Below are 144179 nucleotides of genomic sequence, written 5' to 3' on the forward strand. Positions count from 1 at the left end.
TGCATTTGTATGCCACTGCCGCCCTGCAACTTGGGGTTGGGCAACATGTTTGTGCCACCTAAACTGACTTTTTGCATTTAAATGCTTCTGCCACCCTGCAACATTGGGTTAAGCAACATGTATGTTTCTGAAAGCACTTATGTAACTAAATAAGCCTCCTGTAACAGCACCATGATGCCCAAGGGGTGATCTGCGCTTTATAAATGCAAATAAATAAAATAGTGTGGGTCTGTGGCATCACAGGGAGTTGGTGCAGGGTTCCTATTCTGGAGGGGAGGAGTCACGGGGCATGGAGTCCAATTTGAATGACGGGATGAATAATCAGGACGTGCATGGGAGGGGGAAAGGGACATGTGAGTTTACATGAAGGTTTGCTGTTGCTATCGTCAGGCCCAGTGCAAACCAGAGCTCCACACCCATTGGCATTAGGGTGGTCAGTGGGGTGGAAGGGTGTCCCTGGGGTGGTGGCTCATGGATGATGGGCATGGAATTGTTGGTTGGCAAGACACTGCCATTCAAATGTTGGACTTTGCTGTATTGTATGGATAAGGGAAGTGGATGGTCAGCAGTCCATGTTGTGTGATGTGCAGTCAGGCAGTCATGCGTAGAGGGGATGGGGTGGCCATTAGGGTGGGGTCTGATGGCCAGCAGTGTGTCATCAGCGTCGGTGAATGCGTGATGCCTGGGGGAGCATGGAACATGTGTTGGTCTTCCTGTTTTCATTCTCAGCACTGGGCCAATGCGCATGAGCTGACTTGTGTGTTAATGTGTGTGGTGGGGTATATGTCTGTGCAGACTTGCCCGCCAAGTATGGATGGTGGGACAGGACTGGCAGTGGCCTGTTCATGTGCAGTTGGACATGCCTCTGTGTGGTTTGTGCTACATTGGCATGCACTCTGTTACATTCATGTTCTTGAACGTTTGACTGACCGCCATCTGTTTCAGCTCCAGCTCCGCCGACTGACTCCTTCTATTCCTTCAAGGTGCAGCACAGTGGTACATCTGTCCTCCCAGGGCTTGAGCTTGATGGGTGAGGATGCTCCTGTAGCCATGCATTCCCTCCTGTGCACAGCCAGCAGGTTTATGACTCGGTAGCGGAGGTCATGACACTGCTTGTGGCGGTCACGTGCACTGTGACGGATGGGGCCCACAGTCGAGACCTTGCTTGCCACCTCCTCCCATATGACAGACTTGCGTTACTGGCTGGTATGCTGCAGTCAGCAAAAAACAGCTCCCTGGCCTTTTCCACTATTATGTCACTGAGAATAGTGAGCTCAGCCTCAGTGAATCAGGGTTTCTGCATGCAGACTTGGTGCACCCAGAATTTTCTTCCTCCATGCATGTTGCTGGTGTTTCAGGATCCAGGTGGCAACAGGAAGTTGTGGATTTTATATAGATTGTGGTTTCCAAAATGGCTGCTGCCGTACTTCCAGTTCCTGCAATGATGTTGTTTCCGGTGACAGTGTTTCCATCACTGGTGTTTCTGATGTGGACATGCCGGTAGCGGTACGACTGGCATTGTGATCCCAATGACTACGTCGACAGTGGCTTTCCCCAGTGATTTGGTGGTCCCGGTGTCAACGTTTCTGTCATGCTGGAATGCGCGTGCTCGTGCACTAGGGATAGGCCAATGATTCTGTGATTGCAGATGACGGAAACTGTGCCACTGTCATAACTGAATAACAAGGGGGTTTACTGACAAACTTGTAATTAGGCCCATTGTCTAACTTTGATTTTTAAAGTGTCTGTGTATTGGAAAACATGGGAAATTAAAAAAGGCATCGAAGGAGGCGAGATGTGGACTTTACTTGCTTAGATGCTTCCCTTTCAAAAGCAAGCAGTTACCTTTCTCTACTAATGTGATGGCTAAGAAACCTGAAGAAGCATGCATATTCTTTAATACAGCAGGACCTGTCAGCATATGTCAGTATGTATTTATTGCTCAAAACCTTGTGCATGCACAGTGTGGTGTGTGTCTAGAAACATTCACTGGAGATATTGCAGAAGTTCCATTACTTTCTCCTTATGCCAATCAGCATGGGGAGACACGAAATGCACTCCCCAGAGGCAATCCTCTAAGACCATGGGCCTCATTACGACCCTGGCGGTCCGGAAATAACGGTGGCGGTAAACCCGCCGCCACCGTTGTTTCCGGACCGCCTGATCCCGACCCCTGCAGGCGGGAGGTGATGTTCCCGCCAGGTCTGACCTGGCGGGTTTAACACCTCCCGCATGCAGGCGGACGAGGAAACACCGGCAGCATTACGAGATGCTGCCGGTGTTTCCATGATCCCGATTCCCATTGAGTCCCATAGGACTCAATGGGAATGGGGATTTACACCATTCCGCCTCCGTGATTCCCGGAAAACCAGGGTTGTAATGCCCCGGTAATTCCGGGAATCACGGAGGCGGAATGGTAATACGAGTCCGGCGGTAACCAGGCGGTTTTACCGCCGCGGTTACCGCCGGACTCGTAATGAGGCTCATGGTCTTTTATTGCAGCAAAGCATGCATCGTGTGTCAGTTTGTATTTCAAATGTCGCTGACAAGTACTATATTATCTTGAGCAATGAAAAGTGGACAGTATGTGTTTAACCTTGAACACCAATGAAGCAAATCCAAAATTCAAAACATGCATAGACTATTTGACAATAATGTGCAAATGCCAGGCATGCACTTGGTTATTAAGATGATATATAATGTATCCCTCTGATGAGAACTACTGCTGATACGAGCTCCTTTTCAACGTGAACGATTGGTTCACAATTTATTTTGCAGTGTCTTATGTGAATTGTACTCCTAAAGCAAATGTTGTAAATTAATGGTATCATTGTCCTAGGATATAGTGAATTATGAAAAGACACATGGTTTTCTCTCAAATTGAGGATCTCTTTGAAATGACCCAAGGGGAATTAACATTTCCATAATTTAGTGGGAATGTGAGAATTATTTCTCCGGGGGACTATGCATTCAGACAAAACAACAATAACTGCCTGCAGGAAATTAAGCAATTTTTTGCTACAGAAACAATGAAACAAAAACCTGACAAAAATGCCATCCATGCCTTTGTTTCAAATCTGTTGAGGATTTGTGAAATTATGTTTACATAGGAAAGGGCTGCGAAATGCACAAGGGGGACACGTGAGCAAATTACGTTAAGGTTACTTCAACAGTCCCAAAATGTCTATCAGAGAGCAAATTCAATTTTAACATCACTACTTCGGATGTTTAATTTTCAATATTGATCTAATAGAATTGAAATAACATTACTCAAAACAAGTGTTTTAAGGCAGTAGTGTAGTGTGAGTTAAGGAATACTCTGTAGTGTGATGGACTTTGTTTGACTGCGAGTATTTAGGTACCTTAATGTTGGCACGCCGAACTTTCGGTAGGCTTAATCATTTTTGCTGTTTTCGATTGTTGGTTGTAATGGTACAGTTATCATTATCGTTATCATTTTATAAGACCGGGTGTACAAATGTAGTTAATTTTCATTAATGTTACAGACCAGTCTAGGTGCTTCTCATAGAGTGACAACAGATGCTTTGTGAGAGAAACCAGATATTAGCATTGACACCAACATTTCCGGTTCCAACCTTCCTCACTGGTGTCCAGTTGGCAGACAGCTTATGTGTGTATCGCTTCCTCTAAAAGATTGTTTTCAGTCCTAACTGAAAGTAGGCAGTTAGCTGTAACAATTACATCTAGTGAACGAACTCAACAGTAGAACATACTCCATTCTCCAAATCTTGGGCAGCAGAGCTCTGAAAACACTATTTTTACCCACACAACATAGAAGATGATATGCGTGAATTAAAAGAAAAGAGCAATAGCTTTCTAATCCCTGCAACCTTTAAACATCATTTTATCGTTCTGGAGCCAAAACAAGGGTCAAAGGCGTTAGTTTGGACAACGCTGGCAGTTTGTTGAAGGGGCAAAAACTTGTGAAGGTGGAGTAAAGTTGGGGGAGTGCATGCACTTATTTGGGACTAGGGCAGCAGAAAACCTAACTATGCCACTCCTAATCTGCCCTGCCCATAACAACACCCAGAGAATGTGTGTCTGGGAAAGGCCAACTATGTCTGTGTCCATAGCCATCAAATCAACTGTGCAAACAGCTGACAAAGTCATAGCAAGTTGAAATAACAGAATCCTTGTCGCTCACAGACCACACAAAACAATGAAGGAAACCTGTATTCACTTCCACATGCTCAGATCCAACATTTGTGTACCTAGACACCCAACAGCACACAGGAGAACAAAAGTAGAAAATCACAGCATATAATGAAGCATGAACAAACACGCGCAAGGACTGTTCTGGGCACCCTAGTCATGTCTCACCCCGATATACAGGTGGAGTGGCTACTCCATTCACTACCAACAATACAGCTCATATTATACATCTACATAGAAATGGACATACAGAATGAGAAGGGTGCAAGTTCAGTTCAAGAAAGATGCCCATCTCACCTCACCCCTTTCCCTTTGAGAGTCTGCTCCAGCTGCACCCAGACATTTTGCAGTGCAATTCTCTGTAGATGTTCAAAACAGCTGATGCTGCCAAGGTGTGGTGAGCAGACATTACACAGTCCTGTGTTCCTGCATAGCATCAACCATGTCCCCCAGCAGAATGCCTCAGAAAAAAGGGGAAAAAAATGTCAGAACATGTAATTCATCCCTGCATCCAAAGACACTATACCCTGGGTCCCCTTGAGAGCCATGCAACAACTGCAAACAATGAGTCATCAGCCGCCCATGTCCATGTCTCCCCCACACCCAATGCAGCTGGACCTGCTCACCTCAAGCCAATGCACCGAAAAGCACATCTCACAATGACAGCATCATCACCCACAACACCACCATTGTGTGCAGCCCCAAGTGCCATCCAACAACTGCAAGCAATAACTCCCAGCCTCACATCTCCATGTCTCCCCCCGCACCAAAGGCAGCTGGACCTGCTTGCCTTAGGCCAACTGACTGAAAAACACCACACACAGTGACAACATCACCACCCACAACACCATCAATATGTGCCACTGAGTGTCATGCAACAACTGCAAACAATGGCTCGCCAGCCTCACATCTCCATTGCAACTGGACATGCTCACCTCAGGCCAACGTGCATAAATACACTTTAATTAACTTTACTTTAATTAATTTATGATGCACAGCAATGAATCCATAGGTATGATGGTGCAGACAAGACAAAAATACAATTAAACAAATACAGAGACTATCTGGATGAGGTTGAGAGCTGATGCCAGAGTCTTAATCAAACAGCGGGTTTTGAGCTTTTTTTTTAAGGGCTCAAGTTTGGTTTCCAGCCTAAGATCAAGCGGCAGTCTGTTCCAAGCTGCCGGGGCCGCTATGGCACAGGCTCCTTTTTCAGCCTTTTTGAGTTTGCTTCTCGGAATCATGAGCATTTCAGTCTCATTGAATCTAAGAGAACGAGAAGTACTCTTGGGCATGATGAGTTCGATCAGGTAGCGAGGCATGATGCCCTAAAGGCTCTTAAATGTGATAAGGAGGAGGCGATAGCAAATTCTAGCTCATACATAGTGCAGGGATCTTCTGGCTGGTGTGACATGGTCCCATCTAGCTAGACCTGTGATGACCCTCACTGCTCCATTTTGAATCACCTGTAGTCTGTTTATTTCAGATTTACTGATGTCAGTCAAGAGACTACAGCAGTAGTCCATTTTCCCCCACTATGGCTCTGGCCAACGTTTCTGCGTTGCTTTGAGAGATCATAGGTCAGAGATGTGCAAAGTGTTTGAGGTAGTAGGCCGCTCCAGAAACCACACTCCCCAAATGAGCTTTCATTGAAAGATGCTGATCAAGGATCACCCCTAAGTACTTTACCTTCTTAAGGGTGTCGATCTTGACTTCACCGAGCTGGAAGATGCTATACTTGGGGTCTATCTTGGAAATCCGACTAAGAGACCCCACAATCATAAGCTCGGTTTTGGATCTATTTAGTGCAAGTCCATTCTGCACCATCCAATTTGCAATACAGGTATAAGCCTTGTTAATGCCATCTTCATCTTGTGCATGGACACCAGTCAGAGGAATGATACATTGTGATTCATCCGCAAAATTAGTGAACCATATTTCTTCTTGCTCCAGCATAGTAAAGAAGGGGACAGTTAAGAGGTTATATAAGCAAGGTTATATAAGCAAGGTTATATATTCAATCGAGGCCGAGGCTGCTTCGGCAATATCTGAGCAGACGCAGCTAACCCTGTTCTGGAGGAAGGAAGCTACCCACCGGGAAGCTTCCAATGAGAATGCTGCCACTTGTTCGAGCCTGGTGACCAACATTGTGTGGTGAACCAGGTCGAATGCAGCTGAAAGATCCAGCAGCATAAGCATAGTGGCTTCTCCCTTGTCGATATTGGATAGGATCCTGGACTTAAGTTCCAAGAGGGCTGTTTCTGTGAATGAACACATCCCTGCCAACAAAGCCACCATACCCTATGCTCCACTGAGTGCCATTAACAAACCTGTCCAAAGCACATACCTGGCTCCGATGCACAGCATCTCACCCTAAATAACCTTCCCAGCTTGCATAGACATGCAGTGTTTGAAAGTAAACCAACTGGACAGCCTTGCGGTGTACCGTATGGAATACCATAACTTTACAGCTAAGGTATAAACAATGGCAACAAAGGGTGGCCTATCACCCCTGGCAATCCAGAGCTGTGCCCTCAATGCCTTTTAGATTTGCCCTCCAGAGTGCGCTGTGTCCCCTGTGAGGAACTGCAAAGTTGCTCGCACAATCCATTAGAGGCAGGTGCACAATGGCTGGTTGAGCACCCCTGGATGGCCAGGGCACTGACTGCGAAACCTCTGAGCCATGCCACCTGGAATGGTCAGGGCATGGCCTGTCAATCATCCTTGCCTGCTCGACAAGGCATGGATTACAGAATTCAATATGGACTTTTTCTATTAATCCTGCAGGAAACTGTAACACTTGACAGCCATGGTTTACCGAACAAAACCCTCTGTCTGCCTGGGGTGTGCCCCTGGCCCTGTAAAGCTCCAGTGGATTTAGCAGCTGCCTACACTGCCAAGGTACCAAAAGTCACCCCCTGCACCATGCAACCACTTTGCTGTGCACTCCTGAGGCTATGCAGGGAGGGGTTGTTCTGTGTCAAGAAGCCCGGGGCTGTGCCTGCTCTCCTTGCTCATTGGTACAGCCATCTTGTGATCTTGCCTGAGCTCCATGGTGGATTGTTGTGCCACACCCTCCTCTGAGAACCTGCCTCGAGCATGGGTTGACCATTTGCCTGGCCAGCAGTGGACCTGGGATATCCTTCTGTAGTCCTTATCCCTACCTGGAAGGAAATGCACAAATCCACACTGGCCAGAGTACCAAAGCAGCACCTCCTCACCCCTGACCGTGTGCACCAGGATCTCATACAGGTCTGCTGTGGCACCTGCCCAATGGATCCTGCTTTCAGTTGGCCAGTGGGCCACATGGACCTTCCTGCACAGGACCATTGGAATGCATTGCATTACCAGATGGATGGCCTCCTCTGGATGTCCAGATGGTTGACAATTTAAAACATCCAATTTCAATGTGTATTCACAAGGAGGCAGGATGCTCATGGCCAGAACCCACCCTCACCAGGGGTACACAATCCGGTAACATCGATTAAAGCCCCTACATCCCCAAACTGGGATTGGCCAATTAGCATGCCTGCTCCCTTTCTTGGATGTGGTGGTTGTTTGTCAGGATCACTCACATGAACTGAAACATGATTCACCCTTACCTTTGGGCACCATTGAAGGCACAGGCAGTTGACTTGCCAGACATCAATGTGCATGTTTGTCGTCACAGGGAGGAGAAAACTGAACAAGTGATTCTACAGTCACTGAAGCAACCAAGGTATGCCATATTGTTCAAGGTTTGATCAATGCATGCATCCCAGGAGCTCAGTGCCTGCTGCCATGTATAAGCTGTACATCCAACACAGAAGTTAATGTGACTGAGCCAGTCACCAAAGGGGACATCACTAACTTAATTATTTATTTTCACTGTCACCGTACATGTGTACAAAACCATCTATGGATCACTAATTGAGACAAGCAAATGCCACTGGCTGTATACTCACTGATACACCTACGTGACTGTAGCAATGGGTGTGCCTTTCGCTCGGCTCTGTCTAATCTGTACATATTTAGGGACTCCTGTGGGACAGAAGCAAGAGTGCATGCAAATACCCCAACTCGTGTGGGGTGGACAGGTCAACCACACATGCACCAGCAGGCCAGCCTGCACCGGGGCTAGTGGTGGAATGGAAGAGTCTGGCCTCAAGCACAAATGAAAGTGGACGTGTTCACACCATATTCCAACACCAGTGTGGTGACAGAGTGGGTTTGCACCCCACAGAGCTGCTCTTCTGTCCTGCTGCACATACATGCTTGGTGGCAACGACTGAACAGCATGGCTGAGAGCGTCTGCACTGGGGCAAACAAAACCCAACCCTTTACACTATGAACTGGTAGCAGTGAGCTTCCAGGATCTTTAGCCTCTGTTCTGCCTCTAGGGGGTAAACTCCCATATAAGGAGAGCTGAGGGGACATACCCCTGGCACAGTCCCAAGGTGGGTGGAATCCATTTCCTAAAACTGCAGACAAGAATGTGTGAGACATGCCAGAATGGGGAAGGCTGTGTGGGTGCCCCCAGGCAGAGCCACATGATGTGGAGGTGTAGATTACAGGATCAACAAGCAGTGTTGTTGAAAGAGTGCTGTATTACTGCAAATCATGATTCCGCTTCCACCAGGATCAGTTGTCAGGCAAGTGTCTTAAAATCTGTGTTGCCCGAGGTGAGGTCACGATGGGGAGCAGCCGAGGTCTTGTACATCTTGGAAAGGATGTGGGTGTGATAAGTGTATTTGTAGCAGGACAGGTCATGTGAGCGGATACGGGTGGGGAGGTGACTCAGACACAGGTTGAAGAGTATGGTGGATAGGGAGTCCACCTGCAGTGACCCTGTTGGGGACAGGGCTGGGGGGGGAGAAAGGTGGTAGGATTAAGATTTGTGAGCAGTCACAGAGGTAAGATGTTACCAATCTAAATGCAGTCCATGTCACCTAGAGAATGGAGTCTGTCGATAAGGATGCTGTCTGTGATAGTGTCAAAGGCTGCCGATGTCTCAAAGAGGATAGGTGCGGGCCAGACCTCTGAGTCGACGGTCCTTTGTGGAAAGGTGCAACCAGAAACACATAGAACATGCATGGATGATCAAGGGGACATGCAACCACACAGTCATGTAGCCCAAATCACATCTTCAGTGACAGTCAGCATCACAAAATCATAATATCCCTGCAAATCCTATCTGTGCCACTGCATGCTAATATTGGCAGGCAAATGTCAACATCCATGAACTTGATTGACAGTGCACAATCTTATCTGCTGGCAGAGCTGTTGTGCTGTGATTCCCGCACCACCTCCACCTAACTGTGCCTCGGCATTGGCAACGGATGGTCAGTGATCAGGAGAGGGTATTGGTAGTAGGTTGGAAAAAGGGTGCTGGGTGGATCTCTCAGGAAGTGCAGGTACGGGATGAGGCAAGATACCTTTAATGACATAGGATATTGGATTGGACCAGCAAAGGGAGCCATTCATATAGACTGCACATGTGCACATCAATGTAGAGTGTAATCTGTACCTGTATGTGTAAGGCTGCTGCAGTCAAGTAAACCATGTCAGTTGGCTCCACTTAACTTGGCTGCATGTCCAGTCCTCCACTCAGAAAGGCCTTGATATGGCAATGGCATATCCCCCCAGGTGAAAAATGAAAAAAGAAAAAAGTAAAAGTGGAGTAAAAGTGGAGTGAAAATGAATATGTCCACCTGGGGGAGGGGCAGCGGATGAGCAGTGTGTCCACATAAGTGAACTGAAAACAGTCCACAGCGAAATCATACAAATCAGATCCCCTCCATGTGCTCATGGACATCAGGGCATGAATGGCTGAGGTTGTGTGTTTGGTCTGGGACTAACATCCTGTGGTGGTTCCTTGGGGAGTGGTGGGATGGTGGCAGGGCATCCTGTCGACACAGTGCCAAAGCCTAGTCTTCATTGGCTTGGGCCACTCATGACACAGGTGCATGCAAGACTAACTCAATGGCGGAGAGGTTGGGATGGATTTCCTCCCAAGTGGCTAGAGAGTCTGCATGTGCACTCACTCATGATTCATTGTACTGCTGGGAGAGCATTTGCCTCAAGGCGTCCATCTCCTGGTAAAGGTTGGTCCTTGTAGCTAAAAGCTCATCAGGCATTGAAACCCTCAAGCTCTCCAACTCATGGCAATGGGAGTCCCGACATGCCAATCTCTCCAGCTGCAGGTTTTTCATGCGTGCCACTGCATCTCGATTCAGGGAATGCTGGATTTTGATGTTGGACTCCAAGCCCAGGTTGTGGGAAAGCTTTAAGGACCACATCTCTGCATACAGTGTAATTGACAGGCCGACCATCAACCACTGCTGTGCTTCCCGCCCAGCTGGTGGAGAGATGTTTTCAGCCAGGCTATGCATGTCATGCATTACCTCAGCATGTTGGATCGTTGGACGCATTATCTGCTGCTCCCACTCGACTGTCCATCATGAATATGTCCACCACATGTGTAGGTCTGACGGTGGTCGGATGCCAGTTTTCTCACACCCTTTCATTATGCCACCACCAGTTCAATAATTCTAACCTCTGGTCACATTATAACCTTGCTGCTGCTAATCTATTTGACATTCTCATAGCCCTGCAGTCATCTCCACTCCCAGTCTCCCTTTACAGTTTTAGCCACTAACCCTAAATGTATAGTGCCAGGTGTACTATGCTTCTTTGGCCGATTGAACAATAATTTCCAAGTGAAAAAACCTGAGCCCATGCCCTCATTCTTTTTCAGCTCCAAATAGCCGCTACCATGTAGTTGCAGCTGTTCCTCTGCCAATTGATACTTTCCTCCTTAGACAGCCAGTCTTCTGAACAAGCTAGAAGTCTATTTCACAAACCCAGGCGTCAGTGTATGTGTATTCAAAACTACTGCATCCCGTCATAATGGATTTCCCATAAAGAGCCTTTTTCCACTTTCTATGAAGCTCTGCACGTTAAATCTCATTGTGCTAAAATGCACAATCTGCTCCCATATTATGGTCTCAAAATCTTCATTATGTTGCTACATATACGCAAATCTAAATATGTCATAATTGAGACAAAGTAACACTAAAACTAACCTTTAACAAACCGTAATGAACTATTCTATACACATGCAAAACTGTAACATTGTAACAATATTGCATCTGTTAATATGGTGCATGCAACGTGAATCTTTCCTTTCTATTGAGATAAAATCTATGACTAGTTTGGTTGTAGAGATGCACACGTTATTTCCTTTTCAAAGTCTATGTGTGTTACCAACATTTAATACGTTTTTATGTACGTTTTTAGGTGCTCCTTGTTGGATCTGTGATATCAGATCATAAACACGAACAAAGAAAAGGTACCTCAAACACCTCGGGATACAAACAAGGGCACAACATAGATAACTACAGAGTTGTAAAGTTAATAGTTAGGAATTCCAAACAAGAGTACTCAAAGATACTTTTGAGATAAAAAGTTCACAAAAGAAAATGTAATATGATATATTTTCTCAAATTTAAAACACAATTAAATCATAAATACAGTAATTATACCCCTTGATAATTCAATACAATACAGAGTAGTCAATTACATCAATTTCATCAAGAAAGTTATACAGTCAAATGTTGAATTTATACAGTTTTTGAAGATAAGCTCATCATTCTCTAAAGGGGAGAAAATATCCTGATATCTTGTGAGGAGATGTCTGTCTGTGTAAGGAGTAGACTTGCCCACCTATTTTCTACTGCATGTTTCGGGCGTAAAGCCCTTCTTTAGGTATGGATATCTGGAATACTCTTTCTGAAATTGTAATGAGAGTAAATACTATTTAGTGAAAGAACTACTTTTGATGTTGTTTCACTAGATTATAACCAGATGTTAGGTAGGGGTGACAACACTGACCTGTGGAGGGACTCATATAGATATAAAGTCCTTCTTTCACACTACTTCAAAAGGAATACAAGTTCTGAAAATAAAAAGGCACATGCCTGAGATTACTAAATTTGTCAGAGTCCCCAATCTGTTTCTTATAAGCAAGGGTGCTGGTCTCCAGCAGGACAAGTCGCTTAAAAAGTCCTGTCTCCCACTGAGAGACCAGACTGCGGTAAAAGAAAATCTTAGCTGCCATGTTAAATTGAAAATGACTCACCCACTGTAAGGATGCTGTATCCTATCCAGAGGGAAGTTGGAGAATTTGGATAATTGCAACATTTCTCCCAATCTTCTAGGACCAGCTGGGTGCTTACAATGGTACTGTAATAACATATTAACTACAGTTAATCTTGGTTAAGCCTCTATCTGGTTCAAGTTAGAGTGTTTAGGTGGCATAACTCTTTAGTCAGGATCACCTCCACGTTACTTCATGAAATAAACAAATCAAGAATATTATTCTTTTCAGATTTGCCATACGTTCTTATTAATTATGTATCGTAACGTCTTATGACTAAATTTACTTGCTACCGTGGACTTTGTTGTATCTACAATGTGAGTTACTTGAGAAAACGTGTCACTGATAATTTTGCACGTCTTGTTATATGCCATTAGTTAAAATCTGCTTCTGAAAAGGGGTTAGCGTTATCTTACCCGGAGTATGTTCGATGTGTCAAAGGGTACTCCATTCAACAGTACTGGCAGCAAAATTGCCTTTTTTGGCATTTGTTCCTGTTCCAATCGCAGGCATTCTGCAACAGCGTTTTGCAAGTAACGAGACACGCAGGTTTCAATGTTATTACTGTTGATTCTATACTACAGTTTCAATACAATGTTAATCTATTCCTGTTAACAAGGGTAACAAAGTACTTTATTGAAGATGTTTTTCAAAGTAATAATTCTTTTGCGAGTGTTCTTCCGATCTAACTCAAAGCTGCCTGTTGCTGTTGCTCGTTGCTGAGCGACGGCTCCAAGCTGCTCCTAAAATAGAGACTAGGGACTCACAAGGCGTTTAAGTAACCACCGTCTTGGAGGTATAGTGGACTAGTGCCATTATTCCAGTATCACAAGTAAAATGATAAAGAATATGTTTGTCTCTGGGCGCTACATATGGATGGTAAGAATACAAGGTGAAATTGGAGTTATGTTAAAACATATCAAGATATTTTTTATCTGAATGGAAATTATGAGGAGACCTCTTGCTATCAATCCATAACAATAATATTGTTGTTGAGACATACCTATATAGTTTAACACAAAGGCAAATACAGATGTTAAACCAAGCATGTGTACATATTTAAAGAAATAAAACCAGGATTCAAATTCGAGAATGGTACAACTTTCAGTTTTTCAACTGCATGACGTTATAGCAGTTATAACACAGTAAGGTGTTTAACAAATCTATCAAGACTCCAAATCGTCTTATTCATTCAAAAATAGGTGTTAAGAACAAAGTAAACTCTATTATCTACAACAACTGAAGCTAATATAGACAATGTTGCACTGTTAACCAGTCTAACACTTCAGATGGCATAGGTAACAGTATAGATCCCAATCTAGGTTCATCCCTCTGGGATGCATGGAGTCCAATTTATCTATCCAAAATGTTTCTCTCTGCTGTAATAACTTTTGAAGGTTCACACCACATCTTGACAACTGGACATGCTCCAGAATGACAAACTGTAACTGGGCTACTGAGTGTTTAAGCTCCTTGAAATGTTGAGCAACAGGAGACTTTATTGATCCTTGGCGAATATTAGATTTATGTTCTCCCCATCTTTGTTTGGCTTTTTTTCCCGTGAGGCCAACGTAGTAAAGGACACACAGAAACTTTATGCTATAAATTACACTCTTGGTGTCACATGCGGAGGTGTGTCTTAAGGTAATCTTCTTGCCTTTGTGTGGGTGATTTACATAATTCCCCTTGATTATATTGTGGCAACAATTGCAATTGTTGCAAGGGAAAGTACCCTTAAATGTTATGATTTGAATTTGCTTGTGGCTAAAGTCTGATTTGATCAGGTGGTCAAAAGGGGTGGTGTTGGAAATAGCTTTGCCAATTGTGGATCAAGGGAAAAGGTTTCCCAGTTCTTCTTTACAATTTTCTTTATTTGGCCAAGTCGTTGTCTTTCCTTTTGACACTCGGTTGTAATGCTTCCAATCTCGTTATACTCTTGGCTTTATTGGTATCCGTTTCATTCGTAGTTGGATTATAGCCTCTTTGCAGAATTTCTTGGTGAGTTTGTTAGCTTTTTTGTCAAATTCACTCTCCTCTGATACGATTCTTCTGCATCTCATTAACTGACTCAGGGGTATACTTTTAATGGTGTTTTTCAGATGGAAACTTGATGCTAACAGTAAGGTATTCCTGTCTGTTTTTTTTGTAAAGACTGTTGTTTCAAGTCTGTCTTGCTTAGAGTAGACCAGCACATCTAGAAATGTTCAAACTATGAGTAAATTTGATTCTTGGTGCAAGCAAATTCATAGATAAAAAAAAGTGTGTAGTTATTGAAGTATCTAACCAGAAATCTGAGTTTATTCTTCCAACGTTGGTCACTCATCACTTTAGTCTCTTCGAGAAAAGCCATGCAAATATTGGCATAGCTGGGGGTCATTGCGGCCCCCATTGATGTTCCAGAAATTTGAATAAAGTATCTGTCTTCAAACATGAAGAAATTATTGTTCAGTATGATAGTGAGTAACTTCATGACAAATAATCTGCCACTCTTTACTTTATCTTCTGTGTTCAATAGTGCCCTTTCAATTGCTTCTAGGCCAGCTTGGTGTGTTATATTCATATAGGGACCGCTCACGTCCATCGTGAATAAGATGTCTGATTCTGCATTAAAATTAATCATTTCAAGTTTAGTCAGGAAGTGGTTAGTATCTTTAATGTAAGTTGTAGCTTTCTTTGCAAATGGTTGAATGATGTTGTTGATGTACTGAGCTAGAGGCTCAAATAAGCTATTTGTGGCAGCTATTATGGGTCATCCTTGGGGGTCTTGTAGGTTTTTATGAATCTTTGGTAAGACATAGGTTACTGGCATGATAGGGTGTGGATTAGATTATGTAATTATCTCATCCGATTCTGCCTCATCCAGTGTCTTCTTGATGACTGCCTTGACTGCAGTTGGATCGGCGAATACCTCCAGATAGGTGTCTCTGTCTGATAATTCACTCTCCACTTCCATCTTGTACTTTACTGTATCTAGGATCACTAGGGCACCACCCTTGTCGGCCGGCTTGATAGCAAGTTCTGGGTGCCATAATCTGTCAAGAACTTGTTTTTCTCTCACAGTCAGGTTTGTCCTCTGTTTTCTATGAAAATTGAGTTTCTTAAAGTTCTTGCAGACCGATTTCTGGAATGTTTCAAGTATACAATTCTGAACTGGAGGTGAAAAGGTACTTTTTGGTTTAATTTCCAGGAAATACAATTTGTTTCTGCTTTCAGTTATTTCAATTGAGTCAAAAACGAACTAACTAAAAGAGTTTTTATATAGCGCACACTCACCCAAAGACTCACACAAAAAAGATGTTTAACTTCATTTTACAAACTAACTTAAAGAAATCAAATTTCTCATTAAGTAAGGTGCTAGTGTAATGAGGTGGGAAGGACAGTCCTTTCTGTAATGTCAGTTGTTCAAATTTGGTCAACTTGTATTTTGAGATATTCACCACTAGGTTTTCTTGGGTGGTACCTTCACTTTGAGGATTTTTGCCTCTTCGGATCTTAATCGGTCAAAGGACCGGAGGACCGGAAAGGACCGGAGTGGGTGGAAAGGACCGGAGTGCGTGGAAAGGACCGGAGTGCGTGGAAAGGACTGGAGTGCGTGGAAAGGACCGGAGTGCGTGGAAAGGACCGGAGTGCGTGGAAAGGACTGGAGTGCGTGGAACGGTTTTGGGGTGCATGGAACGGTTTTAGAGTGCGTGGAACGGTTTTGGAGTGCGTGGAACAGTTTTGGAGTGTGTGGAATGGTTTGGAATACATGTAACATTGAAAGACATGTCAAACATCTTACCACATCACCATGCCTACTCTTCTCTTTACACCACCATTCAACTAGAACACAGAGATACTATGACACCATTCGGTATAGCTGTTCTCATACCAACATCCGCCTCATACTCCACATCACTCTAACTAATCACTGCTGGTTTCACTCCCTCCAGCCAGGTGTTCTACTCAGGCCTAACACAGCCAGAACCGGTCTGGATAAAACCTGCTAGAATGAACACATACCCCTGATCTCTCAACCACCACACCTACGGCTATGAAGCAGCTATTACACAAATGCCACACCAGTTGCACACATATCCGGTGCTCACAAGCACCTTTGAATCTCTCTACTCTCTCTACTGACTTGAACTTCGGTTCCCGAGGGCGTTCAACCTACCAGCGCCTTCAGACCATACCAATGGTACATAAGGCGCTATATAAATGCAAAGTAACATAGCATAACATAACATGAAAAAGAATAACTAGTTGGTTGCATGTTTGACGGTGCTTTAGTGGTGCTTGGGATTTTTTAAAACTTTTTAGGATATTTTAATTTAGTCATAAGACATTAAGACACAGAATTAATTAGAACGTATGAGAAATCTGAAGAGAATTATATTCTTGATTTGTTTATTTCATGAAGTAACATGGAGGTGATCCTGACTAATGAGGTATGCCACCTAAACACTCTATTTATCTCGAACCAGATAGAGGCTTAGCCAAGACTAACTGTAGTTAATATGCTATTAGAGTACTGTTGTATGCACCCAGCTAGCCCTAGAAGATCGTGAGAAACGTTGCAATTATCCAAATTCTCCAACTTCCCTCGGGGATAGGATACAGCATCCTTACATCGGGTGAGTCATTTTCAATTTAACATGGCAGCTAAGATTTTATTTTACTGCAGTCTGGTCTCTCAGTGGGACACCACGCTTTTTCAGTGACTTGTTATGCTGGAGACCAGCACCCTTGCTTATAAGAAACAGATTGGTGACTCCGACAGATTTAGTAATCTCAGGCATGTGCCTTTTAATTTTCAGAATTTGTATTCCTTTTGAAGCAGTATGAAAGAAGGACTTTATCTCTATGTGAGTCCCTCCACAGGTCAGTGCAGTGACCCTTACCTAACTTCTGGTTATAATCTAGTGAAACAATATCAAAAGTAGTTCTTTCACTAAATAGTATTTACTCTCATTACAATTTCAGAAAGAGTATTCCATATATCCATACCTGAAGAAGGGCTTTACGCCCCAAAAAGCGTAGTAGAAGATAGGTGGACAAGTCTAGTCCTTACGCAGACAGACATCTCCTGTCAAGATATTGGGATATATTCTCCCCTTTAGAGAATTGTGAGCTTATCTTTGAAAACTGTATAAATTCAACATTTGACTGTATTACTTTCTTGATGAAACTGATGTAATGATTACTCTGTATTGTATTGAATTACCAAGGAGTATAATTACTGTATTTATGATTTAATTGTGTTGTAAATTTGAGAACATATATCATATTACATTTTGTAGCGTGAACTTTTCATCTCAAAAGTATCTTTCAGTACTCTTGTTTGGAAGTTCTAACTAATAACTTTACAACTGTGTAGTTGCCTATGTTGTGCCCTTGTTTGTATCCCACGGTGTTCGAGGTACCTTTTCTTTGTTTATAAAATCCATTTATCCCAGCACAATGGAGATGAACGCAGACTACCCAGTAGTGCTTCCCCAGTTAACAAGCATCTTACAGGAGTGCAAAGGGCACCATCATCCTCTTGTCCTTAGGAACTCACTCAGGCTTCTTGCTTTGAAGGTCTAAGGGGTCTTTGGTCAGTTTGAGGACTTTCAGCAGAGATTAAGTGACTCCTTCAACAATCTAGGGCCTCTAACTCCATTAAAACATACACATTTACATGGGGACATTGGGCAACTTTGTGCAAACACAGGAATTTGGATCTCTTTACTGTATAGTTTCTGTTTCCTATTGTTTGTGTTGTTTGCTACTTTCAAATCTTATCACATTTTAATCATTTTACAGATTGGAAGGGGGGATTTGGTGGGTTGACATCCATTGGTGTCTAGGATTCTGAACGGTCTCAGAATCTCTGTCCCTCTAGTACACAGGTAATCTACACTTTGAGATGAAAATATGACTTTACAAAGGTGCAGGGATTGGCCAGATGATGATGTTTTGATTTTATTATTGCTGTCTGTGAAATTGCTCTAACTCATGTATCTGGTGTCTTTTTGTAGGGTCACTGATGTGCTAGTTTTACATTTATCATCCTGAACCTTTACACCTGTGGGCTGTCCTGCAAGTTTTTGCTCAGAACCAAGACATGGGCCCTCATTAGGACCCTGGCGCTAAGTGTTTAATGGCGCCGTAAAATGCTGCGGCGCCGTTAAATACTTAGCGCCTTACTACGAGGTCCATTTGCGGGACCCGACCTTAACGGCTGGTCTACACCAGCCGTTAAAGTAGGGACCCGCAAAGGGACCTTGGTGCTAAGTACGGTACCGCAATTTGCGGTACCGTACTTAGCGCCTTCCCCATTCCCATAGAGCCCTATGGGGCAAAAATGGGAATGGGGAAGGGCCATGGTTCAATGGGGAATTACCACCCCGCCAACCTTGGAATGGGGTGGTAATTGACCATTGAAACATGGCGGACCCGTTACAACACTGGCACCAACCATGGTGCTAATAGAGCCATGGTTTAGCACCAGTGTTGTAATGAGGGCCATGGTCTTTCAGGATTGATTACATGGCCAACTCTGAAGATTTGGCTTTGTGTGTGGTGTGTAGTTTGAAGTAATATGAAGTCAGAACCTCCATCCTCCGGGGGGCAGCAGTTCAGTTGTCCTATGCCCTCTATAAACCCCAATCTTCTGTTTCTGCTCCCACTTTGGTCAAATGGATTAGTCTGGTCCTGTAACAAGCAAAGTTGGATGTTTCCTTCTCTCTAGGGGAGGCATTCTGCCAGAGGAACTATGGCTTCTAAAGCATATTTCACATGGGCCAGACTTGAGGATATCATTAGGTTGGCAGACTGGCCAAAAGAATCTACATGCCATACATTCTATTATAATTGAATTATTCATGCTGCCACTGTGGTGGCTTCTCAACTTCGACATTAAATAATAGGACATGTCTTTGTCATGAAATAGAATGTCCCTTTTTCCCAGTAAAATAGGACTGAAAGCTGAGATGGATTTGACTGAACACAGAGGTGAGGGTTATCCCTCCCATGTGTTTTTGATCAGCCTCTCTATTTTTGTATTCTTGTAGATATCTGGTATTTCCAGCCACAGCAATTTGAATGAGGACAAATTGGTTTCTACACCAGGTTGGTCCTGCTCATAATGAGTGTTCAGACATTTCACTGGCCTGCTGTTTCTAACCCATGGGCAGAGGATAATGTATTGGAGCAGCAACAAGGAAGAATGACTAGTCATGTGACCATTTAAGGACGAATAACGGATTACAGAAGGGGTCATGTGACGAAAGAAATGGATATGTGGATGGTGATTTAAGATATTGTTTCATATTAGTTCTTGCTTCTGTTATAAAATAAATAAAAATTTGCTGCATAATTCTTGCTACCATACTCATCTAAAGGGGTATTTCGCTCAGAAATGGTATTGTCACAATAGATCAGGCATGTATTTACGATCATACATTGATCCAAGTTAAAAAGAATCCTAGGCATCTTACCCTAGTTTTCCTCACTTGTATACATGCAAAATCAAGTGCCTGGGTGGTGCCATCTTGTGGAAATCTTATCCGTTGATCCATCACCCTAAGTTCAAGTGCCTTCCCAGCACTAAATCATATCACCCGCCCCTCAAGCTGACATCACTAGACACTTATGCCCCTGCTCACAATGCCAATGAACATCTCATGTGAACCTTCTCTCTGCCCCATCTATTGATGTGTCTTGCATTTGCACAATTGTTTTTTCTACCATGGCTGTTTATTTGTTTGTTTTTAGTTGACATTGAATTTTAATGTGAAACCTAATTTCGTTAATGTATACAAACAAAAACATTTCTATTCATCACGCTTTTAATTCTGAACTTCTACAACATTCAGGAATTTTGGCCAATATTCCACCCTTCATCATGTACAACCCTGAATATTCAGAAGAGGAAATCTGTGAAAGAGAAAAAAGTCGAGACCAGGATGAATCAGATTCGAGTTGTGATGATCAATCACTGGAGCCTGAACCCAGTCTCCTGCAAGATGTTTCCACCTGGTGTACCTTCTATCGTTGTTAGGTTATGCCAAGTGTGTTGAAGAACTGCTGCTGCTGAGAAACCTCTGGCTGCTTGGCCTACATTGCCAAAGAAGACACACCACTGCAATTTGTTACTGAGCTGCATGACTTGGCAGCCTGCCTTACAAAATCTGTGTTATGAATGATGATGGTCCTTATGCACAAACTTAAATCTGCAGTTTGCACGCATAATCTAAATAACAAGTACGTTCACTGAATATGTGTTGTGTGTTTGACAACCGAGACAGCAAAAATTTCAATATCTAAACAGTTAGCTTTCTTTCACTAGGAAGTAAACAAACATGTCTTAACCGTCTCGCAAACTGTTTTTGATCGAATGGGCGTTCACATTTTCAATTGATCCCCACTTGATATCCAAAGCATCATTAGTACTTTCCACGTAAATTTACTTCTTAAAGCATCACAATGTCTTACATTTGTATTTCAAACATAATACATGCAAATATTGGTTTCATTTACATAAGTAAACTATTTCTGTATCTCTTTCACAGGTGATACAGTCTTTGGCCTATCGTGAGCTTATGTGGTGGATTCATGGAAGACTGGAATTCTGTGTTCGATGAGTGATACCTGCCTATGTGGTTCGTGCCATTCGTGACACATTCCCAAGTGACTCTGGACAATACAGAGGATATATGCAGACTGTTCCTAGACCCTTGCAATACAATTTGTAGTTTCTCATTGCAACCCACGTAATAAAATATAGTAAAAAATAAATACAACACTGATAGTATATGAAAGGTTGTTGCAAATTATTTCTAACTACACACCACGTACAGAAATATAAGAGGATTGTGAAAGATGGGTGTGCTTCAACAAGTTTTCTGGCCTATTGCGCTCCCCTCATCCACATCTATCCCCACTGTGGGATCAATGGCAGTTCGCACCTTTGGCCATGCGCTCAGAAGGGGGCTGGCTGGTTGGGAACGCACAAGGTGCAGAATTCAATGTACACCTCAAAGGGCTCTTTGTCACGGTGACCATTGACCACATGGCCTCCCCAGACCACGTGTCTCCAGCCTCCCCTTTGAAGGCCGTGTCCATGCAATCTACGTACCTCTGTGTACTTTGAAAATGTTACGGGCCTAATGTGCACACCTTATATACATCCATCCATCACCCCTCTGCCATAAATGGCAAATTGCATTTGTGGCCGCACACTGGCACGGGGGATTTACTGGCGGGATGGAGGAGGTCCAAATATGTCATAGAGGACTGCTGGGTGTGAATGAACACGTCAGTCATTCACATACACACCCACCTCAGGAAGCCTTCATAAACACTGTAGAAGTTACCAAGAAAACAGCTCTGAAATCGACTAGGGATATCACCATCTATCCACTTTTGTTGTTGCTTGCTGTATCGGATCATCTGCTCTTCTAACTAATGGTTAGACAACTTTTGCTATTATTTTCTTTTGTGTCAATGTTATTGCTTTATACGCAATGCATATGTAAAATATCTACACCATTGTAAAGCACCCTATGTAATTGTATCTCTCTAACTAGCTCATGGCCCACTAGATGTATACCTTCTCTTCTAACTTTCAGTGTTATGCGGATGACACTCAGCTCTCTTTCACGCTCACCTCTTCAGCCTCCTCTCCTACCTCTATCATTCCTAAGTGTCTATCTGCTATTCAGGATTGGTGAACATCAAACAACATCTGCCTTATTGCCAGTGAGACTGAGATCCTTCTCATTTGGACCCCATCTCGCTTTCAATCTCTTATTCTGCCCGCCCTCCTTTGGCCCTAAACCTTCACCTTCCTGTAATGCAAAAAACTCAGGTGTCATCTTTGAATCAACTCTCTTCTTCTCTCCTCACATCATGGACTGTGTCAGGAAGGGCCACTTCCAGCTGCACCTACTCAGAGTTCTTCTACCTTTTCTCACTTTACCCCAGAAGCTGACTGTTTTTAGAGCCCTGGTACTCTCCAAGCTGGACGACTGCAACAGCCTCTTTCTCAATCTGGTGACCTCTACTCTTTGCCCTCTCCAACTAATCCAGAACAGGGTTGCTAGACTTATCCTTTGCTTCAAGTCGAGGCACCCTATCTTGCCATCCCTGGATTTTCTCCGCTGGCTCCTGCTGACTTCAATAATCAAGTTGAAGACCCGCTGCATTATCCACAATCCTTGCTGGGGACTTATCTCTCTCACTTCCTTGTTAACTTACCTGTCTGCTGTGCCAACTGGTTGATTGGCTACCCTCAGACTATCACTGGGTACCAGGCTCCTCCATCGCCAGTGTTCCTTTCACTGCCTCCAGGCCTACTCCACACTAATGGACTGTAACTGTAAATCCTACAGCCCCCCGCCTCCTTGCACTAACCCAGAGGCACTCTACCCTGCTTGAACTTCCCAGAGTCATGCAGCCCTAATCCCACTGACCCCTACCCTCTCCCATGCACTTCCCCTCTCCCTTCCACCTGCACTTTGCATTGTCACACTTACATTACACAATCCGAGTGACATAATGGCTAGTAGTATTGTTTTTCTTATCTTCCCCCTATCTTCCCTCCCTTGTATTGTGGCTCCTAGATAAAATTGTGGACAGGCACATTATGTTTTACATATCATATCCTCCTGTCAGAAAACATTAGTGAGTATTGCTTCCAAATTTTCTTTTTTTTAACACATGTATGCCCTATTACTCAGTGTCACATTAGTTTGACATTAAAGTCTCTATATTTTTTTAACAGGTCATAAGGACAATCCAAAAGTGCCTTCATGTATCGTTCAGTTGCCCCAATGTCAGCCATGCCAAAATGTAAAGTACAGTCCTGCATGTCTTTCTGAAGGATATCAATTCAGTAAAATGGCTGTCCAACTTTAGGTTTTCAATGACTGAGATTGAAAGCAGAGCCAACAATGTCTTGGCTGACGGGAGGGGCAATTGATTCCACATCTGCAGGGTGCACTTCTCTGAAGCTATGTACGAACAGTCAAAGTTCACTAAAAAGGGTAACCCCAGAATCCATTGCATATTACTTCCCAGTGAAGTACCAACTGAATTTCAGCACATGCTGAACCAGGTGAGCAGTGTAGTGGGGGCAGATTTCTCTTATGTATTGAACTATTTTATACATTTTATCTGTATAGCTTGTTTTTGAAATGTTAATTCAGTACATTGAACTAGTCTGTGAACATTTAACATAATGAAGGTTTGGTAATTTTTGTGGAATAATTCAATTTACATTTTACGATACAAGTTTACTTTGTGGCACAATGTACTGCGGTTTTACATTTATAACTGTAGATAATTTAGTCTTTTCCTTGTTTATGGACAGATTAAAAGTTTGAAGCAATGTGAGCCTTATCGAAAAACTTACATTGAGGCTTTTACAAATAGGTCAATTGGTTCACTGTGTTGATTAGAATCTGTGTCTTCACGTAGACTGCAGTGATGGAAGTACAGACTATTACCATGGAGGAAACCACAGACACGTCAAACATCCAAATGGTGATGCCGAGTGTCTTCAACATAACCTTACTTTACTGCTTTTCATGCCATCTAATTTATAATACTAATGCACATTTACTATCTAACAATGTTTTGAATATATGTGCATCAATTAAAGGAGATATATTGTACATCTATGACTATTATGGAGTCAACAGCAACTGCAATCACCATTCAAGTAATGTTTTGAGAACTATCCTTCAGATTCAACTATACAAGACGTTTTTATTTATTTTTTATTTTGAATGTGTTATAGTTCATTAAACTTTTTGCATTCAAAATAACAGCAAAAGTAGCAAAAGAAAAGAAGAAAACCTTCCGAAATATACATACAAGTGAAGAGGGGAGAAGAGGCTGTCGGGGGGAAATCCTGCCGGGGTCGGCCGGGCCGTCCGCAGACCTCCGGGCAGGGAGGCCCCAACTCCTCCCGTATATCCCAAAAGAGATAGAGTATGAGACACACGCAAGAAGCAAGGTGGTTCTGCTGTTTATTAGACAAAACGGCAGGGATGGGTCAAGGATCGTACGCGTCCGTCCTGACACACACTCAATCGTGGGGCTCGCAGGCCATTTTTACCTTAGTATGACGCGCTACTTGCGTCACCTTAGAAAGTTTAGCAAAAACCTATCTCCACTCTGGATTGGTTACTCGAGTGGTAGGGTTAGTATAGCATACGCATAGAGAACGGTGTTAGTGGTTGAGGATCAGTCAGGTGATATACTTGGGTTGTCCCTTCAATTTGATACATGAAAATTGTTACATGAAGACCCCTGAGGATTGGTCAATGTAAATGGCATCAGTGATAAGAGCCCCATGTTCTGATTGGTCCGCTCGCGAGCCTCCCAGTCTGGGACCATCGCTGTTCCCAGCTCGCGGTGCACCTGTCATTTGCAACAATGTTTCACTATGGGTAGGTGCAGACAATGTGAGGATTTATTCATGTGTTAGAAGGCCAACTACTCCCACTGTCGCAGATGTCCATTGAGTCTTTTAATTGTATCTGCTTGTGTCTTGTAACGGGGGATTCAGGCGTCTCCTTCCCCCTGGCCTTGGCATCCTGTCAGGTTTGGCTTGGTCACGTGAGGTGGGACCGTGGTTGGGGCAGAATTCTGCACAATTAATATTGTTTTTCCCACTGTGTGCCTGGTTTAATTTGCAGGTGCGACCTTGACGTTGGCTTGCGGCGTGCGAGATTGCAACATTGTGTCTTTGGCTGTCTGTTTTCGCCGGGCTCATTCTGCAGGGTCAGCAACCGAGCTCTTGCTCATTCAATGTTCATGGAAGCTTTTGCTTGCGGCCTACTTGGACCTGGTGCATAGGTGGAATCGTTTGGTGCACTGCGCTTTAGGTCACGGTATCATATTGCTCTATCCCCAGTATCGTGTCTCCGTTATATTCTTCATTATGGTACATGGTTTTTAGAAGAAGCGTGAGCAAGCCTTTTTTAGATGAGTTCATTATGCGTCTTGCGTTTCTGCATTTTGAGAGCCTATGTGGAAAATAATAAAGATGCACGTCCGTGGGTGTGTTCGTCACCTATGTCATAGCACTGAGTATGTTCTTCGTGTGGATTGGTGTGGGAGTGTCCAGTGTGCATGTTTGCACAGGTGTGCTGACCGTTGGCTAGGTCGTCATGGCATCTCTAACGATGTGTTGGTTTAGTCGAGTTGATCCATGCCGCAGGGGTCGGCATGGGCAGGGCGGGCTGCTGGGCAGGTGGGTGGGCACATCCGTATGTTCCTGTACCAGGGTATTTGGTCGTCTGGTAGATAGGCAAACTCCTCTCGTGGCGGGTGCCTAGGCCGTGATCCTCTAGGCCAAGCGCGAGAGAGGATTGGCGGGAGCCTGTTGTTCCATTCTCCCACTTCAAGGCACAATAGAAATGGTAGTTTGGAACACTCCTCATAGTTTGGCCCTTCAAATTAAAAGAATTATTAAAACATCAGTGGATTCCCATGATTCAAAATGCTAAAAATAATAGCAATATCAATCCATAGGCGGGTGAAAAAGATAATGCAGGCATGATTATTCTCATTCATGAACTCCTTCCATAGCAAAGGCTCACGAAGAGTTTCTGTCAACCCTGCGGAACGCAACACACCCACGTTAGGGTTATCAGTGAAGTACACTCACATAACAAATGTCTTAAAGTTTTCTGTGCCCCCTCCCCATAGAGTTGACATTCCTTTCTTGCTCTTGGAACCTGATGCCATGTCCCCTCGATTTTCTTTGTTCTAACGATATTACATTTTAGCTTTAAGTTAGTCCCACAACAGGTTGCCCACAAATTGTTGGATATTTGTTGGAGTGTCATTCCTTGTCGTGATGTAGGCTACATACTCTGTAGCAGAGTTATTTGTTTACAGATTCCCAGGGGCCAGTTTTAGCCATGTGTTAGCGGATTTTGACCAAGTTGCAAGTGGGAATCAGGGTGGCTCTTGTCTTGTATACATCATGTATCAGAGCCAAGGGGAAGTCAGCTGGTGAAGTGGACATCTTCCACAGTAGTAAGGCACCTCAGATCGATTCTAGACTGAATAGGCATCATATCATACTCCAGTAACACCATCTTGATTGCAGTGCTGTGGGGAAGGCATAGGTGAATCTTCAGTACACGTCTTTCCAGTCTACCCAACTCATCTACAAATGAAAGAGAGCAGGTTTCAGCACCATATAGTGCAAGAGATGCCAGTTTGGCCTGTTACAGCTGGATCAATATGCCAGAGGAGAATCCCTTGCCCTTCTAGGTAGAGACTGAATGCCTCCAAGGATCGCATTAATCCTCAGTCCAATGTAGTCCATATGAGTAGCACCATTCAGCCTGCTATCAAGGAATAGACTCAAATACTTATACGAGGTTACCACCTCTAAAGTATGCCCGTTAAGCTCCCATATCTGTTTTTTTCTTTTCCTCCTCTGAGTATGATATGATATGATAAGTTATTTGTAACGCACTTAATATCCAGAGGTTTCTAAGCGCAGACCCGTGGATCAAACCTATGTTGCTCTGTGCCTTCTTGGTTCCAAGGTGAGCCCATTGCCCCTGAGCTATCCTCCCGAGGTATCAAAGTTCATGATTTTGGTTTTGGAGACGTTTATGACAAGGGATTTGTCATAAGCATAGGTTTTGAGTCTGTTCATGGACACTTGTAATCCATCAGGAGTGAGGTTGAGGATGGTCAGATTGTCCGTGTGACCTAACCACTGAGTTGGTGTTGTCCCTAATATGGGGGGACTTGCAGCAATGGAACCCATGGCATCACCCAGATCAGAAAGGTAGAGGTTGAACAGAATATGCACCAATGTACAGCCTTGTTTAAGGCCTTTATCCATTGATATACAAAAGGTGGTCCCGCCTTGTTGGTCCAATCAAGCCTTTACCTTAGTTTTGAAATGTAATAAGATAATCATAATGGAGAAAATGGTTAAAATTATTGATGGAGATGTCTGGCATTGATGACAAACTACTTGTCAGCAATCCTGAAAGAGCGAAAAAGAAACATTGGCTATATGATTGGACAAAAACTAGAGATGCATGAAATTGAGAGTGTTTAAACAACAAGCCTTTGCAATAAAAAAACTTCATGTAATTGAAAATTACTTAACTAAGTTTCCTGATCCCAAATCCAGGTTTTCATATATGCGAATAGCTGAACATTTGCCTAACGAATCAAGTACAATTCATGAGAAATAACACGGCAAATGCCAACTGTATATTCTGTTGTGTTCCTTCAGTTATAGAGACACTAAAACACTTAGGGGGTAATTCATATAATTTAGCGCACAAGTGGCACACGCGGCTGGTGCACAGTATGCGAATCATTTCCGCACACAGCGTATTCATGGATTTCAGCTACCAAAACCAGCCGTGGCGCACAGTGGCGCAGCAACCCTGAAGCAGCGCCAGTTACGCCCCCAAGAACACCCCTCGCACAGGGAAAAGCCATCAAAATCCCCAATCCAGCGCAAAGGGCTGCGCTAACCCTGTACCAGCACGGCAAGCGGGGAACGTGTATTACTGGGGTTCGCGGGAAGTTTCACACGCGATTGGACCTGTGCGAGCGGGGTACGTGTATTACTGGGGTGCGCAGGAAGTTTCACATGCGATTTCAGCAGGGTACGAGTATTTCAGGGATGTGCAGGAAGTTTCACACGTGATTTTAGCATTGTTCATGTATTACTGGGGATCGCGGGAAGTTTCACACGCGATTGCCCCTGTGCGAGCGGGGTACGTGTATTACTGGGGTGCGCGGGAAGTTAAACACGCGATTGCAGCAGGGTACGTGCATTTCATGGGTGCGCGGGAAGTTTCACACGCGATTCTAGCAGGGTACGTGTATTACTGGGGATCGCGGGAAGTTTCACACGCGATTGGCCCTGTGCGAGCGGGGTACGTGTATTACTGGGGTGCGCAGGAAGTTTCACACGTGATTCCAGCAGGGTACGTGTATGTCAGGGTGTGCGGGAAGTTTCACACACAATTTCAGCAGGGTACGTGTATTACTGGGGATCGCGGGAAGTTTCAAACACGATTGGCCCTGTGTGAGCGGGGTACGTGTATTACTGGGGTGCGCGGGAAGTTTCACACGCGATTTCAGCAGGGTAGGTGTATTACTGGGGATCGCGGGAAGTTTCACACGCGATTGGCCCTGTGCAAGCGGGGTACGTGTATTACTGGGGTGTGCAGGAAGTTTCACACGCAATTTCAGCAGGGTACGTGTATTACTGGGGATTGCAGGAAGTTTCACACGTGATTGGCCCTGTGCGAGCGGGGTACGTGTATTACTGAGGTGCGTGGGAAGTTTCACATGCGATTTCAGCAGGGTACGTGTATTACTGGCGTGCGCAGGAAGTTTCACACGCGATTTCAGAAAGGTACGTGTATTACTGGGGTTCGCGGGAAGTTTCACACGCGATTGGCCCTGTGCGAGCGGGGTACGTGTATTACTGGGGTGCGCGGGAAGTTTCACTTGCGATTTCAGCAGGGTACGTGTATTACTGGCGTGCGCGGGAAGTTTCACACGCGATTTCAGCAAGGTACGTGTATTACTGGGGTTCACGGGAAGTTTCACACGCGATTGGCCCTGTGCGAGCAGGGTACGTGTATTTCTGGGGTGTGCGGGATGTTTCACACGTGATTTCAGCAGGGAACGTGTATTTCGGGGGTGCCGGGGAGTCCTACACGTGATTTGGCAGTGTGGGTCCTCCCAGGTGTTCCCTGTACACCCTCAACGGCCCCTGCAGGCAGCCCACACCACAGGGGACTACCCTGCACCCCTGGTCATGTCCCGCAGGCAGCCCACCCAACATGGGCATGCCCCCCAGCAAAGGCACATGTCTCCTTGCACTACTGATCACCAACTCATGTCCCCTTGCACCCCACCCCCCAGCAGTGCGGGACACCTGCCAGCAGGCCCCCACTCATGTCCAACTCATGTCCCCCTGCGCCCCCACCCCCCAGCAGTGCGGGGCACCTGCCTGCAGGCCCCCACTCATGTCCCCCTCATGTCCCCCTGCACCCCCACCCCCCAACAGTGTGGGGCACCTGCCTGCAGGCCCCCACTCATGTCCCACTCATGTCCCCCTGCACCCCCACCCCCAGCAGTGCAGGGCACCTGCCCGTAGGCCCTGACACATGTCCCCCAGCCAACACGTCATCACAATCTAGATCACTGGCCCTTATGGGCAGCCTCCACATGCCAAACACCCACCCAAGTATTGCATCCACCCACTTAGAAATGCCAATTACATGATACAACCCCAATGGCAAGTATGTCAATGAACACATGTCCCTCACATACACACAATGGGTGTAAGTGAATGTCAAAACCCATATCATGACATGCATGAAACCAATGAGATGATACTACACATTGAAGTTTGATGAAAAAAAATGTATTAAAAGCAACATAAATGGAATTTAAAATAAACAAACGACAATGGGAATTAAAAACGAAAAGCAGCATGTCCGTAAAATAATGAAAAACAACAAATCATAATCCAAAGGAAAGGTGTCCAAAGTTACAGTTCAAAAAAGTAAATCCAAGGGAAAAACAAAACGGAAAACCATTGCTCCATGGGTAAATCCAAAAAAAAAGTATAATCCAACAGTCAACTATATACAGAAAAACAATCCAGAGTCCATGATCCCAACTGAAGAAATGAAACCTATCTAAAAATACTACCTAATAAAAAAACTATGTACAAAAATGTGGTCCATTGTCCAAAAGGTCCAAAATAAATAAAAAAGCAAAGGAAACCTAACACTAACTACATAACTATTTACAAGGGCAGCGGGGTAGTCTGACTGCTCACTGGTTGATGTCATGGGCCAGCATATCGAACTCCTGTTCAATGGCTTGGAGGCGGGCATGTTCCCTGGCCCCAAGGTCTCGCAGGGATAATGCAGTGTCCAGCTCCAACTCCCTTTGAATACCCTCGAGGCACTCAGCCCGCCTCAGCGCCCTCCACATGGAGTTCTCCGCCCTGACCGTTGTGAGCCGTTCCTCCTCTGCCCGCCGCCGCTCCGCACCTATCTGCTGGCCCAACTGCTCCCACACGGAAGACACTCCCATTCCAGGGTTCTCCTGCCCTCCGGCCGATGCCTGCCCCCCTGATGTTGATGGCCCTGAGCCATGATGCCTCCCACGTCGAGCCTGCTGCTGCCTCTGATGCAACTGCCTGTGCCAGCACGACGGCATCCAGGCTGATGGAATCTACCGACGCCGTCGTGCACGTGCCCTGCCCGATGATGCCGTCACATCCTCCATCTGCTGGGGTCCAGTTGCTGGTGTGTCCACCCCTGCTGGACCTCCAACTCCCGACTGTGGCAGGGATGGGATACCCACCGAGTTGGCTGCGTTGGTCGGGGCAGGTCCACAGGGGGCCCTGGTGGCATCTTGGCCGGAAGACGGCATGGAGAATGACTGGCGCATAGCCTCCACAGAGGAGGAGAGGGTCGCCAGAGTGGCCGACACATGTACGAAACACCCGGCCACGTTGGCACGGTGCTCTTCATGATGACGTGCGTGCTCCCCCCGGGAAGCACGCACGTCATCACAAATGACACCCGTGCGCAACGCGACACCAATCAGGACCTTCTCCATACGGCCAGGGGTCCCCTCGTCCGCAGGTGGAGGGGAGTCAGATGACATGGACATCCCCCCTACCTGCGGACGGGCCTGGGATGGGGCATCCCTGCTGGTGCATGGTGGTGCAGCCACAGTGTCAGGGACAGTGACATGCACAGGCCCCTCCACAGCAACCTGTGCTGCCTCCTGCCCCTGCCCCTGGACTGCACCACTTGCACCCGCAGGGATGCCCCCACCAGGCCCCATGTGCGGCTCAGTAGCAGCCTCTCCTCCTCTGTGGAAGACACCAACCTGGATGGCTCCACCCCATCTTCTGCCATTACAAGCCCCTGAGGGGGCTCACCCACCCCTTCCGCTGCAGCCGTGGGGGCATCCCTGCCGCTTTGCCCCCCAGCGCCATCTCTGCCCTCTTCTTCACTTGGCGCTGTGTAGAGGGAGACATAGAACACAAGCATCAGGGTACTGTACACTGGTCCCCAGACAGGAAGCAATAGCAGATTAGTGGCACTGTCAAAGATCACTTCCATCATGTCCCTCCAAAACACATGGGTCAGTGCAGGCAAAACACATGCAGTAACAGGCATGGTGCATGCTATGGACATTAGCATATATGTCCAAGGGACTCTTGAAACATACAATGTTGTTTTGGAACTCACATGCATCATGGGTCATGCCTATCACATGCACACACTTCACCGTACTTTCATCCATCTGGACTCGTACACCCCAGAGACAGTGTATGCAAGGATAGCTAGGCTGCATCAGTGAATCTGAACATTGTCACAGACATGTGTCATGCATCCATGGCATTCACAAGTCACAGACACGCAGGTCAGACACACAGACATGGACACCATACATGTACATGGCATCAGCACCCATCCCTCACCCCCACCCATGTCCAGGAACAGAGACTGGCATGCTCTCATGTGTCCATTCCGCATAGGGCTCCCCATGTTGCATTTAAAGACATACACCAACTGTGTGCTTCACACATTACTGGTCTCACATGCATGACCATGATGTCCCTGCACACACACACATGCGTACATGGCCTATGTCACACATACAGGCAAGTATCAGACAACCAGCACACTCCAACATGCCCTGTCTCACACAGCAATGCTTGGCCACTTACTGCTCGACTCCAGACGGGTCTGCCTCTCAAGGATCTGGGCATGGAGCGCTGGGCGTACGCGTTCCAGGACCCTCATCTGGATGGTACTCATGCTGCCCCGGCCCTCCTCCACAAGGCGCCGGACCTTTATGAGGGTCCTGGACCTCAAGTCCTCCCAGTGCTTCTTGACTTGCTTGATGTTGCGGGTTGCCACCCCCTCCGCGTTGTCAGCAACCACAAAATCGTCCCAGATCATGTCCCGTACTTCCTTGTTGGCGCGTGATGATCCGAAGAGGGCATCATAATGCCCCAGGACAAGCTCCACCAGGACAACTTCCTTCTGTCTGAAGCTGGTGGCCCTCTGCCCCTCTGGCTGGGGGTCGCCAGTGGTCTCAGATGGTGTTTGCCCCAACATGGCGACCCCCGAGGCAGGCGTGGGTGGGCAACTGGTCCTGGGGCTGGGCTGTTGAGCGATGGTATCCCAGTCGGGAGTCTTCTGTTCCAGCACGGGTGGGCACCGCAACTGGACCCCTGCAGATGGCTGATATGCAGGCACCAAATGGCAGGGCACGAGGGCAGCAGGCAGTCAGGCAGCAGCAGATGGCAGATGGGAGCGTGCTCAGGGCTCTGGGGGGCAGTGATTCAGCCTTTTGGGCAGGAGCGTTGTCTTCCGTGTGTTTTCGCGTGGCCATTTTGATACAGAGTGATTTGGCACGTGAAAAAATTGCACGTCAGCGTGTAATTCGAGGAAAGGCCCTTAGCGCGTAAGCGCGTGTGCACGCATACGTGATTTCATTGGACCAAAGGCCCTTCAAAGGCGTTTCCCTCAGCACGGGTTAAAGGTGAGCGGGGGCAGCAGTTCGCTGTACGTGCCTTTCGTGGAGACCGACGTGTGTTGCTGCTTCCTGTTGTTTCGCGCGCCATCACAACTTCACAGCTATCAAGGACATATCTCTTCTTTTGGCGGGGGTATTGGCTACGCGTGTTTTTCTGCATTGCGCTAGTCAGACGATGAGTCGCACACACTATTTTTCCCACTGCGGGTCCCCCTGTTTATCGCACCCATTTTCGAGGTCATAGTAGCCTGCGTATCCCACGCATACGCGTTATTCGTGTTACTGGGTGCCACCGCGTACTGCGGGAGGTTGATTCCACGCACATAGACTGCAGTGTTGCGTGCATGGTTTTTCATGTCCCTCCAAAACACATGGGTCAGTGCAGGCAAAACACATGCAGTAACAGGCATGGTGCATGCTATGGACATTAGCATATATGTCCAAGGGACTCTTGAAACATACAATGTTGTTTTGGAACTCACATGCATCATGGGTCATGCCTATCACATGCACACACTTCACCGTACTTTCATCCATCTGGACTCGTACACCCCAGAGACAGTGTATGCAAGGATAGCTAGGCTGCATCAGTGAATCTGAACATTGTCACAGACATGTGTCATGCATCCATGGCATTCACAAGTCACAGACACGCAGGTCAGACACACAGACATGGACACCATACATGTACATGGCATCAGCACCCATCCCTCACCCCCACCCATGTCCAGGAACAGAGACTGGCATGCTCTCATGTGTCCATTCCGCATAGGGCTCCCCATGTTGCATTTAAAGACATACACCAACTGTGTGCTTCACACATTACTGGTCTCACATGCATGACCATGATGTCCCTGCACACACACACATGCGTACATGGCCTATGTCACACATACAGGCAAGTATCAGACAACCAGCACACTCCAACATGCCCTGTCTCACACAGCAATGCTTGGCCACTTACTGCTCGACTCCAGACGGGTCTGCCTCTCAAGGATCTGGGCATGGAGCGCTGGGCGTACGCGTTCCAGGACCCTCATCTGGATGGTACTCATGCTGCCCCGGCCCTCCTCCACAAGGCGCCGGACCTTTATGAGGGTCCTGGACCTCAAGTCCTCCCAGTGCTTCTTGACTTGCTTGATGTTGCGGGTTGCCACCCCCTCCGCGTTGTCAGCAACCACAAAATCGTCCCAGATCATGTCCCGTACTTCCTTGTTGGCGCGTGATGATCCGAAGAGGGCATCATAATGCCCCAGGACAAGCTCCACCAGGACAACTTCCTTCTGTCTGAAGCTGGTGGCCCTCTGCCCCTCTGGCTGGGGGTCGCCAGTGGTCTCAGATGGTGTTTGCCCCAACATGGCGACCCCCGAGGCAGGCGTGGGTGGGCAACTGGTCCTGGGGCTGGGCTGTTGAGCGATGGTATCCCAGTCGGGAGTCTTCTGTTCCAGCACGGGTGGGCACCGCAACTGGACCCCTGCAGATGGCTGATATGCAGGCACCAAATGGCAGGGCACGAGGGCAGCAGGCAGTCAGGCAGCAGCAGATGGCAGATGGGAGCGTGCTCAGGGCTCTGGGGGGCAGTGATTCAGCCTTTTGGGCAGGAGCGTTGTCTTCCGTGTGTTTTCGCGTGGCCATTTTGATACAGAGTGATTTGGCACGTGAAAAAATTGCACGTCAGCGTGTAATTCGAGGAAAGGCCCTTAGCGCGTAAGCGCGTGTGCACGCATACGTGATTTCATTGGACCAAAGGCCCTTCAAAGGCGTTTCCCTCAGCACGGGTTAAAGGTGAGCGGGGGCAGCAGTTCGCTGTACGTGCCTTTCGTGGAGACCGACGTGTGTTGCTGCTTCCTGTTGTTTCGCGCGCCATCACAACTTCACAGCTATCAAGGACATATCTCTTCTTTTGGCGGGGGTATTGGCTACGCGTGTTTTTCTGCATTGCGCTAGTCAGACGATGAGTCGCACACACTATTTTTCCCACTGCGGGTCCCCCTGTTTATCGCACCCATTTTCGAGGTCATAGTAGCCTGCGTATCCCACGCATACGCGTTATTCGTGTTACTGGGTGCCACCGCGTACTGCGGGAGGTTGATTCCACGCACATAGACTGCAGTGTTGCGTGCATGGTTTTACTGCAGTTTTGGGGTGCCTGAGCGTTGCGTGACCCGTCACTACATCACCGGGGTCACATACAGCCTTGCAGGTGCAGGGGGGCTGTTAACATCTTGCTTCCCACCCCCTTCACCCCAATTGCCCAGGTCAATTGTAGTGTACACCTCGCATTGGTACTACTCCATCTGTGCCGGCACTACTACATCTGTGCCATGGTTGGGAGGCCACCAAAGGTGAGGGGCGCCTCAGCTGGGCGTACTCCTCATAGCGGGTGTGGTCGGGGACGTGGCCATGGTGACCAGGGAGTAGGGGGACTCCAGGGTGTCCAGGGCGGCCACAGAGGGTGAACAGGCAGGGGTGTGCCACTTGAGCACAATGTTGTGCCATGTGTTGGTGCAGTCATGCCACCACCCCCTGTGGTTCCGGGGGATGCAGCTTCTGCATCTGGCACTGGTGCCCGTGTGACCCGGCAGTCCGTTCCATCGACTGCCACGGGCCCAAGGGTAGTGGTAGCTGCAGGTGCAGCTGTGGACACCGCCACCCAGGCTCAGGGTCTGCCAGCGCAGGCTGCGTTGGCACTTGAGGAGCCCTTGGTAGATTTCCAACAGGCCAGGAGGGAAACCATAGGGGCATGCAGGGCTGCTCTGACCAAGACACGTGTCCCTGGGGCAGTTATATCATCTGCTGCCCCGAACAGCCGGGTGTTGGCAAGTGCAGGGGCAGATGCACCCAACAACACCCCGGTTGTGAGTCTGCCAACCAGGACCGTTGCGGTCAATGACCCTGCCACAGTGGATGTTGCTGCGCAGGGTCCACTAGAGGGCACCCAGATGCCACTGACACAAGTCAGGCCTTTGGTCGTCCCTCCACCTGCCACTCCCTTGGCTCAATCCACCGAACCCACTGGCTATACTGGTCAGGGCGGCATTAGCCAGCCAGGGTCTGCATCACAGTCCAAGAGGAGGAAGGTTGCACCTGCAGCACAGGCTGGGACCCCACACACAGCCACGACCTCCTGCACGTCGAGGAAGAAGCCTTTCTGCAAGCAGGAACTGGAATTCCTCGTGGACTACGTGCGGGCCACAGCCGTGACATGGTAGTGGGTGCCAATAGTCAGACTATGGCTGCCCACCGTGACACCCACTGGAAGCATGTTGCGGAACATGTCAGTTCATTCGGCCATGAGGTGCGCATGGCGCAAGAGTGCAAAAAGCTTTGGAATGACCTCAAACGCAGCGCTAAGGCTAATTACAACTTGACTCTGGTGACTGGCGGTGGGCCTGCACCAGAGGAGTAAGAGCTGACTCCGCATGAGTCACTCGTTGTGGAGTTCATACCATCTGAATTGGTCGAAGGAGTGGGTGAGATGCTGGACTTTGATGCCCAGTCCAGTGAGTGTTGATGCGTGTTTGTTGAGGACGTGTGCGTTTTACTTGTTGGATGTGTTGTGCATGATTGCCACTACATGTGACATATACATGGTTCTGATGTGTAAGTAATGCAATGCTTCCGTGTTACATGTCTGCTCTGCTGGATGGTGGACATGTGGAGCAGACGGGGACTGTCCGCATCACCACTATTGCACCCTACTCACATTCTGGTTACCAGTATACCCCTCTGGTCCATGTTCCAGCTCACTGGCCCTTCTGCATGTGGCGTGGGGTGACCTTCCTCTCAGCCCAGGCACAATGTCATAGCATGACTGACGTGCATGTGTCCTCTGCCTGCATGCGGGTACTCCATGTAGGCATGCTCCCTTGCCTCTCCTCCGCCAGTCTGCCCCCCAGTTCCACCTTTGCACTGGTCTGCTTCAATCTTGCCATTGTGTACTTTCCTGTTCATGCATCCTGTGTACATGCTAACTTCCAGCGTACAATCTGCCAGACATATGCTGTGTGGTACAGCCTTAGTACTTGATGCAGGGTATCTCACTTGTACTGTGCATAGGTCAGATGCCCCGCAGGGACATGAGTGCCCATTCATGCTCCATGTACATTGCACACATGCCCCTATGTGTCCTTGACTGGATGATCACTGTAATACAAGTCCTGGGTGACATACATTGCATGGCATCTCATCAGCCTTCCCATGTCAACTGTGGCTCAGTACTGCATTGCACACATGTTTAGGGTCTGACATTCTGTGTGGGTCACAGGCCTCAGCCTGTTTAATGGCCAATGACTCTGTCCGACTGTTGTAGTGTCTTCTTCACAGCGTGGGCGGCCTACAGAGTTTTCATCATGTGTCCTGCTTACTGTCCCATCATCATTTGCAGTGTTGTCACTTGAATCACATTAAGCTGTTGATGCCAGTCAACACTGCCTGTCAATACACAGGTCTATGGTCAGCCTTTGATACCATGCTAGTCATCCCTGCTTTTGTACTTGGGTGGAGGGGTGCTTTGCTTGTAGATATGCTACCCATTGAATGTACAGTGCACATGATGCCTTAATTTGACCTTGCACTGCCTTCACATTTCCTGACACACACCATGGAGTCCTTGTACATGTAGGTAGTGAGTGACATACACATTTGCTGCACTGCATAGACCCACTTCTATGCAAACTGCCACCTTTCAACAGGTCTGATCACAGAAGCAATTCAAAGTTGACCCAGCATGTATGCCAGGTTCTATTTTGTGTGTCACATGTCTGCCTGATGTGTTTGTTGTCGGTGTGTGTGTGTGTGTTGTGTGCTTCTGACATGTGTAGTGACCATTTTTCTCTATATTTTTCAGGTGATGACGCAATGGAGGTGGAGGATGGTGTTGTCATGCCAGACATAGGGTTGTTACCACTACATCAACCCGGCACAAGTGGGGGTCGTGGGGTGGTAGGCCACGAAAACCCCCAAGTGCTACAGTCCATCTTGTCTCTGGCTGCCTATGAGTCCACCCCTGATGACGACTCTGACGTCCATGTCGAGTTGGATGAGCATCAAGTCCATGTGTCAGGGGTGAGTGATTCTGATGTGGACACTCCTCTGTCCGTGACACCTGCACTGAGGGATCAGACAGTCTTGGTTCCTCCGCCCGTGGTGGATCGGGACGCAGGGTCACCCTCCACACCAGTCACTGATGTGCCTGAGACATCACGTCGACGGGGGCATGTAGTCGTGCAGCCGCGGGCGGTGCCAACACAGCGAGGACACCCAATCCTTGGGTCCCGCAGGGGTCAAGCCCAGCAACGCGGTCGCCGCGTGCAAACGCAGTATACTGAGTGGGAGCAAGACATGACTGCCAATTCAGAACGGCAGGGGGTAGCAATGGCGAACTTCGCTGAGAGCATGGAGCGTGTGGCCCAATCTGTGCTCCCCCCTGCTAGGCAGGTGCTTCTCCAGCAGCAGGTGGCACGGTCCATGACCCGCTCGCTCAGGCTGGGCATGGCGGACTCAGACAGGGCACGCCAGGCTGAAATGTCGTTAATGCATAAAGCAATTTCTGCTCACGCAGAGGCGCACATGGATGCCCTGAGGGAGGAGTATGCTTCCCTCAAATCCACCCTGGGTGTCCTTATGATTTCCCAGAGGCAGCGGGCAGAGGAGAGGTTTGCACAGCTTGAGTGTACCATCTCGGCTGAGCTACAGGCTTGCCGGGAGGTGCAGCAGTTGTCCAGTCAGGCCTTGCAGGAGGAATTCTGTGTTACACGTGCTACCTTGCAAGAGGAAGCACGTGTATCACGTGAGGTTCTGCATGCAGACCTACGTCACATCGCCACACAGAACCAGGCTCACCTGTCCGGCAGACTTGCTGCCGTCGAGGGGCAAGCTGTGGCTAGGTGTGGCCAGGCTACTGTGCCACATCCTCCTTTCCAGGATGAGCCAGACTCGGACGACCATCTATCTCCCACATAGGTCGGGCTGTGCAGGCGTTGAGCCCATGGAGGGTTCTTTTTTTGGCTCTGCATCATCGCATGTGGGTGTTGAGCAGCACCCTGTACCTCCCCCCTCCTGGGTGCCCTTCATCCCCCCCGGGTAGTATGTGGCCATTTTTGATTTTTCTTTTAGTTTAGTTAGTTAAGTTTCTGTTTGATAGTTAGTTTAATTAGGCAATGTAGGTTTTTCATAGTTAGTGTAATTAGTTAATATAGTTTAAAATTGCTTGTCTATTGTGCTTTCATGTGACGTGTGGTGCTTTGTGGCTTTTGAAAGCATCCACTGTCTGTTCCAGCTGGGCCCTTCAGGCTTGTCTTGTGTATGTGTTTGCTGCTTGGGGTCCTTGACTCACATATGCCACTCCTTCCTCCCTCATCCAGGGGCTCGCAAGATTGGTTCGGTGTAACAGCCTATTACACAAGGGCTTTGGTCTGTCATATCTGTGGCATGTCTGGTGCTGTGTAACTTGTGTTAACACCCCTAGTGGGGATGATTGTGGCGTTATTGACCACTGTTCTGCTTTTGCTAGATGGGGTGTTTCATGATTAATGTGTACATTCATTGCTATGCATTGTGTAGTGTGTTTCTTATCTTTACTGTACACGTGCTTGTTGCAATTCATGCCGTAGATAGTGTGTTCCACACTTTGGATGTGAAAGACGGACTGATGGTGTGATTTCTGATGTAAGTTGCTGACATGGTCCAGTAATGAGATGCCTGAAGAGACACACACAGATGACTTTAAAGCATTAATCATGTTTTTCATGCCCTTTCTGCAGGGGGATGAGCCTCCAGACCACCTTTGCCAGCAGACATGGCCCATTGGACGTCTGAATTCTGGACACGTTTATTGGTGCCCACATGCACATGTGTTTGCGCAAGCAGAGGCACAGGGATTGCAGACATACATCCTAGAATTGCTGACGTGTTCCAAGGAACTCCAGGCAAGGTGAGCCTCACAGAGGGGCCACAACACAGCAGAGCTTCCACCAGGCCAGTTGCACATGCAGGCTTAGTAGCAGCACTGAGGGTGAGCTTGCACAAAATACAGCTGAGATGTGTTGGTGGACTGATGGCTGTTGATTGTAAGGTTGTCTGGGGCACCTGCAGGGGCAGTGGCACATACCCTCCGGTCAACCATGGGCGATTGAGGCACTTGTATCACCCATGTAGCCTTCCGAGACATGGAAAGGAGCAGCTCACAGGGACATACAGCAAGGGACAGACTCGGGTGTAGTGCATTTCGTTTCCATGTACATTTTGAAACATGCACTGCCTACTTTGTTTCGGTCATAGTGGAACACGACTTGTTCTGAAGTCATACCTTGCTATATGCGTCTGTTTGCTTACCCAGGGAACATTGCATGTTGTGTGAATTATGACACATTGGTGTTCCATTTGCCACGCACCCACCGGCGGCTAACTTACTGCATTGACTGTGTATGACCCATCACAGGGGTAATGTTACATATGGGTACGAAGCATCCACACCAGATTGTCCGTTTGTAGAGTAGTTTGTTGCTATGGGACATATTTGGTGGTGTGTTTTTGTGTTATGGGCACGCACAGATTATTAACTGTGGCTCTCTTTGCAGCACTGAAGTGCTCCTGTAACCGGACCTGAGAATGCGCAGGCAGGAGGCCAGCACTCAAAACCAGAGCTAAGTGTCTTGTTGTTTTTCTTTCAAACTGCTCTGCATAGGCTTGCTGGGGGGGTGCACTAATGAATGGATGAATGTCTAATTCAATTTGGTATGTTTTTTTTCCCTAATCACCCCGAGTCCTATCCAATTCTAAACCCTGTACCCTCTAACCGGTGTTCCTGCTTCCCGTACCTATCCAACCAACGTTCCCTAACCCTCTTTCCCCGCTGGGGTTGCGGATGCCTGTGTAAGCCCCAAGCTTGCAGGCGCCGAAACCCCAGAGGGGGTGGTTGGTTTGTGCCACTCCTAAGCCTGGACTCCGGAAGGCCCTGACAATGATGTACATGTTTGTTAGGATTGTGTATGTGTTCATGCAGGTAGTACATTTTTGTGCATTCCCTATTTTCACGTGTCATTCCTCCTCCCCTCTCCTGCCACTCATTCCAGTTATCCAGTGTGCCAACGCCTGTCCCGACTTCATATCCCTGACCCTCCTTCCCCACCAGGGTCTCAGAGGCCTGTGTGAGTTTGACCTTGCAGGCACCCGGGCCATGGTGGGGGTGGTTGGTTCGTGCCACTCCTGCGCCTGTACACGAGGGCTGTGACAGTACACATCCGTTCGTGGTGCATCATTCTATGTTATGTACCACACATGGTTCACATCCTGTTGTGACATTGTTTTACTGTGCTAACCTGGTTGTTACATAATTGTGGTAGTATTTGGCCTTTGTGAGGTACTGCTACTTCAAGTCATCTACTGGAGGCTGTTCTGGTTCGTTTTTCTGCCTTGGATTTTGTGTTTTTGCAAATCAAGGTGGACTCTGAGGGTGCAGGCAACTTTTTACACACAAGTTGGGAGATGGTGACGAAGAGGAAGGGTGATCCTGTGGCCAGGTGAAATTAAGGGTTGAAGGCTCCATGACCTAGGTGCAGTTGTTCAGTGGGTCATGGTGATTTGTGAGGGAGGGGGGGTGTTTTGTTGTTGATAGTTGCCTTGCCCTGCAGTGTGATGGGAACCCTGACATTGTACTTGTGGTATCCTATGTACATGATGTGTTCTGCTGATCAATGCCTGTTCATGTCTTGTGTTTACCTTTCAGGTGTGAGGGGATAGTTGTGGTTGACATGCTGGGGTGTACACATGGTGAATGTTCACACGTGATGTGTAGAGGACACTGATGGTCACTTGATTGCACATGCTTATGTTGAGTGCATGTCCTTACTGACCCACACACTCGCACTATGATGCACTACATGTACAACCACCCTCGGATATCCACCTGTACACTCTGTTTGCCTTCTGGTGCCCACTGTGTCCCTGCAGCACATGTTCTGTGACCAATTATCGATCCTGTACATGCCTATTTTGCTTTTTGATGCGGTTTGTCGCTTAGATGTGATGCTCAGGGTGTGCATCACACACAATAGATGTTCACTGTGCTGTGCGCTGAGCAGTGTGTTGCAGGAGTTGGACACAGCACACAGAAGCTGCAGTGTTGATTTTGCAATGCACAATGTGCATGTAGACAGGCATTCATTGTTATGTTACTGCTACAACTTTTGTAATGCATTTGGGATTGACTTATTTTGGGTGGGAGGTTGTTGGTCAGTCATTTCATCTGATTCCATGACAGGCATCATTGTCTGAAGCCAATGTACATTTTTAACATTGCAATGTGTACCTTATTGGTACTGTGTTGGTGTATGGCTATTGCTTGCCATGTCATGTTGTGGTTTGGGAGGGTTTGAGTGACATAACAGTGATGGTCATGGCATGTTTCGCAGGTGTGTGTGATTCACACCTTGCATGTCATCGTCAGTCGCTTCTCGAAGCAACGAGCTGGGGGTAGATCTCTCTCCGTGGCACGGGCCTCCCTCTGGAACAGCCTTCCTGCCTCCCTGGAACTTGAGGAGAACCATCTCTGGTTGTGTTGTGAAAGCACCTCAAAACCTTCCTCTTTGCTTCTGCTTTCTCTCCCTCTCTCTTGCTAAATGCTTCACTGAAACTGCACTGAATCTGCAACTGGGCCACTCTCACCAACCTCGGTCCCTGGCCCAGCCACTCTCGACTTTCACTGCCTCCATGGCAACTCCTGCACTGCGGGACTGCCTCTCTATCCCTACAGCCCCCCCTTCCCAGCACTTGTCTGCACTTACCTTTGCAGTTGCCACCAGCTGGCCTATTTATTTGTTTTTTATTCTACTTACCCTGTACTGCTGTCCCCCCTACCCTCCCCCTTGCACTTGTCCCTTCCCCCTACCCCTGCACTTGCGCAATCTAAATGACACCTGGCCTAGAAGGATCGTTGTCTGTCTTCCCTTGTTCCCTCCTCCCTGCCTCTTTGCACCTTGAAACACTTGTGTATAGGCACGTTACAAATGCCATATCATATCATATCACATGTCATATATGTGCCTTTTGGTCACACAGGATAGCTTGTGTTTAAGTAGCTAGGGATGCAGACGATGTGGCACTTCCATGGCAACAGTCTCAGGGTGGTATGGTTGTGACAGTTGACTGTCTCTTTGTCATCATCGATTGTCACCTGGTATATGCCAGGCCTGTGTGCACTCCGCAGGGGTGGGAGTTTAGGTGAAAAATGTGGCCACAAGCTGGGTCCGGGCTTCCTCGCCACGTGCCCTGTCCCCTCCCATGGGCAGCGCCTGTGCCTGTGGTTGGGGAAGTGGGGGCACCACCATGTCCACCGGTACGCCCTGCCATGTTGCAACATTGTGCAGGACACATGTTGCCACAATGATCCTGCACACTACTGTGGGTGCATAGAGTAGCTGCCCGCCAGAGCGGTCAAGGGAGCGGAAACGTGACTTGAGCACTCTGAATGTGCGCTCCACTATGGCCCTGGTTGCAATATGGGCGGTGTTGTATCTTACCTGGGGTGGTGTGGTGGGGTTCCGGATTGGCGTCATCATGTGGTTGCTCAGAGGGTAGGCACTGTCCCCTGGGGAGGTGTAAATGGTTGTGATTAATGGGGTTTGTGTATTTGTGTGTGTGACATGCATGCATATGCAAGGGCATTGTACTCACCTAGGAGCCATGTGTCGCCATGCTGCCCAGCTTCCAGGGCCCGGCTCAGGGTGGACATTCTGTATATGAAACTCTCATGGGTGGAGCCAGGGTAGTTTGCATAGACAGAGGTGATGATTCCCTTTGCATCGCATACCACCTGTACATTGATGGAATGCCAGTGCTTGCTGTTTCGGTAGATGTGCTCAGTGGCCCTAGGTGGACGTAGGGCCACATGGGTGCAATCTATGGCACCGAGCACTTTGGGGAAGTGTGTCACCCTGTAAAAATCCAAGACAACGGCCTGCCTTTCTGCAGGTGTTCTGGGCATGTATATGTGCCTGCGGACTGAGGGGCGTGCTGTCATGATTGCCAAGACCTGGTGTAGGCAGCGTGACTGCGTGGCCTGTGAGACCCCCCCACAATGGCAGTAGTACGCTGAAATGACCCAGTGGCCAAGAAATACAGGACATTGAGCACCTTCTCCAAGGGGCTCAATGCTTGGGGGCAAAGGGTGGGGATGTAAGGTCATCTTCCCACTCCCTGACCAGGTCTAGGATGATATGGGGTGGAAACCTATACCTGCCGTAGACCTGGACATCAGGCATCCCAAAAAGGCTTGTCCGTGGTGCGAAAATGCGTGCCCTGGCTATTCTCCTCCTCATGCGGTGTCCCACGATCAGTGCTGCGACAAATGGGGCATTCATCGTAGCTGTATATACGTGTTTGTTGTTTGTGTGCACTTTTATACTGTGCACGGGGACGCTTCTGCCTGCCTTCGAGTGGCGAACGCGTTGACGCCTGTGCGCGTCTTTTGCCGTGGGCGGGTTTCCCGTATTCGAATCCATGAATACGGGTTGGTCGCGTGCGTGTGAGCGTTCCGTGTAGTTCCCTGCAGTACTTCCCCAGTTACACCTTCTTTTTCACGCGTTATTCCCCATTCCGTGTGTTACGCCCACTGTTCCGCCCACTTTGGTTGTGTGCGCCGCGCTATGTGCGCTTTTGCTATGCACGTAGTGCACGCCGTTTGGTGGAGTGTGCGCCTGCGTACGCAATGCAAGGATTTGGCGCACGGACAGCGGGAAACACGCGCAGCGTCTTCCTTGAATCGCACGCATGCGCGTGCGCTGGGTTTCTCACGCTGCGCCACCTTGCGCCTGCTTGCGCTGGGATTTTCGGCGCATGTTTGATCCATGAATCGACCGCTTAATCTGTGAATGTCCAGCTTTGCTACGGCGAAGATGTCAAATGTTTAAACATCTATTTGAGGGCTATTCATTGTTGAGTGAGGAAAGCTTTTGGAATATCTTGTAAAAAAGTCAATCTGTAAAAATGAACATTGCGAGTCTTTTGTTTGTTGAATCATTAAGCCTGTCAAAAACAAACTGATATCATCAATCTCAAAGTGATAAAACTCAGCAAATAACTGTTCCTAAAAAGATGAGTGTTCTCATGTAATGAAATGTATTTGTTAATGATTATCTTGTCAAAATGTATGCTTTTAATGTAAATATTCTTTTTTTTTTCTTTTTACTGTGTATTGTCACTTTTGAAATGCTGTATTTTACAGCTATATCAAAAATAAAAAAAAATAAAAAATAAGATAATCATCTTTAGAAGCCCTCAGTGATGTTATTTTCAGACAACTTTCCCCACAGACTGTTGCGATCTGCAGTGTCAAAAGCGTCACTGAAGTCAATGTATGCCGTGTAGACTGGGAGCTTCCTAATTATTCCTGCTTGTTGGATTAGCGTTTAGAGCGCAAGAATATTGACACTGCTGCTGGAATTCTTCCTCAAATTTCTCTGATTGTACGGAATTATGTAACATTTTACCACCCAGTCTTCAAACTCTTTGTGAAGGACCAGCGCAAAAATCTTTGCAGACCCGTCCGGCATGGCAAGCAGACAGTAGTTTCTTGGGTCATCATGCTTGCCCTTTTTCAGTATCAGCACAATTATACTAGCATGCCAGCAGCTGGGAATGTTCTCTAAGGTCTCAATGCTGCAGAAAAGAAGATGCAGGGCCAACGATCAGACTTCAGGGTCAAACTTTTTAACCATGCTACATATCCCATCAGGGCTGTGTGCCATAGATGATTTACTGGAATATACAAGACATTTATTTGCATACCAACCCAGAAATCTGTCTAAGTGGCATGTTTGTTTGTAGGTAAATACTGTCCATCTTTTCCATGCAATATTTCTTTTACTCATTTTACTTTTACACCTTTAATATTGAAATTACTTTGACATAGGGAAGGCTGGACCTTCAACAAAGTACTATTCCTGTTCAGAAACCATTCTGGAGGATGAGGTATGACAAGTGATAAATTATTGAATTATATTATTTATTTTTTATTTGCAATACTATCTGCAAATTGCAAAGCATTAACTCAACAACCACAATGTATTTCTCACAGAAACAAATGCCTCAATGAAAGTTCTTATAATGTAGATTACTTAGTCTCTACTGAGTTCAGGGATACAGTGATAGTTTGGTGAAATCTGAGCCTCCTTGAAAAAGCTATATTGTGTCTTTTACAAATAGGTCAGTTTGTTCAATGTGTTCATTAGCATGTCTGTCTTCACTTAGGTGACACCTGTAGAAGTGCAGATGATTACCATGGAGGAAACTACAGACACTTCTAACATACAGATGGTAAGGCTGAGTGACTTGCACGTACACTTACATTATCAGTTTTGATGTGGTCTAATTTATAATACAAATGTACATTGACTATTTAACAATGATGTTAATATATGTATCAATTAAAGGAGATAGACTGTACATCTAACACTATTCCAGAGTAAACAGCAACCACACTCACCATTCAAGTATTTTATTGATAACTATCCTTCAGATGTGACTACACAAAATATGTATTTGTTTCATTGCATAGCAACCCCGAAATCTGTCTAAGTGGCATGTAGACTTCTATGCAAATATTGTTCAACATTATTTTAAGTGTAATTTATTTTTGATTTTCCATTTACATCTTTAATATTTCTATTAATTTGATATAGGGGAGGCTGGAATTTCAGCAACATACTATTCTTGTAGTGCAACCGTTCTAACAGATGAGGTATGACAAGTGATGAATTTGTGAATGCTATTGAACTTTTTTGGTTGGAATTATCAATACAATCTGCATATTTCTAAGCATTATCTGAACAACCCCTACGTATTCCTCACAAACTAATGCCACAATGGAAGAAAAACATAATAAAAACCTAATTTGTTACTGAATTATATCCACTTTCACTAATTATATGAAAGGAGTATGTTTTTGGTCATAAACATTATCTGCTTGTTTAAAGATGTAATTGCTATTCAAAAAAATGTCAACAAAGCATTTAATGAATATGTTTCGCAGGATGATCACACACCAACTCCCGGCGACATCATTGAAGTTTATCAGGTACACTTTCTAATATGTATTTTTAAAATGTTACATATACACAGTGTTAGAATATATGTCCAAAATAATGCAAAAATTGGAAACAGCCGATTAACCAATTCTATATTTTCATACGTTTTTAAGTGATAGTGTAAGGTGGACAATCATTAGATGAACTGTCTCAAGATCTATTTTGTGAGATCAATGATTTGAAAATTATATTGTTTAACAATCTAACAATTTTCTTTTGAATTTGTTATATTTAAGGAATGTACTTCTGAAGTGATCTAAATTGAAGATATTTATACATTTCAAGTTATCATCATTTAACAATAATATAATGTATTTTTTATTTTATTTATCTGTGTGTTTGTATAGTGCTGCAGCCTGCAGGCATCCGAGCGCATTCCATGTAGACAAGGACATAGTGATGGGACAACATATAATCATGATGTGGGTGGTTTAGAGGTTGAGTTTAGCAGAGATTTATTTGAAGAGCAGGGTCTTCAGTTTTTCTTTTTTTTTTAAACATGGGAAGTTTATTTCAGCTCTTAATGTCACTGGTAGCTTATTCCATTTGGCTGTTGCTTTGGCCGGAAATCCCCTACCTAAGCCCTTTGTCCTTTTATTTGGCATGGCTTGTAATAGATCTTTGTTTGTAGATCTGAGATTTCCACTTGGTTCATATCTCTTGAATATCTCTTGTTTCTTTAGGTATGTTGGAGAATTTCCATATAGACAGCAGTGAACCAGGGTCAAAGATTTGAATGTAATGCGTTCATCCATGGCTAGCCAATGTAGGTCTCTCCTCTTTCCTGTGATATGTTCTCTCTTTGTTTTGCTGTTATAGTTCTTATGGTGTTGTTTTGAATCACCTGGCATTTTTTAAGGCATTTTTTACTGGCACCCAGCAGCAGAGTGTTTCCATAATCTAGCCTTGAGAGGTTGGTAGCCCTGGCAATTGTTGTGTTGTTTTTTTTGTTTAGTAGAGGTCAGTAGTTTCTGGCGGTAATGGCAGATTATTTTGAGATAACCTACTTGGTCTTCAGCTCCCAGGGATGCCTGCAAATAGATACCCAGCATTTTAACTTGTTCTGATAATATGATAGGTGTTTCTTTGATGTTAAATGTGGAGTAGGCTGGGCTGCGTTTATTTCTGGTGTGGGATGAGCCGAAGATCATAAGCTCTGTTTTGGAGCCATTAAGTCACATTCAATTTGCCTTCACCCAGGATTCAAAGGTGTTATATATAGATGTTATTGTTTTGCTGTCTTGGTTGTAGTCTCCACTGAGTTCGAATGCCAGCTGAGTATCATCAGCAAAGTTAGAAAAAAATATGCCGAGATGGGTCAACAAAGTGCATAAGCACCGCAAGTGTAAGTTAAACAACAGTGGGGAAAAACTAGAACCCTGTGAGACGCAACAATCCACTGGTGTAGATGATGATGCGTGATTCCCCCAGATTATTTTGGAGTGTCTATCTTGAAAGAAGGAGGACACCCAATCAATGGCTCCTTGGGAGCAATTTCTAGCTAGGTTTAGGGTCTCTTGGAGTTTCCGATGATCTAGCAAATCTAAAGCTGCTGAGAGGTCCAAGAGGAGCAGCAGGCCTGCTTTGCCTTGGTCCAGTAGTCCCGGCATCTCAGTCTGTAGATCGATCAATGATGACTCCATGCAATGGGCTGTTCTAAATCCTAACTGTTGTGGGTGGAGTAGATTGTTGCTGTCCACCTACTCTTGTAGTTTTCTGTGGCAATCCTGTCTGGGATTTTCAGTAGAAAATTACAGTTGGTGATGGGTCTGAGATTAGAGGGGTCTTGTTGGCTTAATTCTGGCTTTTTGGGCAGGGGTGTAACCATGACTGTTTTTTATGGTTGCAGGTACAGTATGGTCTCTAAAGGAAGCATTTACCATTCTTCTAAGGAATGTAATACATGTTTCTGGGTTGTCTAGGATCAGTTTTGGTGGCAGTACGTTTTCTGTAGAAGATTTGCAATTTGTGTTAGAAAGTGTTTTCCTCATAGTGTCCATTGTAATTGGTGTGAACTGGAATTTAGGGCTGTGATTTGTTGGGGTTTCTGCTTTGGTGAAGGTAAATTGGGGGAGGCTAGTTGTCTTGCATTTTGTTAATTGTTTTCCCAGAATTTTGATTTGAAAGGCTGTTTGTACCCTTTCGCAGTCTATATTTGTGGGTTGGAATGGTGGGGAGAGGGTTTTTGGTTTCTCTATGGCTTTTAGTATTTGGAAGAGTTTCCCTGTAGAATTTGTAGCAGCGGCAATTTGTAAGTTCGGTAAGCTTGGTAAACCTGGTCTTGTATTTGATGTCTGCATTCTTCCATTTTGTTTTATTAGCCTCGGTAGGATATTTTATCCATTTTCTTTCAAGTTTCCTTTTTTCATGTTTAAGCACTATGTATACGTCATTGAACCATTTTTGGTTATTTATATTTGGCCTAACTTGTTTGTCTTTTACAGGAGCATGAATAAAGCAGCTCCTAAAAATGGCTATTGTATGTTTCTATGATTTTATCCCATGTATCACTATCTGTTGTAGTGTTCATTATGTGATTTATTCCTTGAGAAAGTATGAATTGTGTAATGTTCTTTAAGTTCCTCCCTTTGACTTTGTTTGGGATATTATTTGGTTTGTCAATTTTTTGTTTGGCTGTTAGTGTGGCTTCAATTTTATGATGGTCTGACCAAATACATGGGGAAGTTGTTGGGGTTGTCATATCAACATTGTTGCTAATTATCCAGTCAAGTTGCTTTCCTGAAATGGAGGTAGGCTCATTGTTTATTATTGAGTAGGAGGAGTTTAATAAATCCTCTTCAAGATGGATGGCTCCTGGGTCTTTAATGTTTCCTCACCATCTGTTAATGTCACCAAGGAGTATTGTTCCTGTGTTAGGTGCTTTGAGATCGTTCAAGATTTGCGTAATTTCATCATTAATTTTGAGACCAACGATGGCAGTTTATAAATGACTATAATGTTTAGTCAGCTGTTGTGGGTGGGAGTCAGCTTGAGAAGCAGTGTTTCACAACAATACACTGTATTGGTGAAGGGAAGAGATTAATATTTTGTTTGGCGATTATCGCCACACCACATCCTTTTACTGTTTCTCTATTTTTAAAAAAGATGGTATAGTCCGGTGCTACTGGGGTATCAATGGTGGGTCCAATTGGTAATTGAAGCCATGTCTCGGTAAGGCAAAGGATGTCAAGTTTATCGTCTACTATGTAATCATGTATTTCCTGCACATGTTCGTTTAATGATCTTGTATTAAGTAGTCCTATTTTTAGTTGTGGCAAGTCAGTGGCACTGGTCACTGGATTGTTTCTTTTAGTATTTACATTTTCTGTTTGTACTTGCTTTAGGTCAGTATTGTTTAGATAAGCAGTTGATGGGTGTTGAAGTGTGTCCTAGGGTAATAATGCTGATAGCATCATTTCTAGTGTTTAACTAGGCTTCAAATATTTGTTGATTTTGTAGAATTGTTGTTTGTGCCAGCAATTGACACATTTTAGGGAAACCCACACCTGAGAATGTGTTTCAGGGCTGTGGAGAGCGGGGCAGCAATTCTCGCCAATAAGCCGATGGCTGCCGTTGACTGGCATAGACAGGCTTCGTTGTGGAAGCACTGGCGCTGAAGCGCCTGATGTTTCCCTAAGAGCGATGTGCAGAACTCTGGGAACTGTAGTTCACAATTGTAAATGTGCACGTCCAAGCCCAGGATGGCTAAAGATTTCAGCATAGCACGCAGGTAAGTAATCAGTAGAGCAAAGAATGAACACTGTGTGCTGGAGTTTAAATCTCATCCAGCATACAACAATGAATCCAAGGATCTATGCAAAAACGAATCTAATCAGCAATTGTGACAAGAATGCTTATGAATTTTCACAGTATTTCAGAATCCAGTCACACAGTCTCACAGTATTCACAGTAATGGTAGCACTGTATTTTACAAATAAGTTGACAAGCTAGAAGTTCAGTTGCGTTTCAATCAGCCTTCTAGTACTATGAATGATAGTACAATTAGTACCTTTAAGTATGGCGCACAGCGAGTCAATGTTTCCCTACTGCTGACAGACAGCAGACTAACCTTCGAGACTAATGTTTAGCGGAGTGAAAGTGGTTATTTGTAGTTTTGTGTATATCAATGCAGGGTTATATGTGATATTACTGATGGAAAATTCAGAGTGGTACATTTTATCATGACCAAAATTCCAAAAAATACCACATTTTTTGTTTTCTTTATAATTTGGGGGGGTCCAACAAGCTCTCTGATTTTCTATACTTATAATGCCACCCCATCCCACCCGACCCATTTTACTCCCTTAACTCACTACCCTATATATATGTATTTCATATTTTTGGTATTTTTTGCTATTATAGTTTTTGGTTAAATGTACCACTCTGAATTATTGTTGGTAAATTGACTGGGTAGCAAATGTAGCAGTTGAACAGCAAATTGCATGGTTGATACATTTTCAAAATGGTGTTTTTCAGCTTAGTCCCGTGGTCGGCACATCAGAATTAAATCTTCCAAGGAAAATAAAGCAAAAAAGGGTAAACAAAGATTTTATTTAAATCTAAATCACTTGTTGAGAAGTATTGTGTTGATTTGACATTTTGAGTGTGTAATTCCTACATAATCTATGTGTATAAAACATTAAGCATGTTTCTTTTTATCCATCAGAGACCAAGGAAGAAGAGGCACATGAAGATGCGTACAACAACACAAACTAATGAAGTGACTTGCCAAACAGATATCAACTGGGAGCAGCTACTTTTTGAAGCTCAGCGTGGGTCAATTAAAATTGTGAGCCGTGATGCAGATGTGCAGGGTCCCGAGTTTCAATGTTATGTCACCAGTGACCCAAGTAAAGTAACCAGAGATCATTGCTACAGTAAAAAAAGTTCTACAAAGATACAGAAATAACAGACGATTTATCGGAATGACTTACAGAACCGCTCACACAATCCACACCTTCTAAAAAAATACAATCTAAGAAAGACAAAATGTTCACTCTGTCCCCAATACATTTGGAAAATCTGGAAATGTCACAAACTGAAATAAGTCAAGCAACTTTGCAAACGATCGACGAATGTGCTCTTGATATGGACTTCACTCCTCTGAGTTTTGATGACTTATCTACCACCATGGAATTACGAACCACAGTACTGCAGGATGATTGGCTGTTATCAGAGCCAAAATACATTGCATTTAATTGCTGTCTGATTGAGATTATGAAAATAATAAGGTGTGATTAAAAATTACATCAGATAGATTGTGGGGAGCCATTGGTGAAATGTACTCGAGTAGTTAAAGGCACAAACCTAAAGATCAAGGGTAGCTGTGTTCACAACCATATCATATTTGCATGGTATGCGCAACATATACTTGAAAAGGTGCCTGCTGGAAATCTACTTTGTTCAGCTGCTTTGCTGTTTGTCCATTTGTGGTACTTGAGTTCCTAAAAAATAAAAATGCTACAGCTATCAGAAGAATTTCATGTACCTGCCCATTTATCAGGCATGGACACAGGAAGAAAGGCCTTTGGACATGTCTTTGGACATGCCTTTACATGGAAAAAGGCTCAGGCTTGCATGTGATGGACAGTGTGACAGTCCTGGTTTTTCAGCTTAATACTGCATGTACCACTCCCAAGAAATAGAAACCCAAAACATTGTGAGTTCAGTCATCGGGCAAGTGTGTGCATCTTCGGTTGCAATGGAAAAATATGGTTTCATTAAATCCACTGAACTTCTGCAGTCCAGAGGAAGGCAAATAAGCCTGATAGCCTCTGACAGGCACAAGGCAATAGCCAAGGTAATTTCACCACATACAGCAACAGTATGATGTATCGTACGTTGCAAAATCAATTTCTAAAAATGTTACAGCAGCTGGAAAAAAAGGTTACAGAAAACATTTTAAGTTGGTCACATTCTATTAGGAACCATCCTTGGTGGAGCTCAAAAACCTGAGATGGATCTGTAGATGTGCTGCTCCAAAAATGGCATTCATTGATGTACCATTGTTGAAACAAACACTCTTGGCTAGAAAAAATACATTTATATGAATGTGCACATGGACCATTGAGCAAGGAGCATGAGCGTAAGAAAAGGTGGTTGATGCAAGACTCCCCTCCTCACCCAGCACTTGAGAAGATTGTGCATAACCAAACACTTTTATGAGACATGAGATGACTCACCAAATGCTTCCACACTGGAGATTTGGAGGTGTTCCATAATATGTGTGTGTAAAGTAGACAGTATGGAGGCCAGAACAAGACTGGCTCTACTTGCACATAATGAGAACATTGGCAGGCAACAACCAAAAACTGCCAGAACATTTGGTAATCTCCATTACAACAAGGAGTTTACCAAAAGAAAAAAAAAACAGTGGATGGCAAAGCCAATCTTCCAGCTGATGAATTTCAAATTTGTAAAAGATCTGACATTGAATGTGCTGGCCATTCAAACACATGGAATAGCTCCTGATTTTGTTCCCAGAATACAGTCTATGCCATAGAACATTGCCAAAGAGGTTTGCCCTCCCAAACTTGAACTTGTTGAACGGTTGACTTCAAGATTCAAATGATGTTTGTTTCTTTTTGATTTTGTATATGAAGCCTGTTTTAACCATTTTAACAGTGTTTATCATTTGTTTTAATTGTACAAAGTTTCAGAGAGTCTGGTGCAGGTCTCTCTCCCTGGCCTGTGTCTCCCTTTGGAATAGCCTCCCTGCCACCCTCAGACTTGAGCAGGACATCAGGAAATTCTAAACACTGGTCAAAAATCTGCTCTTCACCACCACTTTCCCCTCTTTCACTTCCTTGATAATCACTGCACTGCCACTGTGACTGACGGCATCTCCCTAGGGAATGTTACATGATCACAGTCCCATTTTCCCAGTCAATTGAAGCACCCCAGACCCTCCACTGGACTGCCCTGTGGGCCCTTGCTTGGTGGCTCCACATACCACCCTTGTGAGTCACCTCTACTTGCACTTATCCTGACTTTCTCCTTCTTGGCTCCTGTTAGCAATTCCTTACCAGGCCCTCCTCTAGCACTGGTCCACTAATATGCTCCTCCTTCCATCCCAATCCCCTGTACAACTCCTAAGAGCACTTGCATGTCCAAATACAGCAAGATTCAGTAATGGTGCACCTCTAATGATCTCTGTATTAATGCTAGCAATACCGAGATTATTCCTATCGGGACTCCGGTTCCCTGAATCCCCCTGCACTCAGGCCACTCATAACAGCTAATTCTCACTATCATTCCTCTGAAGCCAGAAAACTTTGGGTGTTGTTCAACTATTCTCTTTCATTCACTCCTCATAACTTGGACCTTGCCAAGAAGGCCCACTTTCACCTTCAACTCCTTAGAGGGATTCTCCCTTTCCTCACCTTCCCCCAGAAACTCCATGTCTCCAGAGCTCTGGTCCGCTCTAGGCTGGACTACTGCAACACTATCTTCCACAATCTGCCTAAATCCTCCCTTTGTCGCCTTCAACTAATCCGGAATAGGGCTGCGTGACTTATCCTTGGCCTCAAGTACAGGGATCGTATCTCTGCAGCCCTAACATCTCTCCATTGACTTATGGTTGCTGCAAGGATCAACTCACTCTTAATAAATACTCTTCTTCTAGAACCCTTTGATCCTCTGGCTTCAACTCTCTTCTGGTCAAACGCTTATCCAAGAAGAGAGCTGGTGTCAGATCTCTTTCCTTGGCTGTCTCCCTCCTTTGAAACATCCTCCTTCTCCATCTTCAAACGGATCCCTCAAGATTCTCAAGACTATCCTCTTCTCCTCTTCCTTCCCTCTCTCCCTTACATGCTAACTCTCCTCAGTCCCTGAGATTGATGGCCAGGTACCGTAGAGGTCCTACTGGGTCATGGGTTCTGCCTGATCACCTCCAGCATCCAACACCCCTGCACTTGCCTTTGGGCCACCTCCTGCCTGTGCAGCTGTATCAGGTCCAGTTTCTACTTACTACTCTGGCTGAAGGTATCCCCTCCATGGGCTGTCATAGCTATTGCACTTACCTGCTGTTTCCTACACAAGCTCCCTCACACTTTCCACCTGGGGGTCCCCTAGCAATTCCCATCCCCCTTTTCATTTCCCTCCTTCTCTGCACTTTAACGTCCCTAATGTCATAAGGACTAGCAGGACCGTTGGTGTCTTTTAAAATGTGTTGTCATTTTCCTGCATTGTCCTGATTGTTCCCTTGCTTCCTTGCCTTCTTGACATGTGGCTCTTCTAAACACTATTCAAGCTGTATAAGTGTCTTACAAATGCCCAATACATAAATAAATAAATAAATACATAAATAAATAAATACATAAATAAAAGGACCATGACTGTATAATGTTGGCAAGGGGACATTTTTTCCCTCACTCAAAAGTGATTTAGAATACGGCAGAAGCCTTTATCAGCAATGGAGAATCCAGGGGGGAATGGGGGCGCCCTTATCGGCATTCACATGATTACATTATTGTCTATTTTGTAGGTGTTGCATGCATGCGTGAAATAGCAGCCATCTTACATCATAGCAGCCATATTGTAGCATGCAGCTTAAATGTTGCGTGGCAGACAGCACCCCAGACCTAGGCTGCGAACTTGAGTGCAGGAATAGGTTGTATCCCAAACACTGATGAGAAAGCCCAGAGATAAACAGATCCAAAAAACTTTAAATTGTCCTAAAATGTTGCCACTCTTCATGCCCTGGGAAGAATGTGCCCTGCAAGGCCATGGGAGGAGGGATGGGTGCTTGTGAACAGGGTGATCCCATGAGAAGAAAGGCATAGGCATCCAACATCCAACAGCCCATATGTCCTACATTATATCCCCCAACTGCTTTTGTTCCAAGACCCCTGAATTCCAGTGTATCAAATAACCCCTGACCATAACATCTGCTGATCCTATGATCGATCAAAAGATCAGAAAGCTGGACCCTTCTGTCTTCACTCCTAGGTCACATGTTTTATGCTGACCGGTGTATATGATCTTTCCAACCTGCAGCGCAGGTTTCTCCTTTATGCAATTACGTTAATGATGCGACTGTTAGAATGTACTTCACATGCTGATGTTGCCGAACGTTCTGCTGAAGCAGAGTTCTTTCTTGCCGCTTTTTTCGATTTGTATGGAAATAAAACGTGTTATCTGTGAAGTTGATTACTCTAATAGATGTACACATAAGTCAAGTAAGCCTTTCAAAACCGGACCCACAATAGACATGCGTTAATAATAGTGAAGTAAATTCAGTTTTTTGCCATAAAACGGGTCTACACTTTCACACAGAAAAATGCTCCACAGTATTATTTTTTTTTTTTCAACCATTGTACGATTGCCATACAGGAGCCTTTCTGCACCTGCACCAAGTGCATCTGTGAAAGAATCCGTAAATATTGTTTCACCAGCTGCGTTGGTGCCGTTGGAATGGAAGTACATATTTTTCTATGAGGAATACTTTAAAGTATTCATCATGTTTCACCGCACAGCTTCCCATTAATATTGTTAATTTTTGTGGCCAAACACTCTCAGAAACTAAACTCGCTGTGAACACCGGATAAAGGGTCCCGTCCTTATTTGGCCTTCAATTCACCACACTAACAACTTGAAGGACACAATGTTGCAAATATCACAAAGTACTGATAAGATTCAATATATTTAAAGGAGACACAACAAAGTTAGGTTTCAATTGCTGAAATCTGTCTTTTGAAGCGGTTGGTCGCCTGTGACAGAGAGAATAGACACCCAATGCACAATGCAAGCAACGTTTTAATTCATATTTATTCAAGTGAGTATGGCAAGTGTTCTGTTTGCTATACGATTAATGATGTAATGGACGAATGTTCAAGTAGACGCAAAGAATCGACATTGTACGTGTTAATTATAACTTGGAATTATAGTGAATATATCAATTTAGTGTGCACATTATGTTAAACAGTTTGTACTTAAATATGTTTTTTATACTCGATTTTACAGTTACGTAGTACCAATGTGTTCCTGTCATGGGGTGATTCTTCCTGTGTGGTGTGGAAGGTTGCCCAGAGCAATGCCAGTGGTTCAGATTCATTCGAAACCTTCCACCATCACTTTTGTGGTCACAGTTTGTCTCACCATGTGAGAGAGGGTATGCCCAGACGTGGGTCCCTTGCTCGCTGCACCATAGGGAACCAAGCTGCACCTCACTGAGGAGGTCCAACAAGGCCGAAACATATCTGAGGTTGCGTGTGTTTCTGTGCAGAGGGGACCTGGCCTAGCAGTTCTGGCTGGGCTGCTACCATTGGTGGCGGCAGCTGACTGATTTGCATATGGCTGGACCCCTTTTGCAATGGCGCAGACGGGCTAAAAAACGGTGGTGTGGAAGGTTGCCCAGAGCAATGCCAGTGGTTCAGATTCATTCGAAACCTTCCACCCATCACATTTGTGGTCATGTGATTCCTCCTGTAGACATCTTCTTCAATAGAAATTGGATAATACTAGTGAACAATGCATCACTAATAAGGATAATCTGGGATGATCGCCAGGCACTAATCTGTCCTTTCATCGTTGCAGTATCAAGGAGCAACATGGCAGCCTATAGATTATGAAAACATGCAGATGTGAAAATGTTGAATTTTGAACTGAAACCACCCTAACGTATCGCAATGTACGCCGATCGAAAAAATCTTTATGCAGACAATACAAAGACTGTGATTAATCAATCGCTGAAGGGAATCAGCATTATAAGATGTTTTTGTGGACATAATCTACTCTTTTCATCAAATTGACAAAAATAAAAGTACTTGTGCCATTGCGATTATCGCTGTTTTCTTCAAAAAATACATTTTTACCCTTTTTGTGAAAATAATGAAAAGTCTTGTGCACTGTGTGGATGTGTGTGTTTATGTTCTGGGTTCTGCATTCAATAACGTTATGACATGGGTGACGCCAGGGTATGCTTGACTATGCTGCCCACCAACTTCATTAAAATAGGTGGAGCATATGTTTATGACAAGTGATGTCAGCTTGAGGGGCGGGTGATTTAGCGTTGTGAGGGCACTGGAATGTAGGGTTATGGATCAACGGATTAGACTTCCAAAAGATGGTGCCACCCAGGCAGGCATTTTCACATGTATAAAAGTGAGGAAAACTAAGGTAAGATGCATAGGACATTTTTTTAATATGGATCGATGTATGATCGAACATACATGCCTGATCGATTGGGACAATAACCTTTATGAGCAAACTTCCTATTTAATCGAATCTCAACTCTATCATATTTTACAAGGAATAATCAAAGTAGGAACTATTAACTATCTTTATTTGTTACAAAATGTAACGATGCTATAGCAGTACATCATCAAAGATCCAACCCCTTTCACTGTATGCTGCACAAACCCCCCACAATGGGATCATTCCTAAATCATCCATGTACATCAAGAAACACACAGAAAATCAGTAATCAAGTATACACATGATTACAAACTTAGCAGTCTAAACTATACACATATTTCACATACAATGTATACAAAATGCCTTAACAAACTGAAGATATTTATGGAGAAAACTTGTATAAAAAAGGTTAAAAACCTTAAGGCTTAAAAAAAGTTTGAATCTGCAAACTTTGGGAATGGTGACTTTAAGGTTTAACATTTTATTAGACACTAAATTCAGCATAAAACAAACCAACATTTTTGCAGCCTCAGTTTCAAGTTAAATGCATGTATGCATATTTTTACAACGTACACTAACAACAAATCAACAAAAACTAGAGACGTACGATACATTGTAAATTCGGGCAACATTACGATGTTGACGAATAGTAATAATATAGATCTTCATTGTAATCACCTCTAATCATAAACCTACCATTACTAAAATTAATCACACAACAAAGTATACTCTTAATTATATTTTCACACAACATATTACACACAGCTATCAGAGACATATTTAAATTAGCTCTCTTCTCACACACCCGCACACACACAAACACTGCAATCTATAAATTAAACATGAACAATGCCATAAAAACACATGTACGACAACACAAATCCTGAGAGTAACAGATTCTGCACTGATGATTATTTTATCTTTAGAGTTAAATAATACATAAAACCTTAACGTTTGCACTTCCACAGTTTGTAAATGTTAACTTTTAAAACTACTAAACTTAAATTGTTCATGTTTTACCCAGTGTAACACACATATATATGTATCTTAATCCACTAAGTACTGTTTCTCCAAACTCTAAAGTAACAACCGACGAATAGCAAATGAAATAAGTAACAATTGTGACACTAAAAAAAATGAAAAGAGTTTGAAACAATCACTTACTAACAACTGACATTCCTTGATGGAAATGCATCAACGTTTAATGTGAGAAAAAGCAACTGGCTCGCAAAGTGTGCTACCGTCGTCATTAAATATATGGGTGGTCACTTAGGGGCCGATTCATGGAACAAACGTGCGCCGAAAAAAGCAGGCGCAAGCGGAAAAAAACAGGCGCACGCGTGCGATTCATGGAAGCCCCTGCGCGTGTACACCTCGGGATGTGCGCCAAACCCGTGCATGGCGCACAAGTCACTGCAACATCCCGAAAGGCGTGCGTGACGCGCACAGTGAAAGCGCACAACCTCGGCGCATACACCAGAAAGTGGGTGGGACACGGGGCGTAATGCGCGGAATGGGGAACAACGCGCGAAAATAAGGGCGTAACTGGGGATGTACTGCAGGGAAGCAGACGGAACGCTCACACGCACTCGCACCACACGTATTCATGGAATCGAATAGGGCAAAGCCACACACAGCCAAAGACACGCACAAGCTGAAACACGTCCGCCACACGAAGTCAGGCGGTAGAGTCCCAGCGCATCACAAAAGTGGCAACATACAGCAATTGGGCCTGTGCGAGCGGGGTACGTGTATTTCGGGGGCGCACGGGAAGATACACACGCGATTGAGCGGGGTACGTGTATTTCGGGGGCGCACGGGAAGTCACACACGCGATTGAGCGGGGTACGTGTATTTCGGGGGCGCGCGGGAAGTTACACACGCGATTGAGCAGGGTAGGTGTATTTCGGGGGCGCGCGGGAAGTTACACACACGAATGAGCGGGGTACGTGTATTTCGGGGGCGCGCGGGAAGTTACACACGCGATTGAGCGGGGTACGTGTATTTCGGGGGTTCGCGGGAAGTCACACACGCGATTGAGCGGGGTACGTGTATAACAGGGGTGCGCGGGAAGTCACACACGCGATTGAGCGGGGTACGTGTATTTTTGGGGCGCGCGGGAAGTTACACACGCGATTGAGCGGGGTACATGTATAACAGGGGTGCACGGGAAGTCACACACGCGATTGAGCGGGGTACGTGTATTTTGGGGGCGCGCGGGAAGTTACACACGCGATTTCCGCAGGGTATGTGTATTCCAGGGGTGCGCGGGAAGTTTCACACGCGATTCCATCAGGGTACGTGTATTTCGGGGTGCGGGGGAAGTTTCACATGCAAAATCACCAGGGTACGTATATTCCAGGGGTGCGCGGGAAGTTCCACACGCGATTCCATCAGGGTACGTGTATTCCAGGGGTGCGCGGGAATTTCCACACGCGATTGGGCCCGTGCGAGCAGAGTACGCGTATCTCAGGGGTGCGCGGGAAGTTCCACATGCGATTCCATCAGGGTACGTGTATTTTGGGGTGCGGGGGAAGTTTCACACGCGAAATCAGCAAGGTATGTGTATTCCAGGGGTGCGCGGGAAGTTCCACACGCAATTCCATCAGGGTACGTGTATTTCAGGTGTGCGCGGGAATTTCCACACGCGATTGGGCCCATGCGAGCAGGGTACGTGTATCTCAGGGGTGCGCGGGAAGTTCCACACGCGATTCCATCAGGGTACGTGTATTTCAGGGTGCGGGGAAGTCTCACACGCGAAATCAGCAGGGAACGTGTATTCCAGGGGTGCGCGTGAAGTTCCACACGCGATATCAGCAGGGTACGTGTATTTCAGGGTGCAGGGGAAGTTACACACGCAATTTCCGCATGGTACGTGTATTTTAGGGGTGCGCGTGAAGTTCCACACGCGATTTCAGCAGGGTACGTGTATTTCAGGGTGCGGGGGAAGACTCACACGCGAAATCAGCAGGGTACGTGTATTCCAGGGGTGCGCGGGAAGTTCCACACGCGATTCCATCAGGGTACGTGTATTTCGGGGTGCGCATGAAGTTCCACACGCGATATCAGAAGGGTACGTGTATTTCAGGGTGCAGGGGAAGTTACACACGCGATTTCCGCAGGGTACGTGTATTTCAGGGGTGCGCGTGAAGTTCCACACGCGATTTCAGCAGGGTACGTGTATTTCAGGGTGCAGGGGAAGTTACACACGCAATTTCCGCAGGGTACGTGTATTTCAGGGGTGCGCGTGAAGTTCCACACGCGATTTCAGCAGGGTACGTGTATTTCAGGGGTGCGCGGGGAGCACCACACGTGAATTGCACGTGTGGGTCTCCCAGGTGTTCCCTCTACACCCTCCACGGCCCCTGCAGGTGGCTCACACCACAGGGGCCTACCCTGCACATGTCCTGCAGGCACCCCATCCACCATGGCCATGCCCCCCAGCCAACCCACAGGTCAACTTGCACTACTGCCCACCAACGCATGTCCCCTGCACCCCCAGCCACCAGGGGCAGCCTCCACCAGGCCCCCACCCATGTCTCCCACTACCCCCACCCCCCAGCACTGTGGGGCACCTGCCAGCAGGCCCGCACCCATGTCCAACTCATGTTCCCCACCCCCCACCCCCCAGCACTGTGGGGCACCTGCCACCAGGCCCCCACCCATGTCTCCCACCACCCCCACCCCCCCAGTCACCAGGGGCAGCCTCCACCAGGCCCCCACCCATGTCTCCCACCACCCCCACCCCCCAGTCACCAGGGGCAGCCTCCACCAGGCCCGCACCCATGTCTCACAGCACCCCCACCTCCACAGTCACCAGGGGCAGCCTCCACCAGGCCCCCACCCATGTCTCCCACCACCCCCACCCCCCAGTCACCAGGGGCAGCCTCCACCAGGCCCCCACCCATGTCTCCCAGCACCCCCACCCCCTAGCACTGTGGGGCACCTGCCAGCAGGCCCCCACCCATGTCCAACTCATGTTCCCCACTGCCCCCACCCCCCAGCACTGTGGGGCACCTGCCACCAGGCCCCCACCCATGTCTCCCAGCACTCCCATCCCCCAGTCACCAGGGGCAGCCTCCACCAGGCCCTCACCCATGTCTCCCAGCAACCCCACCCCCCAGCCACCAGGGGCAGCCTCCACCAGGCCCCCACCCATGTCTCCCAGCACCCCCACCCCCCCAGTCACCAGGGGCAGCCTCCACCAGGCCCCCACCCATGTCTCCCAGCACCCCCACCCCCCAGTCACCAGGGGCAGCCTCCACCAGGCCCCCACCCATGTGCAACTCATGTTCCCCACCACCCCCACCCCCCAGCACTGTGGGGCACCTGCCACCAGGCCCATACCCATGTCTCCCAGCACCCCCAACCCCCAGTCACCAGGGGCAGCCTCCACCAGGCCCTCACCCATGTCTCCCAGCAACCCCACCCCCCAGCCACCAGGGGCAGCCTCCACCAGGCCCCCACCCATGTCTCCCAGCACCCCCACCCCCCCAGTCACCAGGGGCAGCCTCCACCAGGCCCCCACCCATGTCTCCCAGCATCCCCACCCCCCCAGTCACCAGGGGCAGCCTCCACCAGGCCCCCACCCATGTCTCCCACCACCCCCACCCCCCAGCAGTGCAGGGGCACCCACCACCAGGCCCCCACCCATGTCTCCTACCACCCCCACCCCCCAGCCACCAAGGGCAGCCTCCACCAGACCCCCACCCATGTCTCCCAGCACCCCCAACACCACAATCACCAGGGGCAGCCTCCACCAGGCCTCCACCCATGTCTCCCACCACCCCCACCCCCACAGTCACCAGGGGCAGCCTCCACCAGGCCCCCACCCATGTCTCCCACCACCCCCACCCCCCCAGTCACCAGGGGCAGCCTCCACCAGGCCCCCACCCATGTCTCCCACCACCCCCACCCCCCCAGTCACCAGGGGCAGCCTCCACCAGGCCCTCACCCATGTCTCCCAGCACCCCCACCCCCCAGCCACCAGGGGCAGCCTCCACCAGGCCCCCGCCCATGTCTCCCAGCACCCCCACCCCCCCAGTCACCAGGGGCAGCCTCCACCAGGCCCCCACCCATGTCTCCCAGCACCCCCACCCCCACAGTCACCAGGGGCAGCCTCCACCAGGCCCCCACCCATGTCTCCCAGCACCCCCACCCCCACAGTCACCAGGGGCAGCCTCCACCAGGCCCCCACCCATGTCTCCCACCACCCCCACCCCCCAGCAGTGCAGGGGCACCTGCCAGCAGGCCCCCACCCATGTCCAACTCATGTTCCCCACCACCCCACCCCCCAGCACTGTGGGGCACCTGCCACCAGGCCCCCACCCATGTCTCCCACCACCCCCACCCCCCCAGTCACCAGGGGCAGCCTCCACCAGGCCCCCACCCAAGTCTCCCACCACCCCCACCCCCACAGTCACCAGGGGCAGCCTCCACCAGGCCCCCACCCATGTCTCCCACCACCCCCACCCCCTAGTCACCAGGGGCAGCCTCCACCAGGCCCCCACCCATGTCTCCCAGCACCCCCACCCCCCAGCACTGTGGGGCACCTGCCAGCAGGCCCCCACCCATGTCCAACTCATGTTCCCCACCCCCCCCACCCCCCAGCACTGTGGGGCACCTGCCAGCAGGCCCCACCCATGTCCAAAACATGTTCCCCACCACCCCCACCTCCCAGCACTGTGGGGCACCTGCCAGCAGGCCCCCACCTATGTCCAACTCATGTTCCCCACCACCCCCACCCCCCAGCACTGTGGGGCACCTGTCACCAGGCCCCCACCCATGTCCAACTCATGTTCCCCACTACCCCCACCCCCCAGCACTGTGGGGCACCTGTCAGCAGGCCCCCACCCATGTGCAACTCATGTTCCCCACCACCCCCACCCCAAAGCACTGTGGGGCACCTGCCACCAGGCCCCCACCCATGTCTCCCAGCACCCCCAACCCCCAGTCACCAGGGGCAGCCTCCACCAGGCCCTCACCCATGTCTCCCAGCACCCCCACCCCCCAGCCACCAGGGGCAGCCTCCACCAGGCCCCCACCCATGTCTCCCAGCACCCCCACCCCCAGGTCACCAGGGGCAGCCTCCACCAGGCCCCCACCCATGTCTCCCAGCACCCCCACCCCCCAGTCACCAGGGGAAGCCTCCACCAGGCCCCCACCCATGTCTCCCACCACCCCCACTCCTCAGCAGTGCAGGGGCACCCACCACCAGGCCCCCACCCATGTCTCCAACCACCCCCACCCCCCAGCCACCAGGGGCAGCCTCCACCAGGCCTCCACCCATGTCTCCCACCACCCTCACCCCCCCAGTCACCTGGGGCAGCCTCCACCAGGCCCCCACCCATGTCTCCCACCACCCCCACTCCCCCAGTCACCAGGGGCAGCCTCCACCAGGCCCCCACCCATGTCTCCCACCACCCCCACCCCCCCAGTCACCAGGGGCAGCCTCCACCAGGCCCTCACCCATGTCTCCCAGCACCCCCACCCCCAGCCACCAGGGGCAGCCTCCACCAGGCACCCACCCATGTCGCCCAACACCCCCACCCCCCCAGTCACCAGGGGCAGCCTCCACCAGGCCCCCACCCATGTCTCCCAGCACCCCCACCCCCACAGTCACCAGGGGCAGCTCCACCAGGCCCCCACCCATGTCTCCCAGCACCCCCACCCCCACAGTCACCAGGGGCAGCCTCCACCAGGCCCCCACCCATGTCTCCCACCACCCCCACCCCCCAGCAGTGCAGGGGCACGTGCCAGCAGGCCCCCACCCATGTCCAACTCATGTTCCCCACCACCCCACCCCCCAGCACTGTGGGGCACCTGCCACCAGGCCCCCACCCATGTCTCCCACCACCCCCACCCCCCAGTCACCAGGGGCAGCCTCCACCAGGTCCCCACCCATGTCTCCCACCACCCCCACCCCCCCAGTCACCAGGGGCAGCCACCACCAGGCCCCCACCCATGTCTCACAGCACCCCCACCCCCACAGTCACCAGGGGCAGCCTCCACCAGGCCCCCACCCATGTCTCCCACCACCCCCACCCCCCAGTCACCAGGGGGAGCCTCCATCAGGCCCCCACCCATGTCTCCCAGCACCCCCACGCCCCAGCACTGTGGGGCACCTGCCAGAAGGCCCCCACCCATGTCCAACTCATGTTCCCCACCACCCCCACCCCCAGCACTGTGGGGCACCTGCCAGCAGGCCCCACCCATGTCCAACGCATGTTCCCCACCACCCCCACCCCCCACCATTGTGGGGCACCTGCCAGCAGGCCCCCACCCATATCCAACTCATGTTCCATACCACCCCACCCCCCAGCACTGTGGGGCACCTGCCACCAGGCCCCCACCCATGTCCAACTCATGTTCCCCACCACCCCCACCCCCCAGCACTGTGGGGCACCTGCCAGCAGGCCCCCACCCATGTGCAACTCATGTTCCCCACCACCCCCACCCCCCAGCACTGTGGGGCACCTGCCACAAGGCCCCCACCCATGTCTCCCAGCACCTCCACACCCCAGGCACCAGGGGCAGCCTCCACCAGGCCCTCACCCATGTCTCCCAGCACCCCCACCCCCCAGCCACCAGGGGCAGCCTCCACCAGACCCCCACCCATGTCTCCCAGCACCCCCACCCCCCAGTCACCAGGGGCAGCCTCCACCAGGCCCCCACCCATGTCTCCCAGCACCCCCACCCCCCAGCAGTGCAGGGGCACCCACCACCAGGCCCCCACCCATGTCTCCCACCACCCCCACCCACCAGCCACCAGGGGCAGCCTCCACCAGGCCCCCACCCATGTCTCCCAGCACCCCCACCCCCACAGTAACCAGGGGCAGCCTCCACCAGGCCTCCACCCATGTCTCCCACCACCCCCACCCCCCCAGTCACCAGGGGCAGCCTCCACCAGGCCCCCACCCATGTCTCCCACCACCCCCACCCCCCCAGTCACCAGGGGCAGCCTCCACCAGGCCCCCACCCATGTCTCCCACCACCCCCACCCCCCCAGTCACCAGAGGCAGCCTCCACCAGGCCCTCACCCATGTCTCCCAGCACCCCCACCCCCCAGCCACCAGGGGCAGCCTCCACCAGGCCCCCACCCATGTCTCCCAACACCCCCACCCCCCCAGTCACCAGGGGCAGCCTCCACCAGGCCCCCACCCATGTCTCCCAGCACCCCCACAGTCACCAGGGGCAGCCTCCACCAGGCCCCCACCCATGTCTCCCAGCACCCCCACCCCACAGTCACCAGGGGCAGCCTCCACTAGGCCCCCACCCATGTCTCCCACCACCCCCACCCCCCAGCAGTGCAGGGGCACCTGCCAGCAGGCCCCCACCCATGTCCAACTCATGTTCCCCACCACCCCACCCCCCAGCACTGTGGGGCACCTGCCACCAGGCCCCCACCCATGTCTCCCACCACCCCCACCCCCCCAGTCACCAGGGACAGCCTCCACCAGGGCCCCACCCATGTCTCCCACCACCCCCAACCCCCCAGTCACCAGGGGCAGCCTCAACCAGGCCCCCACCCATGTCTCCCAGCACCCCCACCCTCCAGCACTGTGGGGCACCTACCCATGTCCAACTCATGTTCCCCACCACCCCCACCCCCCAGCACTGTGGGGCACCTGCCAGCAGGCCCCACCCATGTCCAACTCATGTTCCCCACCACCCCCACCCCCCCAGTCACCAGGGGCAGCCTCCACCAGGCCCCCACCCATGTCTCCCACCACCCCCACCCCCCAGTAGTGTAGGGGCACATGCCAGCAGGCCCCACCCATGTCCAACACATGTTCCCCACCACCCCCACCCCCCAGCACTGTGGGGCACCTGCCATCAGGCCCCCACCCATGTCCAACTCATGTTCCCCACCACCCCCACCCCCCAGCACTGTGGGGCACCTGCCACCAGGCCCCCACCCATGTCTCCCAGCACCCCCACCCCCCAGCCACCAGGGGCAGCCTCACCAGGCCCCCACCAATGTCTCCCACCACCCCCACCCCCCAGTCACCAGGGGCAGCCTCCATCAGGCCCCCACCCATGTCTCCCACCACCCCCACTCCCCAGCACTGTGGGGCACCTGCCAGCAGGCCCCCACCCATGTGCAACTCATGTTCCCCAGCCAACATGTCATCACAATCTAGATCCCTGGTCCCTATGGTCAGCCTCCAAATGCAAAACACCCACCCGCGTATTGCATCCACCCACTCATAATTTGCAATTACATCACAGAACACCAATTGCAAGTTCCGAAACAAACACATTTCCCTCAAATACACCCAATGGGTGTCAGTGAATCTCAAAACACATATCATGAAATGCATGAAACCAATGAGATACCACACATTGAAGTTCACCAAAAAAATATGTATTAAAGGAAACATAAATAGAATAAAAAATGAAGAAACAGAAACGTGAATGTACCAAAATGAAAAGAAGCATGTCCGTTAAAAAAAGCAAAACCAAAAATAAAATTCCAAAGTAATGTTGTCCAAAGTCAATGTCCACAAAACAACATCCAATGGGAAATAAAAAAGAAAGCCATTGCTCCATGGTTAAAAAGTGAAAAAAAAATACAATCCAACTGCGAACTATGTACATGGGAACAAGCCAGGGTCCATTATCCCAACAAAATGAAGGAAACCTATCTAACTACACTAACTAATAAAATAAACTATGTACAAAAATGTGGCCAATGTCCGAAAGGTCCAAATAAAATAAAAACAAAAATTAAACCTAACACTACCTACATAACTATGTACAAGGGCAGCGGGCTAGTTTCACGGCTCACTTGTGGATGTCCCGGGCCAGGGCATCATCAAACTCCTCCTAAATGTCCCGGAGGCGGTCCTCCTCCATGGCCCCGAGGGTCCGCAGGGCCGTCGACGTCTCCACCTCCAAACCCCTGCGGATTGCCTCGAGGCACTCGGCCCGCCTCAGGGCCCTCCGCATGGAGTTCTCCGCCCTGACCATTGTGAGCCGTGCCTCTTCCGCCCGCTGCCGCTCCGCATCTATGGCGTGGCCCAACCACTGCCACACTGAAGACATTCTCTCTCTGTCCTGGGTCCTCCTGCCCTCCGGCCGATGCCTGCCCCTCCAATGTTGAAGGCCCCGAGCCTTCATGGCTCCCACCACGTTGCTGCTGCTGCTGTGTCTCTGCCCGTGCACTGCCTCCTGCTGCCTGCACATCCTCCGCCGGCTGGGGTGCAGTCGTAGATGTGGCCACCCCTGCTGGACGTCAGACTCCCGACTGTGGCAGGGATGCCTCCTCCACCAGCCTGGCCGCACCATCAGAGGCAGCTCCACAGGGCACCCAGGTGACTGATGGGTGGGAAGATGGCACAGAGGACGACTGGCGCGTAGGGGGTCCAGTTGAGGAGGGGGTCGGAGCAAGCCCCATCAGACGGAGGAATCCGGCCTGGGTGACCTGTCCCAGCAGGCTGACGTGGTCAACGAGCCATTCGAGATGACGTGCAGTCTCTTCATGAAAAGACTGCAGGTCACCTCGCATGGCCCGTTGACGCAACGCCACACCAGCCAGGACAGGCTCAACCCGGACCTGGATAGCCACGTCCGCAGGCAGAGGAAGGCCAGTTGATGTGAGCTCATCCCCTGCCTGAAAACGGGTCTGGACGTAGGCATCCCTGCTGGTGCAAGATGATGCAGGGACAGGATCAGGGACAGGATTGCACACAGGCACCTCCGCGGCGGCCTGTGCTGCCTCCTGTCCCTGGTCCTGCACTGCACCACAAGCACCAGTGGGATCCCCACCTCCAGACCTCGTCTCTGGTGCTTGCACGGCCTCCTCCTCCACCAAACCCCCCACCAACCTGGATGACTTCGTGCCATCTTCCCCTGTTGGGCCCTGTGGGGTCCCAGCTGCCCCTTCTGCTGCCGAGGATTCCAACTCAAACCTCCGCCTCTTGGACCTCCCACCGGCAGCTGCGGCCTGGGACGCGGCACCAGACTCCTCACTCCCCGACGAGATGACAACATGGGAGGGGAGCCGGGCCTTGCGTCTCCGGCTGGCGGTGGGATCCCCGCCGCTGTACTCCACAGCACCTTCTCCGCCCTCTTCATCAGTTGACGCTGCAGACAGGGAGAAACAAAACACAGGCATCAGGGCACTGTACAATGGACACATACACACATGACAGTTGTACATGAGTGGCATTGGCAAACCTCAGACATGTCATCTCAATCCCCAACACACATGTCATTACAACTCGCACACATGAGCCATACCACAGCCATATCGCAACTGCCGCCACCATTCATACACATACAACAGCATGAGCAGCCAAAGGTGAGCCAGACATCACATGCAACACAGGAAGTGCACCACACATGTACACACACCACCACACTTGCATGCATGTGTACACCTCTGCCAAGTGTTGCACTGTTCAGACGGGCATCCATGTCACATCTGCCAATCAGGCTTCCACATACCGCTGTCACATGCATCCATGTTGCATCACTGTTGCACTCTTGTCAAATACACACACATGCACATGTACACAGTGCTGATACATGCAGCCGAAAACAACATACATGCGTGACATCACGGACATGTCTACTTACATACACATTCATCCAAACATGTGTGCCCACACAACTGCATTTGGCATGCAAGCCTACACACACAAGCACCATCCATGTCTCACACAATACAGCCCTCGCATGTGTCAGCCCCACGGCCCTGTACACCCCCACCCATACTCGACCCCATACAAACAGATGTGCAACCTGCACACTACTGAATAATCACCACACGCACTGCTCACAATCAGGATGCATGTACACTCACCGCTCGACTCCAGACGGGTCTGCTTCTCAAGGACCTGGACGTGGAGCGCTGGGGATATGCGTTCCAGGACCCTCATCTGTTCTTCCGACAAGAGGCCCCGGCGCCCCTTGGCATCCGCTGCCTTCAAGAGGCGCCGGGCCTTGTTCAGGGTCCTGGACCTGAAGTCCTCCCAGCGCTTCTTGACATGTTGTAAGTAGCGGACTGCCACCCCCTCCGCGTTGATGGCAGTCACGATGTCAGTCCAGATCCGAGTCCGTCCTTCCTTGTCGGCGCGGGAACTTCCGAAGAGGGCATCATACTGCCCCAGGACTTGCTCCACCAGGACACCAACTTAGGTGGCACTGAAGCTGGTGCCCCTCTGCCTCTCTGGCCGGGGGTTGTCAGTGGTCACAGATGTTGTTTGCCCCGACATGACAACCCCAGAGGCAGGAGTGGGTGGGCAACTGGGTCCTGGGGCTGGGCTGTGGAGCGATGGAATCCCAACGGGAGTCTTCGGTTCCAGCAGGGGTGGTCACAGCAACAGCACCCCTGGCTGATGTGCAGGCAGCAAATGGCAGGGCACGTGGGCAGCAGGCAGTCAGGCAGCAGCAGATGGCAGGTGGGAGCGTGCTCGGGGCTCTGGGGGGCAGTAGTTTGGCCTTCTGGGCAGGAGCGTGGTCTTCCTTGTGCTTACGCGTGGCCAGCTTGATACGGAGTGATTTGGCACGTGAAAAATCTGCACGTCAGCGTGTAATTCGAGGAAAGGCCCTTAGCGCGTAAGCGCGTCTGCACGCATACAATGTCCTTCATTGCACGTGATGACAGAACACACGTGGATTTCCACCAATCGCGTGTGAAAGTTCCCGGCACCCCGGAACACACGTACCCAGGCTAATCGCGTGTGGAACTTCCCGCGCACCCCGAAACACACGTACCCAGGCCAGTTGCGTGTACGCTCACTCCCCTTCGATCACACGCGATGACTTTCGGACCGTATCTGAATACGGGAAACCCGCGCACGGCAAAAGACGTGCACAGGCGTCAAGGCGTCCGCCCACACGAAGGCAGGCGGAGCCGTCCCCACGCACAGCATAAAAGTGCGCGCAAACAACAAACGCGTATATACAGCTACGATGAATGCCCCATTTGTCGCTGCACTGATCGTGGGACACTGCAGGAGGAGGAGAATAGCCAGGGCATGCATTTTCGCACCACGGACAAGCCTTTTTGGGATGCCTGACGACCAGGTCTATGGCAGGTATAGGTTTCCACCCCATATCATCCTAGACCTGGTCAGGAAGTGGGAAGATGACCTCACATCCCCTACCCTTTGCTCCCAAGCATTGAGCCCCTTGGAGAAGCTGCTCAATGTCCTGCATTTTTTGGCCACTGGGTCATTTCAGCGGACCACTGCCATAGTGGGGGGGGTCTCACAGGCCACGCAGTCACGCTGCCTACACCAGGTACTGGCAATCATGACAGCGCACCCCTCAGTCCGCAGGCACATATACATGCCCAGAGCACCCGCAGAAAGGCATGCCGTTGTCCTGGATTTTTTCAGGGTGGCACACTTCCCCAAAGTGCTCGGTGCCATAGATTGCACCCATGTGGCCCTACGTCCACCTAGGGCCATTGAGCACATCTACCGAAACCGCAAGCACTGGCATTCCATCAATGTACAGGTGGTATGTGATGCAAAGGGAATCATCACCTCTGTCTATGCAAACTACCCTGGCTCCACCCATGACAGTTTCATATACAGAATGTCCACCCTGAGCCGGGCCCTGGAAGCTGGGCAGCATGGCGACACATGGCTCCTAGGTCAGTACAAATGCCCTTGCACATGCATGCAAGTCGCACACAGACAAATATCCAAACCCTAATAATCTCAACTATTATCACCTCCCCAGGGGACAGTGCCTACCCTCTGAGCAACCACATGATGACGCCAACCTGGAACCCTACCACACCACCCCAGGTAAGATACAACGCCGCCCATATTGCAACCAGGGGCATAGTGGAGCGCACATTCGGAGTGCTCAAGTCACGTTTCCGCTCCCTTGACCGCTCTGGTGGGCAACTACTCTATGCACCACCAGTAGTGTGCAGGATCATTGTGGCAGCATGTGTCCTGCACAATGTTGCAACACGGCAGGGTGTCCCGGTGGACATGGTGGTGCCCCCACATCCCCAACCACAGGCACAGGCGGGGCCCATGGGAGGGGACAGGGCACGTGGCGAGGAAGCCCGGACCCAGCTTGTGGCCACATTTTTCACCTAAACTCCCACCCCTGCGGAGTGCACACAGGCCTGGCACATACCAGGTGACAATCGATGATGACAAAGAGACAGTCAACTGTCACAACCTTACCACCCTGAGATAGTTGCCATGGAAGTGCCACATCGTCTGCATCCCTAGCTACTTAAACACAAGCTATCCTGTGTGACCAAAAGGCACACATATGACATATGACATGATATGGGCCATACACAAGTATTCCAAGGCGCAATGAGGCAGGGAGGGGGGAACAAGGGAACACAGAGAACGGTACTACTAGGCCAGGTGTCATTGAGATCGTGCAAGTGCAGGGGTAGGGGGGATGGGAAAAGTGCAAGGGGAAGGGTGGGGGGGAGTCCAGTACAGGGGAAGTAGCCCAAAAAAATAATACATAGGTCGCCTGGTGGCAACTACAAAGGTAATTGCAGACAAGTGCTGGGAAGGGAGGGCTGTAGGGATGGAGAGACAGTACTGCAGTGCAGGGGTTGCCAGGGAGGCAGTGCAAGTGGAGAGTGGCTGGGCCAGGGACCGAGGTCGGTGAGAGTGGCCCAGTTGCAGCTCCTGTGCAGTTCCAGTGGAGAATTCTGCAAGGGAGAGGCAGACAGTAAGCAGAAGCAAAGAGGAAGGTCTTGAGGTGCTTCCAGAACTGGAGATGGTTCCCCTCAAGTACAAGTCAGGCCGGAAGTCTGTTCCAGGGGGAGGGCTCTGCTGCGGAGAGAAATCTACCCCCAGCTAGTTGCTCTGAGAAGCGGATGACCCAGACATGCAAGGTGTGCATCACACACACCTGCAAAACAGGCCATGGCCATCACTGTCATGTCACTCAAACCCTCCCAAACATCAACATGACATGGCAAGCAATACCCATACACCAATGCAGTAACTATAAGGTACACATTGCCATGTCCTAAATGTACAGTGGCATCGGACACTGCTGCCTGACCCGGAATCAGATGAAATGACAGATCTACAAAATCTCCCATCCAAAATAAGTCATTTCCAAATGCATTACAACAGTCGTAGACGTAACATCACAATGAATGCCTGTCTACATGCACATTATGCATTGCAAAATCAACACTGCAGCTCATGTGTGCAGTGTCCTACTCCTGCATCACACTGCTCAGCGCACAGCACAGTGAACAGCCATTGTGTGTGATGCACACCCTGAGCATCACATCTAAGTGACAGACCACGTCAAACATCAAATTAGGCATGTACTGGATCCATGATCGGTCACAGAACATGTGCTGCCGGGACACAGTGGGCACCAGAAGGCAAACAGTGTACACGTGGATATGCAAGGGTGGGAGTACATGTAGTGCATCAGAATGCAAGTGTGTGGTTCTGCAAGGACATGCACTCCACATATGAATGTGCACTCAAGTGACCATAAGTGTTCTTTACACATCACATGTGAACATCCACCATGTGTACACCCCAGCATGTCAAACCACAACTATCCCCTCACACCTGAAAGGAAAACACAACACATGAACAGGCATTGATCAGCAGAACACAACATGTACATAGGATACCACCATTACTATGTCAGAGTTCCCATCAAACTGCAGGGCAAGGCAACTATCAACAACAACCCCCCCCCTCCCTCACAAATGACCATGACCCACTGAACAACTGCACCTGGGTCATGGAGCCTACAAACCTCAATTCCACCTGGCCACAGGATCACCTTTACCCTTCGTCACCATCTCCCACCTTGTGTGTAAAAAGATGCCTGAACCCTCAGAATCCAAACTCATTTCCAAAATCACAAAATCCAAGGCATAAAAACGAACCCGAACACCCTCCAGTAGATTACTTGACGTAGCAGTACCTCACAAAGGGCAAGTACTACCACAATGATGCAACAACCAAGGTAGCACAGCAAAACAATGTCACAACAGGATGTGAGACATGTGTGGTACATGACATAGGATGATGCACCATGAATGGATGTGTACTGTCACAGGTCCCCTGTACAGGCGCGGGAGTGTCACGAAACAACCACCCCCACCATGTCCCGGGTGCCTGCAAGGTCAAACTCACACAGGCCCCTGAGACCCTGGTGGGGAATGAGGTTCAGGGATATGCAGTCGGGACAGGTGTTGACACACTGGATGACTGGAATGAGTGGCAGGAGAGGGGAGGAGGAATGACACATGAAACTAGGGAATGCACGAAAATGTACAACCTGCATGTACACATACACAATCTAAACAAACTTGGACATCATTGTCATGGCCTTCTGTAGTCCAGGCTCAGGAGTGGTACGAACCAACCACCCCCTCTAGGGTTTTGGCGCCTGCAAGTTCGGGGATTACACAGGCATCCGCAACCCCAGTGGGGAAAGAGGGTCAGGGAACGTTGCTTGGATAGGCACGGGAAGCAGGAACACCGGGTAGAGGGTACAGGTTTCAAAATTGCATAGGCTCACGGGTGATTAGGGAGAAGAAAACATACCAAATTGAACCACACAGACATCCATGCATCAGTACACTCCCCAGCAAGCCTATGCAGAGCAGTTTGTAAGAAAAACAACAAGACACTTAGCTCTGGTTTTGAGTGCTGGCCTCCTGCCTGCGCACTCTCAGGTCCGGTTACAGGAGCACTGCAATGCTGCAAAGAGAGCCACAGTCAACAACCTGTACGTGCCAATTACACAAAAACACAACACCAAACATGCCCCATAGCAACAAACTACTCTACAAACAGACAATCTGTGGTTGATGCTTCGTACCCATATATAACATCACCCCTGTGACGGGACATACACAGTCAATGCAGTAAGGCAGCCGCTGGTGGGTGCGTGGCAAATAGAACACCAATGTGTCACAATTCACACAACATGCAATGTTCCCTGGGTAAGCAGACAGACCCATATAGCAAGCCATGACTACAGAGCAAGTTGCGTACCACCATGGCCGAAACAAAGTTGGCAGTGCATTTATCATGAAGTATCTGTAAAAGACATGCCTGCACCCGAGTATGTCCCTTGCTGTATGTCCCTGTGAGCTGCCCCTTTCCATGTCTCGGAAGGCTACATGGTTGATACAAGTGCCTCAATGGACCTTGGTGTACCGGAGGGTATGTGCCACTGCCCCTGCATGTGTCCCAGACAACCCTACTATCAACAGCCATCAGTCCACAAACACATCTGAGCTGCATTGTGTGCTTCAACACCAATATTCGTCTAAGCTCACCCTCAGTGCTGTGACTAAGCCTGCATGTGCAACTCGCCTGGTGCAAGCTTTGCTGTGTCGTGGCCCCCCTGTGATGCTCACCTTGCCTGGAGTTCCTTGGAACATGTCAGCAGTTCTAGGATGTGGGTCTGCAATCACTGTGCCTCTGCTTGTGCACACATGTGCATGTGGGCGCCAACAAACGGGTCCAGAATTCCTTCGTCCAATGGGCCATGTCTGCTGGCAAAGGTGCTCTGGAGGCTCATCCCCCTGCAGAAAGGGCATGAAACACATGATTAATGCTTCAAAGTCATCTGTGTGTGTCTCATCAGGCATCTCATTACTTGACCATGTCAGAGAGTCACATCACAAATCACACCATCAGTCCGTTTTTCACCTCCAAAGTGTGGAACACTATCTACAGCATGAATTGCAACAAGCACATGTACAGGAAAGATATGAAACATACTACACAATGCATAGCAATCAATGTCCACATTAATCATGACACACCCCATCTAGCAAAAGCTGAACAGTGGACAATGACACCTAAATCATCCCCACTAGGGGTGTCAACACAAGTCACACAGCACCAGACATGCCACAGATATGACAGTCCAATGCCCTTGTGTAAAATGCTGTAACACCGAACCATCCTTGCGAGACCATGGATAAGGGAGGCAGGAGTGGCATATGTGAGTCAAGGACCCCAAGCAGCAAACACATACACAAGACAACCATGAAGGGCCCAGCTGGAACAGACAGTGGATGCCTTCAAAAGCCACAAAGCACCGCACCGTCACATGAAAGCACAATAGACTAGCAATTTTAAACTAAATCAACTATTAACTAATTACACTAACTATGGAAAACCTACATTACCTATTTAAACTAACTATCAAACAGAAACTTAACTAACTAAACTAAAAGAAAAATCAAAAATGGCCACATACGACCCGGGAGGAGGGGAGGCACCCAGGAGGGGGGAGGTACAGGGTGCTGCTCAACATCCACATGCGATGATGCTGAGCCAAAAAAAAATCCTCCATGGGCTCAACGCCTGCACAGCACGACCTATGTGGGAGATAGATGGTCGTCTGAGTCTGGCTCATCCTGGAAAGGAGGACGTGGCACAGTAGCCTGGCCATGCCAAGCCGCAGCTTGCCCCTCGTAGGCAGCAAATCTGCCGGACGGGTGAGCCTGGTTCTGTGTGGCGATGTGACGTAGGTCTGCATGCAGAACCTCATGTGATACACCTGCTTCCTCTTGCAAGGTAGCACATGTAACACAGAGTTCCTCCTGCAAGGCCTGGCTGGACAACTGCTGCACCTCCCGGCAAGCCTGTAGCTCAGCCGAGATGGTACGCTCAAGCTGTGCAAACCTCTCCTCTGCCTGCTGCCTCTGGGACATCATAAGGACACCCAGAGTGGATCTGAGGGAAGCATACTCCTCCCTCAGGGCATCCATGTGCGCCTCTGCGTGAGCAGCAATTGCTTGACGCAGAGACGACATTTCAGCCTGGCGTGCCCTGTCTGAGGCCGCCATGCCCAGCCTGAGCGAGCGGGCCGTGGACCGTGCCGTCTGCTGCTGGAGAAGCACCTGCCTAGCAGTGGGGAGCACAGATCGGGCCACACGCTCCATGCTCTCAGCGATGTTCTCCATTGCTGCCCCCTACCGTTCAGAATTGGCAGTCATGTCTTGCTCCCACTCAGTATACAGCGGTTGCGCGCGGCGACCGCGTTGCCGGGCTTGACCCCTGCGGGACCCAAGGACCGGGGGTCCTCGCTGTGTTGGCACCGCCTGCGGCTGCACAACTACATGCCCCCGTCGACGTGATGTCCCAGGCACATCAGTGACTGGTGTGGAGGGTGACCCTGCGTCCCGATCCACCACGGGCGGAGGAACCAAGACTGTCTGATCCCTCAGTGCAGGTGTCGCAGACAGAGGAGTGTCCACATCAGAATCACTCACCCCTGACACATGGACTTGATGCTCATCCAACTCAACATGGACGTCAGAGTCGTCATCAAGGCTGGACTCATAGGCAGCCAGAGACAAGATGGACTGCAGCACTTGGGGGTTTTCGTGGCCTACCACCCCACGACCCCCACTAGTGCTAGGTTGATGTGGTGTTACCAACCCTGTGTCTGGCATGACAACACCATCCTCCGCCTCCATTGCGTCATCACCTGAAAAATAGAGAGAAAAAGGTCAATACACATGTCAGAAGCACACGACACACACACACACCGACAGCAAAGGCATCCAGCAGACATGTGACACACAACATATGACCTGGCATTCATCCTGGGTCTACTTTGAATAGCTTCTGTGATCAGACCTGTTGAAGGGTGGCAGTTTCCATGGAAGTGGGTCTATGCAGTGCAGAAAATGTGTACGCCACTCACTACCTACATGTACAAGCACTACATGGTGTGTGCCAGGAAATGTGAAGGCAGTGCAATGTCAAATTCAGACATCAAGTGCATTGTGCATTCAATGTGTACCATGTCCAAGCACCCCTCCAATCCAGTACCAAAACAGGGATGCCTAGCATGCCTAGCATGGTATCAAAAGGCTGACCATACACCTGTGTATTGACAGGCAGTGTTGACTGGCATCAACAGCTTAATGTGATTCAAATTACAACACTGCAAATGATGCTGGGACAGTGGGCAGGACACATGATGGAAACTCCGGAGGCCGCCCACGTGTGAAGAAGACACAACAAGAGTTGAAAAGAGTCATTGGCCATTGAACAGGCTGAGGCCTGTGAGCCACACAGATTGTCAGAGCCTAAACATGTGTGCAACGCAGGACTGAGCCACAGTTGACATGGGAAGGCTGATGAGATGGCAGGCAATGTATGTAACCAAGGACTTATATTACAGTGAAAATCCAGTCAAGGACACATAGGGGCATGCGTGCAATGCACATGGAGCATGAATGGGCACTCATGTCCCTGCGGGACATCTGACCCATGCACAGTACAAGTGAGATACCCTGCATCGAGTACTAAGGCTGTACCACACGGCATATGTCTGGCAGATTCTACTCTGGAAGTTAGCATCTACACAGGACACATGAACAAGAAAGTACACACTGGCAAGATTGAAGCAGACCAGTGCAAAGGTGGAAATGGGGTGCAGAGTGGCGGAGGAGGGGCAAGGGAGCATGTCTACATGGAGTCCCGCATGCAGGCAGAGGAGACATGCATGACGGTAGCATTGCATTACTTACACATCAGAACCATGTACATGTCACATGTAGCAGCAATCATGCACAACACATCCCACAAGTGAAACACACACGTCCTCAACAAACATGCATCAACACTCACTGGACTGGGCATCAAAGTCCAGCTTCTCTCCCACTCCTTCGAGCAATTCAGGTGGTATGAACTCCGCAACGAGAGCCTCATGCGGAGTGAGTTCTTCCTCCTCTGGTGCAGGCCCACCGCCAGTCACCAGAGTCAAGTTGTAATTGGAGGCACGCTTGGCCTTAGTGCTGCGCTTGATGTCATTCCAATGCTTTTTGCACTCCTGCGCCGTGCGCACCTCATGGCCGAATGAACTGACATGTTCCGCAACATGCTTCCAGTGGGTGTCACGTTGGGCAGCCGTAGTCTGACTATTGGCACCCACTAGCATGTCACGGCTGTGGCCCCGCATGTAGTCCACGATGAAGTCCAGTTCCTGCTTACAGAAAGGCTTCTTCCTCGACGTGCAGGAGGTCGTGGCTGTGTGTGGGGTACAAGCCTGTGCTGCAGGTGCAACCTTCCTCCTCTTGGACTGTGGCGCAGACCCTGGCTGGCTAATGCCGCCCTGACCAGTATGGCCAGTGGGTTCGGTGGATTGAGCCAAGGGAGTGGCAGGTGGAGGGATGACCAAAGGCCAGACTTGTGTCAGTGGCAGCTGGGTGCCCACTAATGGACCCTGCGCAGCAACATCAGCTGTGGCAGGGTTATTGACTGCAACGGTCCTGGTTGGCAGACTCACAACCGGGGTGCTGTTGGGTGCATCTGCCCCTGCACTTGCCAACACCCGGCTGTTCGGGGCAGCAGATGACATGACTGCCCCAGGGACACGTGTCTTGGTCTGAGCAGCCTGGCCTTCCCCTATGGTTTCCCCCCTGGCCTGTTGGAGATCTACCAAGGGCTCTTCAAGTGCCAACGCAGCTTGCACTGGCAGACCCTGAGCCTGGGTGGCGGTGTCCACAGCTGCACCTGCAGCTACCACTACCCTGGGCCCGTGGCAGTCGATGGAACGGACTGCCGGGTCATATGGGTGCCAGTGCCAGATGCAGGAGCTGCATCCCCCGGAACCACAGGGGGTGGTGGCATGGCTGCACCGACACATGGCACAACATTGTGCTTAAGTGGCACACCCATGCCTCTTCCCCCTCTGTGGCTGCCCTGGACACCCTGGAGTCCCCCTACTCCCTGGTCACCACGGCCACGTCCCCGACCACGCCCGCCACGAGGAGTACGCCCAGCTGAGGCGCCCCTCACCTTTGGTGGCCTCCCAACCATGGCACAGATGTAGTAGTGCTGGCACAGATGGAGTGGTGCCAATGGGAGGTGTACACCACAATTGACCTGGGCAATTGGGGTGAAGGGGGAGGGAAGCAAGATGTTAACAGCCCCCCTGCACCTGCAAGGCTGTATGTGACCCTGGTGATGTGGTGAAGGGTCACGCAATGCTCAGGCACCCCAAAACTGCAGTAAAACTGTGCACGAACCCTGCAGCCTACGTGCGTGGATTCAACCTTCCGCAGTACGCGGTGGCACCCAGGAACACGAATAACGCATACGAGTGGGACACGAAGCTACTATGACATCGAAAATGGGTGCGATACACAGGGGCACCCGCAGTGGGAAAAAGAGCGTGTGGGACTCACCGTCTGACTAGCGCGATGCAGAAAAACACGCGTAGCCAATACCCCCGCCAAAAGAAGAGATACGTACTAGATAGCTGTGAAGTTGTGATGGCGCGTGAAACAACAGGAAGCAGCAACACACGTCGGTCTCCACGAAAGGCACGTACAGCAAACTGCTGGGCCCGCTCACCTTTAACCCGTGCTGAGGGAAACGCACGCGCGCGTCACGTCACTTACGCGCATGGGCCCTTTCCTCGTATTACATGCGGACGTGCAGTTTTTCACGCGCGCTCACGCGCTAAGGGCCTTTGGTCCAATGAAATTGCATATGCGTGCTGCCGTGCATACGCGCTAAGGGCCTTTCCTCGTATTACACGCGGACGTGCAGTTTTCCACGCGCGCTTACGCGCATGGGCCCTTTCCTCGTATTGCACGCGGACGTGCAGTTTTTAATGCGCGCTGAAATGCCCATGCACGTCTGTACGCGTCACGTCACAGGGGCGCTTGCGCATGAGGGGCCTTCTGTCCAATGAAAATGCGTATGCGTGCAGATGCGCTTACGCGCTAAGGGCCTTTCCTCGAATTACACGCTGATGTGCAGAATTTTCACGTGCCAAATCACTCCGTATCAAGCTGGCCACGTGTAAGCACACGGAAGACCACGCTCCTGCCCAGAAGGCCGAACTACTGCCCCCCAGAACCCCGAGCACGTTCCGACCTGCCATCTGCTGCTGCCTGACTGCCTGCTGCCCACATGCCCTGCCATTTGCTGCCTGCACATCAGCCAGGGGTGCTGTTGCTGTGACCACCCCTGCTGGAAACGAAGACTCGCGAATGGGATTCCATCGCTCCACAGCCCAGCCCCAGGACCCAGTTGCCCACCCACTCCTGCCTCTGGGGTTGTCATGTCGGGGCAAACAACATCTGTTACCACTGACAACCCCCGGCCAGAGAGGCAGAGGGGCACCAGCTTCAGTGCCACCAAAGTTGGTGTCCTGGTGGAGCAAGTCCTGGGGCAGTATGATGCCCTCTTCGGAAGTTCCCGCGCCGACAAGGAAGGACGGACTCGGATCTGGACTGACATCGTGACTGCCATCAACGCGGAGGGGGTGGCAGTCCGCGACTTACAACATGTCAAGAAGCGCTGGGAGGACTTCAGGTCAACAAGGCCCGGCGCCTCTTGAAGGCAGCGGATGCCAAGGGGCGCCGGGGCCACTTATCGGAAGAACAGATGAGGGTCCTGGAACGCATATCCCCAGCGCTCCACGTCCAGGTCCTTGAGAAGCAGACCCGTCTGGAGTCGAGCGGTGAGTGTACATGCATCCTGATTGTGAGCAGTCCGTGTGGTGATTATTCAGTAGTGTGCAGGTTGCACATCTGTTTGTATGGGGTCGAGTATGGGTGGGGGTGTACGGGGCCGTGGGGCTGACACATGCGAGGGCTGTATTGTATGAGACATGGCTGGTGCTTGTGTGTGTAGGCTTGCATGCCAAATGCAGTTGTGTGGGCACACATGTTTGGATGAATGTGTATGTAAGTAGACATGTCCGTGATGTCACGCATGTATGTTGTTTTCGGCTGCATGTATCAGCACTGTGTACATGTGCATGTGTGTGTATTTGACAAGAGTGCAACAGTGATGCAACATGGATGCATGTGACAGCGGTATGTGGAAGCCTGATTGGCAGATGTGACATGGATGCCCGTCTGAACAGTGCGACACTTGGCAGAGGTGTACACATGCATGTAAGTGTGGTGGTGTGTGTACATGTGTGGTGCACTTCCTGTGTTGCATGTGAAGTCTGGCTCACCTTTGGCTGCTCATGCTGTTGTATGTGTAGGGATGGTGGTGGCAGTTGCGATATGGCTGTGGTATGGCTCATGTGTGCGAGTTGTAATGACATGTGTGTTGGGGATTGAGATGACATGTCTGAGGTTTGCCAATGCCACTCATGTACAACTGTCATGTGTGTATGTGTCCATTGTACAGTGCCCTGATGCCTGTGTTTTGTTTCTCCCTGTCTGCAGCGTCAACTGATGAAGAGGGCGGAGAAGGTGCTGTGGAGCACAGCGGCGGGGATCCCACCGCCAGCCGGAGACGCAAGGCCCGGCTCCCCTCCCATATTGTCATCTCGTCGGGGAGTGAGGAGTCCGGTGCCGCGTCCCAGGCCGCAGCTGCCGGGGGGAGGTCCAAGAGGGGGAGGTTTGAGTTGGACTCCTCGGCAGCAGAAGGGGCAGCTGGGACCCCACAGGGCCCAACAGGGGAAGATGGCACAGAGTCATCCAGGTTGGTGGGGGGTTTGGTGCAGTGCAGGACCAGGGACAGGAGGCAGCACAGGCCGCCGCGGAGGTGCCTGTGTGCAATCCTGTCCCTGATCCTGTCCCTGCATCATCTTGCACCAGCAGGGATGCCTACGTCCAGACCCGTTTTCAGGCAGGGGATGAGCTCACGTCAACTGGCCTTCCTCTGCCTGCGGACGTGGCTATCCAGGTCCGGGTTGAGCCTGTCCTGGCTGGTGTGGTGTTGCGTCAACGGGCCATGCGAGGTGACCTGCAGTCTTTTCATGAAGAGACTGCACGTCATCTCGAATGGCTCGTTGACCACGTCAGCCTGCTGGGACAGGTCACCCAGGCCGGATTCCTCCATCTGATGGGGCTTGCTCCGACCCCCTCCTCAACTGGACCCCCTACGCGCCAGTCGTCCTCTGTGCCATCTTCCCACCCATCAGTCACCTGGGTGCCCTGTGGAGCTGCCTCTGATGGTGCGGCCAGGCTGGTGGAGGAGGCATCCCTGCCACAGTCGGGAGTCTGACGTCCAGCAGGGGTGGCCACATCTACGACTGCACCCCAGCCGGCGGAGGATGTGCAGGCAGCAGGAGGCAGTGCACGGGCAGAGACACAGCAGCAGCAGCAACGTGGTGGGAGCCATGAAGGCTCGGGGCCTTCAACATCAGAGGGGCAGGCCACGGCCGGAGGGCAGGAGGACCTAGGACAGAGAGTGTCTTCCGTGTGGCAGCGGTTGGGCCACGCCATAGATGCGGAGCTGCAGCGGGCGGAAGAGGCACGGCTCACAATGGTCAGGGCAGAGAACTCCATGCGGAGGGCCCTGAGGCGGGCCGAGTGCCTCGAGGCAATCCGCAGGGGTTTGGAGGTGGAGACGTCGACGGCCCTGCGGACCCTCGGGGCCATGGAGGAAGACCGCCTCCGGGACATTGAGGAGGAGTTCGATGATGCCCTGGCCCGGGACATCCACAAGTGAGCCGTGAAACTAGCCTGCTGCCCGTGTACATAGCTATGTAGGTAGTGTTAGGTTTAATTTTTGTTTTTATTTTATTTGGACCTTTCGGACATTGGCCACATTTTTGTATATAGTTTATTTTATTAGTTAGTGTAGTTAGATAGGTTTCCTTTATTTTGTTGGGATAATGGACCCTGGCTTGTTCCCATGTACATAGTTCGCAGTTGGATTGTATTTTTTTTCACTTTTTAACCATGGAGCAATGGCTTTCTTTTTTATTTCCCACTGGATTTTGTTTTGTGGACATTGACTTTGGATAACATTACTTTGGAATTTTATTTTTGGTTTTGCTTTTTTTAACGGACATGCTTCTTTTCATTTTTGTACATTCACGTTTCTGTTTCTTCATTTTTTATTCTATTTATGTTTCCTTTAATACATATTTTTTTTGGTGAACTTCAATGTGTGGTATCTCATTGGTTTCATGCATTTCATTATATGTGTTTTGAGATTCACTGACACCCATTGGGTGTATGTGAGGGAAATGTGTTTGTTTCGGAACTTGCAATCAGTGTTCTGTGATGTAATTGCAAATTATGAGTGGGTGGATGCAATACTCGGGTGGGTGTTTTGCATTTGGAGGCTGACCATAGGGACCAGGGATCTAGATTGTGATGACATGTTGGCTGGGGAACATGAGTTGCACATGGGTGGGGGCCTGCTGGCAGGTGCCCCACAGTGCTGGGGGGTGGGGGTGGTGGGGAACATGAGTTGGACATGGGTGGGGGCCTGCTGGCAGGTGCCCCACAGTGCTGGGGGGTGGGGGTGGTGTGAGACATGGGTGGGGGCCTGGTGGAGGCTGGCCCTGCACTGCTGGGGGGGTGGGGGTGGTGGGAGACATGGGTGGGGGCCTGGTGGTGGGTGCCCCTGGTGGCTGGGTGGTGGGGGTGGTGGGAGACATGGGTGGGGGCCTGGTAGAGGCTGCTCCTGCACTGCTGGGGGGTGGGGGTGGTGGGAGACATGGGTGGGGGCCTGGTGGAGGCTGCCCCTGGTGGCTGGGGGGTGGGGGTGGTGGGGAACATGAGTTGGACATGAGTGGGGGCCTGCTGGCAGGTGCCCCACAGTGCTGGGGGGTGGGGGTGATGGGAGACATGGGTGGGGGCCTGGTGGAGGCTGCCCCTGGTGACTGGGGGGTGGGGGTGGTGTGAGACATGGGTGGGGGCCTGGTGGAGGCTGCCCCTGCACTGCTGGGGGGTGGGGGTGGTGGGAGACATGGGTGGGGGCTTGGTGGTGGGTGCCCCTGGTGGCTGGGGGGTGGGGGTGGTGGGAGACATGGGTGGGGGCCTGATGGTGGGTGCCCCTGGTGGCTGGGGGGTGGGGGTGGTGGGAGACATGGGTGGGGGCCTGGTGGTGGGTGCCCCTGGTGGCTGGGGGTGGTGGGAGACATGGGTGGGGGCCTGGTGGAGGCTGCCCCTGGTGACTGGGGGGTGGGGGTGGTGGGAGACATGGGTGGGGGCCTGGTGGAGGCTGCCCCTGGTGGCTGGGGGGTGGGGGTGGTGGGGAACATGAGTTGGACATGGGTGGGGGCCTGCTGGCAGGTGCCCCACAGTGTTGGGGGGTGGGGGTGGTGGGAGACATGGGTGGGGGCGTGATGGAGGCTGCCCCTGGTGGCTGGGGGATGGGGGTGCTGGGAGACATGGGTGGGGGCCTGCTGGCAGGTGCCCCACAGTGCTGGGGGGTGGGGGTGGTGGGGAACATGAGTTGGACATGGGTGGGGGCCTGGTGGAGGCTGCCCCTGCACTGCTGGGGGGTGGGGGTGGTGGGAGACATGGGTGGGGGCCTGGTGGAGGCTGCCCCTGGTGGCTGGGGGGTGGGGGTGGTGGGAGACATGGGTGGAGGCCTGGTGGAGGCTGCCCCTGGTGGCTGGGGGGTGGGGGTGGTGGGAGACATGGGTGGGGGCCTGGTGGAGGCTGCCCCTGCACTGCTGGGGGGTGGGGGTGGTGGGAGACATGGGTGGGGGCCTGGTGGTGGGTGCCCCTGGTGGCTGGGGGGTGGGGGTGGTGGGAGACATGGGTGGGGGCCTGGTAGAGGCTGCTCCTGCACTGCTGGGGGGTGGGGGTGGTGGGCGACATGGGTGGGGGCCTGTTGGAAGCTGGCCCTGCACTGCTGGGGGGTGGGGGTGGTGGGAGACATGGGTGGGGGCCTGGTGGTGGGTGCCCCTGGTGGCTGCGGGGTGGGGGTGGTGGGAGACATGGGTGGGGGCCTGTTAGAGGCTGCTCCTGCACTGTTGGGGGTGGGGGTGGTGGGAGACATGGGTGGGGGCCTGGTGGAGGCTGCCCCTGGTGGCTGGGGGGTGGGGGTGGTGGGAGACATGGGTGGGGGCCTGGTAGAGGCTGCTCCTGCACTGCTGGGGGGTGGGGGTGGTGGGAGACATGGGTGGGGGCATGGTGGTGGGTGCCCCTGGTGGCTGGGGGGTGGGGGTGGTGTGAGACATGGGTGGGGGCCTGGTGGAGGCTGCCCCTGGTGGCTGGGGGGTGGGGGTGGTGGGGAACATGAGTTGGACATGGGTGGGGCCTGCTGGCAGGTGCCCCACAGTGCTGGGGGGTGGGGTTGGTGGGAGACATGGGTGGGGGCCTGGTGGAGGCTGCCCCTGGTGGCTGGGGGGTGGGGGTGGTGGGAGACATGGTTGGGGGCCTGCTGGCAGGTGCCCCATAGTGCTGGGGGGGTGGGGGCGGTGGGGAACATGAGTTGGACATGGGTGGGGCCTGCTGGCAGGTGCCCCACAGTGCTGGGGTGTGGGGGTGGTGGGGAACATGAGTTGGACATAGGTGGTGGCCTGCTGGCAGGTGCCCCACAGTGCTGGGGGTGGGGGTGGTGGGAGACATGGGTGGGGGCCTGGTGGAGGCTGCCCCTGGTGACTGGGGGCGTGGGGGTGGTGGGAGACATGGGTGGGGGCCTGGTGGAGGCTGACCCTGGTGGCTGTGGGGTGGGGGTGGTGGGAGACATGGGTGGGGGCCTGCTGGCAGGTGCCCCACAGTGCTGGGGGGTGGGGGTGGTGGGGAACATGAGTTGGACATGGGTGGGGGCCTGGTGGCAGGTGCCCCACAGTGCTGGGGGGTGGGGGTGGTGGGGAACATGAGTTGGACATGGGTGGGGGCCTGCTGGCAGGTGCACCACAGTGCTGGGGGTGGGGGTGGTGGGAGACATGAGTTGGAAATGGGTGGGGGCCTTGTGGAGGCTGCCCCCGCACTGCTGGGGGGTGGGGGTGGTGGGAGACATGGGTGGGGGCCTGGTGGTGGGTGCCCCTGGTGGCTGGGGGTGGTGGGAGACATGGGTGGGGGCCTGGTGGTGGGTGCCCCTGCACTGCTGGGGGGTGGGGGTGGTGGGGAACATGAGTTGGACATGGGTGGGGGCCTGCTGGCGGGTGCCCCACAGTGCTGGGGGGTGGGGGTGGTGGGGAACATGAGTTGGGCATGGGTGGGGGCCTGCTGGCAGGTGCCCCACAGTGCTGGGGGGTGGGGGTGGTGGGAGACATGGGTGGGGGCCTGGTGGAGGCTGCACCTGGTGACTGGGGGGGGTGGGGGTGGTGGGAGACATGGGTGGGGGCCTGGTGGAGGATGCCCCTGGTGACTGGGGGGGGTGGGGGTGGTGGGAGACATGGGTGGGGGCCTGGTGGCAGGTGCCCCACAGTGCTGGGGGGTGGGGGTGGTGGGGAACATGAGTTGGACATGGGTGGGGGCCTGCTGGCAGGTGCCCCTGCACTGCTGGGGGGTGGGGGTGGTGGGAGACATGGGTGGGGCCTGGTGGAGGCTGCCCATGGTGACTGGGGGGGTGGGGGTGGTGGGAGACATGGGTGGGGGCCTGGTGGAGGCTGCCCCTGGTGACTGTGGGGGTGGGGGTGCTGGGAGACATGGGTCCGGGCCTGGTGGAGTCTGCCCCTGGTGACTGGGGGAGGTGGGGGGGTGGGAGACATGGGTGCGGGCCTGGTGGAGGCTGCCCCTGGTGACTGGGGGGTGGGGGTGGTGGGAGACATGGGTGGGGGCCTGGTGGCAGGTGCCCCACAGTGCTGGGGGGTGGGGGTGGTGGGGAACATGAGTTGGACATGGGTGTGGGCCTGCTGGCAGGTGCCCCACAGTGCTGGGGGGTGGGGGGGTGGGGAACATGAGTTGGACATGGGTGGGGGCCTGCTGGCAGGTACCCCACAGTGCTGGGGGGGGGTGGGTGGGGTGGGGAACATGAGTTGGACATGGGTGGGGGCCTGCTGGCAGGTGCCCCACAGTGCTGGGGGGTTGGGGTGGTGGGGAACATGAGTTGGACATGGGTGGGGGCCTGCTGGCAGGTGCCCCACAGTGCTGGGGGGTGGGGTGCTGGGAGACATGGGTGGGGGCCTGGTGGAGGCTGCCCCTGGTGGCTGGGGGTGGAGGTGCTGGGAGACATGGGTGGGGGCCTGGTGGAGGCTGCCCCTGGTGGCTGGTGGTGGGGGTGGTGGGAGACATGGGTGGGGGCCTGGTGGTGGGTGCCCCTGGTGGCTGGGGGGTGGGGGTGGTGGGAGACATGGGTGGGGGCCTGGTGGAGGCTGCCCCTGGTGGCTGGGGGGTGGGGGTGGTGGGAGACATGGGTGGGGGCCTGGTGGAGGCTGCCCCTGGTGGCTGGGGGGTGGGGGTGGTGGGAGACATGGGTGGGGGCCTGGTGGTGGGTGCCCCTGCACTGCTGAGGGGTGGGGGTGCTGGGAGACATGGATGGGGGCCTGTGGAGGGTGCCCCTGGTGGCTGGGGGTGCAGGGGGACATGCGTTGGTGGGCAGTAGTGCAAGTAGACATGTGGGTTGGCTGGGGGGCATGGCCATGGTGGATGGGGTGCCTGCAGGACATGTGCAGGGTAGGCCCCTGTGGTGTGAGCCACCTGCAGGGGCCGTGGAGGGTGTAGAGGGAACACCTGGGAGGACCCACACGTGCAATTCACGTGTTTTGCTCCCCGCGCACCCCTGAAATACACGTACCCTGCTGAAATTGCGTGTGGAACTTCACGCGCACCCCTGAAATACACGTACCCTGCGGAAATTGCGTGTGTAACTTCCCCTGCACCCTGAAATACACGTACCCTGCTGATATCGCGTGTGGAACTTCACGCGCACCACGAAATACACGTACCCTGATGGAATCGCGTGTGGAACTTCCCACGCACCCCTGGAATACACGTACCCTGCTGTAATCGCGTGTGTAACTTCCCCTGCACCCTGAAATACACGTACCCTGCTGATATCGCGTGTGGAACTTCACGCGCACCCCGAAATACACGTACCCTGATGGAATCGCGTGTGGAACTTCCCGCGAACCCCTGGAATACACGTACCCTGCTGATTTCGCGTGTGAGACTTCCCCCGCACCCCGAAATACACGTACCCTGATGGAATCGCGTGTGGAACTTCCTGCGCACCCCTGGAATACACGTACCCTGCTGTAATCGCGTGTGTAACTTCCCGTGCACCCGGAAATACACGTACCCTGCTGATATCGCGTGTGGAACTTCACGCGCACCCCTGAAATACACGTACCCTGCGGAAATCGCGTGTGTAACTTCCCCTGCACCCTGAAATACACGTACCCTGCTGATATCGCGTGTGGAACTTCACGCGCACCCCGAAATACACGTACCCTGATGGAATCGCGTGTGGAACTTCCCATGCACCCCTGGAATACACGTACCCTGCTGTAATCGCGTATGTAACTTCCCCTGCACCCTGAAATACACGTACCCTGCTGATATCGCGTGTGGAACTTCACGCGCACCCCGAAATACACGTACCCTGATGGAATCGCGTGTGGAACTTCCTGCGCACCCCTGAGATACGCGTACCCTGCTCGCACGGGCCGAATCGCGCATGGAAATTCCTGCGCACCCCTGAAATACACGTACCCTGATGGAATCGCATGTGGAACTTCCCGCGCACCCCTGGAATACATGTACCCTGCTGTAATCGCGTGTGTAACTTCCCCTGCACCCTGAAATACACGTACCCTGCTGATATCGCCTGTGGAACTTCACGCGCACCCTGAAATACACGTACCCTGATGGAATCGCGTGTGGAACTTCCCGCGCACCCCTGGTATACACGTACCCTGCTGATTTCGCGTGTGAGACTTCCCCCGCACCCCGAAATACACGTACCCTGATGGAATCGCGTGTGGAACTTCCCGCGCACCCCTGAGATACGCGTACCCTCATGGAATCGCGTGTGGAACTTCCCGCGCACCCCTGGAATACACGTACCCTGCTGTAATCGCGTGTGTAACTTCCCCTGCACCCTGAAATACACGCACCCTGCTGATATCGCGTGTGGAACTTCACGCGCACCCCTGAAATACACGTACCCTGCGGAAATCGCGTGTGTAACTTCCCATGCACCCTGAAATACACGTACCCTGCTGATATCGTGTGTGGAACTTCCCCTGCACCCTGAAATACACATACCCTGCTGATATCGCGTGTGGAACTTCACGTGCACCCCGAAATACACGTACCCTCATGGAATCGCGTGAGGTACTTCCCGTGCACCACAGTGATACACGTAGCCCGCTTGCTGTGCTGGTACAGGGTTAGCGCAGCCCTTTGCACTGGATTGGATATATTGATGGCTTTTCCCTGCGCGAGAGGCGTTCTTGGGGGCGTAACTGGCGCTGCTGCAGGGTCGCTGCGCCACTGTGCGCCACGGCTGGTTTTGGTGGCTGGCATCCATGAATACGCTGTGCGCGGAATTGGATTTTAGCGCACGCGGCTGGCGCAGGGATTCGCACGCGCACACTGTGCGCCAGCCGCGTGCGCCACTTGTGCGCTGGATTCTATGAATTACCCCCTAAATGCCTTCAAACTCATGCATTAATCGCATTATTTTGTCATAAAATGTGTGATGGAAGACACAGCTTGTGCATTCTTGAAATGTATGTTCGCATTTGTTGCAGCGTATTGCAATCAAGTTACAATGCTCTTAATTACATTGCTTTTAAATCCTACTTGCCTCACACTTGTGATTAAATGCGACGTTCGCTTTAAATGGCACCGCGGTTATGCAGTAATAACCATGCCATCAATTACTTTCTTACCGCACATACTAGACAAATTAACTCTACTTATTAAAAATAGGAACGGTTCTCAAAGTGTCGCGTTTGTCCTGCTTGAAATGACCTCTTTAAGAGGGTAAATTATCACATTTTTAAGTCAATTCAAGATTGAATGTTGCCTTAATGTTATAATTATACCCGGCTAACCGTTGCCCTTTTTAATTATTTGGTCCATAATTAGATGTCACTTAATTGCTCTCACGGTGTTGCTGTCCTCTGAAAGGTCCCCCATTTCACATTGACAACCGAGATTCCGTTTGTGCTCACATGTATGTAAATAGAGCTCCAGGTTATCAGCGAAGTCACTGTAGCGATCACTCGCATTTTAACAACCACTGGATACATTTAATTTAAAGGAGCACGTCAGCAAATACAAGTACTGCACTCATTTACAAGATGGCTAATACGAGTGTCCCGTGCTTTTCTGAGAATGTGTTCTATACAGGGGACATTTTCTGATATTCAGTGTAAAATGCAAATTATTAGTTATGGAATAGATTAATGATTCATATCTATTGGAGTTTGTTTTAGTTTCTATTGAACGCAAAGGGTCTTTCAATTACTGTGTTCTCCTGCACCTGCTGTTTTGAATGAGATAAAGTGAATGTACTCTAGAAAACTATCCTGGATGCCTTCTTCCGTAAGCTAGCTGTATATTGACTGGTCAGCACACAGCGACCCCCACTTGTCAGTGACATGCCCAGACTCTTTTGAATGGGGTGGCCCAAATGTGGCACTGACTTATGCAGCGTTGGCATGAAGTACGAGAGCGAGTGCGTTTCTACACACACACTCACAAACAGAATGGGGGGCACCTGGGCTGGGCAATCAGTTTCCATGGGTAGTTGGTGCCACACCAGGTCACTCCCTGGACAGGCCCATGCCGCTTCCTTCCTCTACCCCAGCTGTATGACCAGCTCCTTCTTTATCTGAAGATTAAGTGGCTCATTATTATTTCTCAATCACCTCCTGGAAACCTCATAGCTGAATCTAGGGGACAGACCAGCACCCAAAAAGAGATGTACCCTCGGGGGTTGGGACTGCGGCTCCCGATTGCCGATCCCCTGTACAGTCTGCCTTACCAGCACTACCGAAGTGGCCACCGCCTGCCCAGCATATTTCCTTCTCAGCTTCCTCTCCACCTTCTTTGAGATAGCATCAAACAAAACAAAGCGTGCTGGCAAACTATTCCCTACAACATGCAACTGTTTTTTTTTATTATTAAGTTTATTGAATTTTATAGAAAACATACAAGCAACAAACTTATCAGCATTGTAATCGTAGAACTCATTGCATAGAATCTACACCCCATAACCACCCCCAATCTTCACAGAATCTAAAAAGCAAAACAGACCAATTTATTATCACATGTCATCCAAAAACCCACCCCACACATCATCAAACAATTTCAACTTGTTGTTCCTGCGAAGGATAACCTTCTCAATTCTAGCCACTTGCCTCAAGTCCTCCACCCATTCTGAACAGGTCGGCCTCTCATCACATTTCCATTTTCTCAAAACAATTTTTTTCGCAGAATTTGCAGCCCTAAAAAACCAGCATTTCTGTGGATAAGTGAGATCTTCCACTTTATCATCCTCACCCAAGATGATAGTCTTATAATCAAAATCCTCTTGCAGTAATAGAACCTCATTAATCTTCTCAGTGACACTCCTCCAAAATGTCCTCAGTTCATAACAGTCCCAGATCAAGTGTTCAAAGGAGCTGACATCATGCTTACACCTCCAACAGGCCTCTGAGTCAATCATCCCTCTCGCATAAAGTCTCTGGGGAGTCCAAAACACTCTATTAAGAATTTTGATTTGGCGGCATTGTTCTCCAAGATTAATGGATGTCAGAGTTACATTTTTACAAAGAAACCTCCACCTCTCCACAGTCATATCAGAGCCAAGGACCTCAGACCACTTAGTTAACAACCCCTCTGCTGGCGTGTACTGTTGACTCAGATTTCTATATACTTTGGACGCCATACCACCTAATGTCTTATATTCAGGTAGCCATAACTGCCAACCACCGCCATCAACAGTTCTCTGGTTCTGCAGCAAACCTCTCAATTTTGTATATTCACCCATTGTACAGTCTCTGAGATCTTTAATTTGTGCAAGTCTTCTATAGCTGATCCATTTGCCGTCTTCCATCAGATCACTCAACCATAGTACACCACTCAGGAGCCAGTTCAACCACAATAGCAGCCTCCCATTCAGCAAAATACCTGGATTCAACCAGATAGGGATGTAATCATTATCACATACCTTGCGTTTACTTTTCTTTCATAGTTCCCTCCAACAAGTTCTCAGGAATCTTGTCGGCGGAAATGAGTGATAACCAGATCCATCCACCGTGGACAGTATGGCCCTAGGCGGCAACGGAGAAGAACTACTTGATTCCGCCAGCGTCGAAACATCCTCCAAATCTTCAATAAATGGAACCAGATGCCTGGCTTCAAAGGCCAAATGATAATTCTCAAAGTCAGGAACCCCCAAACCTCCACAGTCTTGGGGCAGCTGCAATTTCCACAAGCTGAGGCATGGCTGTTTGTTCTCCCAGAGAAAAGACTGGATTAAACTCTCAATTTTCCTCCAATGGCCCTTCTTCACGTCCAGGGGAAGCACACTGAGCACATAGTTGATTCGCGGTGTTGATGTCATTTTGATGGCATTCACTCTCCCCCAGAGACTCAATTTAAGTGCATTCCATCTCTTCAGGTCCAGCTCCAAAGATTGAATCACATGTGTAATATTGACATCCATTATTTTCGAGACATCATTCGTTAGCCAAATCCCAAGGTATTTCATCTTATTCGGACACCACTTAAAGGGAAAGCCCTGCATCTTCAAAACAGTGCAAGTGGTTGATGCCGGCAGCGCTTCCGAGTTGGTCCAATTGATCTTGTATCCAGAAACCTTGTTGAACACATCGATCAACTCCATCAGCACAGGAATGGAGCTCTCCACATTCTGAACCACCACCAGCATGTCATCCGCATACAACCAAACTTTCTGGGAGGCTGCACCAAAGCGTACGCCCTCAATTCTATCCTCTTCTCTTATCCTCAGAGCCAGCAATTCCATGGCGATCACAACATGCAACTCTTGAATGTGGGCTAGAGGAGGATCCGTGGATGGCATAGCATTACTCTATATGTCGAAAAGAAAATGCCCATGTGAACATTTCACTGCTGATAAGCTTTGCTTTTTTTGTTGTGCAAAGAGCCTTAGCAATGCCAGTTCTCTTAGTGTTTGCGAAACGTGCACTGATGCCATACTTCTGCATTTGTAGGGGAAGCTGTCTTGCAGTTTCCAGTCCTGTATCTGTGTTTCTCTGCATTTCATGTTTGCACTGATGTTGTCTGTGCTTTATAGTGTGTGTGTGTGTGTGTTGTGTCTGTGCATATATGTGTGTGATGATACGGTTTACAATGCAGTTGTATGTTGTCCATTGGTGCAGTGTACAAGGGAATGTTTCTCAGCAGGTGCACATCTTGTATACTTATTTATTTATTTATTGATTTAGTATTTATGTATTTATGTATTTATTTATTTAATTAATGTTCGCATGGTGCCTATACAGCAGAATGTGTTTCCAGGCACCACAAGGAAAAGATGGAAGGGGGAACAGTGGAGGATAAATAACAATATACATCCTACTGGGCTTTGTGGCATTCAGATTGTGCACGTGCAGCAAACAGGAAGTGCAGGGAGGGCAGGTCAGGGTGAAGGGGAAGGTAAGGGGAAGGGGAGGGGGGTAAATGCAGGAGGGAGGGGTGCCCCATGGGCTGGCTAAGTGCTAGTGGGAGCCTGGAGGGCACGTGCATGGGGAGACGGGATAAGGGTCAAAATGTGCAATGAGGGGGGTGGACCAGATTCAGTAGTCAAGTCAGGGAAGGTGCCCAAGGGCAAGTGCTGGCAGGGTGTACTGAGGCAGACTGGTTGAGGGAGGGTCTGGTGCCAGTTAAACTCATAAGGGACCAGGCAGCCTGTCACAGCAGCAGGGGGGCTTTAGCAAGGAAGGGAGAGATGGAAGGAGGAGGGGAAAAGGAAGGTCTTGAGAAGTTTTCAGAACTTAAGGAGATCTGGCTCAAGTCTGAGAGGGGCAGTGAGGCCATTCCAAAGGGAGGCTACTTCTGAAGAAAGACATCTACCCTCCGTGCTCTGCTTAGAGAAACATCAGACCTGCAGAGAGCTAGAGCTAGAGGACTGAAGCACTCCAGCACTCCAGCAGAGAGGTATTTAGGGAGAGCAAGTTGGATGTAGCACAGTCTCCAGGCCCCAGAAATCCTTTTAGATGTTGCAGAGAGTCTTGAATTTGATTCTTGCAGCCACTGGGAGCCAGTGGAGAGATTTTAGGGCTGGAGAAATGCGGTCTCTGAGCTTGATCCCAAGGATAAGTCTTGCAGTCCTATTCTGGATAAGTTGGAGAGGGCGGAGGGAGGAAAGAGGCAGATTGAGGAAGGATTGTTGCAGTAGTAAAGCCTAGAGAGAACCAGAGCTCTAGAGACATTGGGCCTCAGTACGAGTTTGGAGGTAGCCATGCCATTTTTAGCGGCATGGGTACCCCCAAACTCGGGTCCGGGTCCCGCAAAAGGGGACTTACTGGGCCATTCTGACCTTGGAGGGCCCGGTAATTCCCTTTTGCGGGACCAGGACCGGGTATGTCCCCATTCCCATTTGAGCCCCTATAAGGTCTATATTGGCCTGTTAATGATGGGCTCGTTCTTAGCATGTTGTTCTGCTAGCGGGTCTCACTCTGCATGTCTAGTCTGGCCAGAAGTACAGAGCGGGACCCGTTGCAGAACTCGTAATGTGTCGGCCCGGTATCAACGGTGCTGGTCCATTACCTGCACCGTTCATTCAGTGGCCACCACAGTTGTAATGAAGCCATTGAATTTCGGGTGAAAGGTGAGGAAAGGGAAAATGCCTCTGAGAAGGTAAAGCTGAAAGTGAGCCTTCTTGGTGAGGTCAGCGATATGAGGTGAGAAGGAGAGAGAGGAGTCAAAGATTACACCCAGGTTTTTTGCCTCACAAGAGGGTGTAGGGGTTGCAGTGAGGGCAGCCAGAGAGTAGGGGGAATGGAAGAGAGGGGAGTTCTAATGAGAAGGATCTCAGTCTTACTTGCCTTAAGACAGAGTACGTTAGCAGCACACCATGCCTGAATAGCAATCAGATAATCGTGAATGAGAGAGAAAGGAGAGGAGGTAGAGATGGTAAGTGTCATGAACCATGGACCCTTACTCCTTTCCCTTTCCATGTTCCTCACCAGAATACCCCTTCCCACTATCCAGTGCCCTTACAAGTACATCTCTAGTGCACCACTCTTTCAAGTTGACATACAACCCTCCAAGATGGCCGCATCACAGAAGCCCAACCAGCTACCCAACATGGCCATCATGTGCTCGCCCTTGCCAGAAGTGCCTCAAGCCCTCTAGTGTTAGCAGAGGTCCAATAGAACTAAAAGTCACACCCAAGGGCCACGCCCTTTATTCACATTGCTTTTCCTAGAGTCAGCAACTAAAGCTTACCTCTCCCGAATCTGGACTTTGCATTACAGCCTGCAAACAAAGGGAAGAATGTTAGTCTCAGACAGCGCACGCTCAACTTACCAAGGCTGCCCAGCAGCAACCCCATCTCCGGTGCCTTCACCCGACTTCTCCACCAGGAACAGCCGCAAAAACCTGTAACAAGTTGTAAGAGAAGCATTAGGGACACAAACAAATAAGGATATAATGACCAGCTAAAGGAACATTTTAGGAAAACACTGCAGGAGGAATGCCAGACTTAGCGCAAGGCATGCATGCATTCCAGGCACCAGTAAACGTCGAAAAGGCCCAAGTCGGCCCTGCAAAAGACTTGAGAAAGCAGAACACACCAAGAGACAGCAGAAGAAAGGCCAAAGCAAGCACCTAAGCAGTCACACCAATAGTGGGCACGCAACAGCCAGTGAAGCAATTGGCAACAGGTGTATCCACCACTAAAGATCGGCACATCAGCAACAGCCCTCAGAGGCTAGTCCTGGCTCCCCCCTTCCTATGATAGTGCGACAAGGGAAAATTAGGGAAGGGGTGTTGGGAGTAACACACTCAGAGTAATTGTGCCTTTGTTTTCAGGTAGAATTGTATCTGCCATAGAAGCCAAACCCTCCACAGGGCCTACATTCACCAAACACATCCAACCCCTCCTGCCCTGAACACGACGTGCATGTTGAAAATCTGTACGGTTTTGGCCAGCGAGTGGTGGGGAACAAGCAACTGTGAGTCCAGATGCTTCCACTGGCTACAGGTAAGTATTACAGTAAGCTTAACGGAGCGATAAGTGTCATCCGCCTAACACTGGAAGTGGGGCGAGAAGATGAAGATCAAGTGGGCAAGAGGGGCAAGATAAATATTGAAAAGCCACATATTGAGGATAGAGCCCTGAGGGAAGCCGGAAGTAGAGAGTGAAGTAGAGGACCGAAAAGGGCCCAGTTGAACCTGGGAGGGCCGATTCAAAAGGAAGAGGTTAGCCAAGCCAGTGCCCGGCCCTTTAGGCGCAGAATTCCATAGAGTTGTTTTAAGAACGTGGCATGATTGACAGTGTCGGAGTCAGAGGATAGATCAAGGAGGATGAGAACCGAAGGAGAGTTGGAGTCAAGGTTTGAGAGCAAGTCATCATTGTTCTGTTATGTTCTGTTATGTTCTGTTATGTTATGTTATGTTAAGGCTTCTTGTAAAGCGATTGGTCGCCCGAAGGCATCATGGCACTGAAGAGATGGCTAAAAACCCTGACAAACAGCCAACAACCAACCAACGATGTGATTAGAAGAGATATGTTTTTATAGTCTTCCTAAAAGTTAGGTGATTATGGATCTTTTTCATTTCGAAAGGCAGCTTGTTCAACAGCTTGGCCGCTGCAACAGAAAAGGCACGACCACCCAGTCCGGAACGGCGAAATGACACAAAGCAGACCAGCTGACTCTTAATCTTAAAGGGTGATTGGGAAGGTAGCGGAAAAATTTATCGTGCAAGTATTCTGCTTCCTGACCATGATCATTGGTGTTCAGGAGTGCAGTTTCCATGACTCTGGCTGCTCTGAAGTCAGACTGGTGGCCGTGGAGCTATACAGTGAAAATAACAAAATGAGAATAACGAATAACATTTTTAACGAATTTAAATGACAAATAAATATTGAATTTCAAGATAAAATATATATGGGGTGGGGTAAGGGATTAAAACTGTTGGGGAGGAGGTTTGGTTGGGATAATAGAGCTAGGGAAATGGGGGGCTTGGAGGGGACCCCCATACTGAAAAACTAAAAAAATAGATGTGTTTGTTATTTTATATTAGTTAAAAAGATTTTAGTTATTTTTTTTCATTCGTTATTAACACATGCAACTGTCATGGAGACAGCCAACGGATTCGGTGTGGTGGATAAGTTGGGAGATTACCAACTTCTCCAAAGGTTTGACCCAGAAGCGGGTAGTGGAGATAACGCAGTAGTTAGGCAGGCAAGAAGGATCCACAGCCAGCTTTTTTAGGAGTGCTTGAGAAGTAATGGGAAGGAGCCATCTTTTATCTCCATGTGCTCTATTTTTAAGAGGGGTGCCATTGCTGCTGTTTCATATGCTGTACGTATTTTGTGTGTGAACTGAATTTTTATTAAAATTGCCCATTTTGTATTTGCCCAGTGAAAATGAGGGAAACGGGGTCTGTAGCATATTGTCCTAACACGTTACATTTTCTCTGAGGGAAGTGTGTGCAGATGTGCCATGCCTTGCAACTTTTCTATATACAAGTCTGTACTGATTGTGAATATGGTATACCCATTCTTTTTAGGGTTGCCGCTTTTGTTTGAAGCAAAACTCGGGCTTGAAGCCTTGGCGGTATTTTAGAAACATCTTCCCTTCGACACACCCTTGAGTAGATTTGAAAACTGTAATACAATAGCAATGGGCAATGAAACAAATCACCCTTGCAGTTTCTATGTACATGTATTCGTTTTTTTCAAGCATATGCAATATTAAAATACAAGTAATTATGTAAGGATGATGTTCAGATTTTAACAAGCTGTTAATTTCTGAAAATGTTACTTGATTTAAAAACAGCTGTAAACAGTTTTGTACACGTTATAGTTTTCGCTTTGAAATCCATTGAATCCCTAGAAGCGCTCTGTGTGTTAAAAACGAGGACCAGAGCTCAAACTGTAGGTTACACATGCATTATTGCAGTGTCAGCTTTCTAAAATAATCTCACGGGAGAAAACGTGGGATTTATTCTTGAATCATTTTGTAAATTGCACACCAGTAAAAGAATAGTCAGTTGCAATTTTTACGAAACATGTCTATTATTGACCAAGTAATGTTATTTTTTAGGAGCAAGAACGTTTAAATGCTAATTTACACACGTCTAGAATTAAGCAAGCTCTTGCTGATCCCTATCAACATTTTGAAGGCATAAACCTGTCATAAAATCTTGCCAGATAAAGTTTTCCACCAGAATCATATTCTTTTTGTCAGATGAGAAGACGCTGAGCCACGTACTCTAACTGACTTTTCAAAGTTCCTCCTAGCGTGTCCTATTGTTGGGCCATTTGTTAAGTATATCACATTGAAACAACATAGATCTCTTGATCCCTTACACAATAATGAAACCAGCAACATATAGAGATTATGTGATTGCTAAAAATACAGCAACATTGGCAGTTATTGCCAAAACACCTGCGAAATCAGCTGTTGTTGCCAAAACACACGAGAAAATTCCTACTTTTTAAAAAACACACAAACTCTGCATTTTTTCAATGTAAGAATAGTCATCATATTAGGGGGCAGGAGGGGGTCCAGTTGGCCAGAGTTGGAGTTATGAGCCCGATTGGAAGCTATCTTCAAGAAAGCTGCGGGGGAGTGGTGGTATAGAGGGGTAGTGATAGGATAGCAGAGAGATAACAGTTGGCTGGTGTGGCAGCGGGCCACAGTGTTAGGAATTGGTGGGGCAGAAAAAGGGGGAAATCTGCAGATAGGGGAAGAGTGCAATGGACTGGTAGAAAGATTGTGAGATGGAGAATTAGTAGGAAAGAATGAGTGTAGACAGCAGGAGGAATTGGAGAGAATAAGGAGTGATTTGAGAGCATGGTTGGGGTGTAGCAGAGACTGGGCAAAGAGGTTTGGTAACTTGGTAGAGTGACATAGCAAGTAAGTATGCACATGACTGAGAGAGAGAGAGAGAGAGAGAGAGAGAGAGAGAGAGAGAGAGAGAGAGAGAGAGAGAGAGAGAGAGAGAGAGAGAGAGAGAGAGAGAGAGAGAGAGAGAGAGAGAGAGAGAGAGAGAGAGAGAGAGAGAGAGAGAGAGAGAGATTTGGGAGTCTAAATTATGATGGAGAATTGGTGAGTGTGAAGTGTTTTGGTGAGTGGGTTATTTGTCGGTGCTTGGGGATTGGAGAACATAGGTGGGGAATATGTGCACGATTATAAACGATACATATCAATAACTGTAATAATATATCATAGGCACATGCATTAACCCAAAAGAGTAGAACAAAGCAAAAACTGTTCTGTTAAGCCATGGACATCGCGGACACTGTTAAATTGTAATAAAAATCGACATACAAAAGGTGCAAATATTAACAACATGGCTCTTTTGCAGGGTCACACACACTGCTTCTTTTTAGCAATCTGTCTCTCTTATACCATGGCTGCTTAGCACCACCCAGTCAATAAAAAGCAAGAACAATCATTCTCCAATAAATACAATTATGTATTGCAAAATTAGCTTTTTCATGCCGCAAAATGATGCGTTTCATGTCTCAATAAATTGGAGGGTAGAATTAATGAAGTTTCATTTTCGTAATGGAAATACAGACCTACAAAAAGGTTTAAGAGACTTGGCGCCTATTAACAGAAAAAGCACTAAGTCTGTGCTAACTAGTTTGCACGTGAGAAAGAACATTGCACAGACAAAAATAATAGCACAGGGAGTTGATTCACAGAATCAAAAGCACAAAGAAACCTGCAGGGCAAAGACTAATGAGTTGCACCCGGAACGCCCACAACATTCCCCGACGGAAAGTAAGAATTAGTGCTGTCAAAACAACCTTTGCACCAGACCCATGTAAACAAGTAATCAAGGATTTATTACAGGTAATCCCCATTACATCCACTTCCGTGACTCACAAGACCTCATCCCAGTACCCCTACGAAACTGAGCTTCATCCCACAACTCAAAGCAGCACCCGCATACACAGCAATAGTGTCAGTTGTCCCCCTACCTCAAAGCAGCACCCGCAAAATTGCCACGCATCCCCCTTAACTCAAAGCACTTGCAAAAAAAGGAAAAACTGTGCCTCGTCCCTCCTAAATGAAATCAGCACCAGCGAACATCGGCAAAACTGTGCCTCATCCACCCCAACAAAAATCAGCACACGCAAACTCCTGCAAAACTGTGCCTCACACCCCTAACTGAAATCAGCACCCGCAACCCTCACAAAACCTTGCCTGATCCCCCCCAAAGCAGCAACCGCAAACCCCAGAGAAACTGCATCTCATCACCCAAACTCGAAGCAGCAGACGAGAACCCTGTGAAACTGTGCCTCATCGGCCATAACTCCAAGAAGCACACGTGAACACTGGCGCAACTGCACCTCGTCCACCCTAACTCAAAGCAACACCCTCAAGTCCACCCAGCACACACCTCTGCTCCATACCCAGCTACCACCCTCAAGTCTACCCACCTAACAGTACCCCACTGACCTCTGCGCCAACCCCAGTTACCACCCTCAACTCCGCCGTCTGCCCAGTAACCAACACTGACCTCTGCCCCAACCCCAGGCACCAACATCAAGTCCGCCCTCCTCTGAGCACGTCCACTGACCTCTGCCCCATCCCTAGGCACCAGTCACAAGTCTTCTCTCCTCCCAGTACACACATTGACCTCTGCCCCAACCCCAGCCACCACCCTCAAGTTTACCCTTGTGCAGTAGCACCTTGGAGCATATTTCATGAGTAGAATGGAATTACCATAATACATTACCTTGGACCGAAATAAACAGACAGACTCAAAGAATATGGCAAAGAACTACTTTATTGTCAGCTCAAATAAAGTAGGGAAATCTGGTGACCATACAAAACGGAGCTCACACACTCTCGGTTACCTTTCTCTTACACAAAGTCTTTATACTTCGTGGTACGCTAGCTATGATGTCATCCAATGTGGTAAACAGTAAAACCTATCGAGGGGAGGGATTGGTTAGGTGAAAATATATAACTATAGTATGTATAAGTGTTAATACCATGAGTTGGTTCCCCTTATCTAGTAGGAATACCTTGAAATACATATAAAACTGATTATATAAATAATAACAATGGATTGGCTTCTGCAACATTATATTGGGATAATGTGATGCTGGAAATGCATTGGAGGGACAGGGCCCCCCTGTCCTTGTTCTGTAGTCCTTTTGCCTGTATGTTCTGTAGTAATTTCTGCCCAGGAGTCCATGTGCTGAAATTGACAGGTGCTCTGAGTATCCTCCATTTTGGGATACCCAGGCCCTGCCATTGGAATCAGTTGATTCCTGATAGCAGACAAGATGGCCCATGTGGCATCTTGCTTTCTATTGCCTGCTACCTTTTTTACCCAAAGTCCTGCGATGCCCTGATTCTGTCCCTTCACCCTGACTGGCTGTTGGGTGGAAGTTCCAAATATGGTATTGTGGCGAAGTCCAGGCCAGACTAGCCGGAGCCTTGCCAGTGACTGTATGTTGTGGGTACACCCTTGGGGTGGGACCGGGGTGAATGGAGTGTGTGACCAATATGCACTTCTTGTTATGGGTGTCTGGTTTCTGTCATATGACACAAAGACTGAGACAGCCCTGCCCGAAACATGGAAGAATGCACTGTGGAGTGCTGAATGGCAGAGTGCTTGTTCCAATATACATTCCTTGTTGTGAGTGTCTGGAGGGAGGGAAATTGATTGAATGCACTGTGAGCCTGATTGGCTACCTGCCTGCATGAATGCCCTTCTGAATGGTTGGTTGCCTGAGTGTGACCTAGCAGAGAGAATGAGAGACCAAACGGTATATCTGGGGACCTCTCACTGACGGAAATTGTTCAGAAGCTAAAGTTGATACTTGATGTTTAACCTTGAAGCCCACTGGAATGTGAAAGCTGCTGTGCCTTCAAGGAACTGATCCAAGAGAGGACCTGGGTAGGAGACCTCTCCCCGAGCTAAGAGGGACCATCGTGCACCAGCTAATCTTCACCGAAGCGTCCTGGAAGTAAGTCCTCGATAGGCTGCCGACCGGAGACAGGGACCGCCGCAGAATCATGAAGCGAATCTCCCTGACATTGAAGTCCATCACCGTCAACGACAATCATCATCAACTGGAGCTGCTATGCTCCATTCATTAAGAACACTTTGAACAAAGGACTCCCTCGCTCATCACCGACGACCGCTTTGTCACGCTAGAGAAAGTCAAGGCCGCTGATGCTCTGAGGAGAATCCCGCAGCTGATGCGCCGAGGAGAATCTGCCGGTGGGTTTCCCACCACTCTAAGACCACAAAGACACCAAGGACCCAATGCCCTTGCTGGGCCAAAGTTCTTCAGTAACTCTTTGCGGCAGTGAACTATCGTTCACAGGACATCCATGACCGATCGTCGATGAGCACCACCAGGACCGAAGCTGCTGCGTCGACACCTTTGTTCACCATTTACCCATGGGATCTCGATGATCCATGGCTCCTGCCTTAAAGGGAGCTGCTCAAGAAGGATCTGTCAACGACCTGACATCGACCTCTGCTATTCCAGGTACATTGAGGTGAGAGAACCTTTATAGAAGTAAATAAGCAATTTATGGACTGTGCTTGTATTATATCTTTATTTACACGTTGCCCAGGTGGGGGGATCCTCACACAGAACTGTGTTTAGGTAACCGGGCCAGTATTCTGTCAATTGTTTAACCAACCTGCTTTCCTCCTAAATCTATGGTTGATACCTTTTGCTAGATTAATTTGTATGCCTCCTTGAAACTTGAGGAGAACCATCTCCGGTTCCGAAGCACCTCAAAACCTTTCTCTTTGCTTCTGCTTTCTCTCCTCCTCTCCCCTGCTGAATTTCCTGGCTGATACTGAAACTGCACTGGTTACCTGGCCACCTTCTGATCTCGGGCCCAAGTCCCCTCCCCCGCCAGTCGCACACTGCCTTCCCCAGCAACCCCCGCACTGGGAACTGTTTTCTGTGTCCCTTCAGTCCCACTACCAGCACTTGACACCTGTTGTCTGCACTTACCCCTTGCACTTGCCACCAGCTGACCATACTTTACGTATTGTTATTTATTCTTTTATCCCATGTTCTTCACTGTCCCCTCCCCTTACCCCCTGCACTTTCACCTTCCCCCTTCCCATGCACTTGCACGATCTGAATGACACCTGGCCTAGAAGGATCGTTGTCTCTGTCCTCCCTCTGTTCCCCCTCCCTTGCCTCGTCGCGCCTTGAAACACTTGTGTATAGGCGCGTTATAAATGCCATATCATATCATATCATATCATATCATATTGTCTATTTGAACTGTCTACAGTTGATGCATTTTAATGGAACCTATGAAGTAATTGCGGTACCACATAGAAACTGTATATAATTACCATTTGAGCACACAGTGTGTTTTTGTGATTGTTTACATAACTTGAGCCTATTTATATAAAGACTGTGTCTTCAATAACATAGTGTGTGGACATTCCTTTGTGGGTGCTTGAGGGCTACACTGTACTTAAGAACCAGTCTGCATCACCTCCTGAGAACTAAGCCTTGATTGCTCATCCATTGCTACCAACAATAGATAATCTTGGCTGGGGTGCTCTGTGCTTCGGCTATGCAATATAGAGAGCAGGAGTACATATAACCCCCCTCCAGTCTTTACAGATAATACCTGGTGCCAAGCACATAGTATTCCTGCTTTGCTTCCAGTATGACAGAGGTGAGGGGGTGGACACTATAGAAGACAGCATCTGCTCCTCTACACCCTCCTCCCATTACCCCACTGACATCTGCCCCAACCCCAGGAACTGCCCTCAAGTATGCCCTCCTTCCAGTACACCCACTGACCTCTGTCCCAACCCAGGCACAACCCTCAAGTCTGCCTTCCTCCCAGTACCCACACTGACATCTGCCCCAACCCCAGGCACCATCCTCAAGTCCATCCTCCTCCCAGTACCCCAACTGGCCTCTGCCCCAAGTCCAGGCAAGATCCTCAAGTCCACCCAGTGCAACCATTGTCCTCTGCCCCAACCCCAGGCACCCCTCATACCTCCCTGCTTCCCAGTAGCCCCACTGGCCTGTGACCCAACTCCAGGCACCACTCTCAAGTCCAGCCTTCTCCCAGCACCCCAACTGACCTCTCCCCCAACCCCATGTACCACACTCAAGCCTGTCCTCCACTCAATACTCCACTAACATCTGCCCCAAACACAGGTACCTCCCTCAAGTCCACCCTCTTCCCAGCACCCCACTGATCTCTGCCCCAACCCAGGTCACCATCCGCAAGTCAATCATCCTACAAGTACCCCCACTGATCTCTGCCCCAACCCCATGAACCACCCACAAGTCTGCCCTCCACCCAGTACCCCCACAGGTCTCTGCCCCAACCCTATGTACCACTGCCAAGTCCACCCTCCTCCCAGTACGCCCACTGGCCTCTGCCCCAACCCCAGACACCACCCTCAAGTTCACCCTCCTCCCAGTAACCACACTGACCTCTGCCCTAACCCCAGGCACCATCCTGAAGTCCTCCCTCTGCCTAGTACCCTCACTGAACTCTGCACCAACCCCTAGGTACCACACTCAAGTCTGCCCTCCTCCCAGTATCCCCACTAACCTCAGTCCCAATCCAAGGCACCACCCTCAAGTCTGCCCTCCTTCACATACCCTCACTAACCTTTGCCCCAACACCAGGCATCACCCTCAACTCCAACCTCCTCCCAGTACCCTCACAGACCTCTGTCCAAACCCCAGGCACCACCCTCAAGTTCACTTTCTGCCCAGTACCCCCACTGACCTCTGGCCTAACCCCAGGTACCACCCTCAAGTTCACCCAGTAGCCTCACTGGCATCTGCCTCAACACCAGGCACCACTCTCAAATCCACTCTTCTCCCTGTACACCCACTGACCTCTGTCCCAACCCAAGGCACCACCCTCAAGGCTGCCTTCCTTCAGGTACTCCCACTAACCTCTGGCCCAAATCCAGGTAGAACCCTCAAGTCTGTCTTCCTCCCAGAACCCTCACATTCGTTCCCCTCCAAGTCCAACCTACCTCACCTACTCTGGCTTTCCTCCTGCATGAAGTAATGAAGTACACCTGCCACATATCCTCCTCCGACATGAACACCTGGAAGCACTGCCATTGAATCCAGGACCATAGTGTCTTCCATGACTCCCTGTTAGAGCACACTCATCTGCACATCAACAGGACAACATGCTGTTGCACCAGCTAAACTTCAACCACTCCAGATACTTGTGACAGTAATACAATGTAATGTAATGTGACATTTGGATAGTGCCTTTGTGCCATTACTATGGCCTCAAAGCACTGTCAGTAATTGCCCTTTCAGGAAACACATGCTGAGGTATCAGAGATTGGTCAGAGTGATTTAGAATGTGGGTGTGCATTTAGGCCTGTACAAACGAAGCTAACTCTGCATAAGTCCCTGCTTGTGACCCAAGTAGAACAGGCTTGTGGTTGGATGATGTGAAGGCTGACAGTGAGTGTGCGAGTCAAGCAGACTGATCATGTGTCCAGCTAGACTGACTAAGTAATCGTGGTACTTGGCTGCATTCTAGTGGGAGACGTGATGTACAATATGTGTTCAGGTAGAGTGTGGATCTGTGCGGGTGGGTGCCTGTACCTTTGGAGTGCTACATCTAACTTCAATTAAGTGCTCAAGTGATGAGTGTCGCCCACTCATCCACAGTGAGGCCACATCCCTCCGCAACACCCACAATGCCAATACCCATACCAGTGTATGAAGTGTGGGCACATTCATATTGACAGTCAAGTGCCAAATGAACACCCCAGATCAGTGGACCAGAAAGGAATTCACTGTACAATGAACTCAACCTCCAGTAGCGACTGGCCAGAGGTGAATGAGCTATCACCATAGCCAACAAACAAATAAACCATGTGGAAAAGGTGGCAAAACACATGAACAAGTGAGTACCCATCCCCAATGAGAGACCCCAAGCACCATCCTGAATCATCTCACCCATCACCAAAGCATTCCCGTATTCAAACCATTACACACCCATCAAAAAACTAACTCGTACAACACAAACCCACCAACACCAAAAACACAATGCCTCTGCACAAGGAATGGCATCAGACAATTATCCCTTGCCACCTACAGTTGTCTGTTTATCCCTGTCCTACACCTGAAACACATGTCCAAGTCAATCAAAAGAATGCCGACATGTTAAGCACAAACAACACACAACATCTCCAAACACCATTAAATCATCAACAATGAAGTACAAAGTCAAGCACAGTATACAAGTCTCACACACCCATCCACACCATGTACACAACTGAACAACATGTGTGTACTGCAAAACACAGAAGTAGGAAAGCAATAGATGTTCATGACAAAGCAATCAAAGATGTGCATTCCAAAGCATGCCACCTCCCCACATCTATAAGAGACCACACATGATATGATATGATATGATAGTTTATTTATATAGCGCCTATACACAATGTGTTTCAAAGCGCTTCAAGGCAAGGGAGGGAACAAGGGAAAATGCAACCACATTCTTACAGGCCATGAACAGTAAGGATGTGAAATTAACTATCATACTCGGCCTGATGACATTTCAGATAGTGCAAGAGCAAAGACATAGATAAGGAAGGGAGGGGGAGAGTGGGAAGGAAATGGAAACAGACAGGCGACTACCGTACTAGGCCTGACGACATTTCTGGTAGAGCCGGAGAAAAACAAAAGGTAAGGGAGAGGGGTGCAGAAAGGGAGGGGAGGAACAAAACAAGCGACTATCATACTATCATAGACGACATTTCCGATAGTGCTGGAGGGATGGTGGGGAGGAAAAAAAACAGTAATGGGAGGGTAGAGGAAACAGACGAGGTTGCTATCATATTAGGTCCAGGGACAATTCTGATAGAGTAAGTGCATAGAAAATGTTCATCGAGCATGGATGCAACATCCACCACACACACAAAGCATGCACAAATGTCCCCTAGCAAACATTACAGTAGCGACATGACACACAGAGTGAGGCCCTAACCCACATGACAGTCATTGGATCTATGCACTTGGAGAACACGGTCAAAGTAAATGTGCACATGAGCAAAGAGACTGCAAACATTAATGTTGGAATATCCTGAAAATGTGTTTTACAATATTAAATACCTACATACAAAAATAAGGGGAAGGGATAAATTGTCCATGGAAAAAATCAAAAAATAACTCTAAAATGAAACTTAAAACTATATAACTATATACAACGGCAGCGGGCTAGTATGTGGGGAAGTTTGACAAGGCTTTGACCAGGGTGGATATCCCCACTACCTCTTCAGCCTGTAGGTGGGCCTCTTTTTTTGCCTGGAGGGCTGTATACAAAAAAGGAAAAGTCATGCCTATATGTTTACTATTCATTTGCACATTATTTAGATGCAATTGTATTGTCATATAAGGCTGGCTGGCAGCATACCATTTACTGTCATGTGTAGCCTAGCTGTGTACCAAAAAATGCAGTTAAGAACTCAATATAGTTAGTTGGTGTAAGTCAGTGTATTACTGATTACTGACCCACTTTTTTTGAAAAAATATTCATGTGTTAAAACATGTACAATGTGAACAATGTAAGTAGAGACACAATTCAAGTAAACAGGGTACACTACAGGTCATCTCATAATTAGAGGCATTAACAGGTTGTGTGAGACCAACAGGGTAAAACAAACAACAAGCATTTACTTCATGCTGGAGGGCTTGCATCCTAATCCAGCTGCCTATCCACCTCAGCTGCCACGCATACCAAACCCATGCTGACACCAGTGTCTGTGTGTTCCCAAGTGTCTCCAGCCTCACGTTTGCCAAGTTTGTGCCACTTTGCCTCCTCCAGGTGGCAATGCCCTGTTGTCGGGGGGAATGACCTCACCTGCACTGCCCTCAAGTGCCTGATATCCCTCCACTGCCTGCTAACGCTTGGGCTCTTGGGAAGTCTCAGCTACCATCTGTCCCAACACCATGCACCACCCTCAAGTCCAATCTCCTCCAGGACCGCCATGACATCTGCCCCAAGCCCAGCAAGCACCCTCAAGTCTACACAGTTCCTCCACTGACCTCTGCCCCAACCCCAATGACCACTCTCAAGCATGCCCACAACCCCTACCAAACTCTGCCCCAACCCCAGGCACCAGGATCAAGTCTGTTCTTCTCCCAGTACCCCCACTGACCTCTGCCCAACCCAGGCACCACCCTCAAGTTTCCCAGTACTGCCACTGACTTCTACCTCAACCATACACCACCTTCAGGTCTGCCCTCATCGCAGTACCCCCAGTGACTTCTACCCAACCCCATTCACCAGCCTGAAGTCTACCCTCCGCCCAGTACACCGACTGACATCTACCCCAACCCCAGGCACCATGCTCAAGTCCCCCCATCTCTCAGTATCCCCACTGACCACTAAACCAACAACAGGTACCACCCTCAAGGGTGCCCTCTAAGTGCCCCACTAACTTCTGTCCCAACCCAAGGCACCACCCTCAAGTCTGTCCTCCTCCCAGTACTCCACTGACCTCTGTCCCAAACCCAGGCACCACCATCAAGTCTGCCCTCTGCCCTGTACCCCCACTGGCCTCTGACCCAACCTGGGCCCCACCCTCAAGTCCACCCAGTTTCCCCACTGATCTTTGCCCCAACCCCAGGCGCCACCCTCATGTCTGCTCTCCTCCCAGTAAACCCACTGACCGCTGTCCCAACCCCAGGCACCACCCTAAAGTCTTCCCTCCTCCCAGTACCTCCACTGACCTATGCCCAACCACAGGGACTGCCCTCGAGTCTGCCCAGTACCCCCACAGAACTCTCCCCCAAGCCCAGGCACTACCCTCAAGTTTTTTCTCCTCCCAGTACCCCCACTGACCACTGCCCCAACCCAAGGAATCACCCTAAAATCCACCCTCCTCCAAGTATCCCCACTGAATACTGCCACAACCCGATGCACCACCCTCAGGTCCTCCCTCTGCCCAGTATGCCCACTGACCTCTGCAGCAACCCCAGGCCACACCCTCGATTCTGGCCTCCTCCCACTATACCCAATGACCTCTTCCCCAACCCCAGGAACCACCCTAAAGTTGCCCCTTCTTCAATTACCCCAGTAAACTCTGTGCCCCAACACCAAGGAACATCCTCAAGTCCACCCTCCTCAGAGTAGACCCACTGACCTCTGCCTAAGCCCCAGTTACCACCCTCAAGTCTGCCTTCTGCTCAATACCCCGACCGACCTCTGCCCCAGCCCCAGGCACCACCCTCAAGTCTGCCTAGTACCCCCACTGACCTCTGCCCGAACTGCAGCCACCACCCTCAAGTTCACTCTCCTCCAAGTACCCCCGCTGCCCTCTGCCCAACTACAGGCACCACCCTCAAATCTGCCCTCCTTCAAGTCCCCCCAATAACCTCTGCCACAAGCCCAGGCACCACCCTCAAGTTTGCCCTTCTCACAGCAGTAACCCCACTGACCTCTTCCCCAACCCCAGGCATCACACTCATGTCCACCCAGTACACCCACTGACTTCTGCCCGAACTGCAGGTACCAGCCTCTAATCTGCTCTCCCCCAGTCCAATTTGGAGCACCAACCTACCTCAACTCCTCTGGCCTGCACATTTCCTCCTCCAACATGAAATCCTGGGAGTGTGACCATTGAATCCGGGACCACAGCTTCTTCCATGGCTCCCTGTTAGACAACACTAAGCTGCACATCAACAGGGTACCATACTGTTGCACCAGCTACACTTTGATCGCTCCATGTATTTGTGACAAAGTAATGCAATGTAATGTAATGTGACGTTTGGATAGTGCCTTTGTGCATTACTATGGCCTCAAAGTGATGTAGATGAATGCCTTTGGAGGACCAAAGTCTGGGGTATTAGAGATTGGTCGAAGTTATTTAGAATGTGTGTGTAGAACAGGCTTGTGGTTGGATGATGTGAATGCTGTCAGAGAGTGTGCGAGTTAAGGAGATTGATAATGTGTTCAGCTAGACTGAATAATTCATCTTTGGACTTAGCTACATTCTAGTGGCAGAGGTGATCTGCGATATGAGATCAGGTAGCGTGTGAGGGCACATCTGTGTGGGTGGGTGGCTGTACCTTGGAGGGATAAAGCTGTCGTTCATTGAGTGCACAAGTGATGGGAGTAAGCCACTCATCCACAGTGATGCTGCATCCCTCCTCAACACCCACAATGCAAAATACCCAAACAAGTGAGTGAAGTGTGGGCACCACCACATTGACAATCAAGTGGCAAAGGAACACCTAAAAATCAGTGGACCAGAAAGGAACTCAATGTACAATGAACTAAACCTCCAGTAGCAAAGGGCAGAGGTGAATGAGCTATCACCAGATACAACAAACAACATCGCCATTTGGAACATGTGGCAAGACACATGAACATGTGAGTACCCATCCCCAATGAGAGACCCCAAACACCATCATAAAACATCTCACCCATCACCAAAAATATCCCTGTATTCACAGCATTAAACAGCCACCAAAAAAGTACCTGAAATAACACTAACTCACTGACACCAAACACACAGTGCCCCTGCATAAGGAATGGCATCAGACAACCAGCCATTGCCATCTCCATCTGTCTAATGATCCCTCTTCTACATGTGAAACATATGTGCAGAGGTCTAAGTCAATCAGTAGAATGCCCCCATTTCAGGCACAAACAACACACAAAATATGAGATCAGGTAGAGTGTGATTGCAGATCTGTGCGTGTGAATGGCTGTACCTTTGGAGGGATACATCTAACTTCCTGTGAGTGAACAAATGATGAGTGTGGTCCACTCATCTACAGTCAAGCCACATCCCTCCTCAACACCCACAATGTAAAATACCCTTACCAGTGTATAAAGTGTGGGCACATCCATATTGACAAGCAAGTGCCTTAAGATCAGTGGACCAGAAAGAAACTCAACGTACAATGAACTCAACCTCCAATAGCGAATGGGCAAAGATGAATTACCTATCACCATTTACAACAAACAACTTAACCATGTGGAACATGTGGCAAAACACATAAACAAGTGAGTACCCATCGCCAATGAGAGACCCCAAACACCATCATGAAACATCTCACCCATCACGAAAAGGATCCCTGTATTCACAGCATTATTCACCCACCAACAATGCCACTCAAACATCACTAACACACCAACTGCAAACACACAGTGACCCTGCACAAGGAATGGCATCAGACAACCAACCCTTGCCACCTCCAGCTTTCTGATGATCCCACTGCTACATATGAAACACATGTTCACATCTCCAAGTCAAACCGAAGAATGCCATCATGTCAAGCACAAACAGCCCACACCATCAACAAACACCCATGAACACATTCACCAATGGAGTACAAAGTCAACCACAACATAGAAGTCACACACACCCACACACAACATGTACACAATTGAACAAAATGCATGTACTGGACAAGCAACATATGTGCATGACAAAGCTGTCAAACGTGAATTTCAAAGCATGTCAGAACCCCATATCTAAAAGAGAATACACATGTTCATCAAGCATGAATGCAACATCCATCACACACACAACAACTTACCTTTCCTGTTCAGAGCATGCAGTGCTGATGTGCCATCAGTCCGTTTTCCATGCTGATGATGTCAAAGTCATCAACATGGAAAACAGTCTGAGGCTTTCAGCAGCACTGCATGGCCTAGTCGGGATCACACAGGAAAACAGGAAAGATATATTTCTTTTTTATTTCTTCTTAAATCCATTAGCACCATTGTAAGGAACTACAAGGGTGGTAATGGCGATATGCCGCTTGGTGGTGGGCTGACCCTGTAGGTAACGGCACTTCCACCCTCATTGCCTCGGGCCTTTTATTTGTGCAGTGTGCCATTACCTATAGGGTCGGCTGGCCACCCTGGGTCATATTGCCTCATTAGAGCATGTTTGAAAATCAATGGACGCCTGAATTCTATGCTTCTCAGTTGTTCTACTGATTGAGCTCTCTAGCCAACTGACAATGATGGAATTGAGGCTTTAACTGCCTATAAACAGCTGCATTCCAAGTGTACTCTAGTGTACACTACTGAAAAATAGGACAGAGACTTTGCCAGAGGAAGCTCCAAGTGAAGCTTTCCTTCTCCCCACCCCACCAGCACAAGCTTTAATAGCATTAGAGCCCATATCTTACGGCTCCATTGTGTGATGGTGGACCTTTCCCTTTGTTAGGGGCTCTCATCTTCGGTGCAGGACAACTAACTTGGGAGGGAGACAACTATCACACAATAGAGGCCCTTAGAATGGATTCTAATGATTTAATTATGCTTTTTTTTCCGTTAACAAACTCCCAAGATATTCTGTCCCGCATATATTACACTGAAGGTTTCACAACGTCTTAAAATGTAATCTACATTTTCCTGACTGAATCGGATAATGAGAGAGCTCATATATGTTGTTAAGATAAGCCATGTTTTTTTCCTAAATAATTTCAAGGTCAAATGGCTAAGCTTTCTTTTTTTTTTCCTTAGCGTTACTTGGTCTTCCTACAATGATCAGTGGATTGATTGACTTCAATAAGTCAACGGCCGTAGAACAAATTCCAAGCTTTGCAACGTGTACAGCAATGAAAATGATGGAAAGATTAATAAAAAAAAAAACATCTGATCCATCACCATGAATGATTCTTAGACACCTTGTCTTTAATGATAATGAACTCTAAAAAAGATGTGATATGAAAAAGTCCATTACCCCTTGACAAGCCATCAATCTAATTTGTTAGTATAGGGCTAGACATTACACGAATACAAATATTGATCTAGTGCAACTTAGCATTGTCTGAAATATACTGAATGCGCATGCAGGCAGCTTCTCTATATTCTTGGCAATAGAAAAATCAGCAAAACTGCCACTTTCACATATATATATAGATAGACATATATACTGACCTGCTCTAAATGTTTATTAAAATGCATTTTGCAAAAGTTATATTTCTTACGTATGCGTTGAATATGCCAAGAGAGGATTAACAATTTACAAACCCGTCATGTCTTTAATGATGGAGGACAGCCATGTTAACAGAAAAGAGTCAGGGTAACAAGTAAGTGAAAACTCTGTCCATAAGCATTATCACCGTATGCATGTTACCCCCTCCAGCCCCCTCCAGCAGAATAAGTGGGGTACATCACACCTGCTACTTTTGTTGGTATTTTCTACTCAGGTCTACAAAATGCACACAGCGTGATAATGAGAGGCCAGCTAGTCGTACGACGTTCATCCCCACCGCCTCTCATCATTTTCTATTAGCATAGGAGTGCACTGACTGACAGGAGAGGACAACTCTCATCTCCTGTCAGCCAGCGAGTTCTTCATGGGGTGGGCATTCCGTTCAGTGTTGCGGAATGTGTCTGTATGCTGAAGGTGAAAATGTGTTTTGTATGTTGTGTTACTTTTTTATGTATGTGTGTATGCAGGTGGTGTTGTCTGAGGGCACGTGTGGAAATGAATCTGCATGTGAAGATTTGTTTTTATGTATGCGTGCATGACTTCTCTATGAATGTTCTGGTGAATTGGACAGTACATGCTGTGTGAATCTATGTAAGCGTGCATGAATGTGAGTATATGCTGTGTGAATATATGAGTATCTGGGTGAATGAGTGAGTGTGTGTTGTGTGACTGAGAGTATGTGTGTGCTTGCCCTGCAAGCAGTATGTGAGGAGAGCAGGCCTCTTATTTGGGGGGGGGGGGTTGGTTGCTACTGGCAAAATTGGCATTAAGACTGGGCATCAAAGTTAAAGCGAACATGAAGAGTGCTATGACATAGCTGGACTGGCATACATTGTTTCAGCTGCTCTAGCTATGCTTTTCTACCGTGGCATGGTATTGTGGTATTTTTATTGGGCATCAAAGGGAAAGCCAACATGAGTGTTATTACATTGTTAGACTGAATTTCATTGGTGCGGCCAGTCTGGATGTACTTTATTACTGTGGCTTGACATGTTTATGGACACAATCCACCATGCTTAAGTTCTTACATGGTAATAATGGCATCTGTTGGTGCAGAATGAATGGATACATATGGGGACAACCAGCTTGAAATGTTGAATACACTTCCATACATGGTTGGCGGAGGCATCCTGAAAAAGTTTTTGAAAAAGCTTGTGTGCCCTGTTCGTGACTTGCATAGGCTGGATATGTGTATTTGTTTCACACAAAAGGTATTGCAAACGTTGTGTCTTTTTACCCAATTGTTCATTAAACTTGTGCTAGAAAATGAATAATTTTAACAAATTTTAACCCATTATTTATCAAAATATTTTAGGGAGTAATACCCTTCCCACACAGCACCCCCAAGTGGGTTTGTGCCTCCTCACTACCCCGAGCCACTTGAGGATATCCGAGGCAAACATTTACCACCTCGAATTAAAATATTCACCAGCTGCCACTAAATCTCACACCGCTACCTCTCTATCTTTATACAGGCCTTCCCTCCTCCTGTCTCCTCTTGTTTTTTCTCATGTCTCAAGGACAAGACAAAGTGAGAAGCACATTATGAGACTGTTGCTGGTGGTACTTTCTATTTTACGATTGCACCATTGAGGTTGAAGGTATGTGGCACTATGTAATGGTTCTTGCAAACATTGTTAGCCGCAACATTTTAGCCTATGAACATTATTGGACCAAAATCTGTGGGCATTGGATGTGCTCCTATGATCCATTTTTTGGATATCTGCTTGAATGGTCCTGCCGTTGCACACTTCTTTCAGCACCAAACCCCAACTGTTAAGGCCCCAGGTTACACTTTTCATACTGCATGCTTTGTTATGGGCAATGAACAGAGTTTGATGGCCACACTGTTGCAGTCCAGCCTACCACTGCATACCCTTGGAATAAACCAGAGAAAGCCCCAGCATACCTTAAGAATCGGATTAGGCATGCTCGTCCCATTCGCTCATTTCGGTCCAACCTCATTATGAAACTTTTTCCACCTAGATATAAGCTAGAGCACTATGGTGGCATTAGCTTTGACTCCATAGCCCCCCACATGTGGAATCTCCTTCCTGTTTCTCTCTGTCTCTGTGAAGAACTATCCTCTTTTTAAAAAAACTCTGAAAACATTCCTCTTTGATTCTGATGACTGGCTTTACTTCCTCACTATGCCTCCCTGGTTCCTGATCTACCATACCTTCACAATTTACTTTCTGACTTGCTGCACACTGAGGGCTTTGGGCGAGTTGCGCCTTACAAAAGTTATATAACAGTAACAATAACAGACAGCAGTAGGTACTCAGAATTTTGGTCACCATTCTCCCACCATGCAGAATGCAAACTCACTGGAATGCACATGGCAATGCGGCTCCATGCATTCATTTCTATGCTAATGGCTGAAGCCGGATATATCCACTTACTTCTGTCCTAGTTCATTAGCAATGCACTAGGCTTTTAACTTATCTATTAAAGCCCACTGATATTAGTTGTCAGGAATCCCCATCTTCCAAGGATGCAGAAGCCCTAACGTTTATAATTTATGAATGGTTTTATCTCAGAATGGGTGATATTTGTTTCATAAGATCCATACCAAAAGCATAGTGGTGTGTGCCCTTCTGCAACAGTTTTCTGATCTAATGCAGGAGGATGCCTGATCTATATTAGCACATAGCAGTTTTCGAGGTCACATTTGCTATTTTGACAGGTGCTCTGACAGTCAAGTCACTTCGGCACAGAGTCTGTATTTAAAGATATAATGACTATTCAGATGTCAGTGCCATCCTTAGACATAAAGCCATACTTTGTTTAAGGCAAGGTTGTCCAACTCCAGTCCTCCATGGCTGGAAACATGTCAGATTTGTAGGATACTCTTAATTAATTTGAATGAGATACATTTGCATACAATGATTCTAAATGTTTGTACATTTTTTCTCATGAATATTAATGAGAGATATCCTGAGAACCCGTCAGGATTCCGACAATCGAGGCCTGGATTTGGACAACTGTGCTTTAAGGTATGTTGGATAGTAATTCACATAACAATAACAAACCACATCTGATTTATATCATAGATGTGTCAGCACTGTGAGCACAGGCTAGCTGTGGAAGGATTGTGTGTATTCTGGTAGCAGGGCAAGACACTGAATGGATGTGCATCTCTTTGATTCTTTGTGCGGTCGCGCAAGACCTCTGTACCGGGGTTGTCTTGCAAAAAACAACATCAAATGGCACACCCTATACAAAAAGACTGGCCTCACACCAGGGTCAGGGTCTTTGATATTACGGGGGTGAGAATTGGGCTGGGATAGTGTGGAGAGGTAGATCAACCTAGTTGGATGAAAGTTCCACCAACTTGTTTCTCTGTACCTCTCTTTCCTTTCGGTCTCCGCCACTTGCTTTAGCACGCAACACATTAGTAGTGATATGAGAAGGCAAGTACCACTTGTCTTAAGGACTGGATTGGACCCCTTTGAGCAGGCATGCTTTTGACTGCTCACCTGTGAACTTTTTCTTATAAAAAATGGCGTTGTCCACTGAGAGCAGTCCTTCCCAAACTCCTCCAGCTGTGTGAAGAACGGTGATCCAAGTCAGAGTTAAGTTCTGCTCCAAGGACACATTGTTGGTGACTTGCTGCTGGAGCAAGACCTGCCTCTCTGCTAGCCACATCAGTACCCAGGACCTCACTGGAGATGAAGGACACCTGAAAGTGTTTTCCAGCCTCCCCGATGTTTCGGTGAATTTGAATAAATACCTATCTTGTCCCTGAACCCTTGGATTTTGGCTCACAGAAACTGAAGTAGCCAAGGAACTGGTCTCCTGCATTTCAACATCTTTCAAATGCATAGATAGACAAAGAGGCCAGTCTTTGAACTGTTCCTGACTCTGCTCCATTTTTATTAGAAGAGGAGATAATTCGGAAACACTTCTGCGCAAAATAGAATCCTTTTGGTTATGTACTATGGACGTGACATACACAGGTCTAAATGTGGATCAGGAGTTACACCACTTCCTTTGATTGGCATGTGTAATCAGGCACAGGGATTCGGGTCATCATATTTGCCAACATTTTGTTGGTTTTTCATGTTTACAAAAAACATATTTTTCTTTCTTTTTCTCCTACCTCTGAGTTTTTGTGATATGTTTCCTTAATTACATCTCCATCTCAGACCAGTAATCCTTTGCTACTACCCTTGGTGAAGTATGTAACTTTTTAAATTTGCCTCCTTTTCATTAATATCAGGTATTGTATTGATTGTATGTGAATATTTACCACGGCACAAAAGCACTATAAAACCTTGTATACGGATCTCTATGGCAAAACATAAGGACGCACATTAGTAAAAATATATATATATATATAGTAAACACAGACCGCGAGGTCGAGTTCCTTTGAAAGCTGCACTCCCTTTAGTTAACAAAATCCATCAATGTCCAGCAACAAGTGCTCGCCGAAAAGCAAACCACTGCACAGCAAACAAATGTGCTTTTAAAAAGTTTCAAGTTGTAATTCAAAGATTATTTGCAGTAGAAAAACGGCTTCCCAGTAGCAAGGGGAGGCTACCTGACGCGTTTCGCCACACTCCTGTGGCTTGTTCACAGTAGCTCCACCCTGTTGTGGGAGCTCTTTTAACCCATGGCATACCAAATGAACACAGAAAAGGTGACTTACAGAGATGTCGTTTTTACATTCGGCCATCTTACAGAGTGCAAAATGCAATTCTAGCACCATATCATGTACACACAGCAAAATTCGACACGTGAGCATCAGATACTACTACGTAACAGGACGTTTTCAATCAACTTTATTGAATCAATTACACTTACTGCAACATTGCTGCTCACAACGCCGGTGGTCATCGTACCACGTTCACGAGTGGGAATTCTAAAACAAAAGAATTCTAACCCAGGTAAGCGATCTGCGCTTTAACAAATAGAACTATCTCAACCAATTTGGTGCATTAGTTTTAGTTTTTGAATACTATTTGATTACGGGGAAAACCGAGTGTTTACACGCTCATTTTCTTCCCTTTCATAACTTACCCAACGGGTATTTACATAACAGCGAACACCATGACATTTTACAGCCAGTAAGAGGATATTCAACACAAGTTTCCAATCATGACCATGCTAAACATGTAAGGTTTTTTTTTCCTTTTTTTTGGTTTTCTTAGAATTTTTGAGCATTCCAAATTTGCTCTGGGGATCTTAATGCATTCTTTTCTACTTAAATTGTGCACTACAACAACAAAGAATATGTATAGCATGAATTAATGCACATAATTCGAAAGCTAGCCACCATACCCCTGAGGAACTGTCATATTGAAGACGGGGAAACACGTGTCAGGAATTGGCTAGAAATGAACACTTCCACATTGGTGGGTTTTGTGTAGTGTTGTTCTATTTAGTTATTTTTCCATGTGGTGTGTTTAGTTAAAGCATGTATATTTTACAGACCCATGATTATCCATTCTTTTATAAGAATAAAAAGCATTGGCTGCACTGGAGCTAAAAGAGTATGTTGTTTTGAGGTAATGCTACATGCATCATATAGCCTGCCACATGTGTGCCTGGTGCGCATTGATACACGATTTTAGTACAGTATGTGAAATGTATGTAAATACTCTCATGTAGTTTAATTTTAATTTGTAAAAAAAAAAACACATTTTCCTGGAAGACCACAGGGATTGGATGAAAGTACCATTGAAAACCCCTGTTCCACTGGCCCATTTCTAGAGTCCTATAGACTGTTGCATCTTTTTCCTAAAGAACATGCCATTTTGAGCGACATTATTGCAATGTTTGCCTTTTTCCTCCATGCTAAATTATCCTTATTTTTTTCTACATGTTCTGTGTTTTGTGCAGGGTATTTTTTTAGAACCTTGACTGGACATTCTTTTATTTTGGAAGTATTGTTTATTGCTTATTGGGTTGCTATTGCCTTACATTCACACACCTTTTTAGAGTATAGCCTTCCTTTGGCCCATGTTGCCACAAAAGTTGGAGGTGGTACATCTCTTGGCTCCGCCTATTTAACCTTTATGATTGGATCATTGTTGGTTTATAGAAATGTGGGAGCTGAGTAGGTGGTTTAGCCCCTACTCACCTGTGTACTCCTGACAAGCAGAAGCCTTTTATCACATACTGAATATGATTTTTATTTGTATTATTTATTTTTATCAGACATTTCCTTCGTGTTATGATATTTTACATTTTGAGAAACTAGAATACCCCAACATGTGTTTCGCTGTTATCACACAGTCTTCAGGGACATCTTTTTTTATGGTTTATAATGAGTGTTCATAGTTGTTTCATATCACTGGGTGGGCACCATGTTACCGCATCAAAGATGCAATTAAGTGCTAAACCACCCAGTGGACATAGGGGAGTCTATGATGTACCAATTCATGGTAATTCCTTTGTGGATCACTTTGGCCCTTGTGTCTTTTCAGAGACCTGGTTCTTCTGGTTAGGCTCCTGCATTCAGAGAGAATCAGAGTCCACTCACACCTTGACAGTTGTCTGGTGCAAGCATCAATGCCACCAGAAGCCCAAATTCATACAAATGGAGTTTGCAGCATCCTTCAAAAAACGATTCCTAATGAAATACAAACAGTCCAACATGGCACAAACCCAGGATCTACAGTCCATTGGAATTTACTTTCAGATGGCATTGAACAAGATCCATCGTCACACCTCCACGGCATCCACACTACGGGGCCATCTCGAGAAATATCCTATTTCAGGAAGATATGGCTGAGTCCGAGAGGGACATGGTTGCATACATTTCCGCTGTGCCCTTAAACGTGTTATATATGCACCCATTGCTATGACATGCGAGTTCTGTAGTGTTCAAAAACAGGGCAATTCAGTCATGGAAGACCGGGATCAGAAGCCATTAATCTACAACTGTAGCAGTAGTTAAAAAAAAAAGCTTTCTCCAGGCTTGGATTTCGATTTTCCAACATTGTTGGTGGTCATGATGATGGCACCCTTATAGAGTTTATAGAAATTGTGTAGGAAAATACATCCCAAGATAATTTTGCCAGAGGGAACAGACCCCCAATTGGAGAGAACTGCACGCAGTCACACAGGCCAAATTAACCTTCAAACCCTAGTTTCTAAACAAGCTTTTTTTTTATGGGGAAGGGCAACCAGGTTGTGAGGGCATACATTAACAGACCAAGATGAACCAGAATAGCCGCTAAACAATATAGCAGCATTAGACATGAAATAAGCTGAAAAATACAGTAGGTAAAGAAAATAGATGAGCAGACAAACTGTGCAGAACTGTCCCCTTATCAGCTTCCTACCGCCTGCATACACAAGCCTGTAGGATAATGACTCATATTTGGGACTAACTGTAGCTGGACCTGTTCAAGATGGAGGATATCTTGATCCCACTGTTGCGCTGTGTCCCCAATCTGGAATTTAAATTTTGGATGTAGGATAGCTGTCAGGTCCCTACACAAAGGTCCTGCTTCATTCCTTTCCCTGTTTTCCTCTTCTGTCCAGGGTTAACAGATGATCCAAAGGAATAGGCCAGAATGTTAATGATGGCAGCTTTCTGGACATAGATGCCTTTTGTCCCCTCGCTACACCACCTTCCGTCAGAAAAGATTATGGCCCCAAAAGACCCCCAAAAGACATTCTAAAACTCATCTTTCTGATCCTTACTCAGTCGCAAAATTTTGAGACTGCGCATGATGACCTTAAAGTGGAATGGCATGGACTGAAATATCTGGGTATGTCTGGCCCCATAGCTGAATTAATGTAGAAGACTGAAAATCATTGACCATTACCGTTGATGCACGTTGCTGCATATCTTTTTTGCCCTGTCACTTGTCTCATGACCTTCAGCCACTGTCATGTAGTCGATGGCAAATTATAGAATTCTAAGAGGATTGATAAACATTGGGCATGAAACCTGCAACCCTTAAATCCCAGTCGGACATGATTTGATCCTTTCACAACCTGCCTTCTCCTTTTTCAGATATAATGCATTGTCAACTGGGTTCTTAGGAGCTTCAGGATAAGGGGATCTCCACTTCATCCTCTGGTGCCGTCATTGGATCTATCACTGTTGCTCTATCTTCAAACCATTAAACAAAGCAGACCAAACATTTCTATCCTACAAGGTGACCCTTTCAAGGTCATCACATCAGCCAGGCGAGTGGGAGAATAGTGCACCCACTTAATCTCAGAACCTTGAAAGTGAGCGTCCCCGAAAAAAAAGGCATTTAAAGCTCCCCAATGAGAGTCAATAATGGACACACCCCAGATGGGAATGAGACCAAGAGCAAGTGTGGTTGAGGTAAAAAGGTAAAGGTTTGTCTAAATATACGGCAAGCAGAGAACTCTGCAAACTCAGAGAGCTCTCTGCTGGACAATAGAAAGACATTGGGCCTCATTACAAGTACTCCGGTCCGGACTTAACGCTGCCGGTATAACCATACCGCCCCCGTTTCCATGATATCCGAATCATGACCTGCAGACCCGGAAACAGCACCACCATAAACCGCCACCGCGGAGTGTAAGCACCCGTAAACTACGCCTGTATGGAAAGCCCTCTGTTACCACCAACACTAAACACTGCAAGCATCACAAGTAGCATGGACATGGAAACACCGCCACAAAAATGGTGCTAAAACCCTGACCACGGTGGTGGTATAGCCGCCACCGCAAACATGACGTTGAACAGTGCCTGGTGACCTGAATCAGGCCACAGGTGCACCAAACGAGCCCAGCTGGACCCAGCAGGCCACTGGGAGCCTACACAAGTGCCACACCCAGGCCAACTCCAAACAGAACCATGCAGGGAGCATCTCTAGTAGCATTGGGACTGGGCCTACTCAACCAACAGGCAGCACTGCACATGATGGCAGTAATGTTGCAGAGGAGTAGGCGGAGGCGTAGGAGGCACAGGCGGCAACAAGCTAACCCTGCACCCATGGCAAACCCCATTGTCCAGCCGACACCACCCCGCAGGCAGCCAGCAATACCACGCATCAGGGCCTCACCCTGGATCCATACCCCAGGACAGATCCACACATTATACCGGCTGGACCGTCCAACAATCCTGTACATCACCACCATAATAGAGGATGACATCAGCAGCCACATCGACATCCCCACCGCCACCCCCCCTCCTGAAGGTTGTGTCAGTACAGCATTGTCTTGGCACCGGAACCTATCAACACACAGTTGGTGAGCTGCACGGCCTATCACAACCCTGTTTCTCCAAAATCTTAGTACAGGTACTGGATGCCCTGCTGCGCCATGTGTCTGCACATATCGCCCTACCCCGTACCCTTCCCCAGGTCATTGCCACCAAGTTGGCCTTCCATGCCATTGCAGGCATGCCAAATTGCATAGGTGTAGTCGACTGCACCCACATCAAGCTCATAGTACCATGTGCTATCAAGATGGTGTTCCGCAATAGGAAACTGTACCACTCACTGAATGTACAGATGGTATGCAATGCCGCACAAGTGATAACACATTGTTGCACACATTTCCCGGGCTCAACACATGACTCGATGGTACTGCGGAATTCGACATTGCCACGGTACATGGAACGCTATGCTGGACAAAGCACATGGCTATTGGGTGAGTACAGCTGCCAATGCACCAGCCCTGTGGAAGCGGTGTGTGTGTGTCCAGGGCAATGAGCAATGTGTGTGGGCTGCTGCGACTGCACATGCATCACCCCCCCGGCCATTCACTGAATAGACAGCAGAACCCAAACATCACAAAGCAACACATGACAGGTTGCCACAGTGTGCCCGTACACACCCTGCCACATGACACACACTGCCAATATTGCCACTGTCCCATACACCTGTAGCCACTGCATACCTCCACCCACAATATGCAGCACTGCCCTCCCAATGCACATGAGATATCCTGCATCGACAACATCATGACAGTTGACTGATTATTGACTCTGCCATCTGTGCACATCACTGCACATTGCCATACTTACCAACCAAAGTCACCCGCAGGGCAAAGTACACATGTACACCAATGTGTTGGTCAATGTCCAGATGCCAACGTCCACTACAATGATCAAGGAATGGTAATCACCCACCGGTCCAACCACTGCACGCCACATTTGTATGAATGAACAATGACACAAGATTGCACTGCATCTGATGAAGACATGATACAACAAACACTGACGTGTCCTCCACATCTACATCCCATGTAGGTGATGCTGGATATCCACTCACACCATGGCTGATGACGCCTGTACGGAGGCCAAGGAACAGGCATGAAGATGCATACAACAGGGCACAGGCCCACACACGTGGCATGATTGAGAGGACATTTGGACTACTGAAGGCCCGGTTCCGCTGTTTGAGCAGATCTGGTGGAGCACTGCTGTACAGGCCAGTGAAGACGGGTAAAATGACACTTGTTTGTGCCATGCTGCACAATCTGTGCCTGCACAGGAACTTTCCAATGCCCTCAGATGCAGATGATGAAGATGGGGATGGAGATGGAGATGGAGACGGGGATGGGGACCGAGATGGGAATGGGAATGGGGATGGGATGGCTCCACCTCCTCCTGGGGGTGCACTAGATGGACAACGAGCACGAGATGCAATGATTCGCATTTACATCTGAGAAACTGTACATTAACAGCATTGCATGGATATGACGATGCCAGTAAACAACATTGATGTACTGCAAATGAAATGATGGATGTCCACTCATGAATGTTTTTTCAATGATGATATATTCATAACTTTACAACAGGGAAGAAGGTGCAATGGTTAGGGACGCTGTACACCCGTGCCCACCCACCACCCAAACATACCCACCTCCAACCAGGCCCCAACACACTAACCCCCTAATGGACCTCCCCCACCACCCAAACGTACCCACCCCCAACCAGGCCACAACACACTAACCCCCTAATGGACCTCCCCCACCACCCAAACGTACCCACCCCCAACCAGGCCCCAACACACTAACCCCCTAATGGACCTCCCCCACCACCCAAACATACACACCCCCAACCAAGCCCCAACACACTAACCCCCGAATCGACCTCCCCACCACCCAAACCTACCCACCCCCAACCAGGCCCCAACACACTAACCCCCTAATGGACCTCCCCCACCACCCAAAAGTACCCACCCCCAACCAGGCCCCAACACACTAACCCCCTAATGGACCTCCCCCACCACCCAAACGTACCCATCCCCTTACACCCTTCTAGTCCATATGCGTCCTGCAGTGCCAAACACACATGCCGTCATTTCCGTGTGCGCTTTGGCGCTTGTGCATCCTTGCCAGAGGGCCCTGTTAGCCAACTTGAGCGCCTACGTGGACTGGCAGAGGTGGAGCTGGATGGGTCGGTACTAGTGGATGGCACTGTAGCTGGCATTGGTGGAAAATGTGCAAGATATGCCTGGTGGGCTATGACCATGGACTCAGCCATTCTCAGACTGTTGTCATTGCCCTCCCGCACATGGCGTGCCAGGGTCACTATTGTGGTGGCGAAGCGTCCTATCGACCTTGAGAGGCGATGTAGAGATGTGCTGTAGCTCTCCCTCTGCAGCCTGGATTCCTCAAGCTGCCTTTCCACCAGCTGGGTGAGGGTAGCTTGCTGCTCCTCCATACGCTGCATGCGGGCATTGAGCTCAGCCATTGACGGGGTAGGTGACCTCATTGGGCTGCGGAGTGATGTGGGGCTGAACTCCAGCTCATGGAACGATGCCAAGTCATCGAGGTTGGACACCTCCCCCTGTGGCCCTAAATAAGACTGCAGTGCCGGGGCACTGTTGTCACTACCAGCTCCCTCCTCTGTAGTGCATATACTTTCTGTGGTGGGTTGGGTAGGCATGATGGGTGCCCGTGGCACCTGTGTTGCATCAGGCAGTGTGGAGATGGTGGAGATGTTGGTGCTGGTGGCCGGCACATGTGTACCAGATGCTACTGGGGGCAGAGTTGCAGAACTGCTGGCAGCATCCTCCTGGGCAGGGGCGCTGGCTTGCACACGTGCAGGAGCCGATTGCCTGGGCTGTTGTGTGGTGTCACTGTCACTTGAAATGGCTGTGGGGACACAAAGGGCATGCAATTAGTTGTGTGGTAGTGCCTGATGGGTGCATCACATGCATCAGACAGATTGATCAGTTAACAGTAGAATTTACATGCATATTCTTGTTGACGGTCAGATATTGTGGTGATGTGGATCGTCATCTGCATCATGATTGTGTCCTTTGGGCCACTCATGCACTGGCTGGCGGGGGGGTTGTTAATGGGTCCTTTGGGCCACTCATGCACTGGCTAGGGGGGTTGTTAATTGGTCATTTGGGCCACTCATGCACTGACTGGAGGGCGGGGGGGTTGTTAATGGGTCCTTTGGGCCACTCATGCACTTGCTGGGGGGGTTGTTAATGGGTCCTTTGGACCACTCATGCACTGGCTGGGGGGGTTGTTAATGGGTCCTTTGGGCCACTCATGCACTGGCTGGGGCAGAGGGGTTGTTAATGGGTCCTTTGGGCCACTCATGCACTGGCTGTGGGGGTTGTTAATGGGTCCTTTGGTCCACTCATGCACTGGCTGGGGGGTTGTTAATGAGTCCTTTGGGCCACTCCTGGCCTCTACATGTACTCATATGGCATTCATATTTGCGCACTTACCAGCGTCTGCAGGTGGGCTCACTCCTGCCTCAGCATCCCCGATCCCATGGATGCCCTCAAGGTGGAGGACACTGCTGCAGCACTCCTCATATGTTTGCAGCCTCAGTGGGGAAGGGAGCCCTCAACCTGTCCCACTGCTGTGTTGGCGCTGTGTAGAGATCAGATTCTGCACCCTCAGCCTGAGGTCGTCCCACCTCTTGTGGCAGTCCTTGACGCTCCTCGCAGTCACGCCTACAGTGGTGCACTTGCGTACAGCTTCCGCCCACACTTCCTTCCTGCGCTGCTGTGTAGCACACTGTTGATCAACACTAAACAGCATCTCAGCATGCTGCACTATATGGTCGACCAAAACAGTTAGCTCTGCCTCACTAAAGCGCTGTTTACGTTGCCTCTGGGCTGGAATCCTGGCAGACATGCTGCTGGTCCTTTTTGGCTTCTCACTGTGTGGATTCTGCTTGTACTGACTCTGGATGACAATGGATTGTGCTTTATATGATGGCCGCCCCTCTGTTTCCGGTTTTCACGATCATGGTATTTCGGCTTCCGTGTACGTGGCGACGGCGGCGGACACGGTTTTTACACTACTTGTGGCGCTGATATGTCCATTTCCGTGGGTGTTTCCGTGGCGACAGTGACACCATTTCCGCGTCCGTGTGGTGCGTGCAACCGACAACACGTAATCGGCTGGTCTTTCCGCAACCTTGCGGACGCAGAAACTTTATTACCGTCGCCACGGAATCACCACATTCCATACCGGAAAACTTGTAATGAGGCCCATTGATATTTATTACAAAATAACATAATTAGTGAGGTAAGATATAGGGGGCACATAGTTGTGGGGATTAGGTGGCGAAGACTGGATACTATGTGGTATATAAGGACGGTGCTCCATGATTGATGGAGATCCACATGGTGCCAGTGCGGGGTGCTCGGGTCAGCTGGGCTCATCTGGGTGGAGCGCTCAGTCCGAGGAGGTTCGAGCTGTTACAATTTATGCTACATAACAGTTGCCCTTGTGGCCACACATACATTGACCTCATCTATCTAAGCTGGCACATGAGAGACATACTCTTAAACGTTTCACTTGAACAATAAGAGTGGGAACACATGGGTCCAAAAGGCAAAATTACTCATAAGATTATGGTGTTACATTCGTCAATCATTGGGGCTTACTACCCATATTTCTTTTACCAGAGTCTGGGGGTGCCTGGCAGATGCATGGTAGCATCATGAGTTACGCGGGCTTAGGGGAGGGTGCATGCCTGGTACAGGCTCAACAAAAGGGGTGTGTTATATTTGTAGTATGGCATCATTTGCAGGGCTGAGGCTTTGAATCCTGGGCCGGCCAGAGGGGGACTGTAGGTGGGGGCTGCTGTGCGCACGGTGGTACCTGAGAGGTGTGAGGGAGAAACAGCCCCTTAGCATGTTTGGCCGTATATTTGCTACGTTGTGAGGAGCACACAAATAAAGCTTGCATTCAATTGAGGTAGAAATAGGTTAGTGTGTGCATTGGTGCAGGGAAAAGTCTGCAATGTTCTGCTTATAATATGACGTACATATCTCAATACCCAGAGGGTAAACAAATGCTACAGAGGACACTCTATTATACAGTCAGCACCCATTAAATTTAAACCACACGTGTTGCAACACTTAATTGAATACATGTAGAATTGTATGTTTTTAGGAAATCATAGAGTATATATGGATATCATACATTGCTTTGTATATTGTGCAGCAGAAGTAATCCCTGATTAGTAATAAAAAGGCTCGAACATACAATTAATAATTTTGTGTGTGATTAGGGATGGGTGAGGGGCATCTTATTTCAATATGCAAAATCAATCTCATGGACTTGAAGCAGATTTATCATCCCTTCAAATGGCTTAGCTGCATGAGTGAAACAGGGTGGCACACGGGCTTAGTATACATGTCTGGCACTTCAAACGGGGAACAGGGTTGGGGGTTATCCACAACATATGTCATGAATGTGGGAGTGTGGCGGGGCTGCGAGAGGACAGGATACGTTTTATGGAGGCAGCTTGTTTTTCTCAGACCCCAGCTTCAGCCAACAGTGAAGGATACAGTGTTGGTAATGTAGCTTGTTCGTGCCTAGCCTCCTGTGAGAACAGACCTGCAACAGAGCCGCCAAAGAGAGGAGTGTGAGGGAAGCGCTGGGCTTGCTGTGTGCGGTCAGGAGGGGAGAGCTGCAACCCTGCAGACTGCTTGTGCCAATGAGACCTAAATTATTATGTTCAAAATGGAGTCTGATTGTATCACAAAATGGAGTCTGGTATCATCCTAACAGATGAGCATTGCAGCCACATGTGTCAGTCCGCAGTCATCCTGCATCCCTGGCATAGGCGCACGGGTGGCTGCTGGACGAGTCATAGTCTGAATGCTTGGGAGAAATGGAGGGGAGGGGGGCCATGAAGGACCTTTCCTCCCATTCATTCCCCCCTTTTGTTACTTAAGTAACGAAATTGTAGCTCACATAACCTCCTCCGTTCTTTCTCATCCGCTACTGCTTTGTCCCAAGCCAGTGTTCCCTTTCGTTTCAGGCCTACACTCTCCCCAGAGGCTCTGTCCTGCTCTGGCATATTCATCAGGAGTGCAGGTCATGTACATACACCCCCATCTCCCTCCAAGTTCACCCATACCTCCTTATACCACTCTAGTGTGTGGGGCTCCTTTATTGTAGTGTGGCATAATCTGTCCACTATATCCCCATCATAGTACAATGCTACCATTCTATATTTGGGCCACAGATCCTCACCTGTTTGTACTCGTACTTGTGCTTCATGTGTCATCTGTGCCACTCCTCTAGCGTTGCCCATTGTCACCATCATCATTGCACCATTAGGGACTGTGTTTGCGCAGCACCGAAGACCTAGCTGGCGCACACAAAAAATCAGGAGCAAAAAGACGATGATGGGTACCAATAGTTTGACAGTCATCCTGAGCCAGGAAGATACCCATGAACTAATGGCATGAAACCACGAGCTTGGCTGCACCCGTCCTTCTGCCTTCATTTGTTCACCAAGGTTGTGCACGGCTATGATAACGTGGGACAGGGTCCCATTGTCTGAGTCTGCAGATGGTATGAATGTGCAACATGCGCTCCCGATTTTTCAGCAAACACCTCCATCCATGGCCGTCAACAGGTCTAGGATGCACCTGTTCTGTATTGTCATTAGCGGTAGGGCCCTTAGCTCCACCTTGATCACGTTGAATCCTTCTTTTGTGTCGTGGGCCCATTGAGATCAGCTCCCAGCATGTAATTTGAAGCCAATTTGCGTTGGTTTATGCCTGGATACTTGGGACGAGGGAGGCGAAAAATGTTTCAGCGGAATTAAAAAACTGGAACCTGTCTGGAATCAGTAGCAAGAGTTGTGTGGATGCCTTAGATATGTAATTGGACACCCTTTATTTTTCTGGATACTGGGCTTTGCATGTTTTCCATGAATAGGGCATACACTGGGGCCTCATCGGATGGTTGTGGAGCCTCTTGTTCTTGGACGGCTGACAGCCCCTTCCCCTCTTGAATATGACTCTCCAGGACCACCTTCAGGGCAGAATGCAGCGTTGCCAGAGAACACATGTCCCTCCATGACTGTTGGAAGTGCAATTATGCCTGTTTACCACAAACCCAATAAGTGTCCATTAAGGCAGCTGTCCTTTCTTCATGTCTGGGATAAAGAGCGTTTTGTTACAGTTCTTATTTGTGCGAATGTTTGTTTTTTCTTCTCCGAGAAAGCACAATTTGTAGGTAATCTCTTTTTGCAGTTAGAAGGGCTTTTCCACGGCTGTTACCCAAGTGAGGTTTGTGACGTGTTGGGTCCATACCGGAGTGCATGTTTTCTCGATCCACTGCAACTTTTCGGCTGCCAAGCCTCGTAGCACTTCTGCTTTGCATTTAATTTGTTCCTCTTGCCATTTATTGTCCGAATACAATGTCCCCTTAATCACTAAAAATGGTTCCTTCAAGCACCTCTCGTCTGACTCCGCATTTTCTTGTTTTACACTTGTGGGGGATTGATTATCAATAGAAGTTTCAAAATAGTGGTGTTACAGTGGTGGTGGTGTCATCATATAACCAAGGTAATTCAGAAGAATTTGGGTCAATCAGTGTGGTGATACCTGTTCATCACTTGTACCATTTGTGTGCTGTGTGCCACCATGGCATGTACCATGTCCCCATATTAGTTTAAAGCCATCCCATATGAGGTGGGTCCCTTGTATTATCATGTTCATCCCATTCCCTTCCCCCTCATTTATATCAATAGATATCAATGCTACTGCCCAATATATTACTAGACCAAACATCATTGAAAAAGTTACTATTTCCATTTCTATCTATTCTAATGCTGTTTACATCGGGGGCCCCCTACCTTGCCATTGTTTCTCCTACATAATGAGACATAAAAGCGTATTTAGCAACTAATATACAGAACAGTTTTATCTTATTTTTATTTTTGTACCTTTAATTTTCTTGTCATAACCATTTTTAAATTCAATTATCGCTAGCACATTATTACTTAGAGTTGTGAGAGCGAAAAAAAAAAGAGAGAGAGAGAGAGAGAGAGAGAGGGAGAGAGGAAGAGAGAGAGAGGGAGAGAGAAATATGTCTTGCTCCCTTAACATTGTTATATACATCATGTCATCCGCCGCCGCCGCGACTGGCGGATTCTTTCACATTGGCGATTGCGATATGGGTTTAGAGGGCTGCAGTCCTTACTCTTGGTCATTGTTCCGGGTGCTGTTCTAGCTTTTGTGGCACAGAGCCCGCTGCGAGTATTTATTCCTCCTCCTCCCGGAGGACTCTGCATTGCAACCCCTCTAGATTGTTTCACGGCTTCTGGTTCAACGCTTGTGTGCTACTGGCACTCCGCTTTGGATCGTCAGTTTTCCTCCTCTCCCTCTGGCTTCGCTTCTTGTGAGAAGTTCCTTCGCTCCGCAGCTCCACTGCATTCTACCTTTCTCCTAGTTTTCTCAGGCCCGCATCTCCTTTCCTCAAGGCACGGCGTGCGCACTTTCCTCCGCTCCCGTCTCTTTTCCCTCTCCTCTAGGTTCCTCCTACTGCCGGCGCTCTGGATTCTTCCTCCTTTCCTCCGCTTACCTGTGGTCTGTGTTTCCTGTGTTCCGTCCAGGGTTCCGGACTTTAACCACACCTACATGCTCAATTTGTGCTGCTGATTCTCTTTGCCATCCCCGCCAGTGACTTTCTCCCTGCTGCAGTTTCTTCCTCGTCTGCCATACCACCTCAGAGGTTCTTCCACAGAGTTGGAGAGAGTCCATCTTTGTGCCACATAAGGGTTTTTTCTGCCGTCTTGGCTTTTTCCCTTGATTTTCGGCTTGCCCCTGGAAAAGGAGCCACAGGATTGCTGACTCATCAGCATTCACTGTGGCTTCCTTCCGTGACAGGCATTTACCACCTAAAAAGGAGAAGGACTACCTAACCAGACGAAACCTGTCATCCAAAAGCATTGATTCCACAGTTCAGGTGAGGAGAGTGTGGAAACAAGGGGTGAAGAGGAAACTAAGGGGTCTCAGAAAGGACACATAATTATATCTTTTCATTTGATACTTCTCATTCTCGGTCACGTTTGTACCTCTGAATTGACAATTTTCTCCTATTAAGTTTGAATTTCTTCTTCTGCCATTCCCGTTTCAGTTTCCTGTGTCACACTCTCATAAGCTTTTCGGCAGTGGGTGTGCAATACACCACTTCATATGGTCCATGAAATCTTGGAGAGTTCCACCAACATACGAAGCTTCTCACATACACCATCTCCCCAGGCATTAGGTGACCTGTTGGATTGTCTGCTGCTGGTGTTATTCTGTCACTTTTTGCCTCTTGTGTGAACGGGGGTGCTAGATGCCTGGCGATCATACGAGCGGCTTTTGTGAGCTTAGTCAAGTATTCATTAAATTATTCCCCTAGTACTTTCACACTTCTGTGAGCATCTGTATGTCTGCATAGTGGGGAGTGTTCAGTATGCATGCGTCTTCCTGTCACTATTTCATGGGGGGACAAATGGTGGTCCTTGCTGGGTTGATATCTTAGTTCAAACAAGGCCAGGGGTAAGCAGTACACCCACTTCTTTTTTAGCTTAAAACACAATTTCGACAACCTCCCTTTCAGGACGCTGTTTATTTTCTCAACCACACTGTTCGATTGCAGGTGATAAATAGTGCACAGTTTATGTGTTATACCCAGCATTGTTGTTAACTCTTTGAACATTTCATTGACAAAATGTGTCCCATTATCTGAGCGAATTACGTTGCAGATTCCCTAGCGTGGAAACACTTCCCTTACTAGGAACTTTGCAGCGCACTTTGCATCCAGGAGGGTGCATGGTCCTGCCTCCACCCACCTTGAAAACGGGCAAACCACCACTATCATGTAGCGTGACCAATTGCATCTTTCTCCCATATCAGCATAATCATTATGCAGCTCTCTAAATGGGCCGGTTGGTTTGTTCAATGTTCCTCGCAGTGTTCTCAGTGCCATCCCTGAATCATATAACTGACATGTTGTATATTCCATGGCCTTTTTTGATATTTGCTCTTGCAGCCCTGGTACAAACCAATTTTCTTGTATCTCTGTGGTAACGTGTTGTTTGGCATTATGAGCTGGGAAGTGAAGCTGTTGGAATGCTATTTCTGGTAGCTTATGGGGCATCAGTACTTTACCTGTATTGTTTTGACGCCAAAGGAGGTCCGTGGGTGACTGGTTGCACCCTCTTTTTTCCCCTAACTCCTTCTTCTCAACTGTCGCCCCTTCTTGCAATTCTAATATCTGGGAAATAGGCATTGAATTATACCCATCAGGGCGATACTCTTCCACGTGTTTCTGTAATATGTACTCACCTGATTTTCCCTTTATTAAAAGTGGCAGCATCTGCTACTGCGTTTCCTAAAGAGATTACGTAATTGTTGTTTTATGGGCCTGGCATTTCACTATGGCCACAATTGTAGGTTCCTTTAGTGCCTCTGTCAACTGTTTTAGTAGCTCAGCACTGGGGATCCATCTGCTCTGTGAAACTCTCTTCTCCCCCATCTAGCCAATCCCCCATGTACTGTTGTGGTCATGAATGCAGAGTCAGTGTAGATTGTTACTGCACAACCCTTTGCTGCATGTAATGCTTTGATGAGTGCTACAACTCTGCTGCTTGTGCTGAGTAGTGGGCAGACCATATTTGTTGGATGAGTACTTCATATTCACCGTCCTCTAGTCGCACAACAGCCACCCCCACATGTTTCTCTCCTGTCTCTTAATTTATTGATGCTGACCCATCTATAAAATATACTTCTCCTTCAGATAAAGCATTTTCACTTACTGTGGGTGTATCTCCATCCTCTCATCTATATTTAGAACAATTATGTGTGTTTGTTTTGTTTTATACTGTGCACGCTTCTGTGATAAATGTTGCTGTGCTAACCATTTTACATCTCACTATGTGTATATTAGCGCTGGATAGGATAATCTTGTAGGCTGTGGCTCTTTGTGTTGTCAGTGTGCTCTTTGATCTTTCTAATATTGTGAATAGTGAATGTGCCACAGTGTCACAGAACACCCTATCACAATTGTTGCACGTTTCTCTATTGTGAATGCTGTGGCTGCGAGAGACTGCTCACAAGCGAAGTGTCCTTGCATTACTGCATCTAGTGTGCCACTATAGAAGGCCAGAGTCTTGCGACCCAAAGATGTTTTTGTGTTAGCACTGCTGTCATGAGTGTCCCATTGCAATGTGAAAATAAGTTGAACTTGCGCTCATAATCTGGGTTTGTGAGTACTGGTGCTGTTGAGATCAGTTATTTTAATGTGCTGAATGCATCCTTCATTTCTGCTGTCCATTGTATTTCTGTGTATTCTCTCTATTCTTCTTTGAGTCCCTGCAGTAATGGTTTTGTGTATCCTGCATATTCTGATATCCAAGCATGGCAGTAATTGCACATGCCAAGACGTTTCTGCATTTCTTTCACTGTTTTTGGCTCATTTTCATACAGCCGCCCTGTCTGGTATGATTTTATTACCATCCTTTGATATCAACTGACCCAGGTACAACACTTCTTCCTGGCAGTATTGTAATTTCTCTTTGTCTACCTTATAGCCTTTGTGAACCAATAATGTTAGAAGTGTAATGAAGTCTTTCCTGCACTCATTCTCATTTTTCCCGCAAATTAGGAGATCATCCACATATTGAATGATCGTGCTCTCTGTGACGATATTGCCTAGATCTTCATGTAAAATTCTGTTGAATATACTTGGGCTCTCACAGTATCCTTGGGGTAACCTACAATGCTCATATATTTTCCCTCCCAGGGTGAATACTGTCAAATATTGTGACTCAGGGTCCAGTGGGACTGAGAAGAATGTGTTCCTCAAGTCTACCACTGTAAAGTATGAAGCATCGTTTGGTATACTACACAAAATTGGTGCAGGATTTGGGACCAAAGGAAATTATTTTTGTATGATGTCATTAAGGGAGCGTAGGTCCTGGAATATCCTCCACGCCCTGCCCTTTGCTTTCTTGATGGGGCAGATACAAGTATTACATGGTGAATTTGAGGGCACTATTATCCCCTGTACTAACAGAGCATATATTGTTTCTTTTATCCCTTCTTCTGCTTCTCGGGACAGAGGATATTGCTTTACTCAGGGCAGCAATGCCCCTGGTTTAAGTTTTATTTTTACTGGAGTCACCTCATGCAGCAGACCCACATTGTGTGGGCCTGTGGTTCACAGTTCGTGTGGCACCAGTTGCATGTTGTCATTGAAAAAGGAAGGTGGCGCCCCTAGCACTGACATTAGCTGTACTGGCATCTGTCTTGTTTGTATCATGATATCGCAGGGGATCGCTATCTCCATTATTATTTCCCCATCGCTGTCTGAATCTTTAAAAAGGTCCTCGAGGGACAAGTCTTGCAGTGCAATGTTAGCATTAATGCACAATACCGTTCGCCACTGACATCCATGTATTTGCATTCCTATGACTGCTATTCTTTGCGCTGACCCCTGTAGTGCATGCAAATCTAAGGACATCACTGTTCCTGACAATATTTCTGGGTGTGCTACAGGGCGGAATACAAACTCTGCGCGTACTCTCCACTCTTGGCATTTTAACTCGGGGACCACTTGTGCTAGTGTTTTTAGCCCCTGAATGAACATGTCTGGGTCAACTGGTATGCCTCATACCTCCGGTGCTGTGGCTCGTGTGTGTACTACCAACATCACTCGCACTGGGCAGATCCCTGAGGTCGAGCACACTATCCCCCTCTCAGTGAATGATATGGTCATATTGAGCTTGCTGAGGAGGTCCCTCCCCAGCAAGTTAATCAGTGATTCTTCATATTACAATAAAGGTGCTCATACGGTCTCTCCCCTACTGTTAAATCTAAGTCTTCTGTGTAAGAAACTTCGACGACCACCACAGAGAACCCTTGCATTTCCAATTTATGATTAGATAACGGAAACCTTCCTTCTCGTAGGCATGATTTTTCAGCTCCCGAGTCTACCATAAAAATGAATTGTTTATTCCCTTTCTCTGCCCCCACCAATGGTTCCTCTGCTGCATCGAGGGTTGTTGATAGTACTGGACATGCAGGTGCTCTTTGTGGGCTGTCCTATGCTGGATGCCTTGTGGTTCCCCCATTGTCAAAAACATTCCCGATACCACTGCCACTCCACCAAAGGGTGTAGGTGCACCATTTGCCATTGTGACAAAAGGGTTACCTTGTACATGTGTCATGTGTTCACGGTATTGTGTGTGCTATTGAACATTATGCGGCGGTGCTCTGTGCTTATCTGTGTATCTCTGATCCTACTGTTCTTCTCTCCTCCCAACTTCCATTGGCAGCCCATATGGGCACCCTGGGTGGGGGTGGCCATACTGCTGTTCATTTCGATAAGTATTCATGGGTCTGCTCCTGCACTCCCTTGAAACATGTTCCTATCTTCTGCAAATCCAACAATTCCCTTGTCCTCCCCTTGGACCTGGAACTCCGTACTTGCCATACCCTCCATACCCTTGACCACCCCCTCTTTGCCTCTTCCTCCACGGGCGCTCCTCTCTTGCCACTGTGGCCCTCTCTAATGTTCTTCACCATTCCACTGCTCCTGTCCATTTCCTGCCCAATTGGCTGCCATTCTTGCTTGTATTACTGCTGACCCTTCCTCCTCCTCTCTGTCCCTGTCTGTGGGAAGCACGGCCACAGCTGCTGTGACCTTCACTAGTTTCATCTGAATAAATTTTGCCTCGTCTGCCAGTCTTCTTGTGCTATCTCATTCTGCCTTTCTTTGATCCTTTTGCAATGGTGTACTATGATGCTTTGGATCTCGGGCCAGGCTTTGGCTTCAATCCCAGATATTTTATCGAGCGCTTTCTAGACTTCCTTCGGGAGCCCTCTCTTTATTATAAAATAAAACAGGGAGGTTGGCTGATCCCAGGCCGTGCCCATCTCAGCTCTCCACACCTCCTGCACCCGTAAAATAAAAGCCATTGCATCTTCTTCATCATTCATTGTGCATTGCATTACTGACTGTAAGTCTGGTGTGTCTGGGAATGTGTCCCTCAATGCGTCCCATACTCTTGCTCTTACTGTATTAAAAGAAGCATCATCATGTCAGTCACAATCAAATGTTATTCCTGGGAAGCCTACTTTCACCCAAACTCGATCAGCTTGATCACCCACTGCGGACACCAGCAAACTTTTAACATCACCTACTGCCAAAGGAACCCCTACAGTCTGTTTGTTTCTCAAATGCATATATCCATTTACTTGCACCTCCTGATAGCGGGGGCAGTGATTTAAACAAATGTGCCTTATCCATCTGTGCCCAGGGTATATAATTTGGCATTCCCCCTCCTCGATGTATCAGAGGCAGCTGCAACCTTCCTTTTGCCCCTTTCCCCGTACTCACCTTTTTTCCTCCTTTCCCAACACGGCTACCCTCCCCACTCTGTTTCTTTGCCTCCCATTCCATTCTTCTTCAATTGCCAGCCCCAGAGGTGTTTTGTCTAGTCTCACTGGTACTCCCCCAGCTGTGATCCCTATTCTCCTTCCTTCTATCTCCTCTTCCTCTATATCACACCACAGTTCTTCCGCTCCTCCCAATGCCATACCCTGTCCTATCGTTTCCCCCTCAGGCGTGTGTTGCTCTAGCTCTATTATCCCTGTTGGTCCATCATTTATTTGAAACAGTATCTCCCCTTTCTTCCACCCTTCCTCTATGGATTTGTCGGGTATCTCGTCTATTCTGCAATTGTTTTCTTTATATTTTACAAATATGCAAGTAGCCACCATATCCAGGACATTTTTATCAAATGAACCTTCCTGGGGCCACACCTGTGGTAGCCCTTCTCCTTTTAATTCCGTGATCCAATGATCTTGGTACTTAGTTATCCTCTCCGCATAACCTGGTAGACTCTGGCAAATATGGGCCAGTGGTGTTTCAGCACACATGTTAAGTTCTCCTCCCCTCTTTGTACCTCTTGCTGGTGTGTGTGTGTTACGTAGTTATAATGCTAACTATACCAGTATTGTGTCATTGATATACCACTTCTATACACCTACACCGATTCTTAAATAGTGTCACACTTACAATGACCACTTATACATAGGACATCAGTACAGTTATTTTACCCATTATCAAAATGCAGTGATCACAAAAGACATAACAATTTCAGTACATGACATTGACCAATAGATAGTTCACATAAAACACGTAACACATACCCTCCCTGTCTTCTCTTAATACTCTTATTAATATGGATCTCCCTTACCCTAGCACTTTACACCCCTTATCCCTTAGGCCATCTGAATATCTTCCCGTATACCAGAAAAGAAAAAAATAAATAAAGTGTTTCTAAATTGTACCCTGAGTCTTCCCTTTATGCAAGATTCCCACTGATTTCTTCTATTTTCCACTTTTTCCCAGTACTAGTCAAGAAAGCACTGTGCAGAGCCGCCTTCTACCCCCTTTCAGAGCTAGGTTCCCGTCTTCCGTTTTCGCCTTGTAATCTCTTTAACTCATCTTAATGGCCATATGCAGAGACTATGGGTTTTGTGAAGTGGGACCTATACCCTATCGCCCTACTGCATGCCCACGTCTAAGCGTACCAGTTGCCATAGGTGGGCAGCTCTCTTGAGGGGGTGCGCCGTGGCCTTCGCTCTGGCCGGGGACGTCTCGTGCCAAAAGGAACGAAAGGACAAATCACGTCTAAGGGGTCACCACTTGAAAGTGAGCGTCCCCCAAAAAAGGCATTTAAAGCTCCACAACAAGAGTCATTAATGGACACACCCCAGATGGGAATGAGACCAAGACCAAGTGCTGGTGAGGTAAAAAGGTAAAAGTTTATCTAAACCAATATAGGGCAAGCAGATAACTCTGCAAACTCTGAGAGCGCTCTGCTGGACAATAGAAAGACATTCATATTTATTACAAAATAACGTCATTAGTGAGGTAAGATATAGGGGGCACATAGTCGTGGGGATTCGGTGGCAAAGGCTGGATACTATGTGGTATATACGGACTGTGCTCTATGATTGGTGGAGATACACGTGGTTCCAGTTCGGAGTGCTCGGGTCAGCTGGGATCATCTGGGTGGAGCGCTGAGTCTGAGGAGGTTCGAGCTGTTACAATTTATGCTACATAACAGTTGCCCTTGTTGCCACCCATACTTTGACCATCATCTATCTAAGCTGACACATGAGAGACATATTCTTAAAGGTTTGTGATGAAGAATAAAAGTGGGAACACATGGGTCCAAAAGGCAAAATTACTGATAAGATTATGGTGTCACATTCATCAATCATTCTGTTAGATCTCCTAAGGCAATTATTTATTATTTGTTTGTGTGAGAAGAATATATTTCCACATAGGTGCTCAGGGGTGAGCTGGGTGGTATACTTCAGGAGGGGCATGCACTCTTGCTTCAAAAAGCATTATAATTAAGTTGAGGGGCTTACTACCCATATTTCATTAACCAGAGTCTGGGGGTGCCTGGCAGATTCATGGTAGCATCGTGAGTAACGGGGGTTTAGGGGAGGGTGCATAGTTGGCACAGGCTCAACGAAAGGGGTGAGAGGTTATACTTGTAGTATCACAGCATTCGCACAGCTGAGGCTTCGAATTCTGGGTCGGCCAGAGGGGCATGGTAGGTGGGTCTGTTGTGCGCGTGGTGGTACCTGTGAGGGGACCAACGGCCCCTTAGCATGTTGGGCCATATATTTGCAACGTTGTGAGGGGCACACACATAAAGCTTGCATTCAATTGAGGTAGAAATAGTGTGTGCATATTACGCTCACCTGGTATCCACAGGGACGCCACCCAGCTGGGTTACCCGCTGGTATGCTTCTCAGCTTTGCCCTGATGTGGTCTGCGGGGAAGGTTCTGCCTGAAAATACAGGAGGACTGTGTTCAAGACTGACCAACTGGGGTAAGTGTCCTCTCTCCACCCCCGTATGCTTTCAGACCCTCTGGCGCCCTCTCCTCACCTTGTGGTAGAATTAGGCGTGCTCTTCCTCCTGCCTTCTTTTCAGGGGCGCGTTGTCTTTCATGGGAGAGTGCAGTCCAGTTACTTCACTGACGCCGGCCCATTTGATATTGTTCAGGTAGATCTTATTGCTGTTCTTTAGTTTTGTTGCTATCCTGCATGCCTTTCTTTGTTTAAAATGTCTCTTTTTCTCCATTAGGTATGCAGAGCTTCAGCACAGCGAACTGGCTTGGTTGAGCCCCGCTGGTAAATGATGGCGCATTAAGAGCGCTATGATGCGGTAAGTAAGCGCTATGCGCAGCGCTGCAAAGTCTTGCCTTTGCTAACCTGTGTTTTCCTTCCTTGTAGGTCGCTGTATTCTTCAGTGCGAGTGGAATGTCCAGAGTGGTGCCAGCCGAGAGGCGACCAGCCAGGTAAGCCTTTTGAGCAGTTCGTAATTTGTAAATGTCTCTACAGCTTTCTTTAATGTTGCCCATATCTTCCTCTTTTAGGTCGTTCTGTCCGGGAGGCGTGCAGATTCGAGGAAGCAGTTCTCAGTAGCTGTGAGTGTTTAAAGATGAAGACTGCAGGTAAGATGCTGCTGCTAATGATGTTCCTTTTGTCTCCTTGCAGGTTCTGCTTCTCCGAGGTTCGAGGGAATAGCTGGACACGGTGAGCGTCACGTTGCAAGCTTCAAAGTAACATGAAGTATGTTCTGCAGTCAGGGTGTGGTTTATATAGCCCAGGTAAAGTAGTACCAGGGAAAGTAATTCCAGGCCTGCCACACCCACAACACTAGACCGCATAGCTTGGTTCTTAGGAACCAAGCTATGTGGATGCCTCCATGTTGGCTGACAATACAATAAAGTAGTTCCCAAGCACATTGTTGTTCATGGTGTATGAGCCTGGCGCCATAGGCGCCAGGACTGGCCCCATGAGGGCTTTTGATGAGGATGCCAGGTGCTAGAGGCCCGAGTCCTGACTCCACCTGGCCAATGGGTTTGCCAGAGGGGGTTTTGGGCGAGGGTCATGACAGCACTCCCCCCTAAGGCCCCTCCCATGGTGTTCCTCATGTCTGGCCCAGGTTTGGTTGGGTAGTTCTGATGGAATTTCCTGATTAGACGTTGTGCGTGGATATTCTCATTGGGCTCCCAGGATCTATCTTGTGGTCCAAATTCTTTCCAATCGACGAGATAATATAGCTTGGTCCCAGAGTATTTAGAATCCAAGATATCTTTGACTTCGAATTCTGGTTCTCCTTCAACAAGTATGGGCTTAGGTGGTGTCCCAATCCGTGTGCCGGGTTGCATTGGTTTCAGGAGGGACACATGGAATACCGGGTGGATGTGTAGATTAGGTGGTAAATCCAGTTTCACGGCTGCTGGGTTGATCATTGCCTTAATGGTATAGGGTCCTAAGAATCTGGGATGAAAGGTCCGGGTTCCCTTGATGGGTACCAATTTAGCGGCTAACCAAACTTTGTCTTCTACTTGATAATCAGGGGTCTTTTTCTGATGTTGGTCGGCAAATCTCTTTTGTTTTTCTGTGGCATGAATAAGGTGTTCCTTTGCCCTTTTGAAAGCCTGAGTAATGAGTGTGTGTAGAGTCTTTACCACGGGCATTTCCAAGCTGGCTGGACGGTCTAGTTCAGAGGTACGTGGATGTCTGCCATGAAGGGTATAGAGGGCGTTTGTCCCGTGCTTGAATGCAAAGAATTGTTATATGTATATTCGGCTATCCATAGTAGGTCTTTCCAATTCCTTTGTTCGTGGTGCAGCATGCACCGTAAATATTGCTTGAGTGTCTGAATGGTTCTCTCGGTTTGGCCGTCCGTTTGGGGACTGGCCCCATGAGGGCTTTTTATGAGGATGCCAGGCTCTAGAGGCCCGAGTCCTGACTCCACCTGGCCAATGGGTTTGCCAGAGGGGGTTTTGGGCGAGGGTCATGACAGTGCATTGGTGCAGGGAACAGTCTGCAATGTTCTGCTTATAATATGACATGCATATCTCAACACTCAGAGGGTAAACACATGCTACATAGGATACTCTATTATACAGTCAGCACCCTTACATTCAAACCATACATGTTGCAACACTTATTTGAATACATATAGATTTGTACGTTTTTAGGAAATCATAGAATATATATGGATATCATACATTGCTTTGCATATTGTGCAGAAGCAGTAATCCCTGATTAGTAATATAAAGGCTCGAACATACAATTCATAATTTCGTGCGCGATCAGGGATGGGTGAGGGCCATCTTATTTCAATATGTACAATCAATCTCATGGACTCGAAGCTGATTTATCGTCCCTTCAAATGGCTTAGCTGCATGGGTGAAACAGGGTGACACACGGGCTTAGTATACATGTCTGGCACTTCAAACGGGGAACAGGGTTGGGGGTTATCCAAAGCACATGTCATGAATGTGGGGGGGCTGCGAGAGGACGGGATAAGTTTTATGGAGGCAGCTTGTTTTTCACATTCCTCAGCTTCAGCCCGGTCATCTGCAGGTCAATGATGGACTGCAGAAGTTGAAGGATACAGTGTTTGTAATGTAGCTTGTTCGCGCCTAGCCTTCCGTGAGAACAGACCTGCAGCAGAGCTGCCAAAGGGAGGAGGGTGAGGGAAGCGCCAGGCTCGCTGTGCGCGGTCAGGAGGGGAGAGCTGCAGCCCTGCAGACTGCTTGTGACAATGAGGCCTAAATTATTATGTTCAAAATGGAGTCTGAGTGTATCGCACAATGGAGTCTGGTACCATCCTAACAGTTGAGCATTGCAGCCACATGTGTCGGTCCACAGTCATACTGCATCCCTGGCCCTAGGCGCATGGGTGGCAGCTGGACCAGTCATAGTATGAATGCTTGGGAGAAATGGAGTGGAGGGGGGCCGTGAAGGACCTTTCCTCCCATACAACCTCACCATACATTCCTCCTACACATTATTATCCTATTACCTGGCCCAGGTTCTTGTCCACAAATCTGTTTATCATTTGATCAGAACCAATACAATGCCCTGTCTATTTTACACCTACAGTCTCCAGAAGAAGAAAGACTGCATATACTGGGGCCATGAGGATAGCTCAGGGGCAAAACGTTTGTCTTGGAAGTAAAACAAAACAGAGCAACACATGTTTGCATCCCTCTCCCATGCTTAGAGCCTGGTCTCCAGTTTTAAAGCATGTTATAAAGGATTACTCAATTAATTATCCTGTATGTAGTAAGCACTCTGCAATCTTCAAAGAATATCTAATAATCTACTAAGAAAGGACCTATACTTTGAGGTCTGGACTTGTCTCCTTCAGTAGTCCAGATAAAGGAAAAAATCCATCTACGACTACTTTAAGCAACTGGATCAAACCTTACATCATAGAGTGCAACTCTCTGGAATCTACCCCCCTCCATATTGCAGTCCACATAATATTGAAAAGGTGGCAACATCATGGGTCAAGACACCGGGATTATGTATATCTCAATATGGAAATTACTCACACTCCCGTGGTTGCAAGAGTATGGCCTGCCACCTGTGTTACCTCCCCTACTCCTCTTATTCCACCAGAACACACTCTCAAACATCCTCTTTCCTCCCTCTCACACACATTTCTTTGCAATTAAACATTTCCCATTCGTTCATTCTGTGACAGCTTTATTTTTTTTAGTGCCTGCTGGACATGTGCTTCTGCTACCACTGGTCTTCCCAAAATAAATGCTTTCTCACGACTTTTCCAGAGGATGCAGCCTTCCGCTACACCTCCTGTGCCCTGCCTTCTTTTTTGAACTTTAATACCTATAAGTCATTGTGTTGCCATATCGGCTGCTCCACCCAGCATTTGAAATTGTCCTTCCTGTTCCTTGGCCCCACTTTTGCACCCTTATTTGTCCTTCCTATGCAGTTCCTCATAACCCTAGACTCAATATCTAACTGTCTTTAGTTCTCTGACTCTGCTACCAGGGTTACTGCCTCTATCAGCCTAACTTTGACTTTCTCCCATACCTCCAATATCTCAAACCCCCACGTGCCCTGGTTAGCTTGGTGTTCATTCTCCATCCTGGTTCCTGCTGTGCATTTCTAACACCTTCCGGCAACCCTTCTAGTCCACACATTTTTGCTGGGAAACAGTATGGTTCTCTAAGACTGCCACTCTGCAGTGCTGACTTCCTGAGGTGCTCTGCTAATACTTATATCTTGCACACCAAACTAGTCTTGAATAACAATGTGTCAACTGTATATATAAAAAAAAAATCTCCCATCTCCTTCTAA

This window comes from Ambystoma mexicanum, chromosome 1p, assembly GCF_040938575.1.
Source record: "Ambystoma mexicanum isolate Mex_15411 chromosome 1p, UKY_AmexF1_1, whole genome shotgun sequence".
Lineage (NCBI taxonomy): Eukaryota > Metazoa > Chordata > Amphibia > Caudata > Ambystomatidae > Ambystoma > Ambystoma mexicanum.